At 42.3% G+C, this 135,353-nt stretch overlaps 2 protein-coding genes across 3 annotated transcripts in view; one reads left to right on the top strand and one right to left on the bottom strand.

Moving 5' to 3' along the window:
• The window catches only part of GRM3 (glutamate metabotropic receptor 3), a 112,304-nt gene extending 103,769 nt beyond the window's left edge, over window positions 1-8,535 (top strand). For both annotated transcript variants that reach the window (XM_021384756.1, XM_021384755.1), the window contains 2 exons: window positions 2,963-3,137; window positions 7,977-8,535. In XM_021384756.1, the coding sequence (XP_021240431.1) occupies window positions 2,963-3,137; window positions 7,977-8,050 (249 nt within the window). In that variant the 3' untranslated portion in view covers window positions 8,051-8,535. The remainder of the gene's footprint in view (window positions 1-2,962; window positions 3,138-7,976) is intronic.
• On the bottom strand, window positions 13,674-109,131 carry KIAA1324L (KIAA1324 like). The gene is made up of 22 exons (XM_021384432.1): window positions 108,822-109,131; window positions 62,214-62,334; window positions 46,424-46,619; window positions 45,220-45,367; window positions 42,246-42,332; window positions 40,415-40,520; window positions 39,634-39,786; window positions 38,934-39,022; window positions 35,888-36,068; window positions 34,865-34,993; window positions 33,486-33,576; window positions 31,728-31,830; window positions 30,497-30,634; window positions 29,462-29,725; window positions 28,503-28,676; window positions 27,292-27,481; window positions 23,591-23,687; window positions 22,330-22,431; window positions 20,223-20,349; window positions 19,350-19,528; window positions 18,718-18,883; window positions 13,674-15,762 (listed from the first exon to the last, which is right to left on the bottom strand). The coding sequence occupies exons 1-22, from the start codon at window positions 108,915-108,917 to the stop codon at window positions 15,703-15,705; spliced, it is 2,997 nt and encodes a 998-aa protein (XP_021240107.1). The 5' UTR covers window positions 108,918-109,131; the 3' UTR covers window positions 13,674-15,702.

Raw genomic sequence — 135,353 nt, 5'->3', positions numbered from 1 at the left:
GGAAGGAAGGAAGGAAGGAAGGAAGGAAGGAAGGAAGGAAGGAAGGAAGGAAGGAAGGAAGGAAGGAACACTTTTTCTTGAACACTCTCAGGGACAGTGACTCCACCACCATCTTGGGCAGCCTCTTTCAACACTTCACTACTCCTTCTGAGGAGAAATTCTTCCTAATGTCCAACCTGAACCTCCCCTGGCACAACTTGAGGCCATTCCCTCTCATCCTATCAATACTTACACAGGAGAAGAGGCTGATCCCCACCTTCCCACAACCTCCTTTCAGGTGATTGTAGAGAGCAATAACGTCTCCCCTGAGCCTCCTCTTCTCCAGGTTGAACAATCCCAGTTCCCTCAGCCGCTCCCAACAAGACTTCTGCTCCAGACCCTTCACAGCTTTGTTGCCCTCCTCTAGTCACAATCCAGGGCCTCGATGTCTTTCTTGTAGTGATGGGCACAAAACTGAAAGATTATCTAACATGAATATGGACAAGTAGTCCAGTCAATCTTCAGTGCGCCTTACCTCATTCTTACTTTATCAGCTTATCAGTGAGGAAGAGTTATGGCAGACAGTGTCAAATATCAACTACTCCCACATCATACACAATGTCAGTTATTTCCCCCTAGAAGGCAATCAGGTTGGTGAAGTATATTCCTAGAAGTCACAGCTTCCTGCAGCAATCCTTTTCCCAGAAGCAGCAAGGCAACCTGATGTTCCTCTGAGACTTCTCTTGAGTCCTCCAACAATCCGAGAACTAGTTCCCAGATCAGATAGTCTGGATCTTGAAGCAGAGCCCAGAAACTGCTGTGTTTGGTAGCTGTATCTCTTAGCTACACTGTCGAAAATTTAAATGAGAGCTTCTGGATAAGACAGACCTCTCCGATGCTATTTTCACACAGAGGTCCACACTGATTTCATTGAGGGGTTCTTCAGAATCCAAGATAAAATGAAACCTGTTGTGACTAAATAAGCACAGATAAATTCACAGCAGCTCTAATACCTAGCACATTTAAGGGATTTATTTTCACTTGATCACCTCAAGAAATGCAGATAACAAGAAAAAAGTCTGGGTGTTAAATTGACCATAGGGAAGTCAGGTGTCAAAAGATGTTGCATCCACCTTTGATAAAGAGTGATTACTAATTATATGATCACTTTAGTTATACTTACAGTTGACAAAGCAGTTGGCACTCTGTGCATATATAAAGCAACAAAGTCCATTCTTTACTCCAGTTTTCATTTTGCAATAACTATTTCTGACAAGGAGATGTGAGAAGCATTTCCATTGAAGAAGGCTGATCTCCAAGGACTGCAGGAGTGCATCTAAGGCAAAATGAGTCATGGATGTATGATCATTTAAATTAAGCAGCAGAGTTTAAGGCAGTTTAATTCAACATCTTAATTAAGGAACCTGCCTAGAAGAATATAAACTGAAAATGAGGCAGTAAACTGGTGCCTAGTTACATGAGTGAACAAAGAGGAAGACAGACTGACAGCAAAGCTGCACTAACAAATGGCCCAAGGCAATGACTCCAAAATCCTCTGCCTTCCAAACAATTCATTTCTCAGTCCTTCTGTCTCACCTTTCAGGGTCAATCTGGCAAACGTCACCAGCTGCTGTGTTTATGCAAAATCACACCTATGCCTCTGCATAGGTTCTCTGATTAGAGTTGAAGCTGGAGGCTAAACTTGTTTTCAAATTTAATCCTTTAAGGCATTAATTGTAATGTAAAGCACACTACATGCAGACTGGTTTGCACTGTAGCCAGCTTTGATCAGTTGCTGCATTACAGAGGACTTCCTGACCAATTTAGGAATCAAGTGTATGAGGGTGAGAGAAACAGAACATTCTCACTCCTGTGCTAAGCTGAGAGAGATTACGTTCAGCCAAGTTCCCCTTGACAACACCAAGCTGAGTGGTCCAGTTGATATGGCAGAAGGAAGGGATGCCATCCAGAGGGTCCCTGACAAACTTGAAAGGTTGGCCAATGTAAACTCAGTGAGGTTCAACAAGGCCAAGTGCAAGGTTACACCTGGATCAGGTCAATGCCAGATATGCGTACAGGCTGGGAGAAGAACCACTTGAGAGCAGCCCAGCTGAGAAGGACTTAGAGATCCTGGTAGATGGAAAATGTAACATGAGCCAGCAGTGTGCTTTTGCAGCCTGGAAGGCAAACAATACTCTGAGCAGCATCAAAAGAGGGGTGGCCAGCAGGGAGAGGGAAGGGATTGTCTCCCTCTACTCTTGCCCTTATGAAGCTCTATCTGGAATACTGCAAGCAGGTCTGGGGCACTCGGCTCAGGAAAGGTGTGGCGCTTTTGCAGAGGATCCAGAGGAGGGCCATGAAGATGATCAGAGGGCTGGAGCACCTCTCCTATGAGGAAAGGTTGAGGGAGCTGGGCTTGTTTAGCTTGGAGAAGAGAAGGCTCCAGGGAGACCTCATTATGCCCTTCCAGTACTTTTTGCATGAGTAGATAATGACAGGACAAGGGGGAACGGCTTTAAACCAAAGGAGGGGAGATTTAGATTAGATGTCAGGGGGAAATTTTTCACTCAGAGGGTGGTGAGGTGCTGGAATAGGCTGCCCACAGATGTTGTGGATGTCCCATCCCTGAAAATGTTCAAGGTTGATTGGGATCCTGGGCAGCCTGATCTCGTGCTTAACCTAGCAGTCAGCTACCCTGCCCATGGCAGGGGGGTTGGAACTAGATGATCTTTGAGGTCCCTTCCAACCCAAGCCACTCTATGATTCCATGGTTCTATGATATGCAGAGAAGCAGAACACCATCAATGCAACACATCTGTCATATGACCATGTGGAAGGTAGGAATGAGACAGACGTTCAAGCCCACTTGTGTCAGTGCAGCTCAGGATTGTGGTTCCTACTGTTATATGATGATGCTTCTGACATTCTGAATTTCAAAGATTCCATACCAAAAACACAGCACTTTGCACCCGCTCTCTTCCAGGTGCAGACCACCACCATGTGCATCTCCGTGAGTCTGAGCGGCTTCGTGGTGCTGGGCTGCCTCTTCGCGCCCAAGGTGCACATCATCCTCTTCCAGCCCCAGAAGAACGTGGTCACTCACAGACTCCATCTCAACAGGTTCAGTGTCAGTGGGACTGGGACCACGTACTCGCAGTGTAAGTAGCAAAACTGCTGCCTTGCTGTAAGGGCGTGGGGATGCAGTGGATTTGGATAAAAAAAAGGCAAAGATTTTTATTTTTTTTTTTTACCAGTAACAAAAAGCCCTTTTGTAGGCTGGACTGATGTAGAAGCATCACTTCATTTGTGACTAGAGGGAAAAACTCATTCTCCTCCCATGGGAATGAGTTCAGAGCCTGCTCTGAAACTCATTTAAGCCAGCAGAAAGCTTGCAACAGGCTCCAGCCAGTTCAGCACAAAGCAAGGAGGACCTGCCACTCATTGTCACTCTGACAGCAGCACGGCAACAGATTGCTCTGGAGTATTCCTGTCAAAGTGACACACTGGCAGGAGCTGGGCCAAAATGCAGCTCTATCTCAATGCCTGTTAGCAAGGAAAAGCTCAGTTCTACAGCAAACACACACACAGAATGCTAGAAACCATTTTTGTATGCAGAGTGTGAGCAATGCTCTTTGTAAGAGCCACAGCAGGGAGGACACAGTGCTGTGTTGCAAGCACAGCTCACCTGCTCTGCCGTCTCCACACTGTCAGTCTCTTCATCCCAAGCAGAATCACATCTGTGATTTTGTTAGGTGGCTGCTGCTCTTCTTCTGGGTGAGCTGTTGGGAGATGTTTTTGGATTAAAAGAAAAAAAAAAAAGGTCGCCTGTATAGTTTTGTTTGTCAAGCTTAACTAAGCAATGACGGGAGCACACAGCACCTTGTTAATGGAGCTCTGCCAACAACATCTATCCTGCAAGCTAATTGAAAAACACGCTACAGGTAGAGAGAGGCAAGGACTACAAAACAGAGAAAAGGCGAGCTGCAGACTCCAGAAACCAAAACTGTTTGCTATTTTGGAAAACTTAGATGAAGAGAGATGAGATGACCCTAAATGCTCCAAATGCAGAGCACTCTCAGAGGGGCTGGGTTTCCAATACCTATGGTTTCTCAACAACTTTTAGAAGCTTGGCCCTTGGACAAAATTGTAAGTCTCATGTGATTATTTCGTCCTCTATAAATTTTGTAAAGGTAGTCTTTCCTTTTTTTTTAAATTCCTTCTTACTACTAAATCAGCTAACTCAGAAACCATTTTGATTCATGGATACTTTTGTAAAGGACTGGATTTTGGAGTTAGATTTTTTAATTATAATGGCTGGATGATACACACACTGTGTGTGTGTGTGCCTGCATGCAACTGAAAGACATCCTCAATGCATACCTTTTGATTAAAAGCCTACTTCTTCAAATTTATGAATATTTTTAAGACATTAAGGGAAGCATAAACATCAGCCTTACAATCTCTTGCTACTTTGTTGTTTAGAAGGGTGGCCTCAGTCATTTACTTTTCCTGCTTACACCAAATTGAATGTGCTCATCTCTGGTATCTTTTTGGATCACAATGAGATGCAGAAAGGACATAGAAGAGAGACTAAAAGTCCCATCCAGTACAATGGAACAAAAGCTTTGTTTCCATTTAGGAAGATTATTTTACGAAAATAACACTGAGAACTCACTGCCTATCAACAGCAGCTGTATTTTTGAGATGGAAAACTTTCCCTCACACCCTTCCACATATTTGTAAATGACTTAAATACATTTTCTTCTTTTTAAACTGTTTAGTCATTCATAAGTCTCTAAAAAGTTTGACATCCAAACTGATTTTAATCCATATCATGGCCGTCTCCATGCCTGCTACAAGCCCACTTCTATCTGCACCCAGTTCATCATGTGGTATATTCCCTCAATGGCAGCAGGACAGGGAGAGAATATCAGTAACTATACTGCATCTATTAAGAAAAGAAAAGGAATCTAAAACATTCCTTTCACCAGGCCCAGGGCTGTCAGCTGTTTTTTCCTTTGGTATCGATGGTGTTTTCGTCAGTCATGAAAACTGGCCAAGCGCTGAGAGGAAAACAAAAAGATCTCACAATACTCTTGGAGATCGTTAATTGTAAGATCTAAATGTGTATCACAATGACATCCCAAAACTAAGTGGTGGAGGGAGGGCCTCATGCTGGTGAGCCACAGAAACCTCAGCGTGGTCACATTTAGAGCTAATTGGAGCACCAAATGCAGTTACCTGCATCCAGCTCCTCATCTTGCTACAAGCTCTACAGAACGCAGTCGAGGTGAACACTGCTGAGTGAGGGAACACGAATTAAAGGTACCAAGCTTTGATCACATTAACAGCTGAAGCTTGGACTACAGAAGAATACAGATCAAAGCTAAAGAGGGCAGGATAGATGTATACCTCAGTAGACGATGTTCTTGTATCTATACATATTTGTTTGGATCTGAAAATTTGCTGCTGGCAGAGTGCTGCCTCACCTATTGAGACATTAGCCCTGTTTTCCTGGGGTCTGTTTTATTGGCATGGCAGAGGTGTTCCCATAAGGCAGGAGATCAGCACTTATAAAACTTCCCAGATTGCTCAGGGCTGATTTAAGCACCTGCATGACTTGGGCTGAGCTTTTCCATCCTTTTAGCTTATTTTAACAGAGTCTCATTCACTCAAGTGATGTCCACATGCAGAGCTGCACACAGATGTGATCTCCTCCACATGTCCTCTACTGGGGTGAGAAAAAGAGCTGAAGTTACTGTTTAAAGCCTTGCTGGTAAATTTTCTCTCTCAGAACTTCTTTGCCTAGTCCTAGATCCAAACTATGGCTTTTATACATCATTAACTCACATCTCTAGCTGTGAGCATGAGTAGAGAAAGCTGTACCCACAAGTTTGAGTCTGCCTGCCCATGTAGATGTGCATGGCAAAATGGAGGTGAGGTGTCTGTAGGAGGTCCAGCAATCATGGAGAGAAAATCAGAGCTGTCCAGTGCCACTGCTGAACATTGCTGAGCTTTGTAGGGAGAAGTCAGAGCTTTCGTTCTGAGACAACTCAGAGCTGGATTCTCAGTGTGAACACTGCCTCCCGGCACTACAAGAGAGGTAAGTGCTGAGAAGGAAGCCTGGGAACTCCAAAGGCAAAGTTACACACTCCTCACCTACCACAAGATTCCTCTCGTCCAACGCTGGCATCTTCCTGATCCAGTTCCTGCAGTCTTCAAGCTATTCATATCCTGCAGTGGGTTGGACTTCAAAGAACCCCTGAAGCTAAAAATGTTCTGTGTGTGAGTGATGTTCACAGAAGCAAAATGTGTTTGCCTGTAGTCATACTGCAGAAGGACAAGGATTGAAAACAAGTCTCCTAAGTAGTACTGATTTTTCTATTTGCCAACAGTAAGTGGCAATACAAATAACAATAATAAAAGCTTCAGATCAAGGTACTGCCAGAATATTAACCAGTTGAAAACTGAACGTAGAACCTGATAGTTAATCTTCATAAAATCATAGACCTGATGCCCTTCCACCTTAAAATATCAGATTTCAGCATGCATATAGGTTGTGAAAGATGAAAGTTCATCTACCTCACTCAGAGCAAGGGAAAACTCTGGATTCTTCTGCTTACCAACATTATGCCCCACCCCGAGTAACAGGTTAGTCCAGGAGTGCCTCTAAATTTGTCTTGTTAAAACAGTTCTATTCTCCATATGAAATATTTATTCAGTCAATGAAAAAAAAATAGAAATAGTAACTGATCTGAAGAAATAATGATCGATTTTAAACACGATGCTGAGAGTATTTAGAGAACCAGTTTGCAACAGGGACTGCAGCCAGCACCAGTTTTGGAAGACTGAGCATGCCCTTGTCGGCTGCATAAATTGCTTTTTACAGTGGATGATTGGGTTTACCAAGTCATTGCTCGCTGTGTGTTTTCTTTGATGAAGGCATCACATTTCTCTGGGTCACTGTTATCATTAACCTAATGTGTCTTTCAAAAAGCCGCTTTATGGTGCTGTAAGCAGAGATGTCACGGAGTATCAGAAAACACATTGCTGATGCCCAGTGGATAATTTTTACAAAGATGGATAAACTAGTTTGCTTTTAAATTAAAAACCACAAGGCTTTGGCAGAACGGTAATATATCTTACAGTGAAAACACAAACACATTTAGAAGCAAATTGTGATACTCAGATTCAATTGTCATATCACTGAAGCAATGAAAACTTGTTGACTAAAATATTAGGCAATGCAGAAAAGGGTAACAGAATCTGGCCCTACATACTGAATCCTGATCCAGAGTTCCCAGAAATCCAGGGGATTATAGCCAGAAAATAATCTGGGATTAGGCAACAAATAATTTTGCTTCCAAATTCAGTTATTCAAATGTTTCTTCATTCTGTCCAATATGTACATTGATTTTTTATTTTTTGTAATTACAAATTAGATCAACACACAGCCCTAGTGTGCCGAGGTAGATTCTCTCCTGGATTTAAAAATGTATATGTTTAATTTCAGGAATGTCCATTTCAAATACTTGGAAGCTTGTAGGATCAGACCTTGCAATTTCCTGCTAATAAGGAACAAAAATCCCAAGGTTCACTTTTTACTCCACAAAGGCATCTTTGTACTAGTCTAGAGACACTGGCTCACACTACCATGCAAAATTCAATTTTGTGAGGCCCAGTGGTCCAAAATCCTCCAAAAAATGCATTTTATTCAGGCACTTCTTACACAAGCTTACTCATCCCAACCTCTCATAACACTCAGCAAATAGCAATCAGGTTCCTCCAGGAGGTTCAGCCTTAGATCTGCATTGACTTGTAGAGGTGCAAGCAAACCTCCATCAGCTGCACTGTTGGTGTCACCTGTACTGACTTCTCACAGGGCATCTCGGTTAAATTGGGTGAGATGGTTGAGATCATCCAAATTCTAATCCTGTGTGTTGCTGTGACTTTCTGTCCCCAAGACATCAGTTGATTTTCCCCTCTTTCTCTTTCAGCATCTGCCAGTATGTACGTGCCAACTGTCTGCAATGGAAGGGAAGTCCTGGACTCCACCACCTCATCTCTGTGATTGTGACTTGCGGTTCAGTTCTTGAGTTTTTAGACTGTTAGGCAAAATTTTGCACATGTTGTGCACTTCGGAAAACACCAGAAAACAAAAGAAAACAAAGGAAAACTAGTACCTTTTTTTAGAAACAGTGTAATAAATTATTTTTGAGGATTGTACAGTATATAGTGATGTTCTGGAACTTTTTAGACTGATTTTAGCCCTTCTGTTGTTAATGGTCTTAAGGGATATGTAAATAACCATGGTTCACAATGTGCATAGTCCTACAGTAAGGGAGTGATTTGTTGCAAGCACAGTTGCAATGTTAGGTGACTTCTTTCCTACGATATTTTTTGTAGTTCCTTGTTGTAATTAACTTAGACTGCATTTCTATGTTGTATATTACAGTTACCTTACATGTAACAGACTGGTTTTCTCAGCACAAAACAGCAGTATTAATGTAAAGGCACCAATAATAAAAAGATAAAAGTTTTTCAGTATGGTTTCATTTTTGTTTCTTCCTCCTTCAAGGTCATTATCTTCTTGAGAGTTTTTTCTTAAACAGTAGGGTAGGTAGAAAGGGTAAAAAGCCTGCATGAATAGTGTGTATGTATCCACATATACGTGTATGGGAGTGTGCCTGAGTTACAGAATCCACATCACAAAACAGGTGATTATGATGAATGCTTTGTCAGGGCCAAGTATAAATTCCCTCTCTTTGAAAAAATTAAACACGTCATTAAAGCATCTCAAGTGCTTCTCTTGTTAATAAAATGCAGGATAATTTCCAAATGTGAAAATGTCTAATTGCATCTCAATGAGACATTAGCAACAAAACTTTGATCACTGGTTCACCCATTTGGCATGATTTAAATCTGTCGCGCACACTGTAGACTGGTAGCATATAAAAAGCAAAGACATTTTAGGCTAGGTTGGCAAAGAGAGAGAAGAAAATGTGTCAGAAAATTAGCCTAGACTGTTTTATACCTCCAGCCAAAACAAAGCTGGTTCCATATCACCAGTGCTGTAAGAGGTAATTGGAGCACCGCAGAGACACAAAGGCAAAAAAAGTAACAAAAGAGCAATCCAGAAGACATTTACACCTGTCTCTGGGGTGACCTTTGCATTCAAATCAAACAATTCAGTACACACATAGCAGCTACTTAGACCACTGCAAAATATCTGATTTTATAACCACTCTCTGAGAGCCACCCTCACTCTGTTGGAACAATCTGAAATCCTCCATTTTCCTGGTCCAGTAAGACATTAAGGAAACAAAAACACCTTTGATTAATGTGCCTAGGCATATTTACCTAAGGGCTTGTTCCCGTTGATCTCATTCCAGCTGAGGTCAATAGCAAAATTCTCACTGAATTCAAAGGCAACACCACTGAGGCTTGAAAGGCAGATACTAGCGATACGTGCTGTTGGATGTACAAGTTCTCTTGAGCCCAATTTCAGATGTTTTTACACACTTCTGGAAAGGTGCAAGTCACTAGGGCTGAACTGGCAAACAAAGCAGTTGTTATTTAAAGTGCAAAAATGAAAGACACCGGTTATTAAAATTCCTACTCATAGGTAGATGAATTTTTTTTGTGTATCCATGCGTTCACCAGTGAAGATCTTTTGATATCTACACTCCTTCAGCTGGCTACGCAGGCAGCCCTCTGCATCATAGAGCTGGTCAGTACCAAAATCTTGATGGCTTGCCCAAAACAGACATTGGAGCCCACGGAGTCAGTTTCTTTCTCTCCAAAAGCTCCAAAGTGCCAGGTGCTTCAGGCTTGGTTCCTACCTTGATACACAGCACAGACATCATGGTTTGACAGTCTGGGAGTCTTGCTTTCTCAATCAAGACCCCTTAAAGTATCTCAGATTGAGCAGCGACATTCATTTGACTTTTGTAAGCTTTATTGTGTGCTAAGAAACTTTACATTGTGGCAAAAGGTCAGAGTATCTGATCGTAATATTAATGTCCTTGCATCAACATTATCTTTATGAAGATCTTAAAAACGCCCAAGCCAGAAAGAATTTCTTCTCAATTCGTATGGAAAGCAAGTAGCAGGCTCAAATCTACATCATCTAACATTCACTATCTGCAATATAGAGCTACATATGAGATAGTCAACCTCTTCTCCCTTTGTATTCAGTAGAGAGTCCCCCGACTTCTCTTGGACTGCTACTTTAGACTGAGATAAATATCCCTAAGCATGATAAATATCCCTAAACAAGCTTGCTCAGATCACAGAGTTTACACTGAAATGACAGGCATTGTGTCAGACCAGCTGCACCCCTAGAATCTAAATTGGCATCAATTTATAGCAGGAGAGGATCTCACTGTCCCAGAGGTTTCGTTCATTTTGATAGCACTACTGAGAAAATGACCCAGTGTCTGTGTCAGAACACGTTATGAATTCTAACATAGGTGGTTTGAAAGCCATTTGCTTGTGGGCTTTTAACACACACAAAATAAAACCACATGAGCCGCTGGAGTTCCATCCCCACTGAATGTTCCAGACTTTCTTATATTTTACTTAGACCTGTTTTTTAAAAGGTTTTCACTGCTTTCTGCTGGATGCAGGTTATCTGATATTGCCCAATGCTTCAAGTAATCCAGTTTCAAAACAGAGCGAAACAAAAAGAAAAATGTCATAGTCTGGCAAAATCTTTGCACACTAGACTAGGAAAAAAAATCTTTGGAGAAATGTCATATTATGATTAGTTATTTATTATTATTATTATTTCTGTTCTTTCACACCATCATTTGAGTTTCTCTAATTTTAAACAATAAAAAGATTTTGTTTCCTTTTGTACAAAACCCTTTCGCTCTCTTCAGTGCTCCTATCAAATGTAAACAATTCAGTAAATCACCTCAAAGCACCATGGGTGATGCCATGGTTCCTTACATAGTGCATGGGAGCCCCGAGCACCCTAGCTGGAAACCTGAAGAATCTTCTGGTTGAGCAGAAAATTAAGACTCAAAAAAATCATCACAGTTCTATTTGAAGTAAAGGAAACTATTTGGTTTTGGTGGTGGTGGTTGTGATTTTTTGAGGGGGTGAAGTTGATAGGGGAAGTGCTTATTTTTTGAAGTTCTGACCAAAATTTGTAAGCAAAAACAAAAATCCTTTTGTCTCTCAGTGATCGTTTTTCCTGAACTAACTAAATACACTGGTTTTAGTCATAGTCTAAGAAATTCCAAAAGGAAGCCTTTTTTTTTCAAAGTGAAAAACTAGTTTTTCCAAATAACCAAATCCTACTTTAAAAATATCATGTTCTGCTTGAACAAAACAAATACAAAAAAAAAACAAAATCCATGCAAAAAGTCCAAAATATACTGGTTCCACCCAGAAATCTGAGCCCTGGATAAGAACTTTTCTGATGCAACCCTCCACACTATTAGTACTCCTAAGAAAAGGGAGACAGAGAGAACTCCTTAGCTCAACACCAAGTGCAGGTGTTTAGCGCTTGGTGTCATGATGTCACTGTCTACCCATCAGCATTTGCAGTTTGCAATCTGAGAGTTGTATGCCCAGAGCCACCTAAAAGCTTCTCAACAACCAGACAAAAACTCACTGTTGCCACTTCAAGTACTAAAGATGCCAAAGCCAGGCTGGATTTTTCTTGCAATAGGAAAGATGGGAAGGAAGCAATGGTAGGGAGAAGGCTGGGAACATCAGTCTTCTGCCTTCTGCTGCCACTAAGTAAATGGCATAGGCAAGAAGGGGCTGTACATAACACCAGCACTCTCAGAGGTCACTCTTGCTTCTTTTATTAAAGGAAACACATAGAAAACACCCACCCACACAGCCTCACTTAGGTTTTTAGGTGCTGTTAGAGCATCAGCTTCACAGCATACGGGACCTTTCGTCCTGGTGAGGTCCAACTTTATATATACCAAACTATGGTGACAGCTGATGGTCAAGTCACTTTTCACATCTCCTTCTTCCCAGCTACATATATTCAGTGTGGGCAGAGCCAGTCAGGTGTCTGGAGACATCACCATTTTTTGTGACACATGATATATATGGTAGGATGAGTTTGACCTTGCAAATCTTATTTCTAATTCTATCCCCTGCATATTTGCCCGTGAAACACAGTTCCCATGCATTCCGAAGCAACAAGAAATAGAAACAAATAATTCTGTGAGAAAGTTAGGCAAGGGGAAAGACTTAAGAGAGAGCACCACCAAAAAAGTTTTCTCTTAAGGCTTATCATTACCTAGAATATCAGTTTAAGTCCTTCATGCTTCTTGATATGGACCAACTAGCTGCATTCCTTGCTTCAGAAGAAATGTCTTTGCCATTGGCACATCTGCTTTTACTCTTACATTGAAGCATATGCTGTGGTCACTACTGGAGATGAGTCAACAACCACGGTCCTAAATAGTAACATCTCCTGTCTTGTCTGATTGCAATCAGCTATCTCTGTTTTATGGGCCTTACTGGCTCTGGCTGGATGAGCAAACAAAACGCTGAAAATATTTCCCTTTATTAATGAAGGTTCCAAAAACTTCTTTTTAAAGAGTAATTTTTTTTTTTTTTGAACAAAGATGGCAACTCTTTGAAGCTACTAGATAACCCCTCTTTGTGGCTCTAAGACATTTAATTTTCCCAAAACCTAGATTTAAAATAAATCCTGTTACATACTACAAACATCAACTCATATAATCAGAACCCAGATAGAATACATTCTCTGTGTATTTCACCCCCTAGCAAGTGCTGTCAAATCTAAGACAATAACATTGTGCTTAATTTGCCAATAATTAATACAGAGACACCATAAAATGTGCTTAATCCTCAAAGAGATTCAGTTGCTTGACTCCAGATTTCAAAGAAAAGCATGCAAATGCAGCAATAAAATGCATTCCATTTAATCAACTAAACACATAACAGACCAATTCACATTGTTTTATGGCATCAAATAACAGTTTCTAATGTGATTCCATGTGGGAGAAAAGAGGGAGGTTGCTCTAAGTACTAGAACAGGTCACAGACAGATGATTTCTTAATGAAATGTTAAAGGCTTCCAAAATTTACCTCTCATGGGAAAATAAAAACTTCCCCTCCCTATGTCTTTAACTGAAAGAAAAGACTGTAAAGGTCAGCAAAATATGCCAGTTTTAACTGGCTTAATTGTAGAAAATGCTGATTTCTTATTTTAAAATAAATAAAGTCTACATTATTTGTTTGTATCTCAGTGTGGTAGCACTGCATCAGATACACTATAGAGCTGCCTGGAAGAGTTTTGAACAATATCATGACAAACCTTTTGGGAGCAGAGCTGCAAACGGTCATCCAGCAAAGTCTATCAGAGCTAATGAAAAATGGCCACTTTCTACTTGATTCAGAAAACAAAAGGGAAAGAGAAAAGGAACCAAAAAAAACCTTCTCTGTTATTACGTAAAAAGAAACACAGTACAGAAACATTAAGGCATTTTTACACTGCAGATATCTGAAAGAATAAATGTTGTTCCAGAGAATGAACTGCAATATGGTTTGGAAAACATATGGAAAGAGAAGGGGAAAAAAAAAATAAGGAGATGTTGACTCGTGCAATTTGGTGGCAGCACAAAGCTCTAGTCACCACTGAAGACTGCAAGCATTCAGAAAAGACTGTAGTTCCATCAAATACCTCAAGTCCAAAATTTCAAATATATTTTCACTTTATTTTATGAATGCCCATCAGATATATATCTTTGATGCTACAGCACACCAGTTGCATAAAAACCAACAACATAAAAACCCTTTTCATAAAAGATCCAAGAAGTGAAATCCCAAAGCCATAGCCAATTACTCCATGAGCATATAATCTTTGACAACCATATATAAATGACATCATGACGACAAATACAATGTACAATAATAAGTGTGCCATGGTACAAAATATACAAAAAAGAATGCGTATTTAATATACATTCAACAATACCCCATAAAAATCTTTGTTGGGAAAGTGAAGTGCCTTTTCAAGAAGAACAAAAAATGTACACCACTTCTGCAAAGATGCCTGAAGTATCTCCCATCAAAAGAGCAAAGCCTGTGTTCCATGACAGGAGATATAAAATAACTGAGCTGAATTTTCCCTAAATAAAGAAAAAATCTAAACTTCATAAAATTTTTCTCCACGTGTGTAGTATAATAAAGTATTTAGAGTGCAGAAAATTCAATCTATTTTAAATTTTACTTAAAAGTGGGCCCTCTTTTATAGATATAGCTCAGTCATATAAAACCAAAAAATCTATATTCCTTATAATAAAAAGACCATTCCTGCCCATGTGTCTCTTCTGGCTTTGATGCATTCCACAATTCACATAATTTTACTGCAGCGGAAATACGAGTCTGACCAGAGGTCAGGATAAAATTGGTTCCTCATTTTCTCCTGGCTCTATACAAGCCTTGCATATTTTTTCATAAATATTTTTTGCCTAAGTTTCAGACTCCTTTGAGTTTGACTTCAGTGAGAATTCCAGGACATGATCGGGGTGGGCTTTATGAAGAACTCATGCTTACAAAGTGGCTGATTTCATGAAGAAGTCCATCTAGCTTCCAGTTCTCAAGGAACCACTTTGTGCCCTCATTTCAAAGCAGTTACTTGCACTGACAGTAGGAAACATTTAGATGCTGAGCTGCCTAAGAGCACAACCACACTCAGCTCCCCTGGGCATTCATCCTTGTTCCTTGCCTGGGGCCAGGAACAGATGCAGCTGAGTGCTTCTAATAAGTCTATCAGCTGATAAAGCTGATCTCTGATCTCCAAAAGTGGGGATTTCACACTTTATTTCCACAGTTCAGGTTTTGCTGGCTTGCACTCGAGGGGAAGGTGACATATTGGCAGCCCAAGGGAGGGGAGTGAAACTGCCAACAACCTCTCTTGAAAGGACAAGCTTCCACAGAGAGCGCTGAGTGCAAATTGCACTGTAGCTATCACTTTCCCTGTCTTCAAAGAGCTTGACCTTACCACTGCCTATAAAATCATGGGCCCAGATCTGCAATTTATACAGCAGCAGTTAGCACATTTAAACTCAGTAACATCAGTTTTTACTTCAGCCCTGATTGCCATGAACTAGGCAACAGAAAGGGTTCAACTTACAGGTGCAGAACCATGCCTCTTGCATTAGATGCCAAGGGCAGACCACCAAGCCCTCCAAACCATTAAAATCAAAAGCATTCTCTTAAGTTCAGAACTCACCTGAAGCTTGTAACCCGTACCATTCACAATTTTGATTTTAAGAGAACTCACAGGTATGCTACTAAGGGACTACACACAGCCTTTGCAGGAGGATTCAGGCCTCTCTGAAAATCATTTCTTATGAATATGTGTAGAAGGAGAGATAGGAAATGAAAGGTACCTATAAATCACACGGCATGCCTGAGCAATGCCCAGGTGAATGCAGAAAAACAATGTTATTTGCAGTATGTATATCTCTTCCTGAGTTGAATTTCATTCCCAGTATGGAATCCAAGCATCTGTTTGGGTTTGTTTTTTTTTTTTGGCAAGGTACTCAATCACATGATAAGGCAATCCAATTTTCTGGTTTGCTTCCTGTCTTCTTTCTTCCTAAATGGCTGAGCATTTCTGACCGAGATCACTACTGCAATGTGTGCCAGAGTATGTTTAAAATATGGTCCTGTAAAAATAGAAATCAGGTTTGTTTCTTTGAAGGCAGCATTAATTCTTCATATATTCTGGGATCTTGAAGATTTCAGCTGAACAGATTCAAAGTGATCTTCTTTTTCCTGCAATGGAAAAGACAGGCTACCATCAGCCGGGATTCTCCTAATTCATTCCACCTAGTGAAGTTGCTACAGCCACTTCTCTTAATAACTCCAGAGCAGCCTTTGCCAAAGACTTTGTTTCTACCACAGTAACAAAGAGCACCGTTTGACTCATTATTATTTAATAGCACCACTAATTCTGTAAAAAAAAAGGCAAAATAATAAAAATTATGTGAAGAAGAGAAAAGCCAAGAATTCTGCCAGGAAGAGAAAAAGAAAATTTTTCATGGTACTTTCTTTAGAGGGTGCAGGGAAGGTTTGCGTTTCATGCTCATAGTACAGGACAGTTAGCCAGAGGTAGGGAATTGTAAGATAACCATATCTATGTTTATGATTATTTAGTAATTTGTTTGCTACTTAAAAAAAATGTTTCAAGTAAAGCCTGTAAATGTGAACACCACTGCCCAACTCCTGGATTCCCATTCCTACTTCTACTTTGTCGCAAGACAGAAAGCCTACAAACCCTCTGCCACCTAAAAACCAAGGCCAGAAGGTTGCTTTGTTCTTTTTTTCCTGCTGGGTGAGAGCTCAGCCCATGTGTCCAGCAGGTATCAGGGTGTGAAGTGAGGACAACAAACAGCCCACAGAGGAGCTACCTAAGAGCCCAAAGCTACTCACTGGGAAGTGCTGGCTCTTGCAGCATGTACCTATCTTTTTTATTAGTTGATGTACACAAACATGGGAACTACGTTAACACATGTTCTTGTCCTTTAAGCAGTCTCCATCAGAGATCAGGACAGTCTGGTGCAGATGTGAGAAGGAGCAGGAGGGAAAATTGTCCTACGCTTGCCTACAGCAGAGAATATATTTCTTCTTCTGAAGGGCCCAGAATTGTTATGCTTGAGACAACAGATGGAACTAGAACAGCCTCCAACCTGAGGCAGTTTCACGATTCTTTAACTTCCATATTCTCATTAAAAATAATAGTTATTTCTTTCTATATTACAGTCCTAGCCCTAAACTGCTTGGGTACTCAGAGCCATTAATAGCTTCATTAGATGTTTTGTCTCGTAGAAATGCCATTGCCCGTAGCACAAGCATATAGTTAGGATAGTTATTTCTTTCTCTCTCCATTTAAATGTCTCCTCTTTTTCTCCCCTGCTTTTCTCTACATATTTTTTTCTGTATTTTACATGCAAATGCATCAGGAGATGAATTTCTTCATCTTTTCCATAAATGAAAAATGATACCTGTAACATTTGTTTTGGATAAATATATATTAAATTCTGGTTATCTGCAGGGATACAGGACACAGATTTCAGTACGCTAATGAGGTACTGTAAGCTGAATTTGCCAGCTACGATTACCTACTAGGAAAAAAGGAATCAGCTTAGAAATATCTGACAGGCTTGTTTAAAAGGAGAGAATACTCAGGGAGCCTGTTACAATAGATACAGAAACTTTAAAAAACTCTTTTTGAGTTTCTAACCATTCAAGTGGTCTGAATACTACAGCACTAATGCTTACTTTAAAGAAAAAAAGAAAGGAAAAAAAAATTTCTCCCACACTCTCATCTCTATACTTCTAATCAGGCAGGAGCCAGTGGTTGGTGCTGCAAATTGAGTCAGCAAAGCTTTTACAGTTATCAAACGTACAGCAAAACATAACCCTCAGCAGCATTGGTCATCACACTCAGCCACAGCCAGCCAAGCCATTTCATGCACACAAAAAAATCCATCCTATATTCTACAGAGTCCTACTGGAAAGTTATTCCCATAGGATTCAAAATGGAATCTACTTCCATTGTTGTAAAAGCTCCACAAAATTTGATGTACTTTCATTTTATTTACATTTTCAAAATCCTTAGCATTACATTTCTTCACCTTTCCACAAGGAAAGGTACTGACTTTACAAGACAAATAGTCAAGGTGGTGGCAAGAGGAAGTTCTGCATATTAGCTGTGTACAATCTCCTAGGAGGGAGACCTGGGGAACAGGTACGTGGAAAGAGGAAAGCATTCTAATAAAAATATAAGACAACAAAGAGAAAGGAAAAATAACGGAAAAGAAAGGACACACAATTACATTGCATTGCACTCAATCACAGAAAGGAAAACAATTAACATGAGAAAAAAAAACCTCAAAATTCAACTTTCTGAAATAGTATTTAGACAAGAAAGAAAAAAAGTCACTTTTCAAAAGATTCTACATATTATTATTGTTGAAGAAATTTTGTGAAAGGGAAAATGTCATCCACCCTTTTCCTGTAAAAACAGATACCCCAGCTGGACTCCCTTAAAGACAACACTGACTGCAAAGCATTAGGAAAAAAGATCAAAATGCTTGTAGGATCTACCATGACAGTCCTCTGTTGCTCCTGTGAGAAATAATCAAAGGACATAAAAGACCTTTGTGCTAGGAATTCAGACATATAACAACCCTGCATCACACGCTGCAAAAAATGCTTAGTGCTATTGCTCTCCAACAAAATGGAGGAGGTTGCTGTACTGGGTGACAGACTTTAGCTGATGCTTCTCTTCATCTGAATACTATAATACTGAAAATTATGGCTCTCAAGTCAGCCATGAAGTCAGCCCAGGTGAGGTGCAAGCAGCTGACTGATGGCTGTGTTCCTGATGTTAATTTCCTGTATCTATAATAGCTGTGATAGCTCCAGTGGAGGTATCTGGTAGGAATCCAGGAAGCGAGGTTTCCCATGTCTCTTTTTAGGCATGGCCCAATACAATAAAGAATGTTTCAGGAAGCTCCCTACAGAAGAGAAAGCATTTCTTCAAATCCCTGCAACATTTACCATTACTCACACTGTGGATTTCAGCAGGTCGAGAGCAAACTGGGTGATGTGTGTGCCTGAAGCTACACAAAGCACCATGCAAATCAGCATCACAGCCTCATCATGTCCAGTGATAAATAATGGTAATAATTATTTTTAGCATTAATAGTACTAATTACCACTTACCTTTGTTGCCAAGGACTTGAGCTTCCCCAGCAGCGACTGCTTATTTGAATACACTATTTCTTCTTCATTATCTTCTCCCTCCATTATAGCACAACTGTCAGCAGCTGGCAGCTCACACTCTTTTGAGTTCGCTGTCATCACTAATTTGGAATATTTATACTCCAGCCTGAGGATAGGAAGCCAGACAGGTATTCTTTTAGTTGGGTTTTTCGTTGTTGGTGGTTTTTTGGTTTTTGTTTTTTACAAATGTCCCACTCTCAAATATTTTATAATTTATATTATCTGAAGTCTTGCTGAAAGGTATGAGTTAGACTGAAGAAATACACTTTTGGTCTTCATACCTTGAGAAAACCATGTTGGTTGAGGACTTAGTCAACCTCAAACTCTTGAGGGTTAAAAAGACAGCTCCTGTCAGGAAATCATCCCATAACAAATTATTGAGGATTTTCTTTTTTTTTCATTCTAGTGTTTTTGAAAGCCATTGCCAGAAGAAAACTCAGCTTGGTCGATCAACAAACTGATCGAGCATGGTATTTTTCATCAACATTGTCAATAAGGTCAGATCCATGAAATGTCCTTTTGTTCAATACATCAAGCTTACTTTTATATGCAACACAAGTTGCAGCACTTACTTCTGGTTCTTCTTCCAAAAATAGCAGGTCAAGGCTATCAGCAGAACAGCAGTGAAAGCACCAACACCAGCTCCAACCTTTAGCCAAAAATCCACTGTTTCACAAGTGCTGGTCCTTTTCTCTGGCAAGGGAACCCCTTTAATGCAATGCTTCGGTTCATTCCATACATACAAGGTTTCCTTTCAAATAGAAATCATAGAACACCAAAATATGAACTGTGTGTAGGAAAACAGAGAACTATTTACAGCTGAAAGAAACAACCTGTTTTTTGGTAAATGGGTTAGACATCTTTTCAGCAAAAGAAAACCAAAGCATGTGCATGGTTTTCAGTCATACTGCCTACTCAGTTGTCCCCTTGATTGTAGTTGTAGGTTCAAATATGGCAAAAAGGTTTCCTCTTCTTTACTGATCCTCACTTGACACACTTTGGTTTGGACAGGGATTGTGAATTAGCTGTGCTTGCTTTGGAGATGTTTATCAACAGGGCATTTCTGAGCCAGTGAAAGGATTACCTAATATTTGGTTAGAGAAGGCAATAGCAAAAACATTGCAAACGAGGAAAGATGAATTTCTAAACTGAAATCTGTCTAGTCTGCCATGGTGATTATGGCTACCTAAGGATCGATGTCCTTTAGGCACTTCATTCTACAAACAGCTTGCTTGCATGTAGGAATGCATCTAGAGTTTAGGTCTTACCCATACAGACACAACCTAAAGGAGAGCCGCCATGGGCACAAATATTCCTGAGTCTCAACACAGCCTGAGATCCCCCGCTCTACCTGAACTTAACATGTCCACTTGCACAAAGAATTTCAACAGCTTTCAAGTTTTACCCAAATTAACATACATGACTTGGAGCTGGAGATGCTGTACCTGAAATCCTTTTTTGCAGGCTCCCTCAATCTCATGGTAGTCTTGCTCTGTGCACAGAGGGCAAGCTTCTGCACTTTCCCATACAAAGTAGAAAGTGCATCCATCACAAGTGCCAGCAGGGCATGAGCTAGGAGGAGAGCAAAGCATAGTTATCATTTATGAAACACTCTGGAGTTTGCATCTTCACTCTACATTCTGTTGCTGAAGATTGGTAATGGTTAAGTACAACAGATAGGTAAACATCTATCAAGTCAGCAGATGGAAAAATCTGGGGGAAAATTTTTTCCCAGTTTATAAAATGCCCTCTCAAATAAAAACAGATGTTGGGCTACCAAAGGTCTAGAAAAACAGTTCAGTTCCTGTCAGTGTGTGCTACCCATGCACTGAAGAGAAGTAAGCCTTGGGGCAGCAGAACTACTCTAACGTTTCACCAGCACGAGTTAGTCTGGCGTGTGCCTCTCTCACTATTCTACTGCACTGGGTGACTGTTCCCCATGAATGCTACAAGTTGGTTCCTGCTCTTGTTAAAATGATGCCTGGGTGATGTCATCCATATGGAATGGACCTGTCCTGTCACAGTTAATTACTAGGAAGATGTTCACCAGCTAATGAAGAGATAACAGTTTGTCTAAGAGAGACTAATGAGTTTATTATGCATTCAACCAGCAGAACAAAGCTGTAGTGGCAGTGCTAGGGCATTCATGCAGCTTTTCTTCCTGACAACTGAGCATATAAACAGGAGGGGGAACGATTCTTCACGAGGGTGGATAGCGATAGGACAAGGGGGAATGGTTTTAAACTGAGACAGGGGAGATGTAGGTTAGATATTAGGAGGAAGTTTTTCACTTAGAAGGTGGTGACGCACTGGAACAGGTTGCCCAGGGAGGTTGTGGATGCCCTGTCCCTGAAGGTATTCAAAGCCAGGCTGGAGGTGGCTCAGGGCAGCCTGGTCTAGTGGTTGGCGACCCTGCACTCAGCAGGGGGCTTGAAAATAGATGATCTTTGAGGTCCTTTTCAACCCAGACCATTCTATGATTCTATGATTCTATGAACTGCAGCAGTTCTAACAGCAGTAGTGACAGTCTGTGCAAGAAGATGGGTTGTGTAAATGTGTTATATACCCATGCAGAAAAAATGATGTAAATGTTTTTGTTGTATCATCTGGGAATCTGTTTTCTGATCTAAAGGACTAATAAGTCCACAAAACTAAAAGCCAATTCTGGCTTACCTCAATTTGAATAATTGATAACTATTGTCTCTGGATAATGCAGTGTTTTTTTGCCATACATGATAAGACCATTGACAGATCTTTCTCCTCTTTTATACCTTTCACCTCGTACTGCAACTTCCCGTGATACTAAACGCTGTGTCTGGGAGATCAAAGAGTTATGTGCAATACTACTTGACATTTATCAGGTACCTCACTACTTACTTGAAAATAGCTGTCTGACTGCTGAGTTAATCAAAGTGGGGCTAGGAAGGGAGATGTCAACAGGAAATGAGATAAGGTACGTCATGTCAGCGTCAGCTGTGTGCTGTTTCTGTCTATGCTCACGCTGTTAAAAGCAAAACTGTTTACTCCTCTCACTACTGGTGAGTTATCACACTGTGTTAAACCCAAAATGCTAGAAAGCAAGGACTCACACCCGAAGGAGATTTACTTAGCATTTGATAGATGTTGACTTGTTGCCCAGTGTAATTTGCAGTGTGTCGAGGCCCTAAGAAACTGAGTAAACATCTCCAAAGGCATTCAAACAGGAGTCACTCAGCTGTCATGTGTGAAGCAGCTGCCTCTTTGGCTTTGTTCAGGTGGGCATAGATAACCTGTCCCAAAGAGGACCCCACACATCCCACACTGTTAGCTTTTGAGAAGGAGGATGAGTGAGGGTATGTATGATCAATATATTTATAGTAATGTCCAGATGGACTAAGATGGGCTTTGACAGCTCTGGAGGAGAAGTGAGTGAGACTTCCTAGCAGGTTAAATGAGAGAGACAGCACTTCTCATTGTTGTTAAGTATACAGTTCCTACTGAGTTTTGTAAAGGTTTCCTGTAGGAAAAAAAAAAGAGCTTTTAGGCACTACTGGGACACAAACAATTAAATACCTGGGCACAGAAAGCTCTCCTTGATCTGGTTTGTTGGGGTTGCATCTCATTGTCACAACAGTTGCACGACCATCTTCACAAGAGGTTGTCGCTGTTGAAGACCTAATATGAAACAGGAGGAAAAATGTGCAGTCAGTAGTGTTTCCACTTCCGTAAATACATGCTGCTGTTTCATAGGTCTACATCCATTCATCAACCCACAATACTAATGTAACGCTCTTTGCCATGTCACTTTTGCTTTTGCCAGCTGGAAGATTAAAAAGGAGGAACAGAAGCTGGTTAGGTTTCATTACATCATTCAAATCCCAAAGTACTCTGAGATGGCACTCGGGGAACTGCTTGGTTTTCCTAGCTAGTTTGAATTCTGCCAAGCAAAGGAATAAGCCTGCCCACAAAATAAGAAAGAAAGATTAAAAAACAGAATTGCTTTGTTACTCTGATGGAGAGTTTCTGATAGCTTTTTCTTGGCCAGGAACTCTAGAATCACACTGTTCCTGAAACAGCAGAATGTAAGGAGGATGTTATTCCAAAAAGACTAACATTGTAAATTAAGTTTATAATATTCTCAAAGTAGGGTCACTGCTGCAGGGTCCAGTATGCAATATCAGTCAAGAAAATGTGTTTGAGTATGCATGAAGTGTTGAAACCTGAATTGGTATAGCGAATTAAGATCTAGCACTGAAGCCAACATTGAGAGCCAATTGGTACAGCAAATGTAGGTATGTGCCTTAGAATAACCTGAATATCCCCACAGCTCCAGAGAGCAAACATACAAAGTCAGTTCACATGCAGCATAAAGACATCCTAATTGAGGTGATATTTGAGCTAATTATTACTCAAATTCTTTTTATGGAGGAGAGTGAATAAGAAAATTGTGCTAACAACTGAGCAACTTGGAACAATTATTTTTAACATCGATACATTCATTTTTGTAACATCAAAAAATACAAATAACTGTGAAAAAAAATATACACTAGAAAGTGAACATATCAAAATCACATACGAGAAATTATGGAAAGTAACATGACATTGGAAGTGGCACTTGGATTAATCAAAGTTGGATTACATCAAGTGTAATTTAGACTTGAGCAAACAGAGTTGGCTGATTTCATAAAATATTCTTCAACGTGTCAACCAATATCAACCAAATATTGACTAAAGCAATAAAGATTAAAAGTGCATTAAAGATCTTCCCTCACAGCTTTAGTTTCCTTTCAGCAAATGAAAGTTGAGGTACCAATTAGCAGGATTTTTTACCTACTTGTAAAAGAAATGCACATCAGGTACTTTGCTTGGAGAGGGAGGGAGTGTGTCTGTCTTGACACTGATATTTTCCAGCGTTGTTTCAACAGTAGCTCCTAAAATTTAAGAAAATAAAAATGAAAGGAACAAGATAGGGATGGATTTCTGAGGGGTTCACGTGCAATGTTTTCTGTCTGCGAGGTATGGTTCTCACTTAATAGCATTTAACGGCATTGTTATACATTATACATTTTCCTTTATTCTAACTGAGATTGCAGATTTGTATGTTCCTCACACAGTCTGATTTTCTCATACAGAAAATATTAATAATAATAATAATAGTGTACATGGATTATACTCTTTTTGTCTGAATTTACATCTTTCAGGAGATATCACAGAATAATAAAATAACTCAGTTTGGGAAAGGACTTCTGGAAATCATCCAGTACTGTCAGCTGCTCAAACCATATGCCTTGAATGTAATGCTTTTGTGTATAACCCTAACACAATGTAATCACAACTTCCTGAGCAATCTCTAGCATTGCAGGAAGAAAACTTCAGTGAAAAGATTCAGAAGGATTATGGATTCATAGGAAAGCCCTGATGGCACATCTTGCTACAAACGGGTGGATGTGTGGAATAATAAAGGTTACACAGGTCTGCATGAGCTTTGGAGGAGATCTGAGAAAGAGGAAAACTTAACACACATTCTGAAATCCTTTTTATCCCATGAACCAGAGAAGACAGAAAATATTGATCCTGCACTGCAACATTTCAGAAGTGGGAGCTGTACAAATGGGGCAGGTTGCATCCTTCTAGCGAGGTGAAAAATTGCTAGAACTGTAAAAAGAAACCAGCGACTGATGGGAAGACTGAAGACAAGAGTTTTCGCCTTTTCTTCCAACAGTTCAGACACCCTGACTGCATTCTTGAGTCTGTCCAAGCCTGTGATCGTGTAAGTACATGGATCAATGTGCTCAGAAACGCTGCCTGGTCATGCAGGTGAGGTATTGCTACAGAGCATCACATCAACACAAAGAGAAAGAAAAGAACCTCATTGCAGCAGCCATAGGGAACACATGCAGAAAAACATCATTGTTGTGGAAGGGGTCTCCATTCTGAGAACACACACTAGAGTCCCTTTGATAATTATTTCCTCTTATTGATGATATTGTATCTAGCACAGGGTATCTTAAATTTGGTTCTAAACCAAACATTTGTTATTCAGAAGACTGGAAGATGTAGCTCCAAGGGACTTTAATATATTAAAAAGGTAATGAGAGAATATTCCTATCCAATACGCAGTACTGTAAAGTTGGCATCCAAAAGTGCCATTTCTAAAAATAACACTAGAAGCAAAATCAAGTGTGAGGAAAAAAGATGGTATTCCTCAGAAGATATTAATTAGATAGTTAAAAAGCCAGAACAGCTCTCTCTTGAATGACAATTGTTTGACTAAGAGTCTACCTTGGATTAAAGTAGCAGTAAAGGAGCCATTACCAAAAAAAAAAAAAAAAAAAACATTGGAAGAAGTTTCATAGGGAGGGAATAGAGAATCAAATAGCAATCTATTTAAACCAAAAGTTATGAGTTACAGAAAAATGATAATGGATGCTGAAGACTTCAAGGAAAAGAGTCCTTTTTAAAAATACTAGAAATAAAATATACCTTACGGATGGCAAAGGCAAACTTTAAGCATTTTAAAATGTAAAAACTGTAGTACAGAAAATGCAGAAGATCTTGATACGTTTTCTCTGTACTGAGAGAAAATCGGGATTACCTGCATGCTTTCCAAGATAATGATTGTACACCTTATTTTTTCAGAAGCAAGAGAGCATTTTGGCAACTACCTGAGATGCACATATAAATTAGCAAACCCATATCTAAGAGTAACCAGGCCAACAGGATCTCCCACTTAGAGATATCTGTCTTTAACAGAGCATTTAACACTAGTGAAATGTCAGAAGACTGATGAGGGAATATGGTGTAGAAATTCAGAAAGGACAGAAGTAAACCGCAGATGGAAATGTAGCTAATGTAATGTGGCAAATTAACAGGAATGGGAAGTGGAAGATGAGTTTCAGTTAATGCATACGTACATTAAAAAAAACAGTCAACAAGAACTTGTGCAGAACAGCTTCTGTTCAATAAATCTGATTTCATTCCTTGAGTGCTGATGAATTTGGTTGCTAAAGAAAATTATGTACATTTATCAAGTATTTCACTAATAATATGAGATTTTAATTAAAGAGTTGGCAGTGTAATATCAATTAAGTGTATACTCTGAATTAAAAGTATTTTAATAATTATTTTAATAATTATTTTTATAATTATAATTATAAAATTATCTGTCCATGGCAAAATGTCATCAAAAGGGATATGACCCCAATCTTCCCAAGGCATCGATCCAAAATGTCCAAAAATGCAAGATTATCATCAGTGATCTGCAAGTAACAATGCAGTCACTATTGGTAAAGTGCAGATGAGACAAAGATCAAGAGGAATAGAAATACAAAACAGAGCAACTTCATTCATTTGGTAAGCTGGCCCCACTGAAACGTAACGTATTTTAGTGCAGCAAGGTGCTGCACGAGATGAAGCGTGGTCTTGGTCTTGAAGAGAGATTGTCCCTTGGAAATTGTAACTCTGAAAAAGGTCTTGGCTCTGGACAACAGAACCAAAAGGACATCATGAAATCTCATGAGCTCGGAAGGGCTCAGAGATTCTATTTTGCACATAAATACAAACATGGAAGTGATTTTCATTGTCTTTACAGTGAATTAAATGCTGTAGTAGTATTCTAGTCTGATGCCCAAACTTTAAGAAAAGAAAATACCAAGTTACAAGAGGCCATGGAAAGAGCCGCAAACAGTATTCAGCTGCTTGAGAGAAATCCATGTTAGCAAGAGACTTTGAAGAATTTGGTCTGCTTAGTTTATCAGAAGAGCAGACAAGCAGGGTGTGACGAGGAGGTGTGATGACCCCAGTGTACAAAATATTTCTCCAGGCAGAGAAAAGTAGCTGTGAAATGGAGAAAAAAAATAACAGGAAACAAGTGATGAAAACTGAAGCCAGGCAAATTCGAATGGGAAAAAAAAGCTGTTTTAATTCAAAATATAGAGACCGTGTTTGGCCAGTGAAATGTATAATAATAACAACTATAGAAAAGCTTTTATTGCTGTTAGTCTTAGAAGTTCAGGTTTGGAATGCTCTTGCAAAGACGTGCTTTTGTCAAAAACAAGTTTCTGGGCTCAATGCCAGGCAGCAAGTACAAACATTCTGTGCCTGTAATGGATAGGTGAGCAGACTAGATGACTTCATTGTCTGCTCTGGCCTTAGACTCCGGAACTTGTGAGCCAGAGCAGTGCAAGACATGATGGTGTGCACTGCCCCATACTGCCCTAAGCCTTCTCTTACCTCACCTAATTATGCCCCAGCACCAGCTTCTTATGAAATTGCCTGAATGGGGACTTGGCATGGGCAGGAACGCTTGGACTAAAGGGACTGCTCCAGTGATTGGTCTTGCTCTACACAAGGTGGGCAGGAAACATGACAGAAAATGAGATCTTCTTAATTACATTCTCCATATTTTTATGCTGAAATTCCATGCACCATGGGACCCACAAGACCAAACACAGGGAAGAAATACTAATACAGACAAGAGCAGACCAGCCGTAAGATTACTCACTTGCAGCAATATGCAAAACACAAACCACGTACCTAAGAACCTGTCAGCAAGGCTATTGGACTGAAGAGCCAGGGCTGTTCGGAAACCCTTGCTGTCAGATGGGATGATGGTGGACTGACAGACAAAAGCTCCCACAAAGTTGGAAAAATCTTCTGATTCTGCAACCATGTCCTTCAGGGTAACATCTGTGATATTGTCAGTGCAAATAGCCATCTTTTTACCCTGCAGACAATCAGGAAAAATGGGGAAGCTGTTGGTTGTTGATAGGATGTGAAAAAGTTTGGGAGACACTGCAAACTGTATGAGCTTCATTCGTCTTAGAAATAACTCGACATTTCTATCATGAGAGAAACAAATTGCAGCAATAAACTGTGTCATTCTGAAGGCTCAGATTAAAGCCTCGTTTAGAATCAGAAACAAGATGTCACCTCCAGTATGTGTCTTATCAGAAACTTGTGCTACGAAGCACTTTTCTCTGTTTATCTTGACAGCACAGTGCTTACTCGCAGAGCATAATAAAATGGCTTGTACAGAAAAAACATATTGCCTGTAAATAATACACTGTAGAACACCTCTTTATTTGGGATTTAAACCAGATAAAATATTCTCAAAGCATGAATACATTAAATCCATAAGCAGATACACAGCCTTCAAGACTGCATTAATGTCACATACTGAGACCAATGTCAGAATCTCAGAGCAGCAGCAATGAAAGCCAAATCAACAAATTTGGCAGGCTTGACCCTCCAAAATGCCAAGCACACAGACCCAATCCTCTGGGTCTGATAGTACTGCAGTACCAGGGAAAAATGTTTGAGAGATGAAGATCAGATCCACAGGGGAGTATCTTTGCGGATCTAATTGTCATCGGCTCTAATCCAGATCGGATATGTACATATTTAAGCCCAAAAGTATGCAAAATTCTGTAAAGAAATATGACTACTGGTTTGCCTCATCTCATGCAAACCCTTTGGTATATGGAGAAGAGAATTCCTAACTTTACAGGGATGAACATCAATGTAAACTGCATGCATTAGCTTTCCTAGGATAATCATCTGGTACTGCTCCAAAATGTCAATTGTTGTACGTGACAATATTCTCTGGTACACTCCAAATCTGACAGGGTGCAAGATACAGAGGAAAGCATTTGCACAGTGATGGCACACACTGCCTCAGTGTGATCCCACCAAGCATCAACACAGACTGCACTTTGGTTGACCCCCTCAACACTCACTGAGCTCACCTCATTCCCACACAGGCTGATGTTAAAGAAGTGGAAGAACTTGGTCCCACGGGAAGTGAAGCTCGGCCCACTCATTAAGGAGCCCACCTGGCTGAGGTTGCTAAAATCATAACTCAGGGTCTGGTTATCCTTGACGTATGTCACCAAGCAGTCACTGAAGCAGGCAGAGTGGTCCTTCAGAGATGGAGAGGAATTCATAAAAGAGAAATTATGGACCAGCAGCAAACCATATAGCTGGCAACTGTGAGTTAAAGCAAGGAGGAACAGACAGGACTACTTTCCTTGCTAAAGGACAAAAGGGAATTTGTCCTGTTCCTGTGATTCATCTTTCCCCTGAGAAAATTCCCATCCTTGCTTCAGTTCCTTGCAACCACATCTCAGAAGGGCTTTGATGTTCCTAAGCCTTGCCTTTCTGCTATCCAAGATAATGTAGAGTTGCTTTGTTTTCTTGTGGGTATATTTCTGATCTCAGTGTTCAAGCTTAAAACCCTGTAGATTTACCAGAACCATGGCCTCACTTACACTTGCATCTTGCAAACCCAAGAAACAGAGCTTAAGAAACAGTAACAAAATAGGAACCCAAAAGGAGACTGGAATAATATGAACAAAACAGATCTGTTCTTCAAGTCCTTGTGCAGGTCCTTGCTGAACAATACTGCACATGGTTTGGGACAGTTTGAGGTGCAAGTAACTTAAGTGTTTATCTTATTCATGCTCTGTCCCAATGTAGCTTCTTGAAATGGGCCATTTTTTGAGCCAGTGTGGTCAATTTTATCATCTTATCATATGTGCAGAAACAAAAATTAGACTATCTGAAAGAATGGGTTAATTGGTTACAGTAACACTCCCATGCTAACAAGGCACATACCTGCAGTAAAAGCAGCCAAGCTGGCCCTTTGAGTGCTTGTGTTCCAACCTACCCAGTCTGCCCTTCACTGAGACAATCACAGCTTCCATACCTTGGTGCTCTTGCTGCCAGGCCCACACGGGATGCAGGCCTCCCTGCCGTAGACCTGGTGGATGGACAGGAAGGTGTTGTCTGGACACTCCTTGCATTGGCTGGTCTCCTTCTCGATGTAGTGTCCCACTGGGCAGGGCACACAGGATGAGCCAGACTGCTCAGAGCCCAGCGCACAGGCCCGGCAAGAGGAGGCGACTCCATCCACCGCGTTAGTCACTGTGATGGAGTAGATCTTTGCCACATCATTGATGAACTGCCTGCTCTAGAACGAGAGCCAAAGAAACCACCCTGGTGCCACCACACCATTGCACATGGACACTGACTTATGCATGTACTTCCAACATGGGTGGTTTACCCACGGCTCCTTCCTGAGTGACCCTATGTCTTAGTTTCAGCTGGGATGCAATTGTTTTCTTCAGAGTGTCTGGTGTGACGCTAAGGTTTGGGTTTAGGAGAAAAACAACATTGATAACACACTGATGTTTATAGCTGCTGCTAAGCAAGGTTGTACAGAACCACAGCCATTCTCAGCGAAGGGTCAAACGAGTTGGGAGGGAACAGAATTAGGACAGCTGACTTAAAATGGACAAAGGGATATTCCATACCACATGTCATCATGCAGAAGGAGTTTTGAAGTGGATGGGAGTTCATCTCTCCCTCTTCTGCTGCTCGGGGGGCTCGTTGGGCATCAGCTGGGGGGTGGTGAGCAATTGCTTGTGCATCACTTGTTATATACATTCACACACATACATATATTATCATAACTATTCTCCGTTTCTTTTTCTATGGATGAGTACTTATAGCTCAATCCATGAGTTGTACTTCTTTTAATCCCATTTCTCCCCCCATCCCACTGGGAAGAGGGGAGAGTGAGCAAATGACCATGTGGTGCTCAGCCACCTGTCGGGTTAAACCACAACAAACTATATGGTAACAGCTACTCAACGCTACAAGAAGCCTGTGAGCTTTAACAGAAGGCAAGAGCTCAGATAGTGACTGTCCAAAGAAAGCCATGCTGTGAAGAAATACTTACATCTTGGCCCTCGTTTATTCTCTGAAAGGCCCAGGTAAATGTGAAGGAAGCATTTTTGGAGATGATGTGAGTGTAGGATTGCTTCTCTTTACTTCTTTCCCACGATTCTACCACATTAGTATTTTTTCGATTAATATCCTATAAAAGTCATAATAATTTATTTAAAAAAAAAACACGAAAGTGGAGTCATATTATACTAAACATTAGTGTTCTATAATATAGTCATTAATAATAATAAATATATAATAAAGTCCATAATAAAGGACTTTACAATTGCATTTAACATTTAATAAAAGGAAGCAAACATATTTATCCTGTTTTCCATCGCTGGCAATATTCCAGTTGAGAACAGGTATCTATTCTAAAAGATGCTCTTATTCACACAGCAGTTAAGTTTAAAGCCCTATGGCCAATTATGAACAAAGACAGATTCAGCACAATGGCTGAGGTTTCAAATTCTGTTTATGTATAGAACACATGGGTACCAGAGCATGGAGAGAAGAAAATTAACATTCAAAGAAATATTGTAGATTCTACCATCTTTGTATACCCAGCTTGTTGGTGTCTCTACTGAAACAGTACCAAAATTTACACTAGAAAAACCTGTTCAGCCTATCTTTGTGCTTCTTATTCTCCATCAGTAGCGTATGTTCTAGTCCAAGATGGAGCAGATTTCTATAAATTACCACTAAATACAAAAAAAGCACCAGCTTCACACTGCAATGGAAGGAACAAAGGAGTGGTCACAGATTTGGTTACCTTCCTCAGCTGATGGACAAGAAAAGTAAAAAAACATGACACTTGGTTTTCGTTGACAAGTGTCTGCTGCCCTGCAGATTCCCCAGGTCACTGTCAGGACTAAGACTAAATTTCCCAATTTACCTTTTCCCATCGTTCCTTCCCACATGTAACGCTTTGGAACTGATAGAGGAAAACGTGACCATACAAGAGCCACTGACAGATTTATCAGTTGGTTTCAGAAGGGAAATTTGGCCCTTTGGTGACAAATGATCTCTTTTAAAATAAACAAATAACCAACAATGGCTCACAATTCTAGTAGTGGAGGAATTTTGCTGGGTCATTAATTAAATCCTTTCTGCAAAAGCCCTGCAGATACAAAACAAATGTTGTGCTTAATCTTAGCAACTAATCACACCTATGCAGAGGTATTAAAATGACATGTGGAATACCAGGCTCAGTCGTCAGTCATGGAGAGAGGGGTCTCACTTACCGCCATAAAGTACAGCACACAATCTGCTGAACAGATGGTCTCAAAAACAAAAGTAATCCGTCCTAGTTCTGACCCAGTAGCTCCTGTCACTGATGTCGGAGGTCTGTTTGAGAGAAGGAATGAAACATTTACAAGGTGCTCTCCAGACACGCAGCAGTCAATCCTTACAGTTGCTTCCTATACAGCAGGGGAACCACCAAAATACTATCACATAAAACCTGCCCTGACGGAACCATGAGGATAGGCCTGCACTGCAGCTCTGCTCTGGGTATTGAGCACAGCAGGATTACTTTTAAGTGTGTGATTTCTTTATGGTACAGTTCCCTCGCTACCATCAATACCCAAATTTGAATGCATTGGTAGAGAATGTTATCACTTAAATGTGTTACACAGGAGTAGCTTTAAGTGTTTTGCACTGATTCAATTGCATCTACCTTCCAGTGGTGGAAGATTCAATCAGGAGTTTCATTAAAGGACCAGGGCGCTCCCATGCTACCTATTAAGCACTTAAAAATACTCTTGACACTCCCAGCATTCAGCAGCAGGGACCGCTTTGGAGAATTCCACATGATTACACTGGAGCAATACTCAGAAACACCTGCAATGGAAATGACTGCAGCTCAGAAATTACTTCAGCTGAGCAATTCTGGGACACACTGAGCTTTTCCATGAGTATGTTTCTTGCTTCTTGTTTATCTTCTTTGTTGTATGGACATACTGTAAAATAAAAATTAGGGTTTGCTCATCTGGTATAAAAAGTAGCAACTCCCTTCAGCTGAGATACAGCATACCTTGCCGGTCTTAATCAGAGAATCACAGAATCATCTAGGTTGATCATCAAGATCATCAAGTACAACCATCAACCTAACCTACCAAGTCCTATCACTAAACCATATACCCCAGTGCCATGTCCACTTAAATACCCCATATGTCACTTAAATACTTCCAGGGATGGGGACTCCACCACTTCCCTGGACAGGCCATTCCAGTGCTTGACACTGCCCTCCATGAAGAATTTCTTCCTGATCTAAACCTCCCCTGGTGCAGCCTGAGACCATTTCCTTGCATCCCATCAGTTGCCACCTGAGAAAAGATACTGACAACCTCCTTGCTACAACCTCCTTACAGGTAATTGTAGAGAGTGATCGGGTCTCATCTCAGCATCCTCTTCTCTACACTGAAGAATCCCAGTTCCCTCTGCTCACAATTCCATCTGCTCCTCATAACTCTTGTTTTATTGTCCCTTCATCAGCTTTATTGATCTTCTCTGCACATGCTTCAGCAACTCAATATATTTCTTGTAGTGAGGGGCCCAAAGTAGAACACAATATTCAATGTGCAATATATAATGTTATAATAATACAATAATAATAATAAATAAATAATGATAATAATCATTCAAGATAACAATAATAATAAGCACCTAGTCTGCCCTAGGAGCCTAAGATCACTCTTTTGGAAAAAAAGAGATACAAGCACAGCTAGCAGTTAATTCATGCTATCTACAAGTCCAGGAGAGGTGGGATGCCCTGTCCTCCTGAGGTTTCTCCATCTCTCCATTGACTCTAGGAGAATCACAGACGTTACAGGCTAGCTGGAATAGCAAAGTCATGTGAGACCAGTATCCACTCTATGGCATGTTTAGCTTTTTAATTCAGAATGGAAAACTGAAAACTTTGTTCGTTCCTAGGTTAATGTGGCACGGGTGTAAAACGTAGAGATAAATGAAAAATAAATGGAAAAAATTCTGTTTCTTACTTAAATCCTGGGATGTGCAAATTCAAGATAAGATAGTCATTGTCAGAGCCTCCAGCTCCACTCTGGATGTGGTCACCAGCCACCTCCCAGCCTTCACAGGACAAAAAAAAAAACAAACAGATTTTTAAAAAACAGGTCACATAGCAAAAACAAAAAAATCTGCATTACCATATGTTTTTAATCAGTTTAGTGCTTTCATAGCAGATGTCTGGTGTAAACTGTAGAACGGTATAATAAGGCTTTTGAAGGAAAAATTTTAGTAATTGTATTAGCTGCTGACTTCATAGGCAAATGTCAATTTGGAATCAGCAAAGTAATTGAAATTCCTTGACCTGTGCTGATCGTCCCATCAGTGGGGTGATCCATCTGACCTCTTCCAGCCTTAAAATTGATGAATAAACCTATGCATTAAACATAAAGCACATACTTCAGTACATCTCTGCTTAACACGTATAATTCAAAGCTTGAGCTGCATCAGACTGCCAAGGCAGATCAAACTGAGCGGAATTTCTCAGTGAAGGCTAGAGGTGAGAGAAGCCCAGAACAGAACTATTTTCACAAGTGAGCTGTGACTGCTCTCTGCTGTATTCTTAGCATATGTGCAGAGAGAAAACTCTGAGAACTAAGTGAACAAAGACCAGACACTTTAATTAAGTTTTCCAAAAGAGTTATGTGTGTCTTTTAAAGTCATAATTACCACAAAACATGAAAGGAGATAAATTAGAGGGAAGCCAAATGGTGTTTTTATCAATGGGGGTATTCAGATGCTTCAAAGTATCATAGAATCATAGAGTCATTAAAGTTGGAAGGAACCCTTAAAGGTCTTTTAGTCCAACTGCCCTGCAATGAACAGGGACACCTACAGCTACATCAGGTGCTCAGAGCCCCATCCAGCCTGACCCTGAACATCTCCAGGGATGGTGCACCCACCACCTCTCTGGACAACCTGTTCCAGTGCCTCACCACCCTTACCATATAAAACCTTTTTCTTATATCCAATCTAAACCTCCCCCATTATAGTTTGAAACCCTTGTTTTCCCCTTGACCTATCGCAACAGACCCTGCTAAAGAGCCTGTCCTCTTTTTTCTTATAGCCCCCCTACAGATACTGAAAGTCTGCTATCAAGTGTATATGGCGGGATAAGTCCTTAGTGGAGGGGACCTGATGTAAACTGTATCTTCTGCCCTTTTCTGATACAAAAGAGACATTTAGTGACTGCTTCCTTCAGGAATTATCCAGCCTGGTGAAATTAAAGAAAAGGGGGGAAACTCTGAGTTATGATTCACAGCACAGAGTATATCCATTTTGATGGCTGCTCCATTACAACAGCAACCAGCACAGGAGAAAGGCACATAACAGTACAGGGAGTTTGACTCACCATTCATCCCATCGCACTTTGAGTTGCCAACATTAAAGCAAGAAGTCTTCATGTTGCCCGGTAGGATGTTCCACCACTTGTACTCAAAACCAAGAGCGGGTTCAGTCCCTGCAGGGCAGGCTTTGCACTCTAAAGGGAGAGAGGGTAGGAAATCACACAGTGAAAGTGCATATCAAATCATGAGGATATAATGAGCAAATGATATGATTTGTTTCTTTATACCTAAATAGCAAAAGAGATCACAGAATCGTTTCAGTAAGAAGAGACCTTTAAATATCATCTAGTCCAACTCCCCTGCAAAGAACAGGGACACCTACAGCTAGATCAGGTTGCTCTGAGCCCAGTCCAGCCTGACCTTGAATGCATCCAAGGACGGGACATCCACCACCTTTCTGGGCAACCTGTTCCAGTGCTTCACCATCGGGATTAGAAGAGTAGAAATGAGACCAGCATTTTATAAATTACAGATGGTACCTTCATAGCAAGTGAGCTGCAACTGGTCCTCCCACGCCACACTTCCTTTTTAGTGGCTTCATTTGAAAGATTGAGCACGCTGGTGAACACAAGTCCCCACAAAATTCTGCAGGTGACCACTGGGTCAATACATCTCATAACCAATGAACCAGAATTTAGGCTCAGAAAATGTTAGCTGAATATTCATTTGACAGTGCTTGAAATGAGATTTGCATGGGGAAGAACACAGCATGGATAGAAGTATGGATGAAGAATTACGGACTGCAAAAGTTCTGATTCTCTTCTCAGAAACCACTAAAATTACCCCTAGGGTATTTACACCAGCCGAGAAATGTATCCAGAATACAGCAGGTCAATTTAGAGCAGCAATCTCCAATAGAAAAGATTTCAGAGGAAAAATAGATAGCCAATATCCTATCACCAATGGCAAATACTAAGAACTTTACCCAAAAATAAACTCTGGCTTATGATGATGTGTCATTAAATTCAGTCACATGCAAACAGACAACTATTTCTGGAGACACAAGCAATTTTTTTCAGAACTCTTACCCTGTGTCCCATCTGAAAATGTGCCCTGTGGGCAAGGAGTACAGGAAGATGAGGCATTGCTGTAAAAGCCAGGATTGCAAGGTGGACATTCCTTCCTTTCTCCAGAAGGAGGTAGGGTCAATGCATCAGGGAGATCCTCTCTGCAGATCTTGGGTTCGATCCATTTGTACATGATCTGAGTCTGGAATGAGAATACACTGAGCTCACGTGGTGTGTTAGAAAGCTTCGGGACTGGATGCACCAGACAAGGTCCCCCTTGTATATTAAATTAGAGTATTCCCAATGTTTTATGCCAAATACAGACCTTGCACATCCAGGACAATAAGGGCAAAGCAGGGAATAATAAGGGAAACAGAAGTGATTGGATTCACAGGAAATTCCAAGATATTATTCTCTCATCTTAAAGAGCAAAGCAATAATGTGAAACTTAAAACAATTACTACAGTGCATTACTATTTATCTAGTGAATTCTCTCATAAAAATGTTTCTGAGGAATGCAAGGTAAATAATTCTAACAAGTTCATAAACAATCTCTGCATTTTGGCCACAGTAACACGTAACTTCCCCACTATAAAATCCCTTTACCTGGAAAGTATTTGTTAGCAGAGAATCACAAGTTTCGCATTTTCTGCATAGTGGCCTATTCTTTGCAAAGAACTCAAGTTCTCACTGGTCTTTTTTACCTACTGAGCAAATGCCAAAAATACACAGGAACTTCCCCAATTCCTCTCTAGTCAATCCACTTATTTTAAGGAGTAATTTATGAATGCTAACATGAGTAAGTCTGTACCATTACCTATATAATGGTATTGCCTCACCACCTTCTCTTGTCAGCAACACAAGTGAGATGGATCACCCACAGAGTTGAGTTTCAAATTTTCATCTGACTATAGGTCTATCCCTGAAAGGGTTTAATAACTCAAGATGAAAATTAGCTGAGTTCGAGAGAAATTCAACTGGTAATAATTTAACCTGGCCAGAGCTCGCACTCTGGGTTCTTCCACCCTTTGGTCTCAGCAGTGCAACCAGGGATCCTTGAGGCTAGAAGCATGAGTACATGGTACTGTGGGACTGCTCGCAGTGTCAGAGTGACATGTCTCTCTTCTTGTCTTGCTGTCATCCTTGGCTCCTGTCTGCTCATTCCTTGCTGATCAGCCTTCCCTCACTGCTCCCAAACATTTAAAGGATTTTCTGGGGTATTGCTGTCTACTTCAGCAGCATCAAGAGTGCTCACATTTAAAATAAAAAAGGATTAGAAGCTAGCCAAGTACCTGTGTGGTTGCCCAGAACTCAGACACATCATGCACACTAAAATAAAGCTACTGTGAGCAGAGAGAAAAGGGTCAGAGAGTGCCCACAGTCACAGTAGTGAGGGTTTCTAAGACTGGGACTGAAGCAACCACCATGGGATTTTCAAAGCAGAAGATGAGTGAAAATCAATAGGAGTCAAGTGCATGAATCTCCCAAGGCCACTTCTACACATGGTACGGAGACAACAATCAGAGAACCAGTGAAAAACCTGGATGGTTTCAGTAAGCCATGGATTGATACGCCTTTAGGCTGGTGCTTTACACCCACTGTTGACCTGCAGATAGGCTGCAGAGTCAAGGCCTCATTGGACTGCATCACAAAGAGAAAAAGCTGGAGTGTACAGCAAACCTTGACTGATTTCCAGAGATGCCAAAAACCGTGTGGTGAAAGCAGACACTGCCAGTGCATTAATGGCATGTTCTTATTCCAACCTGAAGATGAAGGGTGTTTGCTGAAAGACCCACTTTGCATTCTGATGATGCCCAGTGAAGGGAAGGGCCACTGAAGAGGCAGGAAGAGAGCCAATGGTGGAAGTTTGCTAAGTGCCAAGGAGCATTGAATTGCTCATGGCAGTTACAGGGTAACGTGTAGGAGGCTGCACTTAAAACATTGTTGCTAATTCCTCAAGTCATTGCAAGAAGTGAAAAGAGCAAGAATCAGTGAGACAAGAACAGGTTAGAGAGTCTGCCAGCTCTGGGACTAAATTCACAGATGCTTTCTTTATTAAAGCATATCATCTCTCAGCTGTATTTTGGAACTGATGGACCAAGAGACCTCAAAATAGGCCACACTGCCAATATTTATTGGGCCAACAATCCATAGGTGCTACAGGTTTTGCGTATTTTCTGTCCCATGCAGACCTGAGAGATATGGGAACTTGAAGATGCAAAACAGGCTTGACCACATGCCCAAGTGGGCGTATCCCAGTAAGTGGGAGTTTCTTCTCCAAATTCCACCAAAATCCCTATGCAATTGCTGGAACAAAGGGCAGGAAAGTTCCACAGCTAGGCTGCTCCATCAGCAGGACTTCCTATGACAGACTCATTAGATTCTGGGGAAACAACGTAGTGAGAGTTCAGGCTTTTCGAGGCATCCCACAAGGCAAGCACATTATCTGCTGTTAGGCTGTGCCGCAGTACGTGAACACAATAACCAGGTTATGTCTATACTGTTATTTAAACAGACTGTGGACTCTTCTTTGACACTAAAACCAAGGGGCATGTCACATATGAAAACACTCTTCCACTAAAAACTGGTGTGGCCATATCCAGAGCTCCTGTGCCTTACTAGCACCTGAATTATGCCTAGGCATTGCTGGGACAGGACATATTAATGCAAGCCAAAATTTTGCCAGGAAAGACAACAAACAATAGAACATTAGGATTTATTCTGGGACACCACTTCAGTCTGTGCTCCAAACTTAACTTTTACAAGCACACAGGAAGCACCAGGGACCCAGTCAGACTTATCACAAATGCAAGGAGTTTAGCATTTCATCACAACAGATCTTTTAAGCAGACACAAAACAAGCCAATTCTTACAGATGGATAAAATGGGAACGTATACAGATGGAGAAAGCAGCTAAAGGACGTGTCAGCAGCCTCGGAGAGATTCAGTTCTGGAAGCAAAATTGGGATAGCAACTGGGAAAGTGATTCCTAGAAAACCTTGTTTTCAAACCAAGACATCACAGAAAGCTCAATGAAATTATAAATAATATCACACTTTTTACTTACCTTTCCTTCTTTATCACATGGGGTGTGGATCTGGAAAAAGTCTTTGTTTGTGCACGGAGGACGCTCTATACACGCACTGGATCCCTCTTCTAAAAAGAAAAATACTCTTATAGCAGGTGCTATGGTTGGTAACTGATTCTTCAACAGTGTTCTTACAAGATAATTCCAAGAAAGAAAACTGAAGGCAGTTTGACCATGAAAAAAGGATTTTGCTCATGTTGTTTCATGATCAGCAGCTAACCACAGCCAAGAATGCAGAAAACTTTGGGGACTTGAGATGCACCACATTGTCCAACCACAAGAGAGGCAGGAATGGGCCAGGAGAAAATTTGGGAATGAGGTTCCTAGAAACACAAGCCTGAAGGCAGTAATGAAATCAACACAGGAACCACCGACCAGTAACAGGTGTTACCACAAGAGGGCACAGCACGCCTTCAGAAAGTGTGTTCCCTTAGAGCTCAAAAAAGATCTCTGTCCCTTCACATTAGCACTTGTTGCCCAGGCCAAGATCAAGTGCGGCCTGTTATGTACACAAGTGTCCTCTGCAGCTTTTGGGAAGTTCTACCTTCATTTCCATTCTTCAGATCAATTGCAGACTAAATTTTGTTGTTGGATAGGATAATTCTCACATCTGTAAACAGAAATACACTTTACATATTCAGACTCTCCTGTGTTTGTTAATCCCATTTGATTTATGTACCTGCATAATAGATTTCTTCTTTACACTTGGTGCACTCTTTAGCTCCTTTCTCAGAATAAGTATTTCTTGGACACTCTTGGCAGCCAGATGAACCTGGTTTGTCGGTGTAGGTACCAGGCTTGCATGGGAAGCATTCAGATGTATATGCAACTCCTGTAAAGTAATTTGCAGGTAAAACAATAGAATACAGAGAGGTGTGCTCTACCAACTAATACCAACCTGCGTATCTGGGAAAACAAGCCAGCCTCGTAACACTGATTAAAAATCACAGACTTTCAGCAACCTAAAAACTTTGGTTGTGCTGAATCTCAATCGATCTTTGCTGAATGCAAGTCTGACCCATGTAAGAATCTTACAAACTACTTCAAGTTTGATTACCCTTAGAAAGGGATCAAAGAGCAATTCCAGATTAAACGAATTATTTAAGCAGTAATTTAACTGCTAATGTTATGATAAAAATGTCAGCCTATTTTTCACTGTTGAGAGGCTCACCAAAAAGCACAGCCTCTTTTAAAACAGAAAACCCCTTTGCTCCTTTCCTCTTTGCTTGCCAACCTAGTCTTCTCCAGTAGATGGCCTCGTTTACCAGCTACACTCATTGCTCAGCCTTTTCCCTGACAGTTAAGTTTTGATGTTTTGTTTCTGTGCATTAAAATAAGAGGAAGGGGACAAGGGGGCTAAAAAAGCCACTTCGGTGTTGAGGGCACACCAGTAGAAATAGCACTTGTCAAAGACCATGACAAAAGGGTGAGATAATACCTAAAAGGCAAATATCTCTTACCTTCAATTGTGATGTTTTTCACCAGAACTGGTTTTACCACTTTGGACCCCATGAGAATCCCTGTCGTTCTCCAGTATAGTATATTACTACCTGATTTCAAGGTTACCTGCAACAATATGCATGACAGTTAGTTTGCATTCCCTCACCAAGAAACGTCTTATCTCTTTATTCTGCTGCTTAGTTTTCGTGCATCCAAGCAACAACTCAAGCTTTTTCTAAGCTGCTTAGTGAGACAAGAAGTAATGGAGAGACAATTAGGCAGATGCTGTGGAAACATCTTTGAAAAGTGCTAAGGAGGGTGTAATAAAAAAGCTGCTCAACACTCCAGTTTTATGGAAAAACACCAAGAGCTGCTTCTGACCGTGCTGTAAACAGAACTGGGAAAAGTTGTACCATACCTACCACTACAAGATGCTTTCTGCCAACACGAGAGTATTGGCCTGAAGGTGCTGCATCTTTGTATGACTATCCTCACCCAAGAATAGGGATAAACTCTACCAGCATAAGGGTCCAGGATACTGAGATTTACAGTAGTGCACTGCAGTCCAGGATAAGGAGTCCAAAAACTCAGCAAAAGGAGACACAGCACATTGTATTCCCCACTCCCCAGGCGACCACTAGCCAGGAGAGAGCTGGGCTACCACAGGTAACAGCCGAATTTGGGCCACATGAACCAAACATCATGTTGCGTGGTGTAGGGATGTTGAGATGCAACAGACCTGGCATGCTGAAAGCAGAGGCTGAGGTGAATGGAATACTGGGACCAGAGAAGCTGGCATGATTTTCAGCACAGACAAAAGCCTGGAGGAGAGCCAGAACAGCCATCTCACCTGGCTCATGTCTACATTTCAGCCAGGCATTCAAGCCACCCTCATAGTCAGTGGAGGCATTTGCACATTCCAGATAACGAGCTCAAATGGCAGCATCTCCCATTCAGATGCTGTCTACATCTTCTGGTTCACCCAAGCCTGTGGCCTGGCCCTGGATCCACTCCTCAGTCTGTGCCACTCATCCCTTCTGACCCAGCTCTCTCGCCTCCGAATGTGACTCATGGGAGGCTTGCACCTGAGGTACCAGGCACTGCCAACTAGAGCTGGCGCAGGAACACAGTTTATCCTCCAGGAAGATAAGGAGACAACAGAAAACAAAGCAGGGTGTTCTCCATGCCAATAAAAAGCCTTCTTGTTCTGGCATCATGTCATCTACAATGGGCCTTTGCTGTCATGGCTCTGGGAATTGGGGTTTGAGGGTCTAGTGAAAATCAGGCATTAGGATGAGCTAATGAGTATGCACATGGTCTGTGTATCAAGCAAGCTCAGCTGGCCAGGCCATTGGCCAAGGAAAAGGCTGCTGCTCCCAACATAGGCACTCATGTTTGCCACAGGAGCCACCTTGGTGCTGCCAACTTGCTTTTTAGCAGGGTAAGTTGGAAAGCACAAGCTGGTTGCACGTACTTGGGAACAAAATGCCAGCCCTGCCTGCACATCACACACCGTGCCCATGGCTGTGTGGCAGGGTCTCACGAGCAAACAAATGTTGTAGAAGATTTCAATTACCATCATGTCAAGTGACCGTGGCATGTGGATTTGCATAAATCTGTTTAGTCTCATAAATACAGCACTTGATTAAGGGAAATCAATAGAAATTCTTGCACTTCTATCATTTGCTTTGGGATCAGCCCCTTAGAGATCGCAGTGGCTTTGCCCACAGTAGCAGGCAAGTTGTGCTTCCTCATGTATTCACAGGATCTGATCCTTGCTTGTTCAGAGGAAATTACAGTCATTTATAAATGCAAAAAAACCCCAAACTTTATGAAGGAATTTTTACTTACAGAATGAGAGCCCCATTCCCCATTGTCTGTCAGCTTCACCCACTTGTCTGCTGTAGACTCCATCTCTTTGCACTGGTCATTCTGTATCTGTTAATTAAAAACGCAAGATCAGTGATCACAACCAGACACATCCCTCTGTCAGCTTAACGATTGCTGGCAGGGAATGATAAGAATCAGCTTTGCTCCCGTTGCCTACATATTTAGGACAGCAGCTGCCTTATTTACAGGGGAAAAAAAAAACTTTCAAAACTTGCTATCAGCCTCCACTGATAGCACTTCTGATGCAGATGAAAAAAAAGAAAAAGGGCAGGAGACTGCCCTCCCACTGTCTGGTCAGATTTGGATGCTGAGCGTCTTGTCTTGGCTGCTTCTTCCTTCTCCCAAGCCCGAAAAGACCCAGTTCTCTCAAATCCAGTGGCTGTGGGCCCCCAAATCCAGGCAGGATTACAGCAGGGATTGGGAAGTGGCCTCAGAGCTTTCCACTCTTCTCACAGTTATCATCAGGGTGCTGCACTTGGGCCAGGGCAATCCCAGGTATTTATACAACCTGGGGGAAGAAGTACTTGAAAGCAGCCCTGCGGAGAGGGACTTGGGGGTCCTGGTGGACGAGAAGCTGGACATGAGCCAGCAGTGTGCGCTGGCAGCCTGGAAGGCCAACTATGTCCTGGGCTGCATTAAAAGAGGAGTGGTCAGCAGGGAGAGGGAGGTGGTGGTCCCCCTCTACTCGTCTCTTGTGAGGCCCCATCTGGAGTACTGTGTCCAGGCCTGGGGCCCCCAGCACAAAAAGGACGTGGAGCTCTTGGAACGAGTGCAGAGGAGGGCGACCAAAATGATCAGAGGGCTGGAGCACCTCTCCTATGAGGAAAGGTTGAGGGAATTGGGCTTGTTTAGTTTGGAGAAGAGAAGGCTCCGGGGAGACCTCATTGTGGCCTTCCAATACTTGAAGGGAGCGTATAAACAGGAGGGGGATCGATTGTTTGTGAGGGTGGATAGCGGTAGAACAAGGGGGAATGGTTTTAAGCTGAGACAGGGGAGATGTAGGTTAGATATTAGGAGGAAGTTTTTCACACAGAGGGTGGTGACGCACTGGAACAGGTTGCCCAGGGAGGTTGTGGATGCCCCGTCCCTGGAGGCATTCAAGGCCAGACTGGACGTGGCTCTGGGCAGCCTGGTCTAATGGTTGGCGACCCTGCACTTGGCAGGGGGGTTGAGACTCAATGATCTTTGAGGTCCTTTTCAACCCAAGCCATTCTATGATTCTATGATTCTATGATTCTATGATCTCTGAAGAAAATGTACTAAGTCCCTTTTAGGCACGAGTTCAAATACTCAGCCTTTCTTCCAGCAGGGAGAAAGGTCATTTTGATGCTTTCAGCTGAAATTCAGTAGATCTGAGGTCAAGACTCTTCCTCAAAGTTGCTCCACATCTTGCCTGAAGTAAGTCATGCAACTCCATATCTTCACACTTAATTCTCAAATGGAGATAAAACAGTATCTTCTCACAAGAATCAAAGAGCTTTGTTATGTAAAAGGGCCTGAGAAGGGAAGGTTGTAGAAGCACTGAGTATTTAACAAGAAATATCCACACTTGCATCCCATATTGAAGGACATCTCCTTGTTTACCCTCAGAACAGCAGTAGAGGCACCTGGCTGCTCCCAGTCTACTCATCACCCAGTTTGTATTTGTGCTTGGGACTGCCCTGACCGAGGTTCAGGACCTTTTACTCGGCCTTGAGGTTCACACAGGCCCATCTCTCAAACCAGCTGAGGTCACTCTGGATGGCATTCCTACCCTACAATCCAACCCATCCCTTAAAGATGATGAAAATCATCCTTAAATATATTTCAGCAAAAAAACCTGCTGGAGAAAAAAAACGAGCTTTGAGAGGAGTTGAAATATGGTTTCCTGAAATACTGGGGACCACCAGAAGTTATTTACTTGGGCATTTCTGTAAAAGGCTGCAGCTTCAGCCTGTGTCCAGTTTTGGGCCCCTCACTGCAAGAAGGACATTGAGGCCCTGAAGCATGTCCAGAGAAGGACAATGAAGCTGTGAGGGGTCTGGAGCACAAGTCTTATGGGGAGCAGCTGAGGGAACTGTGATTGTTCAGTCTGGAGAAGAGGAGGCTCAGGAGAGACCTCATCGCTCTCTATAACTACCTGAGGGAGGTTGTGGTGAGCTGGGGGTCGGCCTCTTCTCTTGTGTAACTAGTGACAGGACGAGAGGGAACGGCCTCAAGTTGCGCCAGGGGAGATTCAGGCTGGACATTAGGAAATACTACTTTTCTGAAAGAGTGGTCAGGCGCTGGAATGGGCTGCCCGGGGAGGTGGTGGAGTCACCGTCCCTGGAGGTGTTCAAGGAATGTTCTGACGTTGTGTTGAGGGACATGGTTTAGTGAGAACTATTGGTGATAGGTGGACGGTTGGACTGGATGATCTTGTGGGTCTTTTCCAACCTTGATGATTCTGATTCTATGATTCTATGATTCTCTGAGAAGGGAATGACAAATGTAAGGATGTGAATCAGTGAGACATGGATAAAAGTAACAAAAAGTCATTTTCAAATCTAGCACTCAGAGAAACAATACATTTGATCCTTTGTGGGAGCAGATCAGTCAGCCATTAGAGCAATTGGATCTAGGATTCATGATCTTGTTACTTCATTTGACAACAGAAAGCGTACTTTTTACTTCCTCCCCATGAAGAAGGCCAGACTGGGGCAACTACACTGCACTGCAGAGCCCAGTGCTGTGAACCCCCGGCTTCCCAGACCCCAGTCAGTCCATCCACATGGGAAGAGCAGGATGCCTTTCCCCTGCGGGTCCCATCAGATTATTTCAGTAATTTGGATCCAGGGTGGTGGAAGCCCAGCCAGGCTGCTCCTATTTCAGACCTATGCAGAAGCTGGTTTTGCTGCTCTTTTCCAGATTGAAATCTTACAATGCAAGGTTGGGTTGATCATAAAAAAGGCCTTACAAAAAATTCAAAGAAGATGTTGTTGTCAATATATTGGTATTCAAAGAAGACAGAACCGGATTTCTTCAGGTGTACGGCGTAGATGAGAGAAACTGTACAATCATCCCTGTTTGACTCGATGTAATTCCCTCGTGGTGTCCATGAAGAGCTGATAAGTACAAACAAAACAAGCCTCAGCTCAGATCATTGGCACTGAGGAGACTTTTCTTACAATACAGTACAAAAATGTATTAACATAATAAAGAACCCCAAATCCCACAGTAGCTAAATGCAGTGGATTTACGACTTTATTACTGGGTTGCTTTTTGTTTTTCACTTAAAAATAATATTTATCATTAAAACTGTGTATGGGGACAGATATGGTACTAGAAATTTAGGACCCAATCTACACAGGTAAGGTTTGTTAACAACAGGTCCAACACACTTTCAGTCATATTCAGAAACAGCCTTCTGCAGCCACTGTGGGTCTCTAAATAGGCTGTGAAAGTACCTTTCAGCCACATTTACTACACCATAAACTTCGAGCTTTCCAGCTACAAATAAGCACAGCTCCAGGCAGGTCTTAGGCTCACTAGTTGCTGATGAGTCCAAGGAGACCATGATTACAGCAAAGAAATGGCTAAAAATTTTCCTTCCCAGCCACTTTTGCTTGGCATTACTGGGGCTGTTTGCCCTCTTGGAGAGCTCAGGTAAATCATTAAGCTGGCTTTGTGCAGCTGAGAGGGAGCAGGTAACCACAGCAGGGCTTTGCAGAGTCTGCAGCATTCCCTGTACCTATCCCTCCCACAGCATTGTGTGGTTTTACACAGATTTTCACTTCAGATAGACAAATAATTTCTCTGTATGTTTATGGAGCTGAGCTTTCCCTAATGGCATTGCTTTTGCCAAACCCCAAATTTTAAGGACTCTGAATACTGTTCCCAACAGAACACCTTGGAAAGGCCACACCACTGCACTGGTGGATCAACCATTTACTACAACATAAATGACATTTAAAGCACTCCCACAATTCATGCAAGACAAAATCCTCCCTCTGGCTTGGCTGCGCCAGCTGTGTCTACACCACACCTGCACCCAAGATAGAACCCCACTTCCAAATGCACATTAAGTGCTGAGAAAAGACCTGCAGCACATGGGCCAGGAGCTTATTTAAAGCACAGGCTCATCATTGCTACATAACTCAGGCACACGCTGAACTTCTTACTTGTTGCAGCTGTCAGCTTTATTCTCAACTGAGCCTACTGCTGTGTCCATGAACGTTGCCACATTGGAGAATCCTGCTGGCAGCTCATCCCACTCGTCAAACTTGATCCCACTGCCCAGCGAGTAGGTCCCCTCAGCACATTTGCTGCACACCTGGTTCTTCATCTCCAAGTACTCGCCAGAGGCACAGGAGAAAGCTAGGGAGACAATCATTTTGAACATATTAATGGAAAAATTAATCCCCATTAATTTCCATTAATTCTTTGCCACTTAATTAATTAAGAGTGAACTGATGGGAACCAAATGGGAATGTCCAAACCTCAGGAACGCAATAGGTGAACCCTCAACATAGGCTGCAAAATTCAGACACTCTCCCATGTCTACTTTTTCATTGGTATGGTGGCACTGGAACCAAGTCTCAGATGACAGCTCCTGATTCACAGCTTGTCTCCACTGGCAAAACAAGATTTAGAAATGAAATCTCTAGCCACAAACTGTTCTCAAAAGCAATTTGTGAAAGTGAAGGCTTGTAATAGAGTTTTTCTCGCTCTCACTCACTTACTTGCTACACCTTGAACTCAATTAAAATTACTGGCACCTGAGAGACAGAGCAGACTCATATTACCCACCTTTACGGTAGCTAAGAAACACAGCGTCGCACTGAGTGTAATGTAACACTACAAATCTAGGCTGAGAGCTGCACACTTAATCCACAACTCTCTACGCTTCTCATGAACTGCCTACAAACCCTTGAACATCTTGCCTGTTCATAGAATCGTTCAGGCTGGAAAAGAGCAGTAGGATCATCTCGTCCAATCATCAACCTGTTATCACCAACCATGTCACTCAATGCAACATCTACTCTTTTCTTGAAAACCTCCATGGATAGGACTCCACCATCTCCTTGGGCAGCCTGTTCCAATGCTTCACCACTCTTTCTGAGAAGATAACCAACCTGAACCACCCCTGGAGCAACTTAAAGCCATTACCTCTCATCCTATAGACCACCCAAGAGACCATGTCTAAGAAATGAGGTTGACTGTGGTGCTGTTAGGATGCTGAGAAAATATATACTGGTTACCAGTATAGCAAAGAGAGCAGTTAAACATATGTAACTAGGGGAAGTACAATTTAGAAGACATGTTCACAAAGTGATAATCCCACTTTCTTCCAGCCCTGCACTGCATCACATCCTCTCTGAGATTGAATGCCCTGGACGGAAACCAAATGAGTGATTTCTGCAGCATTTATCTCTTGTGTTGCTGGAGGGTTTATAAACTCAACTCTGCCAGTCTAGCCAAAGTAGGACTCAGAGCAAATCACACAACTCATCCCAAGAAATGCTGGGAACTCTTACTGAATGTTTCATGTGTGCTACTTTGTGCAGTGACAGACATTCCATAAACTCACTTTGAGAGACATAAACTCACAGACTGAGAAGCTGTAGGACTGCTAGCCGAAGCGGTGAAACTGGCCCAAAACAACTGATGCCAGCTGAAGCTGCAGCATATGTGGTTTTATGGATGTGCTGACGTTTATCTAACTGCAGAAAAATCTGTTAGACTCTTAAGTACTTTGATAAGGATGTGGCTGCATAACAGCAGTTTCCACCCAAATTCAATCTGCAGCTCAGGCTCCCATTTCTAAGCTGGCTCCCAAAGCATTCCTTTGTGTAATTGCCCTTGACAGGCAACACTAGAATGCAGATAAAAGGTCCTTTTTGATTGAAAGCTCTGCCAAAGGGTCATTATCTCTTCTTGGTCATATTGACATGCTCTCCACCTCAGCTAGTGAAAGTCAAGTCAACAAACCTGTTTTTCTAACCCATCACTCACGAGTGATGCACCAAGAAGTAAAGTGGGCAGAGCCAGCAGGGCTGGGTGCTGGGACATATGCATTCTTCAGACACCCAGGGAAAAGCAGCAAGCACTTTCCAACGTGTCTGCCTGAAGTGAGACCCCTGGCTGCACGGTTTTTTTACCTTTGCAGAGGTGTCCCTGCTCATTGCTTTAGCATTGTTGATAAATCCTGCCTTATTTTTCTCTTGAAGAGAAACCATTAAGAAGGGAAATAAAAAAGCAAGCTCTTTTATGACATTCAGATCCCTTAACAGCTCCAGTATTTTTAAAGAAAGTTCAGTTGCAAGAAACTGAGAGTGCTGCTTAACCACACATCCAGACTTGTGAATTTTGAATAAGAAGTCACTAATCAAGGGAATCTTGCCATCAGTGATGAAGGTGCCGCAGGCAGCAGAGCCTCCTCGATTGGAGTGAGGTTGAGCAGAGATTATTGCTTTAACTGAATGAAGATCCTTTAACTCCTTTCAGCCAGATCATTTTAGAGAGAGAAAAAAGTGTTCAGGAGATCAAACCAGCTGCCACAGACTACACTGTCATCTATTGCTCACCTCCCATGTGAGAGATGAACCTTTTTAGGCGGGAAATTACCTGCTTTGTCTTTTCTAGGCATCACGTTTCAAAGGCAGCAGCACTTCCTGTCAAAACACATACATCTGCAAGCAAACTAGCTCTGAGCATGCCAGCTGCTTGCCAGGTTCAATTTGGGGCTGAACGTGGCTAATACCAACATGAACCACTTTCGACATTGGAACAGATGCACCATTTGGTCTCATTCCAGGTGGTCGGTAGCAGGAGGAGGGGGAGGAAAGATGGTGTGTGCCAAGCACTGAGACGTTCTCCTCTTCTACAGCTTGCTCTTCCAGCAAGCAGGGAGATCAAAAGCTAGTCTCAGCAACATCAATTCAGGAGTCTATCCCAGTTGGAAAAGGGCACACCGTGATCATGCCCAGAGGGATCCTATAAAGTAGATGTCACTCACAGTGGCTTCAATGAATCGGAAACGATGGTGGGAACATTGAAGTATCATCGTTTGTGCCAGGTGGGTCCCATGAATGCTCACACAGGAACAGAAAGAACACTGTACACAACTTTGTCAGGACTTACTGAACCAATATGAGGCTGAAGGTGACCATTTCCACGATCGCATCATTACTGGTGACAAGTTATGGTGTCACCACTACAAGCCAGAGTTCAAATGGCTGTCCATGGAGGGGTGACACGTGAATTCCTCATCAAAGAAAAAGCTCAAGATGCAGCCCTCAGTGGGTGAAGTGATGTGCATTGTATTTTTTGACAGGAAAGGGGTGATCCTGCTGTATTTCCTGGAACCCATACAGCCCTTCCCCCCTGAGCACTACATCATGACATTGACTAAGCTGGAGGCTCAAACTTCCAGAGTCAGACCAGAGAAGAAGACAGTCTTTCTCTTGCAACACAGTAATGCCAGACCCCATACCAGTTTGAAGACAGTGGAGCAAATTGCCAGTCTTGTCTGGACTGTTCTACCATGTCCACCATACAGTCTGGATTTGGCGCCTTCTGACTTCCACCTGTTCAAGTCGATGAAAGGTAGACTGCGTGGGCAACATTTTCCTAGCAATGATGCAGTCATAGCAGCTGTGAAACAGTGGGTCATCTCCTCTGGTGGAGATTATTACGAGCGTGACATGCAGGCTCTTGTTCATTGCTGATGAAAATGCATAGCTGGTGGTGGTGACTATGCTGAAAAACAATGTTTTGTAGCTGAGAATTTCCTCTTTCAAATAGCATTATCATGCTCTTTTTACCTGTTGTATTTTCCAAGGAAATAAGTAGGAGGCATTACTTTTAGAGTAACTTAACTATTTTAGGTGTATTCTCTCACTCGTCATCCTCTCTTGCTTCAGGCTCCCAAGAGAAAATTAATCTTCTTGCTTAGATGTACTCTTGATGAACACCACCTGCCCCTGAACCCAGAGAACTTTTGTTTAAGTATTTCATACTTCCTTTTTGGGGAAAATATCTCTATTGAATAGTTCCTTAGATGTATATACTGTTTTGGAAAAGAAAATTCAAATTTTTTTCCACAATCAATGCTATTGATCAGCTTTGGACATTTCCGCCATAAAGCACATCCTTGCTCTCCCTCTCCAACTGCAAGCTGTCCTATTAACGCTTTCAAATATCAGCTTGAGTGCAACGCACCAACTGACAAAGCAATGCACATTGGGAAGACTGTATTTGATCTTTTGTCTCTCTATGCAAAAAAAAAAAAAAAAAAAGTGAAACTCTTTAAGAGGTTTTCTTGTGAGTTGTACAGGGAACCACTCTCAGTTGCAAAAGGTGCTGTCACGTACTGTTAGGTAGATACATGCAGCCACACACATTCATACATGCATGCAATAAGGCTGACACAGATTCATGAAAAACTAAAGAGAGCTACAGTGCTAATACCCACCAAAACCGTTGTGTAAGTCTTGGCAAACAGACCTCATTTCATTCTTTAAAAGGATTACGAGTCATCTGATAAAGGTGACTGTGTGGATATAATAGACTTCAGCTTTCCAAGACAATTAACTAAGCTTGGCATGTCATTCTGACAAAAAAAAAAAAAAAAAAAAAAAGGTAGCACCACACAATACCAGTAAAGCACAGCTTAAATGGATTAAGAAATGCGTGAGAAACTGATCTCAAACTGAGCTGTCAGTGGGAGATCACCGCCAAGCAGGGAGAATGGAAGCAGTTCTGCCTGCCATGGCACTAAGTCACGTTTTTATCAACGATCTGCAGAAAAAGAACAGTATTACAATTGGCTTATGAGAGACTGAGTGGTAAGCCTGGAAGGAGATCCAAAGCGCCTGTTGGCAATCCCGAGCCAACTCCAAGTCAAGGAGCTCCAGCACTGCTTGCAAAAGACAGAAAAGTGTCCCAGAGTGCAGAAATCTGAAGGCTGGAGTGGACCCACCATTTATCAGGGGTTTCCACTGATACTATGTGCAAAAAGGTGCTAACAAGGTCTGCAGATATATTTAGAGATGGAGGTAATGTGTAGAATGAAATCTGTGTATTAGAGGCAAGAGGGTTGTTCCAATATTAAATATAGTCCTGCTTCTGCATTTTTAATGCAGAAAAAGGAAAAGAAAGAGAAAACAAACAAAACTTTGAATGCTTTCAAAATTAGGGATAATGTCTTGCAGTGAGAGATCTGAAGCGGTTAGTCTTTTTAGTTTATCAAAAGAAGACTGAAAGTCAATTTGATAAATATATAAATAACTGTAGAGGGAGAAGTCCCAGGACCCCACCAGACTCTTAAATGAGAGGACTGCATAAGAAGAGCTACCTTCTGGAAGCTAAAGCCAGACAAATTCAAATTGGAAATAGTGTGCACATTTTTAATAGCAAGAATGACTGATCACTGTAACAATTTGTCATGGCATGTGATGGACCCTCTGTCTCTCAAGCGCTTTATACCATAATTGGACATCATATGGAAGAAAAACTCACACCAAATTATCAGCCTCACCATCGGCATAACTGGATGAATTTTAATGACCTGTGAGGTCAAACTAGTGAAACTAATTCATCCCCCTCCTCTTAAGCTCTGTGAATCAAGAGTGATGGCATCTTACCCTTCCTGGGACACACCATGAACATGGGGCATGCTGAGTTGGGACCCCTGTCCCCTTTGTAACTGCTTCCAAGGAGTGCACGCAATACATTATTTTTTCAGATCTGAAAGAACATTAGAATCATTTTGCAGATGTGGAAATGGTTCCCCAGAGGGCAAAAAAAACCATAAGCAGGCTTGCCTCACTTGCTCTTTGACTGCAAGGCTCCAGGGTCATGTTCTGCATTTCAATACAGCTGTGGCCCTCCCAATGATTTCAATGGACTAAGTCAAATTTGTTTGGCATGTTTCTGTTCTAGTGAGTTATCCTAACAGTTTCCCATTGCTTAATCTTCTGATGCTAGTTAGAAGTTCATCACTGAACAGAACTGGACTAACAAGAGTAGATGCTCACATACATACTGCTGTTTTTCTCCTTCTGAGGTCTGAAACCTGCCTCTGTAGTGTTTTCTTACATCAAGTATTTCTCAAGTATTGCTACCCTGGAAGAGGATTATTTGGGATTTCACCAAAGACAAATCAAAGTTGTCTCAATGCCCAACATCCTCCGACACCAAATCCACAACATACACAGCTGCTTTCCTTCCTTATGCAGCCCCATCTCACGCTTTCCCTCAGCAACTTTCCCATCCCACACTACTTGGGTCTAGTAATTCCCCCTCCATTGGCTTTCTCCACATTTTCCTTCAGACATTTCTGTTCTGATACTTAAAATTATTTCAGCTCTTCTGTCCATTCTGAGTGTGGGCATGTTTGTGTGCATCTTTCCTTGCCCCTAGCTCTCAGTACATTCCATTAAAAAGACAAAAAAAGGACAGGATTTTGCCTGATTATAACTTTAGAAGGGCTAGCAATGCAGCAATTCTACCTAATGAGTGAAAGTACACACAAAGATAACCTCAAACTTTGGCTTTTCAGCTCTCTCCCTCCATTTGTTTGTTCTTCATCCAGGGCCCTAATCCCAGGGCTTGAGGTGCAATGCTGTCACCTCCTGCAGACAGACTGAGCTCAGTTATCTCAGCCTCCCATAGGCAAAGAAAAAAACTGTAGATGAGAAAAACAATATAAGGTTGGCAGCAGTTGTCCCTCTGAACAGCTGCTGGGTTCAACACATGCATGCCACAAACCTAGAAAGGAAGACGTGACCAAAGTAAAGCAAACTGAGCCGTCTGTTCAGTGCCACCCTAGGACATCGGGGTCCACACAACACGAAACCAACACCCAACCACAGTACAGGATGAGTAGAAAAAAACAAACGAAGAGAGGAACACATTGCTTTATTATTAATGTTTCCTATAATCTCAGCCAGCTTCAGAATGTCTTCTGTGAATAATTTATATGAGGCTTCTCCAATAGACTGTGAATAATTGATGTTGGTTTTCTTCAGTCATTATATCCCAATGCGTTATCAGGAACCAGACTGAATCTTAATTTAAGGAAAAACTCTATCAAGTCTTTTTTGGGTTTGAAATGTGATCACACTGAAAGCTGAGGTAACCTGGAAAAGAGTAATTTCTGAGGAAGGGACACTTTTTTAAGAGTAAATATTTTTTCCTTTTATCCAAGAAATGACAAAATAAATAAATGTTCTCTCCAGTTTATCTCTTTGAAACGAACAGTACCATTTTCCCCAGCTAGCTTGGCATATGGGAAAGTTTATTATAACTTTTATTTCTCTGGATGTGTACTGAAAGCTGTGGTTTTGGATCTGGAATATACAGCAAATTCATGAAGGAAGTGGAATGTAGAGAGAAGGAAGACAGTCATCCCCAAGAAGTTAGCAAACAGAGTTGCTGTTACAACAGTCACCCTAATGGCTCAACACTGGAAAAGTTGAGGAACACAGTAGGAAATGTACCTTGAGGTAAGTAACTCTCCATTCCCTACTGACTGATGCCACTGGGCCTGTTTCAGTTGCTCACCAACCAAAGCAGCTGGTGCAGATGGCTTCTAGTGACGTTTGAGATGTCTTCTGCAGTGGACTAGCAAACACAACCCAAATATTACAGGAAATTTATGTCCTTCTGGTGTAGCAACTGAAGACCAGATAGGAAACGCTAAGAAATCTCAGCAGACCCTCAACAGCTATATTTGAGCAACTGCATTGAGCTTGAGGTATCCAAGGACTGGATTGCAACTGGGCCTCAAATATTAACTCACATGAAAATGTCTACACTCAGCTACCTCCATCCTATTCAGCCAATGTGTCAAAATTTTCAGTGTGATCAGTCTCTTCCTCACACACGCATTCTGTTTGCCTCTCCTCCCTTGACCATAGCAAATCTCAAGGTCTTGCTAGTTTCTTTCCACTTAAAATAGAAATCAGATTCAGAAGATTATGCGTTTAACTTATTTAATTGTATTGTGTACAAAAATAGAGCAAAGAAATCATCAGAAGAATCTAAGGCCAATCTTCCCCTTGGAAGCCTCAGTACACACACCAACACACAGTTCTCAGTAACTCTTCCCTGGGAATTAAACTCTGTGGGTTCAGTGCAAACTCTTCAGACTTTACATTTACCTAAAAGGATCTTCAAAAAGCCAACAATGTGACTTTTTCCCCAGAGACACTGTTCTGCTCATGCACAGAGGAAATTAGCTCATTAATACTGATGCTTGAAAATAAATGAAAATATACATCTGTTGGAGTGCCTTGCTAAATCACAGCCTTTCAGTAACAGCTCTCAAGCTGCCATGGACACCACTGCCAACTCAACATCTTCACTTCATGGCATCCTTGCATTAATTCCTTGCTGTTCATATCAGAGTTGGCTGAAGAGCCAGAATCATATCCTGTTTTTCTCTCTCACACATTTTTAACTGCTAGGTAGAACATATCAGGCAAAGGGCCAAATCTACAGCATACTGAAAAATACCCAGATTTCCTTGGTAATTATGCCCACAAGTAATCCATATTTTTGGCTTTCAGGTTTGAGAGAGCAACCTTCCATATGTAAGGATGGACTCTTATATGTTGACACGCAGCTTCATGTGGGCTGTTCAGCTGAGAAGGGAGAAGAGAAGGTGTTAGAATAAGCGATCTCAAAGATGGAGGAAGGAGAGAATTTCTGAATACTTCTCTTGAACACTGCCTCAAAATAGCACTTTCCTGCAGTTCAGGATATCCAACAACATCTGTCACCACATATAAGTATCTAAGTGCATATGTCAGATCTAAATGACATGGTTAAACTCCAGCAGCCATTAATAGCTTGACCTCATTATTTCTTCCAAGGTGAACACCAAAAGCAGCAATATCTGAATGACATTAAAAATGAAAAAAAATATATTAGTACATCAAGGTTGATGAAGGCAAGATTTAGTGCTTTGAAGCCATGAGAAAAAATGAGAATAGATATATGCCTAGTGCTCAGAGTTATGCTGCTGTCACCATATTTGCACTTTACAGTTGAAAAAAAGATATCCCAGTCATTTTAAATACCTTTAATGAGACCAGAAAATAATCCTCAAATAATATCAAATAAACAAATAACCTCTCTGATGATTTGTAGGATTTACATGTTTGGTTCAAGAGGTCATAACTCTGGACTTCCTTAAACCTTTTGAAAAGTAGATAGTATATTCATGTATTAAGACAAAAACTCTGTGGTGATAATTAATTTTTTGCTTCCATAATAAATGATTTTGACATAACATATAAATACATGTCATTGTTAATAAATAGCATTATTCACATGAGGGTATTTGTATATACATTCACATCTATATGTGGCACGGCACTGGCACAGGCTGCCCAGAGAAGCTGTGGATGCCCCGTCCCTGGAGGTATTCAAGGCCAGGTTGAATGGAGCCCTTGGAAACTTGATGTGGTGGGAGGTGTCCTTGCTCATGGCAGAGAGGTGGAAGCAGACGATCTTTAAGGTCCTTTCCAGCACAAACCATTCCATTATTCTGTGATCCACATATGCAATAATGTAAACATTAGAGAAACTAGTAAAACTTCATGTTGCTATTTTCAAGGCTTCATCAGCCAAATTTCAAAATTCTAGGTAAAAATATGGCAGTGCAAATTATGTACCAAGAAGACCACACAGAATTTGCTTGCATACAAGCACAAGTTGACAAAGAACAGATACAAACCAGCATTTTATGTCAGAAGGCTGTAACACAAGCACGCTGGTATTGCCATACGTATAACATTCAGTTTATATTACCCATCCACACAGATGTGTTATGTGCATACACCACATATTATAAAATTTGCAGATGCCCACTGATTTCAAGGGAATCAGGATCCAGCCCCCTCCTTACTTGCTCAGGATACCCGATCTTACCAAAGATGGAGAGGATATCAGACTTTAAATGTTTCTAATAAGTTTAAACTTCTACTTATGTTTCCATTGCAAAAGCAGAATGGTAAAATCAAAGCTCCTGCAGATCTCAGTTGCCTTAAAGTGTTATAAAACTTGCAAATCTTAAAAAGGTCACTTGCCCTAATTGTGTTTAAAGTACACTGTAATTAGCAGAAAAATCCATATCTCCTCCTGTGGTTTTCTAGGAGCAAACTATACAAGTTTGAATAAACTCAACAAACACAGCTCAGTAGCAATAAATCAGGACAAATTTTGCTCTTAGGGCCCAGTAAAGTCCATTGTAATTAAGGATACTATGTTCTCCAAAGTCAATGGAGATTTCCACACAGTTACCATTTGGTGCACACTCACACACTTTGCCGTAAAATGGAAGCACATTTCTGATTTCAAAAATGTTTCTTCTGCCTTAGTAGTACTAAGAAAAGATGGAATTTTCTAAGCAGGACCCTTAATAACAGTGTGGCATTGTATATGACTGAGTTCTTTCATATTATCAACAATTTTGTCCCTTCTTATGAAAGGAGCATCCTTATGAAAGCATTGTAATTGTACATGGCATTTGGATGCTGACTCTGACAGTGACCTTAGCAACCCTTTTATCCCTTGAACATAGCAAATTCATCTCCTTTTGAAATTATTTATTATTTTCAGTAGTTTCATTATTATGCACAAAACACTGCTAAAATTAACAGGTATTTAGGAGATGAGGTACAACTTTTTGTTTAGGCTGGAAAAAAAAAACAATTCATCACTTTGTGCAGTAACAGGATTAATATTAAAAAGAATTTGAGGTCAAAATGTGAATCCTTTTCGCTGATGAAAACAGCTCTGAAGAGTGAATTAGTGCACCAGTACACAGTAAGGCCACTGTCTGAACCAGATATTTGGGTTCTACTAGAGCGAAGGGAGGCAAAGAGAGGAAGGGAGGGAAAAAAGGAGGAAAGGAAGGCTCTGAGTTCAGACATTTAATTTGAGTGTAAAACATGCAGCATACGGTCAGGCTGGCAGAAAAGCACAACTGTGACATGCTGCAGCATAGCATCAGTGGGAACACAATACCAAATTCTGCTCCTACCATCAGGCTCCCAAAGGTCCCTGTTAAACACTACATGCAGCCCACATGCCGTAATAAATCGCCTTCTGAGATACCAGCCTGATGGGTCTGAGGACTTAGCCCCAAAAGCAAACCCCCTCCCACCTACTGCCATGAAAGTTTTCCATTTAAAAAGCAAAGTATACTGCTCTGATGGCACTGATCCTTATCAGTTAAATTCTTTTGCTGCTTTCAGATCCACAAGGAGATTAGAGTGAGACCTCCGGTAATTAAAAACAACAGAGGCCAAATTAGTTAAGCACAATGCTGACTGTCAAGAAGTAACTGAGTGATTCAGACACTCCAAATCTCACTGATGGCAGGAGGCTCTCTGTCCTTCCACCACCTTCTATAGAACCATAAAGGTTGGAAAAGACCATTAAGATCTAGTCCAACCATCAGTCAAACATCACCATGACCACTGAACCATCCAAAAGGCCCTCAATAAGGTGCTTGCAGAGGACACGTTAAGCATGACGCAGAGATCCATGAAGAGTAGCTTTAGGAGTAACACATACTGCCTTCTTCCTAGCCAAGACCCTTGCTGCACATTTAATTTGTATCTTTCCAGAATTTCTTGCAACTGTGATGGGCCGGTGTCAGAAGTATGAGTCATCTCTGAACGAATACGAGCACAGAGGGAAGAAAGAGCAAAGCAGTGCCCTTTGGGAGAGGAGGCCGAGCAGTCTTATGTAGCCATGCCTGGAGGTAACACAATCTGCTGAGTGTCAAAAAGCAGGTTGGTCCCAATGTGGAATCTGAAAACAGTGATGACTGCGGCCTCACAGGGCAAGGAGATCAGAAAAAAAGAGGGGAGATTTTCTTGCCAGGCAGGAGTGAATCTTAGAAAGGTCGTGTTGTCCCAGCACATTATTGCAAGTGAGATTCTGTCCTGCAGAGCTTCTCCCGCATCATCACCCTCACATCCGGGTCATGGCACAGTGGCATCTCCTACAGCACCACAAACACCTGGTGTGTGAGGTTCCTTCCTCCTTTCTAGCCCCATGTGAAGATGAGAAGGGGAGGATGGCCAAAGAGGAAGGTGGGTCATTATGCTTCTCACAGCAAGAAAATAGGCCAAAAATCCTTCATCCAATACACAGATCATAACACAGACAAAATATAACAGTCCTTCCTACTCCAAAACCCATGACTAATTCTCAGAGGGCCCCATCATCTTCGCACCTAAGTGTCGCCGACTATTTTCTGAAGACCCAAAAAAAGTTTCAATCCTGACATGTTTTGGAGACTACGGCCACACCAGGATATGCTGGCAGGCACTCTGAATGGGTCACTGTCTCCAGGTCAGCATACACTTCAGATTGCAGCAGAGCATGGAGACACCCAACCTAATTTTAAACGAGTTTTCATTTGAATGAAAAGCAGTAAGGCACAACATGCTGAAAATGAGCACATCCTGCGACACCAGCTGAACTCTGTGCCACAGTTAGATTGTTCCAGATATGTGGAACACCTGAGCTAATACATTTTTAGCAAAGAGTCTTTGCACTCCACTGGAGACCACAGTCTAGACATATTTATGGAGATGACTGGAGATGTTTAACATATTGTTGTATCACCTTTCCAATTCCTGCTTCAAGCACAATCTAAACAGAATGACTGCTGAGCATTTGGAAACTGGAGAGGTTCACGCAGTATTCCCAAAATTAACGACGGCCTGCAAGTCAGTTCTGTTTCCAGGAAGTAGCAAAGATCAATAGGAGATAATGTTAAGTGGCAAACATTTCTGAATAGATGAAAATGACTGCAAACAAAACATCATAAAGTCAGCAGCAATAGCAGATGTGTTCCAAAAAAACACATCCCCATTCACGTTCCTCCACATCCACTGTGTCTTAACAGCCAGCAGGGACCACTGAGGGCTTCGCCAACCTCAAGGAGACCAAAAAAAGGGCCCTCAGAGCTCACGCTGCTATACAACTGCAATCCTTTCTTAAAAGTAGTAAGATAGTTGGCTCAACTACATCTTAGGACTACTAGATTCCATACAGTTACCTTCCCAAGTAACTGTGATAGGATGAGAAGTAATGGCCTTAAATTGCGCCAGGGGGAGGTTCAGGTCAGATATTAGGAAAAAAAATTTTTCATTAAGAGTGGTGAAGCACTGGCACAGGCTGCCCAGGGAGGTGGTGGAGTCACCATCCCTGGAGGTGTTCAGGAAAAGGGTGGATGTGGCACTGAGGGACAATGATCTAGAGCAGTCACAGGCATGGGCTGATGGTTGGACAAGATGATCTTAGTGGTCTTTCCAACCTTAATGGTTCTACGATTCTACATCTTCTAGAGATGATGGATATCCAAAGGTGGATATCATCTTACCTGTGGTGATTATATTGCATTCCTTCAGTCTGTTGGCTGAAGGAAAGAAAGAGCTATCTAAGGGAGCCCAGGACTCCAACAAACATCAGGAGGAGACCCAATGTCAGGATGCTCAGGCATAGCGGAGGATCTACAAGATGCAGTAGAATCTGAAGACTGTAGAATGGCCAGAAAGACTCATCTCAAAGGATGTGCCAAACTTACAGCATTTCTTGATACGCCTTCGGACAAAACAACACTAGGCCTATGAGAAAAGATTCAGATACTTTGCAGTAAAACCCATTAGGTTAGCCAAGCCAAATGGGAGGGATATTCCGAGTGTACTCTGACAGTAACTATCTGCTGCTGGTAGAATCATGTTTTCAGCCAGAAAGATTAGCTGCTCTTAAAGCAAAAGGTGAAAGACTAAGAGATGTGAAATCTAAAATGACAGGATAGAGCCAGATATTTCCTGAAGTGATTACATACTACAGGGGAAAAAAAAAATACAAAACTACATTAATTCTGCTGCATTCCCAGAAGCCATGAGAGCAGACAGCTCAGTTAAAAACAAAAACAAACAAAAAAAACCTATCCAATTGCTTCTCAAACCAGCTGAATTGCCATTGGACTTAAAAGCAACACTACAGGGAGGAAAAGCATCTACTGAGATGAGTTTTCCAGTGTACTGAACAGAATCCTGTAGTTTGTATACTATATCACAGCCAATCTACTCAGTAAAGATTTCCTCTGTCTAACAGGAGAAGATATGGAGAAGGCAGAGATTCATCCAATGTTATGAAACAGATGAATTTTCTCTGGAGCTGATTTAAGAGCAGCAACACACACAAAAAAGAGAAGGTGAAAAAAGGTACACGCACCCTTTGTTGAAAGTTGTACCAGAAAGCTGAGAAGAATGTAATGCTTCTAGGCCTTAAATCATTTATCAAAAGGTTTACGAAGAAATAGTGTACATCAGAGTAAGTGAGTTATGCCCACATACTTCAGCACACACCAGAAGTGATTGCGCACTAAGAAGGATAACACTACCTGTTCCTTTATAGCGCAGACAGCAAAAAATAGAAGGCTTGAAGTACAGCAAGGGAGATTCAGCAGCAGAAAAAAAAACTGTAACTGAAGGGAAAATGAATAGAACAAAATATATGAGTAAATATCTAGAGAGTTCGTGGGCACTTCATCATCAGAGGACCCCAGCAACAGCCCAGCCAAACATCAGCCACAAATTACACAGTCACAGGTATTACAGCTATTTGGGTGAGGGATGAATTATGGGTTCCCCTGAAGTCCTACCTACTTCTACAGTTCTGTAATTGAATAACACATCCCTCGGGTTTACAGAGATCCCACATTTAAAACCTCAGAAACAAAACGCAATCACCAGGAATGACACATGCAGCTTTTCAGCCTATGCTTGCAGGCAGTCAGAAATCCTCCCATGGTCAGCGGTGCTACAGAAAACATTTACGCGCCCTGTGCTGGAGCGCATGGTGTAATGAAACAAGCAATAAACCTTTACAGGAAGAGTCAGAAGTGAATAAAAAGTCATCTCTCCTACAGCAGAACTGAAAGGACACTGCCATCATTCTTCCTGTTTGTCAGACACAGTGATTTACAGACCCTGGTAGAAATTACTGAGAAAATAAAGTACTGCTAGGATTTGTTGTGAAGAGAATTGCTAGAGCAAGGATGTGAGATGGGAAAGGGCATTCAGCTTGGGAAGCTGCAAATGGCAAGGGTATGGTTCACACATGCTTGCAGAGCAGCAGTTCATTTATGTACCCAGATGCAAAGACCAAGTGTTTTAACATATTGGAAAAGAAAGAGGATCAAGTGATATGCAAACCCTCTGACTTGTTATAAATAAATAGATAAAAATGCAAGAGCTTCATCATGAAAATAACACTGGAAAATAAGACATTTACCATTACTTATACACTTAGCTTATTATCAGTTAAATAATGCAGGTGATGAGAACATGGACACTTCGCAAATGCGATTTGGCCAACGTTGGTCACCATTTTGGCTGCTACTACAAATAAACAGGAGAGCTGCAGCAGTTAAAAGTATGGCAGCTCAAGATGAGCGATAACAACTCTTCAGCAGATATTGTGGTTTTTCTGTAAATTAGCATACAAGGGTACCTGTAGCAGGAATTAATAAGGTATAAAACTGCACTGCAAGGACAGTTCTTGCTCCACAGCTCTAATAAACAAGGGGAAGGGTTGGAAGGGCATACAGGGTGACCTAGAAGGGAAGGACTAACTCAGGACATTGTGGATGCCCCATCCCTGAAGGCATTCAAGGCAAGGCTGGATATGGCTCTGGGCAGCCTGGTCTAGTGGTTGGCAACCCTGCACACAGAAGAGGGGTTGAAACTAGGTGATCTTTGAGGCCCTTTTCAACCCAGGCCATTCCATGATTCTATGACATTGGTGACAGAGTTAGAAAGAATCATGAGTTTAAAGCTCTTCCAAAGGGCTTTGCTGGCTTCAGTGCCATGTAGGGTAACTACCACAACCAGACAGTAGTGGTCTGTAAATTGAAAAGAGCCAACATACTGCATTCCTTCCCTTTCACAGGATCAGGTAGTCCAGAGCACTCCGCCGACGGATTCGGGACAGCCACCCTCCATCTGGAGCCACTGCTGTCACACTCCGTGTACTCGAAGTGGTAATCTGTCTGCAAGCAATTACAAAGAGTTTCAGTTTCATCATAGCATTTGCATATTAAGTTCATTAATCAAGACTGTGATTAGCAAACTCAGTTATAATTAAACCAGAAAGGAAGTAGCTGCCACGTGAAGAACTATTACCACTTTGATGATCACTGTGGATCATTGCAGAGCAAGCACAAAGCACAAATGCAAAAGCAGAAGGTGGGATTTGCGAAAGAACGGTGAAAAAATACCAATATAATTTTGTTTCCTAGCAGGATTGGTCCCAGTCCTCTGTCTCTGACCTACAGCAGCCACACAGCTTCCGCCTTGGTCAGTTTAGGCTAAGGGGAGGTCCGCACCTGCTCGGGCGCAGGTTAGTGCATCCCTGTAAATATTCAGCTGGCTCACAAGGAGAACACTTTTAATTCTCATCTACTCACAGAAAACCTAACAATACTGGGATTAATATTTCTCCTACTGCTAATCATAGCTCTCCATTTGGATGTTAATAAAGTTCTACCTAAAAATCATTAAAGTCTTTTGTATTTTGCATGAAATTGCAAGTAATATTTTGATTGCACTGGGATTAATATCTTTATGGTTCAAAAAAAGTCTTGTGGTTCAACTTACAGTTTAGAAGCCCAACTAACAGAACATTGGAAAGAAAAACTCTTTGTCTCAGAAATAAAGCAAACTGTAAGAAGATGCTATCAAGTCCACAGCCATACATGAAATATGATATAACACATTCTCAATACCTCTAATATACTCAATTAAAATTTGCATTTTCCCCTTTTTATCTCATTATACAATCTTTAAGGAACAGAAAAAAACAGTCGTTAATGGTTGTAATGTTGAAATCTGCCTATAAAGCAACCACAACATATAAATAACCAATCTGTAACAGACCTATCTCATCGTTCACATCACATAACATAAAAATTGTCTATTAAGTACACAAGACTGGAAGAAAGCAAGGCAAAGGATATTGAAACCCTCTGAATCTGACTCATGTTCAGATCTTTTTTTTTTCTATTTCATATCAGGACAACTCATACAAATTATAGGCAGCAGCTTGGTGTCAACAGTTCAGGTTACTCTCCCAGCCACCCTCTCAAAACGCACTTCAGAGATGTGCCCCAGCATGCAATCCCTTTGCAGCCAGGAAGAGGGCAGAGGAGTCCTCAGAAGTAGTGGTTTTCTTCTCTCCTGAATTCAAGGAAGAAGAGTCAGGTCTCCATCTCCCCCCTTTCTTCCATGTAAATCTTTCCAACTTTATACAGCCAGATGAGGTTTCTAGGAGAGATGGACCCAATAGGTGTCCTTCCCTCTGAATGCCCTAACCCTGTGTGTGGGTAGCCATGTCAACACTCACGAGGAGGGTTATGCAGCATGGCCTTGCTCTTAAACAGGCTTTTTCCATTGCCTTTGCCCCTATTGTGCTGGGTTACTTTATAGAAGAGATGGACTTTTTTAACTTCTTTTCAATCTGACTTTCAACTCAGCTGCATGACTGAAAACCACTCCATGGATTTTGCCTTTTTTTTCCTGGTATTTGACTGTAATGGAGACCCTACCGAAGGATTTTTGCACACGGTCACACATGTACACCTCCAAACCTCTGCCAGCCACCATCACCAACATCCTCTCCTCTGTAACACAGCTCTACTAAGGAACAACCTCTGTTCTTGGTAGTTGTATTACAGACTTCCACTGCAGCTCACAGCTTCATCTGCACCATTGGCCAGCTTTGAACTAGTCAGCTTGGCTGCTTGTAGAAGGTGAATATACCTGCATGGAGCTCAGGTTCAGCTAAATGATCCAGCATCCTGAGATGCTTTAGCTTCCATGGTGTCACGATCCTCAGCATCCAAGCTCAGCTACATCCCTATGAGCTGGAAGCACACCTTGGCTGCAGCAGAAACATCGTCAAAGCCAACGTGACATAGGTGAGTGCTGGAAATCTCCCATTAGCACTGGCTTACCAGGCTCAGGGTTTCTAATCTGCCTCAGCAATCTGAGCTTCCAAATATAGCAGGTTGATAAAGGAGGCCTCTCAGCATCATGGGGCGCTTACAACTCCTTTGCATCTCTGAAAAACAGAGTTCTGCTATGCTGTGATTCTTCTCCTCTATAATTGAGAAATTTCTTCACCCACCAGTTCTCTGAAAAAAAATTTCACAGCAAAGCCATTGCCAGATGTTATCTGCTGCCAGCTATTACTCTGTTTTTACTTTTAATGTTTTTTTTTCCCCACTATCATCCAGACATAGAGTATCTTTAATTTTGGCCACCGATCTGTTTTAATTTTAACAGATCTGACAGCTTTATTACTTTTCTGGGCTTGGCCTTAATGACCTAACTTGTCCTTCCCCCAGTTCAGCTATTACTTCCGATAACATTTCTGGTTTATTGCTCAAAATTCCTGGAATGTGAGAAATTGTCTTGAATTTCAGGCCCGAAGAGTTCATTTCCATAGGAAAATATCTCTCTGAACACTCCATACAGGGTTAAGGTAAAAAAAAAAATTCTAAATGGAAAATTGATGCTCTTCCAAGAAGCCACTCAGAATCAGTATGTAGTCCTCGGCATTAAATTTCAAATGAAAGGTTAATAGTAACCTGAAAAATGTCTGCAAAACAGACAAGAAGATTTATTTCACTCTGTGCTGAATTTCGTCTCATTGTTTTTGGAGAATCAGTGAAATCACATGTGCACTACTGCGCACTAAGCTGTTAGAAAAAACCCTCTGACGTATGTACGTTCCCTCTGAAGGACATCGCATCCAAAATAGATGCCCTTGTGCATGCACATGACGTCAAAGGGGTGATGCAGTGATCACAGCTCTTCCAGGGGGAGAAAAAACAGCTGAATTGGTCCAATGAGCTATGTTCATAATGCATCAATACCGGATCAATGGCTGGGCCTGCCACCCTCGCATGCTTCCCATGCAGAAGTCCTGCAGCCAGGACACCTACACCCCCTACCCTGCAGGCCCAACTCCAAGGCTCCTGTCTGGCCCCCAGAAGCTCTCTGAGTGACACTTCAACACAGTGTCCCTCTGTGTGCCATCCCACATCGCTCCCCTCATGTCGTACAACGCTGGGCTTAACTTGGTAAGGGGCACCTGGGACCTGGTGCATGTCGTGTTAGATGTCTCCAGTGCACATCTGCACATCAGGGCTTGTCACCTCACAGTCCTTCATGAAGTTGACAGACTTCTCTGTTCTAAAAGTAAAAGCCCGTTTCAGAGTATTTTCGAAAATCTAGGAGCATTGTCAGGAGTCCCAGCACAAAGAGGGAGGAGGAGCTGTTGGAGGGGGTACAGAAAAGGCCATGAAGATGATCAGAGGGCTGGAGCACCTCACCTATGAAGGCAGACTGAGGGAACGTAGCTTGTTCAGCCTGGAGAAGAGAAAGCTCCAGGGAGACCTCATTGTGGCCTTCCAGTTCCTAAGCAAGCTTATGAACAGGAAGGAGACCAACTTTTTACATGGGTAGAAAATGACAGGACAAGCAGGAACAGTTTTAAACTAAAAAAGGGGAGATGAAGGTTAAATATTAGGAAGAAATTCTTTACTCAGAGGGTGGTGAGGCACTGGCACAGCTGCCCAAAGCAGCTGTGGATGCCCCATCCCTGGAGGTGCTCAAGGCCAGGTTGGATGGGGCCCTGGGCAGCCTGAGCTGGTGGGGGGCAACCAGCCGATGGCAGGGGTTGGAGCTGAATGGGCTTTAAGGTCCCTTCAAATCCAAGCCATTCTATGACTGGAGAAGCTTTCTCCTGGAGGAAAAAAAAAATCCTGTAGAATTGAGCTTTCTCCAGGATGAGCAGAAACACCCATTTCAATGCATCTCCTGTTTTTCTGCCCCAATTTTCTAATTCCCTCCTTTGAACTAGATGGCAGCTGTCCTGTAGCTTTTTCCACTTAACCAGAATTGAAGTACATAGAGGGCACAGACCCTTCTAACCAGTTCCTGATGCACTGAACATTTGATCTGGGTACAAAGAGTGGATGAAGACCAGGAGTTGTTATGAAATAACAGCAAAAGCCTCTTGTAATTTAACAGCTTGCTCTGCTCATGTTGCTTTGCAAACACAGACATCAATAAGCCAAGGAAGAAAAAAAGATTTAAAAAAAGCCTTCTAAAATACCTGCCATAATATTACTAAACAACTGAACAACTGTTCTCAAGTCTGTCATTTATTCCTTCCCTGAACTTGCACTGCTTGTTCCACTGATACTTTTGCTTAAACAGATTAACTCCATACAATACTATTAAAAGATATTGTTTGCCAAAAGGAGCACCCGTAATCTTTACAGACCCATGTGCTATCTATATTTACATGTGCAGTAGGGATTAGCTGTGCTTTAAAAAAAAGGGGGGGGGGGGAGGGAAAGCAATATCACAGAAATAAAAGCCTCTTTAATGACAGAATGAAGTCAGGAGAAATAAGAAGGGAGTCCTATCTCATGGATAGCTCTTGTGACCCCCCCAGCTAAATCACACTGAAGAGGAGACAACACTTTCACTTCCCTGGTACACTAGGACATGATATGCCAAAGGACACAGAAACATGGCACTCGTAGTTCCCAAACTGTGCTTCTCCACGTCTAGTCTCCGTAACGACGCCACGTTCAAGGACCAAACCTTCAACACACTGAGACTACTCCAGTGTTTAAAGGTTGTCCATCAGTCACTTCTCCTAATTCAGGTTTTGAAAGAGGAGTTACAAGCTTCTTATTAGTTTCAGGCATCGAGCCCATCCTCCTCTTTTACTGCACTCATTATTTCTAAGTATATCTTCTGGCATCAATGAATATTCCCAACTCCCCCTGTGCTCCTACCATTCTGAGCCCATCAGTGCACACAGTCCATTAGCAGGGCTCTGGTTCACCTCATTCAGTCTTAATGCCCAGCTCTAAGCTTCTCCTTCCTTAATCTCCTTTGAAATTACTTATATTGGTGCTTTTCAGCTGAAAACTTGAGCTGGGCTTTTAATTATTTCCATCTTTGTTCCTAAATCCCAAAATTCCTGAAGTCATTTCTGTGCGTTCTGCTGCACTTCTCTTTCCAGAATCCCAATTTATTTGTGGCTTTTTTGGCAGGGAGAAACCCAGCCCTAATTGCATTACTTAGAACCGCACAAGGCAGCTGCAGAGATTCAGACTTTCTGAAAATCAGGTTATTTGCATCTTGAGCCTAATTCAAGCACCAGGTTTCTACAACCAGAAGCTTAGGTTGAAATGCTGCCAAAGCCATCTGCAAATTAAAGATGAACTGAAGAGATTTACTGAATAAAAGCCAAAATTAAACAAAAATATATCATCAATATTTGTGAGCAGAGTAAATGATATTTTAGGTAAGTTTTTATGTAATTTGTTTAAAAATCATTTCCAGGATTCCAACCCAAAATCGTTAACACAAATGGCTAGTCCTAGGCCAGTGAGCAGAGTGACGTGCTATCCATATTTACAGACAGATAGACCTCTGCAGAAAAATAGGGTACATTCAAAGAGCCATGAGCAGCTCTGTCAGCAGAACAGGGACAATTCCTATCGATGTTTAGAAACAAATAGCTGATAAAAAAATGTTTGGATGAATATTTTGTCCTCAATGAAATGAGAAATGTACTGAGCTCTCATACCAAACAGGTCAAAGGAATTGCCTTGCTCTTGGTCAAGATACTGCACTATGGAGTGATGGTCACCAGACAGACGAGGTGCTTCCTACACATCTCTAATGTCTGGATCTGGAGAATCATAGACTCATAGACTATCCCAAATCCAAAGGTACTCAAAAAGATCATCAAATCCAACTCCTAGACACTTATTCACTCAGCTGTTGCATGTTGGATTACCATTTCAGTTTTGGATGCACTGGTGCAGCCTCCGACAAACCTCTAGTCCAAGAGGCATCCACTCCTTCCCCGAGCCTCCTAGAAACACCTCCCATAGAAATAATGTGATTTCATTATTGCAGAGCTTTAAACAAGAGATAGTAGGGCCAGAAGGGTATTTTCAAAGCTGTTTAGTCCATCTTCTTGTCATACCTAAACCATTCCTGAAAGAAGTTTGCCTAATCTGATAGAGAACCTTCAGTGATGGATGTTCAGCAGCTTCCCAGAATAAAGCCCACAGTCACCATCCAGATAAAATGATGCTGATGTGCATGGGTCATTCATCAGGCAGCTACTCAGTTATCATCATCCAGGAAGCTGAACACAAAAGCAAGGAGCCAGATATGAAAGCCAGATATGAAAGCAAAGGATTTATTTGCTGAAAAGCACGGACCTAAGGTAGGCAGCATCATCTCAACACATAAACAGACTCAGAGGGTGGCTGGCACTGAAGGCTGGCCATGCCCCTCCAAGAAACTTGATCTACTGTACTCTGTAATTGTTTTGTTGAGGACCATGCATTCCCACATAACACAGAGTCATTTCTGCAGCCTTTGCCAAATCCCTGTCAGTAGCAGCCCAGTAATGACTATGGGAGTTTTTATTATCATTATCTTATCCTTTCAGTGACCATTTTCAGTCTGTAAAGGTCAGGTCAGCCAGCAGCCCTTTGACTGAAAAAAATGTTTTCCCTTTAAACAAGACTTCACACGCAAGCTGAGTGTAGCACTGGTCCAGCCACTTTCAAAGCATCTGGGTTTGTTTAATTTTGAATCCTGGAGATACAAGTGGTTCTTAGTAAAACAGAGGATCTTTCATCCAGGCTTCATCTGTTGCCCAGCTAAGTCAATAAAAGATATCCATTGACTCTAAAGGCCAACAGGATGAGCCACAGTCGATCAGCTCATACTCACAACACTAAGTATTAAATAGCAGACGATAAGCATTGCCATTTTTGCAAATAAAATTCTAGAAAAAAGTAAAACATTTGCTATCTTTTAAGATCATCTCAGTGCATTTCATGGGTGGTGATACCAAATACAGAATTCTACAGTGCAGTGGAAAATCACCCTGGAAAAGGTTATGTTCAGCCAGATAAACTGTACGTGTGAAGGATTCTCCAGTGAGCTTAATAACAGTAACAGGTATAGAGCAGTTTGCCTCTCCCAACCCACATTTCTCCTCCTGCCTGGTGCCAGCACTACCACTTGTGCTCAGGAAGAGCCTTACCCATCAGAAAATCACTCTTTTTCAATAGTTTTCAGCCAGAGTAAGTTCCCTCAACTCATTCCCTCAACAGGATGGGATGGTACAGGGTAAAGAGCAGAGCCGCCTTCATACAAGACGCAAAGAGAAGGAAGGGAATAGTGATTTCTGATTGTGAGCAGTGTAAGAATGTGCAAGAGAGGATCAAGGGCAGCAGAAGAAATATGTCACAGACACACAGGTGCGCATCATCTGTGAGTCCTTTATTCTTCCCAACATGAAACTTCATTTCCTCATACCTCTTCTGTGAGATGTGGCTACCCTGCCATCTGGTCCTACATATGATTGAAGAGCCTATTGCTCAGGCAGCAAAACCCTAAACGCTAAAGCTTCAGGATGTATAGGAATCCTGGTTTTGGTCTCTCACAGACACAGAACGGTTTAATAAATATGGAAATTAAAACAGTCTCTAGGGGTACTTATCTCCACAGCCATTCAACAGACTTTCCAAATTGATATTCTGGTTCATAGCAACAAAACCGTACAAATCTTCATCAAAGAGAGACTTGTTCAAGCCAACTGGGTGATAAAAATAGCAGCTTAAAGAGTAATCTTGTATTTCAACTGCTTTTTTTGTGAAATTCACTCTAGTTTTATTACTTTCTCTCCTTCCTTATCTAAAGTAACTCTCAGGAAAGCCTTTTTCAAGAATTCAAACATGATGATATGTGCTTCCATGACGTCTTAAGACCTAAAATACTTGTTTCCTAGTGGAGAAAGTAGGAGCTAAATCCTCGCACCATATTCCATTGCCTCCCCATATCTTGACTTGGATCATTCAGAGGTGCAGGAGTGAAGGATGTAGACACATCCCAAACGAAGTACATGAGATGAAGGTAGTAAATGATATTCTCTAGGAACAGTAGGATTTATAAGCCTTAGCACAGATGAGGATTACAGCTCTTTTATAATGCATACACAGGTTAGTTTGAGTGCTTCCCCTTGATCAGCTACTGGCTTGCTGTGAAGTCACAAAGAAATTGCCTCAGTTATCTGCCCCAAAAGTATAATCTCCATTTGCACAACTGGAGATGATACACTTCTCTACAGATCATTTTAGGAGCCAGACCGTAATTCTGCCTTACCTAAAGTTAATTTATGAAACAAGTCAGGAGTAGCATGCAAGAGCTGAATCCTTGAACAGATAATACTGTGACCAGATAATACCCCACTCTCTTGGGAGTGACCTCAAAGATCATCTAGTTCCAACCACCTGGCATGGCCAGGGTTGCAACCACTAAATCAGGCACTAAATCAGGCTGCCCAGGGTCCCATGCAACCTGGCCTTGGACAGCTCCAGGAATGGGGCATCCACAACTTCTCTGGGCAGTCTATGCCAGTCAACTAAGAATAGATCAAGGAACAGGAAAAAACTGAACCCAGCTCTCAGTGGTGACGGTTTGATTAGTTGATCTTACTGAACTTTCCTAAGCTTAATGATTCTGTGATTCTCAGATGAGACCAGTTGATGCAGGACTGGATTAAGGGGTTCCACTTTCTCATCAGAAAACTTTTTGTAATATCCAGCTCCACGTGTCCCTACAATGTCACCAAACTTTTCAGTCAGCAGCTAACTGCCTCAAGGGTGACACAACTTTTTCAGGTCATAAATAAATTTAAATGATGGTACAAAACTGCCTGGAATGTTTCCAACAGCAAGGGTAGAACAGAGAAGAGAGAAACATGTTCAATATCCACAGCTTCTGCTGGGAGGAAAATCTGCTAGACATGATCAATTAATTCATTGTAATAAAGAGCACTGTAACCTGCCATCGATCATTTTTGTCCCAGGCTTTGCATTAGATGGATTTCTAATATATGCATGTGCCAAGGGACTGGAAGGAATATTACTCAGAGACTTTTAATTGGCTTTTTAACTACAAACCATGAGGTTATTTTGTGAACAAGTTGGGGACATGTTAATAATCAGATGACATTACATTTATGACTTTAGGCTGAGCCTCCAAGGTGCACTAAGTACAAACAGATAAATAAACAGTTACCTTTAACTTGTGTGTGGGCACATACATCCCTACACGGGCATTTTCATCTGCACACAGAAAACTCACATGAGGGTAATTCTGCGAGCAACCAACTTATGCAGTCCATCTCTCCTCAGCTGATAAAATTGGGTAGAGCTCCACTGCATCCAAAAGAGCTCCATGGATTTATGCCAGCAGAGACTAAAGATTCTTGCTTATCTCCAAACAGGAAGATAAGAGGTCATTAAAGATAATACGTAGGTCTTGGGTGGCACAGGCTATATCTCACTGCTGCTCCACAGGACTCCCTGAATGTACAGTCAGAACTGCAACGTTTTGTCTCTGCTTTCTAATCCTTCCAGAAATACCAGCTAATTAGATGCTGAAGAATTAGCTTTTCTCTTCCACCTGTGTACTGTTGACTAATTGCATTCAGAAAGCAACTCCAAGCAGGCCAGTAAATCCTACCATGGACCAGCATGAGGAGACACTTCAATAAGCAGACAGGATGAGATTGCCCCCACAGGGACATGGATGGCAAGGACAGCGGAGCATGGACTCATTTACCTATCTTGGAATAGAAAGAAAAGCTCCAAAGCAGAAATTACTCCTTCCACAACGCAAGAGCTCACTCCAGTCAGGACCACGGGCACAAATGCTGTTCCCCTATGGGGTCCCATCACGGTTCCTAAAGGTCTGTGGCACAGCACATCAAGGCAATGCCCACAGTGCTCCAACTGAGGGCTGCAACAAGATTCTGCCTTCTTTGCTTGCTCACAGCAAAGTCCATAGCTGGATTTTTTCCCAGCATCTGACAAATGGATTTGCCTTATCCCCTCCTTCCCCAGATGCTTCTATGCTGCATTACATGTTATGGAAGTGCAGGGACTCCAGGAGGAAATTTAACATTAAATATAAATATAAGCATAACAACCAAAGCCATCTGTTCTTCTCTCTTGATTACAAATCTTTTCTTCCCATCCTGCACTAACCTAGCTTCCTGTTTTCTTCCTGTAGCCTCTGTCAGAGCTCTCTGTTGGCACTCCAACATTTAAGACAAAAAATAAGATAAATAGAAACACAAATTTGCTGGACTCCCATTACTTTTGCCCAGGGATTCAGATCAGTATGACGAGGGATTACAAACAGCAAGGAAATAGCTATCCAAGCCCCTGAGGTCTGCAGGGCTGGATGTGGAGGATCCTGATGGACACTGAGGTGAGAACACATCACTGTGGCACCCTGAGTACTTCAGTCTGTGCTTATCAAGGTTAAAGGCATGCTTCAAGTTAAGTGTGTGCTGCTCTGAATTCAGGTGTTTGCCAGCAGAATGACACCTTAACCTGTCCTGAGACAAGTTAACGTATTTGGAGAGCTGAAAGGGATGCAGGTGCTCTAGGAACATAACTCAGGACAAGGCAGAAGGGCATTTAGACCTGCATGTGAAACAGGGAGCCAAGGACAGAAGGACCAAAGGCTCATCCCCTTCTTTTAAAGTCAGTGACCTAAAGCCTCAGCTAAAACAGCTGCAGTAACACTTCAATGCATAATTGTTCCCTCCCCCCCCGCTTTCGTTATTTCTTTTATATATATATATATATTTACACACAAAACTCCCAGGGGAGAAGGTCACAAAAGATTTGGATAGAGACAGCTTTCAGCAAGTGGAGCAGGAAGAACAACATTACAAGCATTTGTTTGGGCTGGTGACAACTTTCTTCCCTCCTCCATATCCAAGATACCAATCATTTCCCAGCCTTGTCCCTGCCACCCAGGCCAGCCTCATGCCCCAGCATGGTACAGGTCCCAGCCTCCCCACCTTGTCCCTTGCTGTGATTGACTGCCTCCGTGGGGTGACCCAGCTGCTGGATCTGCCCCAGGGCAGGAACAATAGTGAGGGAAAACTGCTCACTCCCCCAGTTCCTCCCCAGGCAGCACTGAGAAAGAGCTGAAATCCAGCCCTCAGCAAATAAAGTTCAGTCAGTCAAGGCTCTAAATAGAAACCAGGCTGCATGGACTGCTGCAGTTGAGCACAGGCTTGACTGCATTCTGAGCTAAAGCAGGCATCATATTTGGTCGTGAGGTTGCAGAATTTTCATCTGATTCCCTCTAAGCTTTTCAAGCATTTTCACTGTATAAGAAGGTGAATTAACATTATTTACTCTAAATCAAAACCAGAAAACTCCTTGTTTTGTAGGAATTTACAAGGTTGAAGGTTTGGTCTTGCAGCGCTTTTCCAGGTCACTGGTGATGGATGCTCAGACTCAATGCCTTCACTGTGTCACAGGGGACAGCTGGAGAAGGAACTGCAGGGCCAACACCTCAACACCAAAGCATACAGGAATCAACCCAAAAAAACACCATAGAGTGACAGAATCATTACAGTTGGAAAAGACCACTAAGAGCATCTAGTCCAACCATCAACACATCCCCACCATACCCACTAACCATGTCCTTCAGTGCCTTATCTCACAAGATAAACAGTTGAGCTCTTGACCAGCTCCCAGCACACACATTCACATTCCCCTAGACTGATGCAATTTCCTATCCTACTCTAATTCTTGACATCAATACCTGCCCTTTACTGCTCTTCTCAGCTTTTAAATCTGACATTTAAAGTGAAAAATTATGAAAAATCTTTTAATTCAATATTTTGTGTGCATCTGTTTCCTTACAATACAGAATATCAAAGCACACCTTGGCACTGGCACATGCTGCCCAGAGAAGCTGTGCGCTCAAGGCGAGGTTGCATGCGGCCCTGGGCAGCCTGATCTGGTGGGCAGCAACTTGGGAGCAGAGCTCCAAGAAGGAGCAAACTAGGAGCATTTAGCTCCATTTTTGTAGCTCTGTGAAGCTTTCCTGATAAACAATCTGTCTTCTCACTGAGGGAAACTCATCACATAAAACCAGGGACATGGTCTTATCCAACCAATTAGGTAGATAGTGCTGTTCAACATACTTGCATTATGCTGATGGATTTCCTGCCTTTTTGAAGGCAGCAGAGGCTGTTGGAAGGCACTTGACATGCAGATCATTGTGCCAGGCCACTGCAGCATCTATCTTATGTCACCAAGTGTGATGGAGCCAGCACAAGGTTAATGTAGGCTGGATGTGGGGGAAAAAAATACACCGAAAGGCCGCATGCATAGAAAGTAGCTGATTTCCACACACACTGCATTTCCCTGACTAATGTTGACCTGAGTTTCCGTACCGTCTTCCCACCACCAATCACAGGGCACTTCACAAGTAGTGGAGTCATACACAAGGTTCAGCGCTCAAGGAAGGAGAAGTGGGAATGAAGTACTGTTCTATGGGCATCAGATGTTTCTAAGAGGGCAACCAAATGCATTCTTATTTGGCTTTGAAAAACAGAATTAAGCACAGGCATAGTATGTTCATGTTTGCATCTTTTTTTAACAAAATCTGTACCTACTTCAACTACTATATAAAATCTACCCTGATTGGGAGTTTGAAATATTGCTGTCTGAAATATTGCTGTCTTCATTTAAATGAGACTAAATGTCTCTTTTCACAGTCCACGGTGAGAGGCAGGGCTTCCTGAGGACAGTAGATGTCACTTCAGATTGGTCTCTGCCATCCAAAGTTTTTTAAGATGAAACCACTCTGAGTGTCATTCACTATGAAGACAGGAAAGAGAGATGGAGACAGGGAAGAAGGGAGGACAGAGGATTGTGAACATTGTGGATTTTTTTCTGTTGAAAAGCAAAGGATGATATTTCATTCTGAAATATAAGTCCAACAGCAGATGGCTTGTTTTCCAGCTAAAAATGTGCTTGCCAAAATGCATCAGAAAACATTCCTTTTGTTGTGGAAGACACTCAATAAAGAGATAACCTCCTGCAGCTTCCTGGGAAACCCAAAGGATGGGCAGCCCCAGCCCTGCCAAGTCAATGAAAGGCTCCCCATGCTTCCCAGCCTGCCACTCTCCACATGCCTTTCCTTGTGCAGTGCCCTATTCTGCCTGTCCATGATGCGTCCAACACCAAACACCTGCCTGCCCAGTGCTTGGTGTGCCCTGCCATAACTCAGTGTTCACAAAGAATTGCTGTAATTAGTCTGCCACAGCAAAGCAATAAACAACTATGCACCATGAAGCACAGAGCTAAATAATTATGAATCCACCGCTGCTGGGTGAGTTACAGAATCATCAAATCATCTAGGTTGGAAAAGACCTTCAGCATCATCAAGTCCAACCATCAACCTGTCCTAATGTGACCAGTCACTAAACCAGGTCCCTCAGTGCCACGTCTACACGTCTCTTAAATACCTGTACAGATGGAGACTCCACCACTTCCCACTGGAATGGACAGCCTGTTCCAATGCTTGACCACGCTCTCTTTGAAGAAGAAATTCTTCCTGATATCCAATTTAAACCTCTAAACTTAAGACACTTTTTGAGAGTTTTTTTGATAAAAATACACAAGCACAGAGTAAAAGAACAAAAATCATATGCCAGCAGGTTACCCTGAAGGGAGTGAGGTTGCTTCCCTTTTCAAAGCAGTATTTCCCCTCTCCTGCATTGTTCTTTTGTTCGAGAGATGCTTGAGCGAAACAAACTGCTACAGCCAAGTTTCATATCCCAGGAAAATTGTTGCTTCTGATGGAAAACACCAGCAAGCAGTGAGCTACAGCTGCTCTGTCAGGAGGCATTACGATGAAGGATTACAAGCACAGGCCATCTGCCTGAGCTTGGGGCTTTGGTTTGCTTATTTATTTATTTTTTTCACTATGTGATGCTGCAGTAAAGCACAATGAAATGAAAGGCAGGAACAGCCAATCCCTTTAGGGCTTAGCTGAGCTGCCAGGGAGCATGGCCATCCCAACGACAAGACAGGGAGCTTGAAATAAAAATAATAATAAAAAAAAAACCATGAGCTGACCAGGTGATTTATGGACAATGATTCAGCGCAACACAAACTGCACGACCAATGCGTTCCCGATAAAAAAACATAAATGCTGTCCAACAGAAAGGAGGGCTAAATCAATAGCCATGATCTGCACCACATTAATTCCAAATCCCTTTTGCTCTTCACATACATTACAGTGATTCACAGAGACAGGCTCTAAGAAATAAGTGCCTCTGTGTCATTACGCAGCAAAACGTTAGGTGCTCGGGAATCATCCGGGGCAGACAGATGATTGCATTAGCCATTTAATTGACCCTTTCAGAAAAAATACACGAGGAACGGCATTGCACTCACATACTCTGAGTACTTTTAAGGAAGAAAAAACAATGTAAAAAATGCTGCCAGTTGCAAATTAAGTCTTTTTTCTTTTTTTTTTCTTTTTTCTTTTCCTCCAAACACAGGCTACTCAAATCATAAATGTTAGGTGATGGCCAAAAGAAACAGAAAGCTGTTTTTTCAAGTGTTTCCTCACCCATGGGGAACTCATCAAAAGGCCCTACCTTTGGGTCAGCAGGAAGAAACCCACAGCCTCCAAGACACAGTCAGGTGCACAGCTAATTAAGAATCACAGAATCATCTAAGTTGGAAAAGACCTCCAAGATCATCAACCTGACCTACAGAGTCCCGTCACTAAACCATGTTCTTTAGTGCCATATTCACACATCTCTCAAATACCTCCAGGGATGGGGACTCCACCACCTCCCTGGGCAGCCCATTCCAATGCTCAACTATCATCTCCATGAAGAAATTCTGCCTAGCATCAGATCTAAACCTCCTCTAGCACAATTTAAGATCACTTCCTTGCATCCTGTCACTTGTCACCTGAGAAGAGACATTTACACCCTCCTTGCTGCAACGTCTCCTCAGGTAGCTGTGGCTATTTAGGGTATGCCCACTCCCAGATGCTTCACATGCCTTGGTCCTGTAGCTGTAGTAAGGCTCCCCAAAGAGGAAATCATCTGAAGACAACCCATGTAGTTAGAAGGTGAATTTGCAGCTGTTTAGCAAACAAGAAAGTAGTACACTTGGGAAAAGCAGACAAAACCCATCTATCATGAGTTGTGCATCAGTGTAGTAGCAGGACGCTGTGAAGGCATGGAAGCAGGTGCACAGGGCCTTGGGAAGGTGAACTGGGAGGTTGTAGGTACACCTGAAGGGGAAGAAGATGCCTACAGAGCTGTATTTGGGGTCAGAAAGAGGACTGCGGGTCTGTACAGGCTCTCTAAGGAAGGTGTGATGGCACTTCTGCACCCACAGTTGGAGTGTTTGCCTTGTAATTGCTTGTGTTTGGAGCTCATGTTCTTAATACAGCCCTAACTGGGTGGCTCAGGGAGGAAAATGTCTGATCTAATCAGAAAATCTGAAAAGTACAAAGACTTCCCAATACTTGCATGCAAGGCCAATTTGTCCTTTTACCTAGCAGGATCTCACATATAATTCTTCTTGCTACAAATGGTCTCATTATTCAATATTGCAGTTCACAGAACCACAATCCTTTCATCCTTAACGGGAAAAAAAAAAAGAGCTCTTTATAAGCGTGTTCAGTCACACTTAACTAACCTTCCCCTGCAGTCCTGACAAATCAGACTGGGAATTATCATGAGCCCAAATGGCTAAAAACATATTTTTTTATGAAAAGAAATTTAGGCAGCAGTAAGAGGGAGACACAGATTTATTGGCATATCAAACCCCACTAAAAGTCAGGAGGGTCCCAGTAGTTCTCAGCCACTGGCGCTCAGGTTGGGTGTAGGTGCAGGAAGATGGGGGCAGGTGGGTCGATGTTTCCTGTTTTAGACAGAATCAAATTTCCAGCAGTCGAACAATTTAATTTTTCAAAGTGAAGACAGAGTCAGGTCTATATCACAGTCAGGATTTATAAGGAAAAGGTTAAAGACAGCAGCTTTGGTGGTCTTTCCTTAGGTGAATAATGTGCTTTCCTCAGCAGAAGGCCATGAGCTTCTCAAGAAAACTCTCCTGGATTTAGACTATGCTTTCATGAATAGTCATGCACAGGAGAGAGAAAGACTTGTCTGAGGACTGATAATCTTTAACACATGACTAAGGATTCTCTGAAGATTTATGTGGCCAGGAGAGCAAAAAGAAGAAGAAAAAAGGGAAAAAAAGAAAAAAAAGAAGGGTTTTTCAGGCCAATACGCACTGCAGCTGAATTAGGTCTGCCTAATGCTCAGCTAAAATCTTCAGCCTCAGGCAATAATGTTATTTTAAATAGTTTATACTCAGCACAAACATAGTACATTTGTAAGCTTAATGCTAAGACGCTAGAGAGGAAAAGGTGGAAAATAAATTATTTCAGGAACAGGAGGAAAACTGTAAGAAAAAAAAAAACATTTTTAAACTCAAGAGGGGAAGCACTTCGCACTATTTACCGGAGACCATTACCACCTCTCAGGGAACATCTTCTTACTCAGCAAATACGTCCAGGATGCACAAACCCACTCCCACTCTGCTCCCAGAACAGGGGCACAGTGATGGATCAAGTGATGGATCACAGTGATGGAGCTGCACCACTGCTGAGATGCTCCAGAGCACAGCATGGGCATGGCTCTTACCCAGGCAGACATCACCAGGTGCTGGACAAGATCTGGCTCAGGAGGGTAGGGACATATGGAAAGGAGCCAGCTAGGAGTTTCTGTGTAAAAATTGCTGCTTGGAAAAGCATCTGTTTGCTGAGATATTTTGTGGGAAATTACCGCATTTTGGTAAACTTCTCAAACTGCAGCAATTTGGAAGAAAGAGTATTGTCCCCATTTTTTCCTTCATCATTTCATATATAGGTCATCTACATTTCACTCACATGGTACAGAATATTTTAAAATCCAAGTAGATAAACTCTTAACATCTAATCTTTTCCAGATTTTTCACTTTTACTTCAAAAAATGGAACTCCACTTCCATAATGAACTGGGTTGTGCTCCTTCTGAGCTTTCAGTGCTTTCACCGACTGGCTCCAGAAACAATCAGCTTTTAACTGACTCAGAAAAGGGCCACCATCCAAATCCACTAAGTCAGCACACTTCAACCAATACCAAGCAGGCCAACCAAAAAAATTAATTTGCTCTCAAGACCAAACCACACAATACAGTAAAATCTCTAAAAGAAGGAAGATTTAGATCAGAGGTCAAGGGAAATTTTTCACTGAGAGAGTGGTGTGGCACTAGCACAGCTGCCCAGAAAGGTTGTGGATGCCCCATCCCTGGAGGTGCTCAAGGCCAGGTTGGATGGGGCTCTGGGCAGCCTGAGCTGGTGGGGGGCAACCAGCCCACAGCAGGGGGCTGGAACTGGATGATCTTTGAGGTCCCTTCCAACCCAAGCCATTCTGTGATTTCCATAGTGTTAGAGAGCTGCTTTCCTTCAAGGATGGAGCTCTGGGATCCAACCCAAAGCCCTTCCTGCCAGTGGGGATTTGGCACTTCTATCAGTTAGACTAAAAAAATTGTAATGTGATCTCTCAACAGAGAAACAGTTTGCAAACCTGTGTTATCAGCACTCATGTGGCTAGAAGAGTCCTCTGCTTTGCTGGAGAAGCAGCTCATGCTTTGCTATTTTCTGTCTGACTGCATTTGCCACATCAGTGTTTCTGGAATCATAAAGAAGCCAAAGTGAGCAGAGGAAAGCTGACAGCAGTAACCCTGCTCTGTGAGCGTGTACTTCTAGTGCAGACATTGCCACAAAGAAATTAAGTGGGAGAAGGAAAAAGTCTTTTGTAAAAAGAGAACACTCTCCAGAACAGGAAATACTTAAAAGCAGATGTGAGCAAAAGAAACTACCCAGCCCAGATTTCAGCTGGGCTTTTCTTTTTTCTTTTTTCTTTTTCTTTTTTTTTTTTTGGAGGCAGAGAGAAAAGCAGAACTACTTCCACTAACAATTGGCAGTCAGAGTCTTCTGACAGGGAAATAGGTATCTAACAGCTGCTTCATCTGTCACTTCGGTGTTCTGCAGCCCAGCAGGGTGGAGATGAAGATTCAGGCATCACAGTTCTGGAGCGCCGCAGATGTTTCAGGGGAGGTTTAGACTGGACATTAGGCAGAAGTTCTTCCTGGAAAGGGTGGTCAAGCAGGGAAGTGGTGGAGTCCTTTGGCTGACATAGCAAGCGACAAATTCAACATCATATGTGCGTTTACTGCCAATGGGAAGGATTGACCTTCCCTTGCACCTGGCCACGTTGACCAGTATCTCTTCCACCACATCCTGCTACCCAGCTACACCTGCAGTGGAGTCTGTCACAGTCCCCCTGATAATGGACATGGCTAGTGTATCATCGCAGCACAGAGAAAGGACACTGCCACTGCGAGGTCTATACACTGAGAAATCAGCAGCCCTGCCTCATCACAGCCTCCCTTCCTACAGCCAGCAGCAACCTTCTTCCCAGTGAAACACAGAGCAAAGACTTTGCGTACAGGGCACTAGTAAGAAAAGACAGAGAATCATTGTAGTGTCTGGGACATGGGTGTCCACTCTCCAGATAGATGCAGGAAAAGGGACCAGTTGGACCCATTTGTCCCCACCTCACCCTCACAAAACAAAATCTCTGGGGCAGGAACCACCTCCAAGGGACATCACACAATAGGAACCACGACCAAGGGGCAAGGGAGCTGAAGGGGAGGAACAGCTCCATCCCCATTCACAGCTCCTGAAACACCCTGATGAAAAGGTTTAACAGCAATAATCATCCGTGATTTTACGGTATTTTTATGCTATCCCAATTACTGAAAAGTGTCAAGTGTATCAGCCACCCTACTTCTATGTTTAGCTGGAAACACACAGAATGACCAGATACATAAGGAAAGACTGAAGACGAGGTTTATTACAGCTTTGAACTGTTCATACATTCTCCCATTTCTGATGTATGTTAGTCCTAGAGCATCTTACAACTTGGTTGCAAAGCCAGCTATAAGAAGAGCAGCTCTGCGTTTCCAGCGTGAGGAAACTGTGACAGCAAATGAGAGCAGGGGCTGTACGTGAGAGATGGAGATCGGGGGAGCACATGGAACAGGCCCAGAAAACCATGCAATCAGTCAAAAAAAAATTCCCTCTTCAAAACACTGCGAATCCATCCTCCTTCTGTATAAGTTGAGGATGATTTGCATTACTTATTTTAATAAAACCTAAAACTATTTGCTTCAGAGGCTGAAGTTGTCCTGGAGTTCAACTGAGGAGAGCTTTCTCATTTCCTGTCGACTTCAAGGACAACTTCAATGCTTTTCAGGATTGCCACATGCAGTTTGTAAATATCTATGAATTACCGGGTTCCTAGTCCAACTTGGCTTTACTTGTGTTTTCTTATCAGTTTCCTGTTAGTAGCAAGAGTTTCCTTCCTTGGATTTCCCTAACGTGACTTTTTTTAATTCCCAAATATAATTCAATATGCAAATGTTAACTTTGATCGTTTAGCTGAATTTATTTAAGTCATGCAAAAGTTAAAGAGAGAGGGAAATTGTAAATTCCATACAATCCCCAATTTGAGGCATTTTAGAATTGAGATCTTATTTAGACTAGTGGAAGTGTTCTCCAGAACAAGAATCCATTGTTTCCCAAAATGAGGAACACACATATATATGCACACATATATATACATATATGTAAAACACACTTGTACATTAACAAGTGCAAGGCTCTGAGAAAGCACAGAGAGCTTGCAGTATATTCTGTAGCTTGTGTACAGATGTAAAGGTTTCATCACAGATCCAGAAACAACTTTTCATTTAAATTTTTGGTATTTTCATCATGTTATCCTTCCAACAGAACATAGCTCAGTGGCCAATATTTTTCTTTCTCTGTGTTGCTTGTTTTCTTGTTCTTTAAATAAACAACTTGCTCTATTTTGATAGTTCCTATCTACAGTAACAGACTGTGAAATGACCCTTGGTGCATTTACACCAAACCGAAATTTCAGCTCCAAAGAACAAGCAGTGGAAAATGTTACATCAGAAAAATTTCTACAACTCTCTTGATTAACAGAAATTTCTTTGGATCAAAGTCACTTTGCTGCATTGTTACAGAACTTATCACAACGGTTTTTCTATTCCTAAGCATGCATTCTTCAAAGAAAGTCACTGTCAGTCAAATTCATTATTGAAATGCAGTTTAATTTACACCATGGAAATCAACACAATTTCTTTACAGTTTGGTCAAGGGACTCAACTTTAAGAAAAGAGGGGAAAAAAGCAGATGTAGGCTTATGAAAGCAGAAATCTTCCCCAGCTTCCCTCAGGATTGATTCTCAAGGTTAATTGGTCTTTTATGTACAGAGGACTTGCAGAGGAGCTGGCTCTTTATCTCTGACAAGTTAAATTCATGAAATGATTTCTAAACCCCGCTGCACTGTAGCAGGGGAGAAAGCACAAGGCCTGGAGAGAAAGGGGCTAAAAAGAAGGACCATAAGAAGGAAAAAAGAAGGACTAAGATGCAGGCAGAAGGCAAAGTTCTCACTGCCAAAGTGGAGGTAAGGGGTTGTTTAAACTGCACAAAATACATTATAAAGGAGAAATATTAGCTATCATGTTCTGTACTCTGGAGAAAACTAGACACAGATATTACTGCAGCGTGGTTATGCAAAGTCAGCAGCACAGCCCACATTTCTGGTTGGCCTTGTCCTACACTACTGAATTTTACATTGATTCATTTTTCCTCCAATAAGATTTTTTTTTTCCTAAGCTTTTCTTGCTGTTTCTAGGCTGTGGACAAAGGCAACAAGAAAAGCGGTCTCCTCAGTCACTGATCTGCCTACAAAACACAGCATCCTCACAGGACCTCAAATGAGTTTTCCTAATGAATTTAATGATCCAGACACCCAAGCACCTCCTATAATTGGCTCTTCATCTCAGCTATTGTGATAGGCAGCCTCATTAAAGACTGCGGAGCTTCAGACGTGAGCTGTAAGTCAGGAAGGGACAAATCTTTCAGCCCTTGGGCTGCCTTAGCAACAGGCTGCCATGAGTTGAGCCTACAGGGAGACTTTGTCCCCTGGAGCTCCCATGGCACCTACAAGTGCCTTGATAGGGGGGGCATGAAAAAGACTTGGATGTTGTGTCAAGGTTGTTTCAGTAGTAGCACCTGCATTTGCAAAGCAACCATTCTGGGTCAGCCTGCACATCTCCAGGAGGTCACGATATCAGAAGTGAGATGTCCTTGCCTTGTGCTGTCAGTACTTAAGGCTTTAACTCATTGTTCAGGGGCCATAAACACCAGAAGAAAACAGATACTGTGTTTTCCTTCTCCATTACAAACAGCCGCAACCTACTTAAATTCACAAAAGCCACCAGGAGAAAGACTGGCACTTTCTGTCACAAAGTGATCTCTTACTATGCTACATGACAAATCTAGCCTGCTATGTTGTCAACTTGTATCCCTGCTTGTCCTCAAACATTCCTTATTTCCAGGTTTCTGCTTCCCACTGAGCTGGCCTTTCTGGATTATTTTTACTACAGATACTTGAATTATTCATTGGAAAACATTTTTTTTCTAGTTAATATAATCATCGCTTCTCTAAGAAGTCATTAGAAAGTCATTTCTTACTACTGGTTGATATCAGCTGGCATTAAAGAACCAAGTCATTTTGGAGAGCTTCCAGTATGTGTCTATGTTTCCATTCATTTAGACTGAAAATATACAGTACTCCTTCAGTACTCAGCTCAGTCTCTGAACAAAGCATCTATCTGTAGGATCTGGTGGATCACGGGCCAGGATGTATACACTATTCCAGCTGCCTGCCCACGTACGTGTCATGTCAGATCCTTTACAGGAGAGATCACAGAATCATAGAATCATTAAGGTTGGAAAAGACCTGCAAGATTATCCAGTCCAACCACCAACCCAGCACAACTATGCCCAATGATTTATGTCCCTCAGTCCCTATCTCCACATTTCTTGAACACCTCCAGGGATGGTGGCTTCACCACCTCCCTGGGCAGCCTGTGCCAACACCTCACCACTCTTTCTGAGAAGAAATATTGCATAATATCCAACCTGAACCTCCCCTGGTGCAACTTGAGGCCATTGCCTCTCGTCCTATCACTGTTACCTGGGGGAAGACACTGACCCCCCACCTCACCACAACCCCCCTTCAGGCAGCTGTAGAGAGCAATGAGGTCTCCCCTGAGCCTCCTCTTCTCCAGATGAGCAATCCCAGTTCCCTCATCTTCTCCCCATAAGACTTGTGCTCCAGACCCTTCACAGCTTCACTGCCCTTCTTAGGACACACTCCAGGGCCTCCTTGTCTTTCCTGTAGTGAAGGGCCCAAATCTGAAAATGGCACTTGTAAACTGAAAGATTATCAAGCATGTATATGGACAAAAAAAGCTGTCTCAATGTCCAGTAACGATTTGTGAAAGGAGTATAAGAAAGACCTGATTTCCAACAGGAAATTTGTTCCAAAGTTGGCCAGCACTGGCTCAGTCTCACTCTGACTAAAACAATGCAACTCTGTTGTTAGGATGCATCCAGTAGACTTGCTGTACAGCCAACTCTTTCTTCTGCATAGAAACAAGGAACCATTTTATCTGGTCGTTGCTTGAGTACACCTGAAATCCTAAACCAAAAACGGAGCAAACACTGAGGATGTAAAAATAATTCATTGGATGCTGTGTCACTAAGCCACACATCTATGACTCAAATATCTCCATGCCAGGAATTGCTCCCTTTTTCTTATTGTTTCCTATACCTATCAGTTTAGCACCATATACGCAGTTACTCAGGATAGCCTAAACTTAGCCTTACCAATGGAAATGTTAAATAGAAATGGTTTTTTGCTCTGTTGCCCTGCTATGAATCTCTGCCTGGATCTGTCACTGCTTTGTTTATAGCTCCTCAGCCACTTATCAATCCATGAGACGGGATTCAAAACACAGGCTCTATTTCTTTTTGCAGGTTTCGATGCAATGCAATACAAAGTGCTTTATCACATGCCAGACGTAAATAATGGGATCTGTAGTCACCCCCATCCACTGATTTGTCTCTATCAGAAAAAGCAATGAAATTTATCTGACATCATTTGTTCCAGTGAAATCCATGCTTTCACTATTAACTAGATAATGATTTTCTCTCCCCCATTATTTGTTTCACTGCTTTAGTCAGGATTATGAGCCAGTGATAACCAAGGCTGTCTTTTTTTTTTCTTGAAAAAAAAATAGTAAAGCATTTTTATTTTATTTCTCAGAAAATCCTTGTCTCATTATTGTACCAAACTCTTTACATGCCTCAATTCAATATTTGTTTGCTAGATTCAAATCATCTTTCCAATTATTTTACAAGCTCTAAACCACACTCTATTTTCCATAAAAGTATTTCACAGGTTAGTATCCTAAAACATAATAAAATAAACCATCAGAAAACAGTAAAGACATTATCAGCAACGAAGTTAGTGTAAAGTAAACATTATTCTTTTCTCAAAGAGCCTGTAAAAGCTCGCTCAATTTCCTTGATATATTTTGGCAACATCCCTGCCCAACACTGGCTATTTTATATAATAAAACTCCTCATTTTGTTGGCTAGTTTTCTACCATTAGTCAGAGATGCCTCTTTATATCTTCATCTGGTTGTTTACCTTTCCCAACAGAGATATTTTTAACCTCACGCTTCTGTTAATACCATTGCTCTTATTATTTCCTTCATGTTCCAAAGAGCTCTGCATAGCTGGTCCATGATATTTTACAAAAAAACGTCCATCCTTTCACTACTACTCGATTTTTCTAGCTACTCTCCAGCTTCCCAGTAAGAGCACAAGTGTCTGCAGAGGAATCCCCAGTGTAGTTCCAGAGCCAGCTGAGCTGTCCCATCGCACGGTCCTGGCCATGCAAAGCTCACATGCAGGTCCCATGCACGGCCATCAGCATTCCAGTCTCCGAAGTCCAGTTTTGCTATGGTCAATCTTTTTTTTCTTTAAGAATTTCCATGTCTTGCTGTATACACAGCTCATAGGAAAACATCCTATCAGTGCTATTAACTGCATGTTGCAACACCCCATACCAAAATATCTATTGAACTGGATCACTAGAAAAATGCCCTGTATGACAAACGCAGCACAACTGCATCCGCAGGCTCATTTCCACCCATTCCCATCCTGTACCCGACAAAGCAAAATGCACTGCAACTCCAAGAAAATTCACATATAGATGTCTGGCAAATTTGGAACCAATACAATCACCTGGATGGCTTATTTTGCCCTGCTTCTCCTTAACAGCTTTGCTGTATCCCAGTCTGTATTCATTCTTTTAACCTCATAGATAAGCTACAACTACTGAAACCAGCAGAGTAAGGCTGCCATATCCATCAAAGACATGGCCGCTGGCTGACAAATGAAGAGTGCAAAGATTATTATCCATGGCAAGAATGCACACAGCTCTTAGGCTAATGGAGACTTCTTCTGCCCGATCACTGCCATCTAATCTCATCCAAATAAAAATATAATGGGAATTTTGACTGAAACAATTCCTTGAGTCATGTTTCCTAAAATGATGAAGCTACCAAGCATGACAATTGCCGTCTATTCAGTAAACGTGAAGCTGTGTTTTTCTCTTTAAAGCAGCAACCTTCCTTTAGCAACACACTTTGTTAAGAATGTACAGAGCCAGGTTTAATGACTAATGGGCCCTCCTCAAGCAAGTCATCCCACTGACTTCAGTGAAATTGCCTTTGTGAGCCAGAGGTGTTGAAAAACACCATTTCTCATCAACTGATGCTTTCAAACGTATCAATCTTACTACAGCTTCTTCTTCAAAATTGTTAAAAGATTCACTGATGGTGAAACTGGGCTATCTAGAAAAGATTGACAACCTGTGAATTCCCCTCGGCCACATAAAAGAATGGAAAGCAGGTGGTAAGGCCTGCCTATAGCGCAGGTGGGTCTGAGCATCCCCAAGTGATAATGCCACCAGATGACATTTAACACTAGAAGCAGCATCCCTTGTGATACTGCCCTGCTCCAGTATCTGTCATGGAACCACTGACAGAACCATCCTCAGCATCTCCCCTCCCAAATCCCTGCTGCTGGGAGAAAGGGAACAGGCATCAAATCCCAACAGACACTTGCATTTTCCATGAATCAGAATACGTTTTTCTTAATGTCTGCAGAACTGGCAAGACCAGTCCTTACCCAATCCATGCTTCCCTCCTTGACTCCTACTAGAGACAACTGACGTATTTTGCATGCACCCTTGCTTTTCTTGCAATACCTTGCAAGAAGATGCAGGAAGAACATGTTCAACCCGACAAATTCAAAAATTAAATTTGCTGCTGATAATTTAATTACAGACAGCAAACAACAGCAAACTGGGACATGACCAGATGTGAAATGTGACAAGACCAGGAAGTATGAAGCATAGGCATGATGTAGCATAGAGACTATATCCTATATAGTCTTCCCACACATTACTCTTCACATAAATCCACAACTGAAGCACTTTATAATGGACAGGTATGGTATTGTACTGAATATAAAAAGATGCTCTTTAACTACCAGCAAGTGACCACTCAGATTCACCAAAAATAATGTAGGTTATTTTTCAGTTTTTTTTAAATGAAACTCCTCAAAACCACTATCCCTACAAGGTTTGTTGCAGAACACTAGTTTTAACATTTTTCACTAATTAAAATGTATTAGCATTTTCTAAGCACATTACCCTTTAAGTACAAAAGCCATTTCTATTTCCAGAAAAGATCATTTTACCTTGACATTTCTAATTAAACGAAAAACATTGCTCCTAGATAAATAATAAATGAGAGTACATATGCTCCTTTCTGCATGGCAGAAGGGGAGAGGGAATTACTCATGAGTATGGAGTCAAATGAAACTACAGACCTGTCCAACACACACTGGGTACCATAACAACTACAGGTTCAATGAGCTCATATTCCAACCAAAATCCCATCTAATCCATCACAAGAGCTTATTTTCCATCCTAAGGAGTCCTGCAATGAGTAAACAGGACCAAAATGTACACCTAAGAACAAACACGTGCTCTTCGGGCTGAAGGTGGCTGTAGTAGTCACCTTAGATTGCACATCAGCTGTATGTTTTTCCCTGAACATGAGAAACTGCTGTGAGTCTTCAGAGATATTCTCATCATGTCACCAACTTGATTGCTCATAATGGTATAGAAGGGTGAGTCAGAGCTGTGACTCTGTATTAAATGTCCGGAGGGGGTAAAGATAACTGACTTATAAACATCCTGAGTTTCACTCCCTTGGAGATCTCACAGTACAGACTTTATGGTTCAGCTTTGCATTAGGAAAAGATACATTAGTTAGGGTTTAGAGCAAGCCCTGGGAATAGGGCTTACAGCTTCTGACCCTCATTCTGCCACCAACTTTAGCTGTTGTGTGGCTTTGAGAGAATCACTGGGTCACTCACCTAAATCTCTCCACCTTTAAGAGCTTAAAAACATCCCTTTCTTCTGAAGATGACCCCAAAGTTCTCAAATCATGACAGCAGCTCTCGGCTGGAGCCAGCTCCCACAGGCGAGCACTGACCCACTGGCATCAACAGGCGTTATATTAAAGGAGAAAATGAAACAATATACCTCTTATGGAAAATTAATGCAGAGCAGCCTTGCTCCAAAGAAATGTTAGAGATAAACTGCTAACACAAAGCAATGTTATTTAACATCATTTCATGTAGCCTTAATGATTGGAAGGTTGTTAAAGCAGCAAATTAGCATTTGCTAAATTCACAAAAGGGCATAATTAAAACTTCACTGTGGATTCATCTAAATATCCAAAGCACTTCTTATCTGAATGTTCATTCTTGTTAGGATTCTGGATTCCAACACTACTATCAGCAATTCTGGCTCCTACTTAACTTACTCAGACAGGGCTGGGATTAATACCAGACTTTGTGCAAGTCCTTTCCCTCCTCCTTGAGCAGCGTGCATGGGGGAAGGGAACACCTATGCACTGTCCTATCTCAAAGACCTAGAGATTGATTGAAAAGGCAATATCCAATAATGCAGAGAGAGCAAGCCAGCATTAAGTCTCCAGTTTCAGTAACACATTGCTTAATCCTAAAGGAAAAATAACAACAAAGAATCAGCAATTTCCCCTGTCATTTTTATTACTATGGATGCTTTTCCAGTAACAAGTGAGGACCAGACTTCATCTGTTGCTAACTCCCTCGGCTACTCTGGGAAAACAAGGCAAATACTGCACGGCCTTGCATAGGAGACTAAGAAACTTTACTGAAAATGTGAGTTTTCCCCTTTTTTTTTTAGGATTAGAGGAAGAAATAATATCAGATCATAACAGCAAAGGAAAATTACAACTTTGACACTGAAACTGCCCAAATGTGGGAAAACAATGCCTCATTTTAGAGGTGAAATACTGGAGATCAAACCATGAGGTCATAATAACTTGAAATGAAGAACCTGAAGACTGTCAGCATTTCTTTAAAAGCCTACCTAATTAATCCTTTAATGAGGAGCTGTAAGGTTCAAAGCTGTCATCTCTCCCTTTAGCTGCAAGACTCGGGGAACGCTAGTTTTGCCCCCAAGTTTTGGTCAGCTCCGTCACTACGTGGGACAAAACTGATTCTCCATGGCTCAAAAATTCCATCCCTTCTAAACTCCCCAGCTCACTCCTTTCTACTCCTTCTTCCATCTGCAGCACAACCAGCTAGTCTCATTCCTGCATCACTGATGGTTAGCCAACACAGCCCTCATGTCTTTGAGCTCATCAATGAGCAGGGCTGGGAGCAAGGAGGAGATGCCCTTCCCAGCCAGTACAGCTGCAAGCCCCAAGCTTTTCACAGTCCTTCCTAAAGTAACTAGTCCTTGAAACACAACAGCATTCATTGGATTAATACAAAGAAACGTTATGAGCATGGAATAACACCTTATTTACATAATTTAATTAAAATTACATATATAAAATTTAGTTTACAAAATAAATGTATGCTATTTGTGAAGGGGGAGAAGCAGCCCATCCGAAAGCCAGCCAGTCAGTTTCTGGGATGAGGGAACAGTTCAAATGCTGCAGTGGGCTCCAGTGCCCATCTCTTCCCTCACTTCCTTATAGCTCCCGACCCAGCCAAGCCTTGACGTAGCCAGTTCTCACTATCAGGGCTTTGCCATACACTTAATTATTGTTCTCCCCAGTCCCTGATCTACTTGTAGTATTTCACTAACCTTTGACAACCTGAGATGTATCGATTCACCTTTCAGGATTCCCAGCACTAACCCCATGTATTTCTGATACACTCTCATCCAGCTATAATGCTTAAGCCACTCAGGGTCTTGCTCATCCTGATCCAGATGACCTTTATCAAAAGGTTTTGCAGCCTAAACAGCATACTGGATTTGATTGTGAGGCCAGATTTTACAATTTCTGGCCTTCAGTAACAACTGCTTTGGAGGGAGTCAGCTACTTTAACATGAGCATTGTCTTTAGCACAAGGAAACTGGCACAATCATTTTGTCACAGCTCTCCCACAAAGCCCTTTAAAACATTTTATCCTTTGTAAAAAGGCACTGAATGCATTAAGTCAGACTTCTCTTGTAGTAGACTTGTCAGCAGTGCACTGGCTTAGTACAGGGCAGCAGTATGTCCTCTTCTGTCTCTACAAACTGTAACACAGCCTTTCATCCCAATAAGGCTCTACAAATATTAAAAGTGCCCAAATGAGAGTTCAGAATCTTCCCTCTTGAAAACTAACCTCAGTGAAAATGACTTCCCTGTTCCAAGTCCTTCTCACACTTCATGCACCTCCAAGACACAGCTCAAATAGGCAAATCCCCCTCCATTTTACACACAGAAAGAAGCCCATCATCTCAGATTCTACAAAATAAATAAAATAAAAGGCAAGTGCTGTCTTCATGTGTTAATTCAGATTGGCGTTTTCTTTAGCAGAAAACCTAACCATTTCATTTTGAATAAATGGAAATGGTCAACTCTTTCAAACCCTACTTTGAAAGTTTATTTCACATCCTAATAACTTCTTAATACTGTGGGTTCATCTCAGTTGTCCAGTTTTTATTCTTATGGAGGTCTTCAGCATCTCTTACACAGGCTGGAGCACCAACCAAAGCAAAAATCCTGGTGATCCCCTTTATCATCCCACTCCCAATGTGTTCCCTTCTGACAAGAGGGACGTGAGGCTGCAGAACAGATAATGAAACACAAGACTGTCCTAAACAATCACTCTGTATAACACTTAACAGTAATCACTAGCAAGTTAAAACAGAGCCCAGAGGTGGGCAGATGTGAACACGATGTTACATTCATGTTCAATGGCTGGGATCAGCCTTCAGAAGAACTGTGCCTGTCCATTCAGTTGGGCCCCACAGCTCAGAAGGAAGACTCAAGATTTCCTTGGTGTTTCTTCCTTAGATGGCTCTGCACCAGCATGTGCCCACTGCTTTAGCTTTCCTCTTATGAAACCCAAGTTTCCTACACTGCCTGTACCAGAGATGTAAAGGTCTAATACGGAAATTACAATTTAAAATCAAGACCAATGGCAAAAGGAAGGTGGAGAATATCAAGCTCTCCTGGCAATCAGGAGGGCATTTCCAATGATCCCAGAAATTCAGGATTTGGTTGTGGCTTTTTCCCTCCTCTTCAGTCTCAAAACCTAACAAATTTACCAGTAAATCTCTACTGTTACTCAAAAAGATTTAAGACAAGGATGATTAGGAAATCATATTTTTTTCAGTGAACTCTTAAATCTTCTAAAAACCACATAGTGGTAAAGAATGTTTACAAATCTTCATTGTCCTTATGTTATTGAGTCATTCAGTCTTTGTCATCCAGTAATAATATTTGGTTAGGTTTGATCCAGTTCTGTAAAGTGAGTGTTTTTCCATTAACTGTAATGAGCTTCTGTCATGGTTTTATGATTTTCGGTTATTGGTATTCCACATCATAACATCATGTAGTGGATGTACCTAGTTCTCAGAAGAGAAGGACTACTACAGTCCTCACGGTACTTTGCTCCTTTGTTACCATTTTCCAGCCGGAGGGAAAAGATAAAAGCTCGCAGTATAAAAACTTGCAGATCACGAGACCTCGTCCCTTTTTCCGCCGTCTCTCGTCTTGGCAGCACCTCGCTCTCCGGCCGTCTTATCGTCGGTAGTAGAGTAAGGCCTACCTTGATTTTGGGACATTCTCTCTCTCTGTATTGGATTTATCAGCTTAAATTGTAATTATATTGTATTATAGCGTGTTGTTTTGCATTCCGATATCTTATTTAGTAAATTAGTTTGTTTCTCCTCAGATTGTTGCCGCTGTTCTTTGCTCTCAGGGCCATCTCCCTACCCTTTTCCCCTTTCCCCTTTTCCCGGGACGTGGGTCCTTGGGTCCCCCGTCCCCTTTGTCACGGAATCGGGCCTAACGCCTGTAAACCGTTGACAGCTTCCTATGAGTTGCTGTAATTTTTCTCTTACATTTGCAGCCAGTACACAGTTTGTAAAAGAATGGCTTTATTTACCAATCAATACATAACAACTGTTCAGCACTATTTGCTGAAAATTTTACAATTTAAGGGTTATCCATGAAGAGTTTTTGTTTTAAGAGAGTCTCACTACAAGCGTTTTAATGCAAATGTAGTATTATTTTAAGTTCAATAAACACACACGTCTTTCTAAATAGTTGAACTGCTTCAGTGACCATTTCACTCTTAGCAAATCTGTGGTTATTTCACACTATTTTACAAATGTTGCAAGTATTTATAAATATTGACCCCACAGACTCATATCACTTTGCTTCCACGCAGAGAATCAGCCCTTGAAAGAGTTACAAGAACCCACTGTTTCCAAACCAGCCTTTACAGTGACAGTGTATATTCTTGTTTTCTTCTCTTTTACAAAGCAGAAAGCCCTATTCCAATGTTTAATAAAAATATTTCAAAAAGCACACTTTTTCACTTGCTCTTGTTTGCGCCAAGACATTTTCAGGCGACTGCACGTGCAAGTCTGTGGTGAAAAACAAGGTCACAGTGGTACCTGGCACACCTAAGCCTCAAGGCAAAAAGACCAATCCCTTAAATTCCTTGTTAAAATAGAATCTCATGGCTTAGGCTTGCAATATTGAAGCCAACCAAAAATTCCTACTACTTTGAAAGAAAGAATTATCATTCACCCACTCCCATAAATTTCTAGGTTCAAAAAAAAAAAAAAAAAAGAAGAAAACTGACAAAATTCTCATGTTTCGCTGTTCAAACATTGCTACTGAACAATCACAGCACAAAGCCAACAGCCAGCCCTGCAGAAGGAATTATGACATATCAACTCCATGTGCCACATTTGCACGGAGTTCCCAAATCCCACTTTAGCCAATAGCTGCAGTTGATGTCTGTGCTGTCTTCTGAAGGCACCTCACCCATCTGACAACACACTTTCTCTGATAGCAAAGAAGGCTTTGGTTAGCTCAGAGACTGCCCATGTGCTGTGGTGTCACCAGGACAATCAGTCTCCAGCTGCCCATCAGCCACTCTGTACTGAGCACCTTCCACACACACCAGCAGAGATCTACTGACACGAGGCGACTTCCACACAAAAAAAACAGCTTTTGTTTTCAGGAAAATACATTTTCGTGCCTATTAAACACAAACATCACCTATATGGTATGTCTTATGCAAACATAGCGTGCATATGGATACTAGATAAAGCCACCTACACAATCTGAGTGCAGCATACTGAAATCCACATGCTGGCACAGCATAACAAAGCAAAGCATTCTCCAAGAGCAAGATCTGTGTTTCTCTGCAAATATGGCTAGGTTTTTCATACAGAGCTATGGAATTACTGCAGCTGAGAAGGCCTGACAATAACAAAGTTGATCACAGTTCTAATTATAACTTTTAATATGCTGGATTTTATTCATTCCTCCTCCTTTCCAACCTTGATGTTTTATACTCAGCTATTCAAGGCTTAAGACTTGTAAATGAAAAGCTCCTATTTTTTTATTTTTTTTTAAGTATGTATACATGTTGCTGACTGTTGCTTATTCAAAAGGCAATTTGCATATAAAGAGTACAGGTTGCAACTATTTAACAGCCCACGAGAAAACCCAAGGAGGCCATTAGCTAAGGTACCTGCAGTATCACAACAAATGTCTTAAAATCACAGGGAAACTTGATGAGCTTTAGTTCGTGAAGGAATGAAGGCCAGCTGGAGACTGAAGACCTGACACACAAACCAGATGTGTCAACCACTTCAAGAGAACTGAGCAAATTTTGGCTCCCAGCATTAGGCATTCTGAGAAGGGTCTCTCTCCATTCAACATATCTACAAGATTTCCTTGTGTTGTGCCAAATGACAACAGTTCTGCAAGCACCAGCCAAGTGAACACATCTCGTCGTGTCTTCTCACATCCTTTCTTTATCAGATGTGAGGTAAAATGATAATATTGGGCCCAGTTTTGATCTTCTCAATATAAAGGACACGGCAAAATCTTTACCATGTGTGGTCCTGAAAGGGTGCAGAGTTAACGAACTAGAAATAAATTGGATATGAAACAGCCAAGTAGGGTAAATTATTACCTCAAATGAAGAGCTGAGCTGATAATTTCAGTAGGAAAAAATATCTCTGTGCACATGAGAAAAGTAAGACAGATGGAGCAAACAGTAAATATTACAGCATATTTATCTACAAGGCTCCTCCAATCTAAGTGAAATATTTAGGGCAACATAAGTGGTTTGGGGCATGTGCAAGTACATTATATAGCCTGTGCATCTCCTTCCTTCTGGTCACTACACCACTGAGCCATGGCTCTGAACCAAGTTTAACTTCTGCAGTTACTGCACACATGGGGAAAATAAATCTTCACTGAGTTCCAAACTAATGCCAAACTGCCCGTCTCATCCTGGCAGAACCTACGGCAGGTTCATGCGGAGCAGTAATCCAATTTTACAAGTCGTCCACTCTAATCCAGTGGGGACCAGAACTATGGCCAGATTTCATCATCTGAGGAATCAGTGGATCCCATTTCATTGCATTTCCTCTCCAGCAACACAGTCCCACAGCAGCACAGCATCCTGCCCAAGCTGCTACACAAATTAAGTTTTAAAAAACTTATAAAAAGGCATCGTCAGTTAGTCTGAAAATGTCCACTGAATGAATACAGCACAAAAGTAGTATTTTTGTGAAAATCTATGTGAGGCAGCATTAAACTACCATCAAACTTAAAATGTAAATATTTTTAAACATCAGTAAATGCATTTTTCCAACACTACACCTAACGTCCTAACTGCACTAGAAGCAAAAGGTTTAAATTTGACATAATTGAGATATACTATTAGAGTACTGACTCTGAAATTTGCTGAATTCCCTGACATTAATGCAGCAGAATTTAATCAGAAACTTCATTTTAAATAAGACACCATTTCTCAAACTTTGGTGGAATTACTCATGTACTTAAAATTAGATGCAAGAACATTCTGCAGAACTTCAGCTTCTGCCCTTCTGCTGTTGCTTAGATGTGTAGATTTTTCATAGGGCACTAGATAGTAGGAAAATACTAGAAAAAGAACAACACCATTATCAGAGGGAAGTCTGGGTGATGCTCCCTCATCTGATCTTGTCTCATTTTTATGCCCCATCACCTCCTCTACAATTTCCTACAAATGCATTCACTTCACATTTCCTTTTCTCCTTTGAGAAATGTCACTATATGGAAAAACATCAGCCAGCTCACTCAGGCAGAGCAGGAGCAGGTTATGGCCCTCATTTCCTTGTCCCTATTTACACAGTTTTGTGTACTTTTGGTGTGTTCCTCACTCATGCCATGGGGAAGGATAGGTCTGGCTCACAACTGTGCTTTCTGTATCCCTCTTTCAGACTCCAGCTCCCTCAGAGGTTAAGTTTTAGGTACAGGGAGAGACACACTGAAATGAACCTTCAGCATGGATGGAATTGTCCTAGTATCAGCCCATTACAAGGGCTCTCCACTCAGCACATACAGTCCCAAAAGAAGAGGGATAAGAGCCACAGGAATTAGTCATTTCTGTGTCAACACAAATGATTTGCACTAGAATATGAACTTGCATATTGCCTTAAAACAGAATTTTAAGCAAAGTAGTTGCATTAACAGAAAACCTTTTTCTAACCAGGACTTTTAATTGTTACATGTATATATAACATTGCCAGCTAAGGATGATGACAAAGAGGGAAAACGTGGTCTTCTTTTGTAGAGCCTAACTAAACCTTGGGGAGAAGTAAATACAGAATTTTTTTTATTGACTTTTACTGCCAAAGCTGCATTTACTTATATGAAGACCATGAGCAGATTCTGCTTATTACAAATATGAGTTTCACTCAGGAGTCTTCTGGGAAGGTGGGAGGGAATGCAAACCAAAACCCATTCTCTTCCACAGTTTGCTCTCTGTATCACATGGTATTTTGTTTGTTTACTGAGCAAATGATTGCATATTTTCAAACAGGAACATAAAAAAGAAACAAGAAAAGCAATTCACAGCAAATAAGATATCTTCTAGCTGAGTCTTCATCAATACTGAACTTTGCAAATACTGAATGTTTTAATGAATATTCCTGTTTTGTCCTCTCCTAAAAAATAATAATTTTAAAAAAAGAGCCCTATGGGACCTGTAGCATCAATCACTAGGAGGCTGGACAGACCATGAAGATCATCTAGTCCAACCATCCACCCATCCCCACCATGCCCACTAACCATGTCCCTCAGTGCCACATCTACACTTTTCTCAAACACCTCCAGGGACAGCAATTCCACCACCTCCCTGGGCAGCCTGTGCCAATGCCTAACTACCCTTTCTGAGAAGGCAGTTTTCCTAACATCCAACCTAAACCTCCACTGGTGCAACTTAAAGCCATTACCTCTTGTCCTATTGCTTGTTACCTGAAACTTCTGCCTGACTTGCAACTCCTTGCCTCAGGACAGGACCATGCCCTTTGCAGTGCTCTACTGCATTACTTGACTGAAATTACCCCCTTCAGTGCAAAAAGCAAGATTTCCAATCACAGACTGATAAGGAAAACACATAGCCATATACTTTTACATGGAAACCTAATCTAACATCTCCATCTTGGGTTGCCTCCAAGCCCACAGAGTCCATTCTCACTTCAAGAATAACTAATAAATAAAACCAATGACAAGTTAGCAGACTAAGGCAGCCTGAATTAAGCCACCAATGGAGAAAAAGCAACTCAGGTTTAACTCGGTGATAGGTTCCGTTCAGCTCCTAGCCTCCCCCGTACATCCACACTGTTTAACCCTAGTCAAAACAACATTCAGTAGGGCCCAGCCAAGCCCTGCTCGCTGCGTACTTCTTCTAAGTACAGATTTACTCATAAGGGTAGGGCAGCTCTAAACAGAAATTCAGCAACACTTCCAGCACCCAGACAATGCCAGGGGCTCCACGCTTCCCCCTCACACAGGATCACACTGGGCTGGAGGTGTGAGGTGAAGGTGAAGGCAGTAGGCCCAACTCAGGCCGCAGCACAATTAAATCCTTTACAAGGGGCAGAGCCACGTTATCGTGGCAGCAGGATCAGTTAAATCAATCAGCAGTGACTCAGAAGAAAGGCAGGACAAGGAAGAGATTAGAGCTCTGCTCAAGCACGGTTCCCAAGCTATTCCTTGTTATCAGTTGTACCTACAAGATACGATCCAGTCTACAACATTAAGAAATGCATTCATAGCTGGTGTTCCTGCCCAGGTAATGCAGTCAGCCTGTAATTATGCACTCTGTAAGCAACCATAAATTCAACACCTGCCTTTTCACACTGGGAAAATAAACCCCAGAAATCACAATCTGATCTTTACATGTCAGCTTACAGTTTTAGTCCTGTATATGTCATAAACAAAAATTTATATTGGCTAGAGCTTGGTATTAATTATTCCCTGGATAGGGGCACTGCTGTGTGATTGTTATCACTGGGAGGAAACTCCTGTAACACAGAAGAATAAAACTCTTTGGTCACAAACAGCTCCCCAGAACTAAGGGCCAAGGCTTCACTCCTGCTGCATTCCCATCTCAATTCAACAGTTCTCAGGCAAAAATTTAGGTCCCTTCTCCAGTGCAATTAGCCCATTGTGGAGACCTAGCTCCATTACTGTGATGTCCTACCCTTATCAAAACGTGCCCCGTCCCTGCAGCTTGTAAGCAACATTGGTTCTTATTAAATAACTACTGTAATTCTGGTACAGCAGAGATTAATTGTAGTGATGGGACCAGATTATTTTTTTTTTACTTAAGTAAAAATTGGGTGCCTGCTTGATGTTAGCCAGAGTCCCTGTGTAGTCAATATAAAAATACGGGTGCATTCAGCAGCAGAATCACACCAGCCTTTCAGGATGGGGAAAAAAAAAAACAGCCTTGAAGGGCAATTGTCTCTTTTGACAATTAGACATTTAGGTCAGGCTAGATACCTAACTTCTACAGTTAAAACAGATATGTCCTGTTCATGGTAAAAGATGCTGGATCTGCTCAGTGCTCAGCTACATTTACGACATCAGGATCTCATGCTTGGACCATGCATGGATCACCAGAGCAAGTTTTCTGTTCACACTGATTTTCTGCTGTCCTCAAGAACTATGAAGGCGCTACATGCCCTTCTAATGTGGTAGGTACTCAAGTAATTGTACTCAGTTGCAGTCATCCCATGACAAAATTGCCTCCAGTCATCTCTACTGTCTGAAATATCACATACACAAACATTTGGCCCTGGGTCAACAGTGGTCTGAAGATGTAACTCTCTCTACTACAAGTGCTTGAAATAACAGCAGAGCCACATTGCAGCCCAGTGGGATAACAATGCTGTGACATGATACTCGGTGGACATGTGGCAGGTCCGGGGCTAAAAACGGAGGAGATGTGTGGAAGGGATTTGGACACAATGCAGTTCAGCCACTGCACTGGCTTCCGTGGACCAAAACCAAGCTAGATAACATGCTAACCAAACAAGGCCTACAGTATTTAGCAGGATAGAGGCTGCCTAAGAAAGCAGGATATTGTCTAAATAATTTACTCCCAGTATATGTGGCTCCTAATGAGGTGCCATTGGGTCTCCAACAGACTTTGCACTGTAAATACTTAAGGTGAGTAATGGCAAAGTTCGTTAACAAAAATCATGCTTTCATTAGAAGCCACACAAAGCCTTCAAAAACCTTGAGTCAAGCATCATTGCCTCCATCCCCATAAAATCCAAGCAACTTAAAGTACCACAGTATCTTTAAAACACCATGTAACTTAGCTCCAGTTCATTTAACTATTCACATTTTCCAACCTCTCTGCAATCCTGAGGAGCAGACTTATTTTTTTTTTCCTTCTTTCTCTCAATGAAAGCTATGATTCTTGCACAAGCACATGATAAGGCTTTGTAGAAATCTTTTCCCTCATTTAGTAAAGCAGTTCCAGAGATTAGCAGGTCAGTATCACAATAGACAATGCTGCAAAACAGCGTGTTGGTTTTTTTTTTTAATTTAAAAGCTGGAGCTAAAAATGAGAAGCCAGAAAGCATTTACACAGGGTTGGAATCAAGCACAGTTAAAAATACCGCAAAACAAAAAGATGAGGAAATCTATTCTTTTTCACATTACAGCTCCTCTTAGGTAAAGCAGGTGGAAATCTGACCATTTATTAAGCTATTTCAGTAAGAGGGCAGGGTGAACTATTTGTGATGACTGGTCTGTGCATCCCAATAAGGATCTCTCAACACTAACACAACACGTTGCTTTGGTGCAGGACTGAACAATGCCTCTGGATCCCCTGCCTCTTATAGTGCAGGGGTTAACAATGCTCATTGGGTTTCTAGCCAGAAAAAAAAAAAAAAGAGAGAGAGAGAGAGAGAGAGTGAGAATTCAGAGTCCTGGTGAATCCTATGTTCAGCATCAAAAAAACAGCAACAATCAACAGTCACCCTGTCTGGTCTTGGGGAAGACGAGAGAACTGACCTGGATTCAGAGGTTATTTGAGCAGCTCTAGGGAAGAGAGCCATTACTTTATTAATCAGGACACTTCACATTAGTCACAAGGCAAGACGAGTTGCTCATCTGCGGGCCTGCAGGGTGGATGCTTGCCAGAAAAGGTGCAGTGTTAAGAGCTGAATCATTTTTCCACTCCAGTTCTACTGAGCAGCCTCCCCCCAGCATCCCTGAGATGCAAGTATAAATCCTGCTATAAAGGAGTCTAATTAGGGTCCCTGCTTTTTTCCAAGAAATGTCTGATTATTATTTTTTTTTAATGGAATGAAATAAGACCAAACAAAAGAGAGAAGAAAAGAATTGTCTTGGGAAATCTTTCTTCTTCTTCATTTGCTTTAAGGAACCACAGTGCCGGGGATAAAAAGGAGCAAACCAGAAACAAGCAGCATTTGATCAGCCATGCTGACCTGCCAGCAGGAGGGAGCCACGGATATAAAAGCCTGGGAAAAAAACAGAAGGCATCCTTTTCCAATATACATCTCTCAAAAGACACAGTGCTATCCTTGCATGTTTTTCAAACTCAAGCAGCCTATACGAAGATCTTCCTTTGAGAAACTTCAGAGAGCAAGAACAAAACCAGAAGGATGTCACATGCTGCAAGAAACACTGCAAGAATTTAACACTTTAAGAGTCAACAGCTGAGGTCTAAATAACTTCTGCCCTTGAGTTTGCTGCTGGGATTCATCACTTCTGTGCATTTTCATTTTCCAGGAGTGTATACTCACTGTATGTACTGATTTCTCTACTGTTAAATGCGTATTATACATTATCAAGCCAGCACCAGTTATATTAACGGTAGGTACAGGTTTTGCACTCCCTGATGGTTCTTGCTTGAGCTTGGTTATCCAGTAGTTTAGTTTCCCAACCTTATTTGCTATAACAAAAGTATCTCTAAGCTTTCATAGAACCATAGGATTATTAAGGTTGGAAAAGACTTCTAAGGTCATCTAGTCCAACCATCAACCCATCCCTACCATGCCCACTAACCACAACCCTCAGTGTCACGTTTATCCTTTTCTTGAACAACTCCAGGGACATGACTTCTCCACCTCCCCAGGAAGCCTGCTCCAATACCTCACGTTCATCCAGTTCCAGACACTCTGAGACACTTTCCTGTAGATATCCCTGGAAAATATTTGCACCTCTAAAGTGGAATATAATCTAAACAAACAAAAGCTGAGCTTCCCAGTATTTTCACCACCAAATATTAAAGTTCTTATCTTTTATTTTGTAGGTACCTTCCAAAAGTCTTCAAATATCACCATAAACCATTTCTGTAATATGATGTATTTCTTGACAATAAACACAAACAGATAAGAAAGGTAAATACTATACCAAATAGGATGAGTGATTTGCCTCCTCTTTGTAACAGTGAAAACATTCTGTCAAAAAAATCTAGTCGGGAACAGCTCAACATTTAAAAGGGGATTATAAACAGGAGGGGAATCAACTTTTTACAAAGGTAGATAGTGACAGGACAAGGTGGAATGGTTTAAGCTCGAGGAGGAAAGGTTTAGATTAGACGTCAGGGGGAAGTTCTTCACAGAGAAAGTAGTGAGGTGCTGGAACAGGCTGCCCAGAGAGGCTGTGGATGCCCCATCCCTGGAGGTGTTCAAGACCAGGTTGGATGGAGCCCCGGGCAAACTGGTCTAGTACCAGATGAGGAGGTTGGTGGCCCTGCCTGTGGCAGGGGGGTTGGAACTTGATGATCTTTGGGGTCCCTTCCAACCCAAGCCATTCTATGAGTCTATGAACATCTGAAATGATTTTATTTTTAAATGAAAGCATGCCTTATAGCCAACACCCCTTTCCTTGCAGAGAAGCACCTGCATCTCTAAATGCAGAGCACATAGCTCCACAGTGGAAGTCAACAACCCAGTTCTTTCACACCTTTAGCAGACAAATATCTCATTTTCTTTTCCTTCTTTCACCAGAAAATAGTCTCTTTGCCTTTAGCTCAGAGTGAATCCACACTAAATCTATCTGACCACAATTTTATATTCCACAACTAAAACTAGAGGAGCCAACCTCATTCCTGGTGGGTCCAAAATACTCTACTTCTGGCCCACTGGACACTAAACACTGAGTCATCTCTGTGATTTACACTGCTCTTTTTTTTTTTTTTTTTTTTTGGCAGTTTCAGATTCCCCTGAATCAGCATTATCAGCATTTCCTCTGATTCAGTGATGGGATCTCCAGCATCAACACAAGGGAGTTTCACACGTCATCTTCAATCATCTTAAAATATTCTGAACCCTTTTCCCAAGTATACAGAGACTACTGTCTGGTGCGATTTGTAAAACTGAGCATCACAAAGCTTCTGAAACAAGGTCATTATTAGATTTGGTTGATGATTTGTAATGTAAAAAGGTTGTAAAGAAAAGGTTTTCAACCATTTCTCTTCTTCATGCGGACACAAATTCAATTTCAAAAGACTGAAAACCAAAAGTTTTTGTTGCCAGCATCCAAAACCTGAACAGATTTTCAGGTCAAGGGAAATAGCTGAAATATTACCAGCAGGGAGTATGAGGGACGCTCCTTTCTAGATGAAGAGTCAGGAAAGACACAACCATTTTTGGATATCAGCACAGCACCTTCACAATAGCTGCCCATGGAAAGACCTTGAACACAACAGGGAGACATGTGGGACCTGTTCCCTGATGCTCCTCAAAACACTGTTCCTTTCCTGTCTCAAGAATGAAGGGCTCAAGGCTGCCTTTATTTTTATCTATCCTCTACTTCATTATTTACCTACTTCTTAATCTGTTATTACTGCTTTCTTCAGCAAGCGTCAATAGAAACTCATGGATATTTGTAGCATTTCATCTGAGAGCGTGGCCCAAACACTCCTTGAACTCAGGCAGCTCGGTGCCACGCCCACCCTCTGGTGCAGACCCTTTCCCTAGCACTCCCTGCCCCTCCTCTGAAACAGCTCCATGCCGTTCCCTTGGGCCCTGTCGCTGTCACAGAGAGCAGAGCTCAGCGCTGCCCCTCCGCTCCCTGTGAGGAGCTGTGGGCCGCCATGAGGCCTTCCCTCAGCCTGCTCTGCTCTGGGCTGAGCAAACCCAGGGCCCTCAGCTGCTCCTTACACACCTTGCTCTCTAAACCCTTCCCCATCATCATAGCCCTCCTTTGAACACTCTCAAATATGCCCTTTTGATATTGTGATGTCCAAAACTGCACACAATACCCCTGTCAGTGGCTCAGGGGTCAGATTGGAGACAAGGGTTTTCCTTTGATCCAGTCCAGGATTTCTGATCCGAGTCCTCAGCCAGCACAAATCAGTACACGGTTCTGCCAAAGCTTTCCCAGCTGATGCCCAGTGGAAAACACAGCCCACATCTCTGCATGCACTCGGCCCAGCACCCGGGATTCCCAACACAACTCCCCTGACCAGCGCTGTGCGTGAATACTAGCAGAGCTCATGTCCTTACTCGCCCTCTCTAAATGTACAAAAGCTTGGAGGAACAAAGGGAAGAAAAAGAAAGAAAGAAAAATCTCAGCGTTCTTCACAGACAATAAATACTCATTCTGAATGATCAAGTAGTGTTTGATGGTAGAAGTGTAATCTTCTCTTGGTTTAATGTCTGCTCGTCTTTTGAGTTTACAGTCTGTTGTTGCACCTTCTACTGCATCTAATTTTCTTATTCTTGAGTCACTAAGACCATGACTCCATTTCCATTTTTCGAACTACTATTCATCCTCCTTTTGGGTTCCAAATCCCAGCACTGCACTGGTTTTTCCCATGCTTCCCCCTGCTTTGGTCTGCCTACGTCCTAAATGGTGATGTTTTCTGCTGCAGTACCTATGCCTTGGTATCTGTCTTCTCACCTTTCATGCATCTGTTTCCACTCCATCAACTTTGTTGTCAGCAGTTTTATAGCATGGTTATTACTCTTCTTTCCTCATCTTTATGACCCTCCATCATGGTGGCAAATGGAAGCTGTCCATTTCTCATTTCACCTCAGAGAAAGAAGTCTCTGCAGCAAGAAGTGATAAAAATAACAAGATCTGTCTAGGAATCTTCCCACAGTTTCTTCTGCTGAATATGAATTACTCATAAATTAAGGGTCTAAGATCCTTTAGGGTGCTTAGAAATGAGGGAATACAACACCTGATCATCCCAGCAGCTGGTAAAGCTGCTGTTTTGCTGCCAAAATAGCCAGCGGAGATGCTTCAGGGAAAGGGAAAAGGATACCAAGAAGGGACAGCAACAGAACCTACTCAGAAGAATTCCTTCCTAAACATTTAGCAACAAGATAATCCCTTCTGAGATTTTAAACCCAGAGACTAAGTCCCAGAGACCAAGTTCCACAAGTTTAAAGCTAAATGAAAATAAAAACATACCTTTTTAACAGTAATAACATTTAACCTTTCAAGTGCACAGAAAGCCTTTTTATTTCTACCTTATCCTACAGACTCACATCTCATTAACTTTCTCTGCCCCTTCTATTAACAAATGTTCTTTCTCTTCCTCCCTCATGTTATGCCTTTCTTACCTCAACAGCCTTACCCTCTTTTGTGATCGCTGTATATTTATTAACCAGTTATACAGTTCCTGAGTATTAATGATAAGGTACAAGAACACTCTGACACATTTAATATTTTTTTCTTTTTTTCCTTTTTTTAAAATCACCCACTCTACTTATTTCACCATGACACATTGGATGCTGTCCCTACAGGCCCCCCACAGTGACCCCAAATCTTTCTCCAAGCAGGCATAGTTCACTTACAATAGGAGTATACAAGATACTCAGATTCCTTCCGGCAGATGTTCCTGTTATTCCTGCCAGCCTATCTTTGGTGACAGGTATGCTGATTTTATCTGGTTCTGTTACATAACATCCTTCCAAGACTGACACACATCTCCTCTCCATCCTTAATATAGAAGGACAGAATTTCACTTCCCTTCAAACTGCTTATCTTACTACCTATTATATTGATTTAAGATACTAATATTCCTAAAATACTTCATACTTAGCTTAGGCACACCACATTTTTTAACATTTTCTCATCACGAAAATGTATATTATTTCAACTTAGTTGAAATAATGCACTTGACCCAGTTTCAAGTTCATGCTTCACATCTCTCCTCAAGATTTCCTTGGCTTTATCTTGCAAGTAATTTCATAAAAGATTTTTTCACTGTCCAAATAAATTATTTCTATCTCTTCTGTCTTCTCCAGAAGTATCCCAGCAGACTCTACAAAAATACTTTCCCATACAGAAGGAATTTAGCATCACCCTTTCCATTCACTTTCTTATTTTATAATTCTGTATCTGATTTAGCTACTTTTCCAGTAAGCAGGTAAAATATCCAATATAGCAGCATCACATTTATTACATGCATCAAAATTCATTGCGCCACCTACCCAGGGAGGTGGTGGAGTCACCTCCCCTGGAGGTGTTCAAGAAATGTGTAGATGGGGCATTGTGGGACATGGTTAACAGGCATGGTGGTGATGAGTTGGCAGTTGGACTGGATGATCTTAGAGGTCTTTTCCAACCTTAATGATTCTGTTATTCCTAAAACACACATATTTGCTCTCAACCTGCACGGTGACTGAGAGTCAAAAAGAATGTAAGAAAGAAAACATTTTTTGTCAGCAGCTCTGATACTTCTTATCTCTCTGCAAACAGTTTGACTGAATGGAAAGTAGAAGAGTCACTCAATGATTTTTTTTACTGCAAAGGCAAAAACAACAGAAGGAAAAGAACGATTACATGAAGAAAAGTTCTATTTAGGCAGAATATCTGCTAAAATTTCCTTAAAGTAAAATCTGTTCATTTTTGGAAGAATCTCTAAGGGGAAGCCAAAAAAGACTCTTCAGTTGGAAAGTTCAAAAAGAAGCGTCAAACAAGCTCTGGAATACAAGACATAATAAAACTGCACCCTGGGGTGGCAGGGAGATGGGCATGAATATCTCATCATTTTCAGCATGATAGCTGAATGTGTACTTAACGCCAGTGAAAAGCATGGGTGTCATCAACTCCACTCACAGTCGGAATTTATGCAACACATGAAACATTTGCATTAGTATCCCATTCATCATTAGCAAATGCAGGGAAAAAATCACCAAGCAGTTACTCTCATCCTAATTCAAGTTACCAACTTGACAGAAGCATAAGATACAGCAGTGGGCTCCCCAGCACCTGCACCCCAAAAGTAGTTCAACCATTCAAGCCCATCTCCCAGAGATGCACCTAACTCATCTGCAGAGCTGCCGCTGATATCACAGGGCTCTGAGAGATCTCACGGTACAAATGGGCATCACTGCCAGGATCGGACAATGTTATGCCAGAAGCCTATGGCTACATCAGTGCACATCATGAAAGCCACCCACGGGAAAATTCATTTGAGCTGCTGCTCATTTGGTCTGTAGCACAGACATACTCTTCCTAAATGCAGTGTGCTGAGCTACTACCACCCCTGATGAAAGAAACCAACGTCAAAAAGGTTTCCAGAAAGTGACATTGCAATACATTATTATTTTACTGCCTGTGCTATCAGAGCACCGCGGAGCCTCAGGCACAGCCAGATCCCACTGCTCCAAATGCTGTACCAGTGCAGAAATCCCACAAACTGGCAGATACCCATATTCCTCAGAACAGTGAGGAGACAGAAAAACAAGCTGTCAAAGAAGGAAAAAATAAAAAGCACAGCTAAAGGCAAAATCCCCTATGGATTCAGAAAGAACTACCTGCCAGCGCACTAAGCCATGTGCTTCTCAAGCCTTTTGGGTATAAACCAGTAAGACCTGCACCAAGTATTCAAAGGACTGTAATACCCTGTAACAGGCAGTGCTTCACTGCAAGACTTGAGCCCCGAGTCTGCTCAAACCAGAGTTGATCACAACAGGGTCACTCAGCCAGGCTGAATTACTGCAAACGATCAAGTTTTGAGACCAACACGTAATAGCCGGGCATTAGCCGTATTTCAGATGAGCTACCAACTTTGTTCTTCCCTTTTGCAAAGAAGCTGCTCTGCTACCCTGGCTCTTCACAAGCTGTTTGTGTTTGGCTTTTTTCCTCCATCCAGACATGTTTGTAATTATATTCCCTAGGATAATGCATTGCATGGTGCATACACACACACCAGCACAAGTTAACACACAGCTCCTTAACCACGTGAGTGAGGGATGTCTCTGTCTCAAAAAGCACAAAGTGAAACTTAGTAAACAACATTGTCTGTCATTCTGTAAAGGAACGAAGGAAAAGCACTCAGGTCCAGACCCAAACTGGCACAGAGAAGGGGCCCAGCAGGGACTGTGGGCACCTAAAGCCCAGGGTGCGATGCTCAGAATTCTATCTGTACCCTTTTGGTACCTCTGCTGAGGTTCAGCCATCACCTTTAGCCACCTGAAGAGACCCAATTTTCAAGCAAAGATTCTGGGATGAGATCAGCCCTAAAAGGGCCTGTTTCTCTTCACCAGCTGAAAAAGGAGATGGGTGATCCAAAGCAGACGGCTCCATAAACCCCAGTTTTTCAGGATGATCAACACTTAGGAGAAGCATTCCCAAAACAGCCAGTATGTGGTTATCCCACATCTCCTCCTTACTGCAAGATTTCCCACACTGGACTAATAGCAAATTCTCCCACTGAGAGAAAAAAATAGAGATTCAGTAGCCAGAGGGAATATTCCTGGGATCGTGTCTCACCACAGGGGCTTCTCCACCTCCCGCTGAGAAGCACCTATAAGACGACTGCCCCATGCGCAGATGGGGACCCACAGGGACTGACCTGGAGCCACCCACTGCAGCCTGGTGTGAGGATATACAACTAATTCCTGCTAAACAGTGCAACCACAGTAGGCACTGTGAGCATCCTCAGAGAGGCAGGAGAAGGGGACTGACTGCTGCCAACCTACCGGCAGCTCCCTTCTTCCCAGCCACTGAGCGCTGCTTGGGATGGTGGCCCATAGCCTCCTCACTCCCTGCACCTGGATTTAGAAGACACAGAGCCAGTTGCTCTCAAAAAGTATTGAAGAGGATCTCCCTGCACGTAGGGATGAGGATGGAAACCCTGCAGCAGTGGGGCAGCCTTGGGCCCCTCCATCTAGGCCACCGGAGCCAGCACAGGGCTGGGCATCCCAGCAGCAGCCCAGCTCCTGCACAGCCCTGCAGCTCTCTTTGGGGTTGTCACAGCAGGACAGAGGCAGAAAGTTTCTCTCCTGTTTTCACAAGCATGGACTCTCCAGGCTGACACAGGGGGGTTTGGACAGCTTTAATCTCCCCTTCGTCTGCACTGATCCAACGCAGTATTTAGGAAAGCAGCAAGGGCCACCCAAACCTCCCTGCTGGGTTGGGTTCTCTGCTGTTCCCTCGCAGGGATGACCTCTGGGTGGAGAGACTTCGCGATGGCTATAGCTGCAGCTCCACGGGAGGTCCCATCTCCTCAAGCCCGACCCCACGGGCAGCCCTGTGGGGCGGCAGTACCCAGCCACATCCCATAAGCACACATACACGGTGTCCTCCCGCATCTCACCCCGACCGACAGAGAAAACCCCAGAGCAAGGAGGAAAAAAACCTCACCTCTTCGCAGGGCGGCAGCTGGAGGGCGGCCGCCTGCCAGCCCAGCAGCCAGCAGCACACCCAGGCGGTGCCCGGGCACCAAATCCTCCGCTTCATCCTCCGCTCCCGCAGCGGAGCGGCCGCGCACCCCTTTCCCCGCTCGGCAGCCGCCGCTCGGGGCTCACCGGCCCCGCTCCCGGCTGCGGCTTCTGCAGCGGGGCATAACCCAGCGGGGAAACGCACGGAGCTGGCACGGAGCGCAACGGCCCCGCCAGCCCCGTGCCGGCAGCCGGCACCGCCACAGCCGGGAGGAGGGGCGGGGAGGAAAAGGAGGAGGAGGAGGAGGAGGAGGAAGGCGGGCAGGCAGCGCAGGCGCATGCTGCCGAGGCTCAGCCAGCCCTGGACCGAAACGCAGGGCACCTCCTGCTTGCACCTTCCCCATCTCCAGAGGTTGAAATTCCCTGGTCCTGGTGTGGGATGCCAGCCTGCAGCCCCCGCCTGCCTGCCCTGCTCCCTGTCCTTGTGCTTGGCTGCAGGATGCAAAGTGAGAGCTGGCACCCATCTCCTCGCCCCCTCTGTGTTAGCATTGCCTGTTTTCTCCCCTAAGCTGGGATCCCACCAGGTGGGACACGTGGTGGATGTTCAGGTGGGGTGCGTGGCAGATCTCCATGGTGGATCGCTCACCTACCCACCACAGGGTGACTGTGACCCTTCCCTGTGGGATGGAAGAAAAGCAGCTCACCCAGGTTGGATGGGGCCCTGGGCAGCCTGAGCTAGTGGTGGCAACCCTGCGCAGGGCAGGGTGTTGGAACTGGATGATCTTTGAGGTCCCTTCCAACCCAAGCCTGACCCAAATGCACCCCCACAATTATGCAGACTTCTCTCTCTTTGGTTGCATTTCAGGCCAGATTTTGTCTCCCCTTCCCCAGAAATGCCCAACTCATTCCCCATGACATATTTTAGTGCTTTAGATGCTCCTCACCCTCGCTGGTATCTCTGCTGCACTTGCACATTTTCTTGCTCCCTTCTGCCCCTTCCTTTCTGCCTCCTCTTACCTAACAGCAAAACCCAGCACAACCCAGCACACTCCACGTCACCAGCACATTGTGTTCCTGTCCCTATTGATCTACCTTTTCTTACTCCAATACATAATGCCTTTTTCTGTACTTCTAATTTGTTGAGTGACTTTTTTTCTTTTTTGGCAATTTCACTGCAAGTCCTGCTTACTGTGATGCAGGTTTGACTCAGCCTTTATTCATCTCTTGTAAAGAGATTGGGAGCAGATCTGCGTGACCCCTCTTGCTGTCCCTGCCTGGTGTCATCGCCACGACTCCGTGCTGACACCAAAATGGTATCGTTAGCTCATTTTATGTCATTTGAGGATCTTGCCAGGGCAGTCTGGAGAGAGCTCAGTGATGCTCTGCTAACGTCAACGAGTCTGAAATTTCCTCTTGTTCTCAGCTTGCCTTGCTCTGCTTATAGCTCTGGCTGCAGGAAGGAAAACAGGTTATCGCTTCTTAGGCTGATGGTCCCCATCCCTCACCAGGATGTCAAATAAAGCATCATGTACTCTCTTAGCCAAAATGACAAATTATGTTTCCCCCCCCCAGATGAAGTGAGGAGCAGGAGAGAAACTGCGAGGACGCTTTCTGTTTTGAGAGTGTTGCATTGCTCCAGGTTCAGGTAGATCAGAAACTTGGTCCCGTGGCTTCACTGCTCCCCGTACCTGTGGGACAAAATCCCAGAGTGGAATGTCTGAGTGCAGTCATTTCAGCAGTTACTGAAACAAAGCACAAAGCTGCAGGCACTGCTAGGCATGTAGCACTGGAGTCAACCAGGAAATATACGGGAAGAAAATGATGTTGCTTGGACTCAGCATGCCTTTCATACCCGGAAAGTAGGTACAAGGTTAACATCCAGAAAAGTGCTCAGCTTGCTCCAGTTGTCGGCCTTGAATCCAAGTTCAGGCTGGGAGGCAGTCTGGAGGTTTGCGTGCTGAATTGTTTTCTATAACAGAAGAGCTGCTGCCCAGTGTACTACTGATTCCATGGGATGCTCAAAAAGGCAACGGAGCCACTAATATAGCAACGGCAGGAGTCAGACTTCTCATATGATAGAGGGATGGGTCAAGAAAGGAAGTCCTAGAGTGGGCTTTTATCAGCTGCTCTGTTACCCTTTTGTTTCACTCAATCATTTAATTTTAAAATTCAGAATGAGGAGAACTCAATTTACAACTAAGGGCTGGAGACTCATTTCCAGTGGTGAGTATTCTGTCAAAAATTATTTGCTCTCCTCTGTGAAACTTGCTGTCTTCCCGGCAAGAAGAGTCACTAAGATCAGAGGGGTTTTTTTTCTTATTTTGTGTTTCGAAATGACAGAAGATCCAGAAATTTCTTGAGCTTTAACAGCAGTGCTGTCACTTCGGTTGCTGCACTATTTGAATAGGATCCAAAATGCCTGTGATGTTAAATCCTGCAGATCTTACCTGAGGACAGCATGGCAAAAACTCTGCAGTGCCTACTTAGCACGAGGACAGCAAGGAATATATATATATATATATATACTATTTTAAAAATTAATCAGCTTAGATAGACTTGTACTAATGAGAGAGAGGAAAGCAGTGCTAGGTTTGGGAAGCATCACGTAACTAACACACACAAAAAGGTAATAAGTATGTATACAGCATCAGAGTTAAAGGATTTCTGTATTTAGCAAAAACACAGAGCAGTAATTGTCTCTGGGAGCTCTGAGAATATATCAGAAATCTTGACCTAATATCATCTAATATCTCGACCTAATCCAAGTGAGAGGCTACAAAAGTAATTCAGAAGAACCACACAATCTGAGTTACAAACAATTGCCTTGCTCTTCTACTTCAAAGTATGAAAGAACAAGGAAAAAAGGAAGAAAGCCAAGTAGTAATAATTCCTGCTGCAGCCATGTGAGATTTGTTTCAAGCTCCATCTCCAGAACTGCCTGAGCTTTATTGTGCCTCTCCATGAGCCCGGTGTAAGTTAAACATGCTCTTAAAAGTGCACCTTCGTATTGCAGTCACAGCTGTGCTTAGGAAAACCTGATAGTTTTAAAGCATTAAACGCTGACATCTATAAATGGTTCTTCCTGCCAGCAGTGAGATGTTAATCATGGACTTTGGTGTTTGCAGAGCTCAAGCCATGGGTTTCGCCTGTAGCCGGTTGGCTGTGGCGGAGGAGCTGCCATATGTCGCTGCTGTTAATGACACCAAGTGAAAGGGAAAATTAAATGGCTGCCAGCTACTGTTTGGAGACAGCAATTAGTAACTACACTCGGGATTAGTCAGGCCTGTAGGCTGACATTGGCTTGCGTGGGAATACATCACAGAGGAAAAGAAACTATTAACCCTTTTCCACTCTGCCTGCTTCTGATAAAACTCATAGCTGTTGGAAAAGTGACCAATATGAATGTGTTTTCTTCATTGAGACCCATCTCCCAGTGCAACGAGACCACAGCAGAATGGAGAAGTTTGGGGTATGTCCCACACCGCAGCAGGGGCGCACATGGAGAGCTCAGTGCTAGATCCTGATGTGGTTCCCCTAGGGCTGGTGAGCAACCACGTCAAACCTGGGACCAAATATAAGATCGAGTCCCTTCAATGCCAGTAAGACATAGCAGTATGGTGCAGGCAGGACAGCCCAGCAGCCAAGGCAGGGCACCAGAGGGATCAGATCTGCCTGTCCCATTTGGAGAAGATACCACCTGCCCAGCCCATGATGCTCTTCACATCCTTGAGTACCCAACCTGAAGCTACTTCCCATCAACACTGATGAGGAATTTAAAGCATGTTTTAAACATTTAGAACCTGCTTTAAATGGTACCCCAAAGTGTCCAGAGCTGCAAGCAATGATAGTACTCGTCTGATATGCTTTAATCACATATTTTAAGAGGAGCTGAATGTCACCTTAGAAATGTCTTTTCTCTCTGTTAACTTGCACCTAACTCAGGCATGGATACCTACACATAGTCAAACGAATCCCACCATTCTTTTTCTGCCTAGGGTGCTCCTTGGATGAGGTCCATGTCCTCCAGCTTTGGGTATGTGTTATGTGGCATGTCTCTGCCTGGCTCACACAACATGAACCACAGTCCTGTTTGCATCCAAGCAAGAGCACAGGATGGTGAGATGGACCTGGGAGTGCACAGTGTGGTTGCTGGGCTACATGATCCAGGCTGTGCAGACTTCATCACGTAGCTGTGGTGTCCTTATGTAAACCCACACCTGCACAACCCTGCAAAAACACTGGCTTTTTGGCTAGAGAAAAGTCAGGACCAGCTTGTGCTACCTTTTTGTAATTGTTGCTCCTGTATGTAATGCTCAGCACTCATCCCTTTCCCTCCTTTTTTAATCCCCACGTTTCCAGCTACTGCATTTTGACCTCTTCTCCCTAGAGATGCCCCCCGAGTGCCTGTCTTTTACTTTTCCAGCAAACTTCATCTTTTGCATCTCCTTTAAACTTCTGTGAGTCTTCCAGTTGTTATCCATTCATCCATTCTTTCTTTGTGACTTTAGGTGAATTTTCTGGTAAATCATGCTCATAGCTTGGCATTAGAAGAATTCCTTGAACACATACAATTTAATACTGGGTATGTAAAGGTTAGATACAAAAGATCCAAAGCATTCAGCACCTGTTTAATCTATAGACCTGGAATAGAGAGGTGAGAGAGCTAAGCTGCTTGAATCTGAATCAGAAGAAATTCAGCTGTAAGAGGAATTTCTTTGCTTTTGAGATATCAACATGATTTGACAGCACCTTCTTTGCTTTCCGCACTAAGGGGAAAATACTCATGTTCCATTTTAAACTATATAGGCCAGGTGATTTTTTTCCCCAGTGTATTTATTATAAAAAATAGCAACCACTGCATTAAAATCAGTTGGCATGTTTGTTTTGAGTAAGGAGAACAGCAGCAGTAAACATTTCCACGATAAGTGATGACAGACAGCAGGATTAGCTTTTGAACTCTTTTGCTGTTGCCATTAGAGTTTCTCAGTCATCCATCCACAGCTGCCTTTTCCCAGCAGACCTATTTATCTACTCTCAGGTAGTAAGAGTGCTTTGAGTAATGATGATTCCCTTGACTTTGCATGCGAAACCGAGCCTCATTAGATGACACTTGGGGCTCCATCTTGGCATGGTTATGTCCAAAGAGAACACGTGGTCTGGGGGTTTGGGTGATCCATCTGAAAAGCAATGCGGCTCTGTGTAGAAAGCTAAAAGAGAAAATCTATACATTCCGACTGTGTTGCTTTGGTGCATGAAATGAGTTGAGATGGATGATACTGAATAAATAACTTTTTTAAGGAAAGGTTACTTGGACTACTCATGTAGCCCTTTCTATAGTGATACTGGGAAGGAAGATGATGGAGTCACTGTCCCTGGAGGTGTTCAAGAAAAGAGAAGATGTTGCACCAAGGGACATGGGTTAGTGGGCATGGTGGGGATGGGTTTGATGGTTGGACTAGATGGTCTTAGTGGTCTTTCCAATCTTAATGATTTTATGATTCTATGAATATTGAGGCTGATCATCTTCACTTCAGGTTAGCAAGGGCTCTGCAAGTGCATGTCCTTGGCCATAGGAAAGAGCAGAAGGCAGAGCAGCCATGTCATAGTGTCCCATGGAAGGAAAAGGCACTCATATTTTCTGCTGATTAGCTTGATCTCAGTTAAGACTTTAATGATGAAAAGGGTGCATTTTTAAGGGTCTTCTCAAAGGTCTTTCTGCCCCTTGAATCAGTGACGACATTTCTTTGCTCTTCAAAAGCTTCAAAGAAAGCAATGCCTGGCTCTCCCAGGGAAGTCAGTGTGAGCCACAATGAGCCAAGATTAAAATGCTTTTGAAAGTCCCACCTGCTTGATAAACAGGAACTTCTGTAGATATGATATATTTTATTGTTGCTATGGTTGGCAGCAAAATTAATTGTGCCAACATGCCAATGGTGTTGACACACACAATGGCAGCAAACAACTGTAACTCAGTATTAACATCAGTATTGATTTTCTGCTCCTGGGGGAGCTTTTGTAAACTTTCATAGAACAGTTTTTTCAAATAAAAAATGCCTGAGTAAATGTCACAGATTGTAACAAAGTCATTTGAATAGAAGTCAGAGATATAATTTATGATGTGAAAAGCCTGATTCTGACCTCACATGCATGGATGTGAAATTGCAATGACCATACACCGGCATGCAGCCCAAAAAGATCCTTTCAAGGTGACTCCAAGGAGATGCCATGACTGAGCAGCCTGATCTACCCTGCCACGCTGACCTACAAGTCAACCTGAAGTCCCATTTATGTTTAGAGGATTTCAGCAGGAAGGAGGCTGCAGCCACACACGTTCCATCATCAACATCTGAATCCTAATGCTGCAAAGTGTGCATCTGTGCATAGAGATCCACACAGGTTAAAGCAGAGCACATGGTTTTAGATGGTCGTGCAGCTATGGCAGGTATTTCTTAAAATGCACAATACTTTTAGCAACTCTGTCAGTGTCTAGGCAGTTTTCACCTCCATCATCAACGGTCCAGGAAGCAATAACTCCCATAAAAGGTGTGTGCTAAAGCAAAACCTCTGTCTGTCAGTTATTGCACTTAGATGAGAGCATCTAACTGTCACATGCATCATATATTTAAGAGGTTATTTCATCCTATCACTGCTATAGTCACCATGCAGGTTTGCTGCAGTTTGGATGAGTCACAGAGCATTTATCCAGTGCAGCGGGCACAGTTATGTTTAATTTCTGAAAACAATTTCTGCAGCCATTCGGGTAGTACATGTTCAAAAATAAAGATTGCATAAACTCTTTGCCTACCTTGCTGAGTTTCCAGACCTCCTCTCCTGAAACTTCCTCACTTTTTCACTTATTAACTCCAGTTCTCTCTGCATTCACTATTGATCAGCATGGAAAAAGGGAGACCTGGAGCCAACCCAGCAGAGGCGTAGACCCCTATTTGGGGGCTGTCACACCATGGGGGCTTTCACACCTTTCAGGAGGGAGGTCTGCTCACCTAGGGGAAGAATGCATGGTTCTGGACCTGGGCTTTCTGCAGGAGGAGGGAGCAGATATGGATGTACCACTGCATCCCGGTCCACACCTTCAGAAGATGCCTCAGAGTCAATCTCAGATGCTCCACACATGGTTTAAGGACAGACCATCACTTAAGCAGATTACTGAGTCCTACAGTTTAAAGCATATTTTGGCCTCTTTAGGAGAATAAAGATATTTCATTCCCAGGGAATATGGCAGCATTTGAACAGGGAATATGCCTTTGACTGTGTCTGTTTACCCTTTCCACCTCCCTGAGACACACATCTCAGCTTGATTTGCTCCACAAAATATCAATTGCTCTGTCAGCTCCTTTAAGTTTGGTAACACATCGCAATGTATACTTCACAATACACAAATGTAAATTTGCAATGTAAGGGGTGAAGTGACTTACGGCAGTATAAGTAACTTACTAAGTAGAGTACTCGTAGATATCATTTTATTGTCTTATGACTTGTTTTCTTATGTGTTTGCTTTTATCTTTACTACTTTTCTTAGTGTCAGATTACCTCCTTCCTTAAACTGCAGCTTAACTTACTGCTTTACCTGAAGATTTACTTTCCCAGTGCCCTCTTTGCCTACAAATTTGCTTGAAACAAAATCTTTGGAATGAAAAGTCTAGTCCTCTGGTTCATCTTAAACCCTGATTCCTGGTAGCGATTCAACTTCATAGCCAGCCCCCTTGGCTCTGAGATGTAGAGCAGAGCAGTGAGGAGGAGTCCCTGCAGACAACTGTATCTCCCTGGTTTCACAAGCGCTATAGGAATGTGTTTTCCACAACCATCGGTGCACTGGCTCATTCCAGAAAACATGTATTCATCTGCATCCTGCACCTTATTATTTAGTCCCTACTTAAAGATCCAAGATTTCAATTGACTTGAGAGATGAATGACACTTTTAATGGGTGTTCTTCCCCAGACTGAACCATGGCCTCTGCTGTCTCAAGGGAACCATTTTCATAGAATCATAGAATCATAGAATTAGCTAGTTTGGAAAAGACCTACAAGATCATCCAGTCCAACCATCCACCTACCACCAATAACCTCACTAAACCACGTCTCTCAACACAACATCCAAATGTTTCTTGAACACCTCCAGGGATGGTGACTCAACCACCTCCCTGGGCAGCCCATTCCAGCGCCTGACCACTCTTTCAGAAAAGTAGTGTTTCCTAATGTCCAGCCTAAATCTCCCCTGGTGCAACTTGAGGCCATTCCCCCTTGTCCTGTCACTAGTTACAAGAGAGAAGAGGCCGACCCCCAGCTCACTACAACCTCCCTTCGGGTAGTTATAGAGAATGATAAGATCTCCCCTGAGCCTCCTCTTCTCCAGACTGAACAATCCCAGCTCCCTCAGCCGCTCCTCATAAGGCCTGTGCTCCAGACCCCTCACCAGCTTTGTCGCCCTCCTCTGAACATGCTCCAGGGCCTCGATGTCTTTCTTGCAGTGAGGGGCCTAAAACTGGACACAGTACTTGAGGTGGGGCCTCACCAGTGCTGAGTACAGAGGGAAAATTACTTCCCTACTCCTACTGGCAACACTATTTCTGATACAAGTCAGGATGCCATTGGCCTTCTTGGCCACCTGGGCACACTGCTGGCTCATGCTCAGCTAAGCATCGACCAATACCTCCAGGTCCGTTTCTTCCACACAGTCTTCCAGCCACTCTGCCCCAAGCCTGTAGCATTGCCTAGGGTTGTTGTGGCCCAAGTGCAGGACCCAGCACTTGGTCATGTTGAACTTCATCCCATTGGCTTCAGCCCAGCAATCCAGCCTGTCCAGATCTCTCTGTAGGGCCTTGCTACCCCCAGGCAGATCGACGCTTCCTGCCAGCTTGGTGTCATCTGCATTTTACATTTCTTTAATTCATTTTCTATCTCTGTAAATTAGTATTTACCAAGCCTTTGAGATGCCAGGATGAGAAGGAGTTAACAGGACAGAATCATAGAATGATCATAGAATGGCTTGGTTTGGAAGGGAACTAAAAGCCCATCCAGCTCCAACCCCCTGATGTGGGCTGGTTGTCCCCCACCAGCTGAGCTGCCCAGGGCCCCATCCAACCTGGCCTTGAGCACCTCCAGGGATGGGGCATCCATAGCTTCTCTGGGCAGCATGTGCCAGCACCTCACCATTCTCTCAGTGAAAAATTTCCCCCTGACATCCCTGGCCCAGCTGGCTACCTTTCTTTTGATCCAGTCCAGGATGCTGTCAGCCTTCTGGGCCACAAGTGCACCCTGTTGGCTCATGTTAAGTTTTTCATCTACCAAGACTCCCAAGTCCTTCCTCAGCAGATCTGCTCCCAAGGAGTTCAGGAGAGTTTCTCAAGGAGACAGCAGGGTTGTTATGCCAGGTGACTGTGGCCAAAAAAGCGCAGTACCTAGCAAGTGAAGCTGGAGTGCAAGTCTCCTCAATCAAAGTTTCTATAGAACCACAGAGTCTCGTGCTGGAGACCTGGGGTGCTTGCCCTTGGCACTTGGATGCTCATTCCAGCCTAGACCTGCCCAAGGTCATCTAGAACAACCTACTAGGAGCCTGGTGAAAGCTCCTCAGACCTCAGGTCCTTGAGAAGGACAAAGTATTTCAGGGTGTGATGAAGACATCTGGCACGTAGCCATCCCCAACAGAAAAGATGGCAGATTTGTACCTCTGTTTTACTTCTATTACATTACTTGGGCTTGAAAGGTCTTTTAACCCCTCTGTGAGGCCATGTATTAACTCATCCCTAGATATTACAGAGTAATGGTGAAGATGAGGGCAAGGTGAATCTTTGGTACCTCTGGCTTTAACAAATACAAATATTAGCATCATTAGGAACCCACCAGACCTGAAAGAGATCAGCCTGAGTGAATTTGAAATTAACCTTGCAAAGTGAATTGTGTGTTTGAATTAATCTCTAAAAATCTGCTTTACCATTCAGGTACAGTAAAATGTCAGCCTGCAGTTAAAAGCTTTGTTGAAGCAATCTCTGTTTTAAGACTCAAAGTGACCCTTGATATTTATCAAAGTAATGAAAATACTGCAGGCATTTTCAAAAGCTGAGGGGAGGTTGTGCTTAGCTCACACGTAGTAATCACTGGATGTTTTTGCAGTAGCTGGACAATTCATTTCCCTTTCACTTTGCAAAACTCAGGGGCAAATCCTGAGCACTGATAGTTCTTATTTCCAAGCATATCTCAGCAAAATCTCAGAATTAACTGCACACATGTATTTTTTATTTATTTTTAATTAACATATATTTCTATACTATACAACATACGCCTGTATATATGTGGGTTTTTTTGTTTGGTTTTTAATAAATATGCAGAAAAGCAATCAGCCTGAGGGATGAGGGATTTCTTTGGGTACATGCTTTTAACATGAGCTCCATAAAAGTTACCCTCCACTTTTCTGGTGCCTGAAGTGGCTGAAGAAATAGAAGTGGCTCACCTGACCCCCAAATGCTCCAGAAAACCTGGCAGCCAAAGATCATAGAATCATAGAGGCTGGAAAAGCCCACTAAGATCATCTAGTCCAACTCTTAACCCACCCCCACACACCTAATAACCACGTCTGTCAGTGCCACATTTACCCTTTTCTTGAAGACCTCCAGGAACAGTGACTCCACCACCTCTCTGGGCAGCCTGTGCCAATGCCTCACCACTCTTTCTGAGATGAATTTTTTCCTAATATATCCAACCTTCAAGAATCAGCGACAACAGAAGTGACTCAGCCCTCATCCAGAAGCTTAGCTGAGAAAGATAACACCTCCAGACGCATGGGTTGGGTTGAGTGTGCTATTGTGTGGGGAGTCCAATAGTGCTCAAGGGTCTTTGCTGTACTGAGCATGATGGAAGCACAGGAGACAAAAATGTTGGAAGCCAGACCACGAAGTCTGATATCAGAAATATCAAATGAGGAAAGTTTAATTTATTTCCAAGTGCAACTCTTACCCAACTGGTCAATGCAGCTGGCTTTCCCTGTCTTCTACTCAGGAAGTCTCAGAAAAATATTCAACCCCCACTGGAAAGAGAACAAGGAAAACCAACCCCATGCCATTGAGCCCCTGATAGAAAGACAATACAAAGATTATGTTGGCATTTATTGAAGAGGAACTGTATTCTTCATCCTGCTCCAGTTGTAGCTGGGCAGTTTTAAGCTCTCCTCACTACCTGGACAACTACACAAAGACTCAGATTCCCAAAAGGCAGTTCTCTGTGGGTATCCCTTTACATGTCTCCAGAAAACTCCATCAAACACAGGTGAGTGAAATGTCAATAAAGCAACAACCAAATCCAGGTATCTGGAGGCAGTGGAAGTACAACAGGCTCAAAAATCCCCCAAAAGTTCAATGTATCACAGAGAGAGCTCACAGCCACCTTGAAGTCTGATGCTACATTTTGCAGCCCTACAAGTGTGGGGGTTTATGCTAATAGACTGTAAGCTTTGGATCAGGCCAGCTGGACAGGACTTTGTCTGCCTCTAAGCTCTGCTACTCAGACATCCCACTGCTAGCACATAGGTAACTACGAGGTATACGACTAAATCTAATAACAGATTTCTTATTTTGCATTTTAGTGCTGCTCATTTCACTCTTACCTTAAATCTTCCTTAATCATTTCAGAAAGATCTGAAAAATTCTTGGCAGAGCATCACCCAAGGAAAAACAACATTAAATAAAGCCAGCTTTCCATGCCAAAAATCCCAAAGTGGTGTCAGGAGTCCCCCAAGTTGGCACTGGCAGAGCTGCTGCAAAGCTGGCAGCCGAGCTGATGGAGAAAGGGCTCTCATCAGCAGCATTAACTAGAGCTGCTGTAATATTCAACAAGGATGCAGGGGGAGAGAGTGTGGGGTCTCCACGCAACTGTAACGTTGAGATTATAACAGATATTTACTATGCGAGACAAGTGTTTTGCGTCAACCACCGTTTTGATTGAAAAAGATTGTGGGATGATTATTATGCATTGAGTTTCCTAAGGATTTTGTCCCATGACACTGATTTACTAAAAATAGACCAAAGCTGTCTATGATTTTTAAGGCAGAACAGCCGGAATATCAAACATTTCAGAGACATATGCTGCACATTCTGATTCACATGGCTTATTTGAGACATCTGGACTAAAATGGGATGAATGATGCCCAGTAAATACCTCTCTGTCTCCACTGGAAGAGCCTGGCAGCTAGCTGGAATGCAGATATCTGTGCTGTAGATGCATGCTTGCTCAGGTGAATCCCAAACTCATGCTAGTTTTAGAGGATAATTGAAAATCACTGACATTGCTAAGCCTATTTCCACTTGTTTTCATAGGCATTAACCCTACAAACTCCTACAAAGTCTTTGGATGACCGAGCCCATATGAAGACTGTGGTTTTCACCAAGACTGTCCAAACATGAGGTTGCTTCTCCAAGTCAGGGTACAGCAGGCAGAGCAGGGCATTGCTGAAGCAGCTGAAAAACATCTGCTTCAGCTGAGGATGGAACTCCTTGTTCTCCCAAGTGCAAAATCTGCACCTTTCCCCACAATAAGTTGAAGTATAAATGCTTTTTAATTTTTAGCAGCACTTTGACTTTTGGCCAGAAATTGCCCCTTTTGTTTTTAACAGAAATTCAAAACTGTTATGTACAATTATATTAAAGTAACACATCCCATTGGCTTGATAACATTTTACAGGATATCCAAAAGCAGAACCCTTGCTAATCTTACAAAGGCAGGTGTGGAAGCAATCTCCAGAGCACAGGATCCTCATCCCCATTCCAGGCACTGACACGCAGCCTCATGCAGCGTTTCTGGGAGCTGCTTTTACAAAGATCATTATCTTTCTTAATCTCTACACAAAATTCATGGAAACAGAGAGCCAGGATTTACTTTATATCCATCATGGTAACTAACAGTCTGGCACTCCTGAAGTCCTAATTATTCTGTACAGCAAAAAGAAAAATATTCAGTTTTCATTCAGATTTCGAGCAGGTGGGACAAATCCTGGCTTACAGAACAAGTCCTGCTTGCCTAACTCATAAATCCTTCCCCTGACATTCCACTTCGGTCACCCAGTGAAGTTCTCCCTTTAATTATGCCACTACAAGAGCCACCTCACAGACCTGCGGTAACATGGAGCTGCCCTGCACTGCTATAGAGTGTGGCTTTGGACAGAGAATGGCATAAATTGCTCTTAGTTTGCATTGTAACCCCAGAGCATACATTCCTTCACAAAACAAAGGAGAGACAAACCTGTAGACCTGCAAAGCTGTTGAGTTGTAATTCTGTGAACCACAACGGTAAGGAATAAATAAAGCAGAAGCAGAGTCAGTGGGGAGGGAGCAATATAGTTCCTGTGTCTGCTCAATAAAAAAAAAAAAAAAAAGTGTTTTTCAGGAGGAAAATGCAGAAACATTGAACTTAAGCCTTCTCTCAGCAAGTTGATTGCATGGGCAGATCTTGGAATTTGGGTGAAACCTTACGGTAATTTCCATAGAATTCAGTTTGCACATCATTTGGGGGTTAATTTCAGGTGATCATCAAAATTATAAGAGAAAGGACTTCAGCATGACCCTGATAACTGGGATTTGCTTCCTACATACTTTCTCTCTACAGTGATGCTTAAGAATAGCCATGATTTCTTGCTTGAGTTTTATTGTAAGGAGAATATCGCTGGACTAAAAAATAGAAACTGTATGAAATCTCTGTAAGTGCTAGTGTTTTAATCACGAGGAGTCAGGGGCTTTCACATTCTGTTTTGGAAGGTGCAATAAAGAGTCATACAGAGATGGACGAGTTACAATAGTATGAAGAGATCTGCAAAGCTAGAGTGGGTTTGGGAGGTTGTTGTTGTTTTGTTGGATTTTGTTCTTGTTAGTTTGTTTGGATTTTGTTTAGGAATTACATAAGAACTCATATGCATAGTATTTCCCTTAGGTAAAACCAGAATTGCAAGCAATCTCAATGCTTTCACACGGTAAAATGCCATCTGTTTCTATTTAAGAAACCCATGATAATGGAACCCAAAACACTTTGATCAGATGTTTAATATGACTTTAAGAGTTTTGAATTAAGAATCCAGATCAGCCTCACAAGAAGCTGTCAGCTCCACAATTGTTTCTCAGTTCTTTCCCATAGTAACTGAGAAGGAAAAAAAAAAACAACAATATTTCATTTTTGAGAGCAATAAAAAGAGACTTCCCCACAAATGGGATGAGTTTGTTACCAGCACAGAAGAAAACCCCGAAGTGTACTCAGAGTGTACTTGGTTATAAAGAGCAGATTTGGAGAAACGGCTCTTACTCTGAACCATCTACTTGAGGAGCGTGTAAGAGTCTCTTCCTATAGACTGCAAATTGGAAGTTAATATCCCAAATAGTAAGACTGCAGAATGAACACCCTACAAAATGAAGACTGGGTAGAAAGTTAAAACAGCAGAAAGATGACAAAAATAAAAAAGTTTAGGAATCTCAGATACAATTTGAAGCATTTCAAAATAGATGACGATGCTTGACTGCAGAAGCACTACTGTGAATCTGCAGGAATTTCTCCAGCCTTGGTAGGATTTAGCCAGCAGAATGGAGAGCTGAATCTGGTGTTGCTTGAGGCTGGCCCATGACAATAGACATGCTCAGGGTCAACTCAGAAAGCTGAGACAGCACTTGAGCAAAGGCAGGAAGGTGGGGCAGACCAACACAGAATATCTCAAGTTGGAAGAGAGCTACAAGAAACCATTGATTCCAGCTCTGGCTTCACACACAACCACCCAAAAATCAAACCATATTTCTAAGAGCAGAACACTTCTGAAATGGGACTGTGTCCTTACTGCAGGTGTCTAGGCTTCTCCAGTTCTTCAAGATAGGAAGTCTCTACAGTGTGGGCAGGAATATAGCTCAGTTTTCTGAAACAGGCAGATGTCCTTGACCTTTCTGGTAAGGAGTTGTCCTTTCAAAGGAAAAATACAGATTTAAAAAATCCACTACTTACAAAAATCCACAACTTACACCTCCAAAAGAACAGAGCAATGGGCAGAAAAGCTAACAGAACTGCAAAGTACCGAAAGGTGTTCTAGCAAAAATCACACCACACATTTCCTTGTAATCTTGTTTATCTCAATTCTACTGGCACAATACATGTGTGCTCTGTTAAAAGTATCCACTAAAAATGGCAAGATTTGTATGTGTTCAAATTTTCCTGTGAACATAAAAATGTATTAAAGCAGTAGCGTACTACAGAAGCTGACAGCATCTCTGTCTCTTTTTGTAAAAACAACGAATTCCTCTCTGTTACTGCTGAAAACAGCTTTTTTTTTCCTCCAGTAAGTCCTGTAAATTCTGATTATATCCCTTATTTGAAATTTAAAACGACTTCAGAAAACACATTCTGAATTGCCAAAATCCCAGGTTCCCAAAACTGTATTATTCCTTTTTCATATACTTTTCTGTAGTTGTCTGAAAAAATAAGGAGTTGAAACCAAACATTTGTTTCCTAATCAACTCTGGGACAAATAAAGCTTTTAACGAAAAAAAGAAAAGAAGATAATGCAATTTATTACCTTACCCAGCCAAAGCAAGTTAAGGAAAAGCTAAATTAAATTCATTTTCTAGATGGGTTACAGTGAAAAGCAATGCCATACGGTTTTCTCTAGGATTTGTTAACCTATATTTAGTGATAATTGAAATCAGATGACTTTTAGATAATTCCAGCTATGTTATTTTAAAAGCATATGGATACGAATGTGTTTTAAATTCTCAAATGTAATAGCAGTCCTGCCCTTTCACCCTACAAACCCCTGTGCGTGACAAGGAAGAAATGGCCAGTCCTTTAGGCTACAATGGAAATAAGACATCCAATTCCCACCTTCAAATCTCATCTCAACCCCAGTACTTTTTCACAGAATCATAGAATCATTCAGTTTGGAAAAGACCTCTAAGATAATCTAGTCCAATCATCCACCCACCACCAATATTGTCCAGTAAACCATGTCCCTCAGTGCCACATCTCCACATTTCTTGAGCACCTCCAGGTACGGTGACCCCACCACTTCCCTGGGCAGCCTGTGCCAATGCCTCACCACTCTTTTTTATTCAGAGAAGAAATTCCTCCTAACATCCAACCTAGAATTCCTAATGTTCCATCCCAAATACAATCATTTTCAGTCCTAATGTTAATTAATATGATGTTTATATGCTATCAAAAGCTAAAAGAACCTCTCCAAAGTGTACAGCTACTCAGGCAGTTGATGCTAACGTACCAAAATATAGCAGATCAGACCAGACAAGGTTTGCTCTGGTTCTTTATGTCTGTCCTCCTGAATTTGCACACTGGAAACTCTCAGTGTTGCCCATTTTGCAGCTAGTTTGTTCAGAAATAACAGTTATGCGAGGTGTGCTTAGCTCCTGGAGTTGCTTGTACATCCTCAAAGACAAATACACTGATCAGATGAAATCATGATGAAATTTGAAATAATGCCAGCTTCAATTCCTGTGAAATATACCTTTGGGTTTTCTGATACACTGAACGCCTTCCACTAAAGGCCTCAGGGAACAGATGGAAAACGCTGAAATTATTTCAATCTGGAAATGATTGTAGCCTCATGAAGACAAACTCACTCTTTTCATTTGTGCCAGCTAAAGAATTAATTTGGAATCTGCCTAATAAATCATTCCCATCAGCTTTTTTTTTTTTTTAACAAATAAGTATTCATGGTAATGGTTTGCAATTACAATATGGAAGATGCAAAATTTCTAGCAAAGTTTGCACTGAACTAACTAATTCCCTTTGAAAACACTAACAGAAATCCAGGAGAGTATTGTAAAGTAGTGAAACTCAAAGGGTGCACAGTATATTGCTAAGAAAGACACGGGTGAATGCTTCAACTGGAGAGAAAGGAATGGTGAGAGTGAACTCCCCCTTCAGTTCTTCATTTCTTTTCCATTTTGGGTGCCCATGGAAATCAAAGCAAGCAAAGTCAGGAAGCAGAGAGCGCTGAATTGTCCTCGTTGGCCACTGTGTGTGTCATCCTGGAGCTCCCAGCTGCATGAGCATCCCTGCTTGGCAATATAAAGCCTAAGCCATTTGCTCCTCTGGGAATAAGGCACAAAGCTGAGCACCAGGCTTGCAATAGCAGCATGCCAGGCATGAGATTTATGTTTGGTATGAAAGCTAATTTGTGTAGAGGGAGCATCTGTTCAAAAAGCTCTCCTGCCCAGCTCTACTCCTTGTAACATTGCTGATAGGAACTGGGTGATTCGGTCCTTTGATGACGCATCCTGCAGCACAGCAATGGCTCTGTGGACAGCCCACAGCTCTGTGCAGTCCTCTTGATGTTAGTGGAGTTACAGAACACTGAAAACGTCCTTCTGTTCCAAGTTCTAAGGAACAGTACATGTCTTGCTCTTGCATAGTCTTAGTTAAGTGGAATTACATTGATTATATTGGAATCTTCTTCATTTAAAATCAAAAGAACACAAGTGAAAAACAAGTCCATGTGCTTTTGTGAAGGGATGATTTTAAAATCACACAAAGCTGAGGTATCCGATGTCTTTTTGTGTCAACTCAGGTTCTCTGAGATTTTCTGAAAGAGAGAAGCTGAGACTGCATTAACATTTTGACCCCTTAAAACATCCCAGTGGCATCAAAACACCCATGAAAGTTAAATACAAGTAAAGAGTGAGTTCTCTGCCATTTCTCCAATGTCATTCCTTCAAGCATGTCAGACCTCTTGCACGATCCAGATGGCTCCTACTCAAAAGTCAGAACCAAACACAAACTTGCATTTCTCTTTCTCCTTCTTTCCCTAGCCATCCTTCCTCTATTTCCTTCTAAACTGCTAATACTCAAAATGAAATATAAATACCTGGACTATAATTGAGCACTCACTTCAGGGTTTGCCAGAGAATCAAGCTATTTCATCTCCTAGCAATATATTGACAATACATTCTTCTTTTTTTTTTTGCAAAAATCCGTACTGGTGCTGTGGGCTGACCCCATCTTCTTCTCTCCCAGTCAGATCAGCTGAGAAAAGGATCTGAAGATGTTGGCTGACACTTGGCTGAACATGAGCCAGCAGTGTGCCCAGGTGGCCAAGAAGGCCAATGGCATCCTGGCTTGTATCAGAAATAGTGTTGCCAGTAGGAGTAGGGAAGTCATTGTCCCTCTGGACTCAGCCCTGGTGAGGCTGCACCTCAAATACTGTGTCCAGTTTTGGGCCCCTCACTGCAAGAAAGACATTGAGGCTCTGGTGCATGTCCAGAGAAGGGCAATGAAGCTGTGAGGGATCTGGAACACAAGTCTTATGGGGAGTAGCTGAGGGAACACGGATTGTTCAGTCTGAAGACGAGGAGGCTCAGGGGAGACCTTATCGCTCTCTATAACTACCTGAAGGGAGGTTGTAGTGAGCTGGGGGTCGGCCTCTTCTCTCTTATAACTAGTGACAGGACGAGGGGGAATGGCCTCAAGCTGCGCCAGGGGAGATTCAGGTTGGACGTTAGGGAATGCTTGTCTTCTGAAAGAGTGGTCAGGCGCTGGAATGGGCTGCCCAAGGAGGTGGTGGAGAGGTTGCTCTCTACAAGTGCCTGAAGGAAGGTTGTGGAGGGGTGGGGGTTGGCCTCTTCTCCCAGGTAACAGTGATAGGACAAGAGATAATAGCCTTAAGTTGCAGCAGGGAAGATACAGGTTGGATATTAGGAAAGCCTTCTTCTCAGAAAGACTGGTGAGGCATTGGCACAGTCTGCCCAGGGAGGTGGTGGAGTCACTGTTCCTGGAGGTGTTAAAGAAACATGAAGATGTGGTACTGAGGGACATGATTTAGTGGGCATGGTGAAGATGGGTAGATGGCTGGACTAGATGATCTTGGTGGTCTTTTCCAACCTTAATGATTCTATGATTCTTCTGCAGCCCTGCCAATCCCAGCTTGCTCACTCAAATTAAGCTTGAGCCGCATCACATTGATTCAGCAGGGATGAATCCCCAGACTATTAACAGAGTCACACTACACTGGGTGATGAACTGGACAATCACCACCAGAATGAAATTCGACAAAGTTAAATGCTGGGTGCTGCACCTGGGATGAAGTGACACTGGACACAGGCACAGACTGAGACAAGCGGCTGAGAGCAGCTCAGCAGGAAGGGGCCTGGGGATGCTGGTGCCAGCAGCTCAGCATGAGCCACCAGTGTGTATTTTGGGGTGCACTGAACACAGCATGGACAGCTGGTCAAAAGAAGCCCCATCTGCAGTACTCGGCTCAGGCCTGGAAGGATATGAAACTGTTAAAGCAGGTCCAGAGGAGGGCCACAGATGTGCTCACAGGGCTGGGGCTCCTTTCCTGTGAAGAAAGGTTGAAGGAGCTGGGCTTGTTCAGCTTGAAGAAGAGAAGGCCTCTTTATGGCCTTCCAGTACTTGAAAGGAGCTCATAAGCAGCTTATAAACAAGTTTTTACACTGTCTGATAGCAATAGGAGAAGGGAAAATGACTTTAAACTAAAAGAGGGGAAATTTAGGTTAGATGTTAGGAGGAAATTCTTTACTCAGAGGGTGGTGAGGCACTGGCACTGCTGCCTAGAGAAGCTGCGGATGCCCCATCCCTGGAGGTGCTCAAGGCCAAGCTGGATGAGGCCCTGGGCAGCCTGAGCTGGTGGGAGGCAACCAGCCCATGGCATGGGGATGGAACTAGATGATCTTCAAGGTCCCTTCCAACCCAAGCCATTCTATGAGTCTATGCTTCTCCCACTAAATACAGTGTTGGTGCGGCTTTGTTGTGAATTTTGCGCGCAGTTCTGGGCTCCACAATATAAAAAGGATCTTAAGGTCCTTGAAAGCACCCGGGGGAGGGCAACAAAGGGCTGGAAGGCATATACTGTGAGGAGAGGATGAGGCACTGGTGTTGTTTCATCTGGAGAAAAGGAGGCTCAGAGGTGAACTCATGGCTCCATGTAACCTCCTGAGGAGGAAATAGATGTATTCACTCCAATTTCACAGAATATTTGTAGGGTGAGGCTGTCAGCTCAGCCGCAGGCAGACATTTTCTGAGGTTGTGAAACGGCGGAAACAAAATGCAGGCACCTGAGACCCCAATCATAACTGCAAATGAAAAACATTAGACATGTCATTAATTTAAATTAGTCTGGAAAGCACATCTCAGCAAGAGGAAAAAGGAGCCAATTTTTTCCCTGTTTATTCAAATAAAGTTAAAAGGTGCTTAGTTCACTGCCTGAATAACAAAAATATTTTGAAGTCAAGATGTTTCCCCCCCAACTCCCGCAAAAAAAAAACAACCCATCATGAGCATTGGCTCCAGCTGGAAGCTGATGCTAAATAATTTCACACTGAAAATAAGATAAGGCACAGAAAGGTGACAGGAAAGGTGAGTCATGGAACAGCACATGGAGAGCTGTGTGGATTGTATATTACCATGAAATCTTTAAATCACAGCCGGATATCATTCTGACAGGCTTGCTACAGCTGAAACAGAATTTCCCACTCCGTGCAGAAATTACTGGGTGTCACTTGGGGGTTTGTATTATACAAGAGTGGAGTTGGAGGCAACAGCAGAACCTTTGAGCTAAAATCTCATTTTGTGACTGCTGAAAGTAGGCACGGATGCAAAATGATGCCGCTGCCAATAGGAACATCAGGTCTCCACGTCTAATTCATCAACTCTCTTTGAGCAGGAGATGATACTCTGACCACCATTTTCCCCTCTGGAAATGGAAGACATGATGGGAGAACAAGAAACCTACCAACAAGGGCTGTTTTCAGCACGGCAGGTGCTGTGTGTTATAGTGGATGTTTGCCTTCATCCACGTTATACAGAGAGCTTTTCTCTCTGCCTATCCCTCTGAGCAAAGGGAAGCCCATAAAACCTCCATTGCCAACTTTGTTAGCAGAAAAAGGGCAAACAAGTGCCAAAGCAAATAGCATCTGGCTCAGCAATGAATTTCAGGTGCTGGTCAAAAGCAACAGGCTGAAACCATGGATGCGAACAGAGAGAGAGCAAAGATCAAATCTTGCTTTTTAGCAACATATTGTGTTTTCTTTGGTAAACAGATTGCAAACTGTTTGGTGCAAAAAGCACCTTTTTATTTTTTCTTTAGGCACTGGGTCACACATGAGGTTATGGTATTGACTTTTACACTTTGAATCGATGCAAAGAGTTGTAAATAATGAATATTTCCTCCTTAATCTCTAACGTGAGCAGAGCCCCTGGCAGTAAATAGAAGAATGTGCACTGCTATCCCACCACTGATGTTTAGGGAAGAGCTTCAACAGTTAAACAGACAACGAGGATATTCATTTACAACAGGTCAGTATCCAGAGAAGATGAGGTCATTGCTGTAGTTGGTTTCTTCCACATCTGCTCATGTGAGATTTCGGATGCAGCTGTGCATCCTGGGCAACACAGATGTCAGTTCTACTCCTGACTTTCAGGTCTTATGAGAAGCATTAGCCCTCAGATAGTTGGAAGCAATAATTACCAGATTTCCTGCTTATCACAAGAAAAATCCCATAATTGTCCTATTATTCTATAAGCAGTTTATTCCATTGTTTACTTCATTGTTTGCCAGTTCAGTATCCTGAACACTGACAGCCTGGAAATATTTATTTCCATCACGTGACATTTGGAGTCTATTGTGAGCTTGCTTTCCAGCAGACTAGCCAAGAACCTTGCATTAGATGTTTTCATTTGGGCTGGGAGAATGCACCTTTGCATCCAAACAACCTTGAAGCTGTCTGCTTCCAAGGCAGATCAAACCCTGACTGCCCCAAGATTATTTAATTGCTTAGACAAAGCAGAAAAGATCTCACCGAGAATCATGCCATGAGCCAGCACTCACGGTGCCTGGGGTATGCAGGAGGCAGATTGAGGTCACTGCCCGGGGTCAGGGCTAAGCCTGGTGCACACCTTCTCCTACAGAGAAGGTGCTCTGCATATACCACGGGGAACTTCTACTTCTGGAACTCTGAGCTGTATATCCAGCTTCCCACACCTGAATAAGGTTTGAACTTCCTAAATTGCAATGGACAAGGGACTGAACCTCCACACAGCAATCCACATGCCACTGAGCCCTACAAATGATATCAAACTGGCAACGGCTATTTAAGTGCCGACGCTAGAAGGCAAAAGTTGAAGAAACAATTTCAAATTCAAGAAACAAATTAATACCAGTGTTTGTCAGTTATGTAGTTTGGGGCTATTACATCAATGTTAATCAGACTTCGCAGCATGTTGATGCAATAGATAATGTCACCAGAAATGGAAAACTTGCCAAGCTCACAATAAGGAAAGATATTTTTATCTTTAGGGTTATTTTACTGTCAACAAACCTGAAAATGTTTCATTTTGGAACTTCTTTTTTTTGTGATCAAATTCAAATATTGCCACTAATAAAGGCTTTATCACCATATTTTCGAGAGAACCCTCATTTTTGGAAAAGAGTGAATTGAAAACTGAGCAGCACTAATTTTTGACCAGGATGAGTGACTCTACCACTACACCGCAATTCTTCACATGTATTTACAAAAACCATGGGTTTCTCACATCCAGCCGCTTGTTGCAGTGGATGTGCATAGAGCTGTTCAAATTGAAAAGCAGTAATTATCTGCCACGAGCAAATGGAAAACAGAAATTCCTAAAGTCGTCTGTCTATCATTTATGCTGCTGGCTGTTGCAGCCTTTTTGAAATATTTTTTTTTTCTTTGTGACAAATATGTCAACTCAACTCATCTTTCTCTCATGGTCAGAGCACAAAATTGACTTTTTTTTGTTGTTGTTACTTTACCAATAAGTTAATTCTCTTTGCCTTTTTTTTGAGAACAAGCAATGCAGTGAAGTTGTATAGAAAATTTCTGGGAAGGCACATTATGTTTTTGTCACTCCCTCAGTGCTGTACTCACGTGTCTCTCAGCTCTTCGTGCACATAACTGAGCTATTACACCGCACAAGGATAAAGAATAGATCCATAGAAAACACTGGATTTGACTGGCTGACTCCAGGAAGGTTGCAAGGCTGGGGACTTCACACAGTGTCACACAGCACTCAGGTACACAACTTAACCTAATGGATCTAGACAGGAGTAATATCCCAACTCCTGGATCTGGATACTACCAGGTTTGGGAAAGGGCTAGAGGTAGATGCAGTCTCTACAGATGGCCTTTTCTGCCTCTCAGCCTTTACTTCAGCTATGAGCAGCTTCCAATTTAGAAAAAATTCAGAGCTTTGGAGCACTTTGGAAATATGCATATGATTTTTATCAATGGAGTCTGACTTTCTTGTTGCAAATAAATAGTTTCCTAAAGCTAAGGCAATTCCATTAGCCTGAGAGTAGGATGAATCGTTTGATGTGGAAGGGACCTTTAAAGGTCATCTCATCCAACTCCCTTGCAATGAACAGGAACACCTACAGCTCGATCAGGTGCTCAGAGCCCCGTTCAGCCTGAGCTTGAGTGTCTCCAGGGATAGGACAACTACCACCTCTCTGAGCAACCTGTTCTAGTGCTTCACTACCCTTATTGTAAAAAAAACCTTTTTCTTATATCTAAATCTGCCCTCTTTTAGTTTGAAACCATTTCCCCTTGTCCTATCACAACAGACCCTGCTAAAGAGTCTGTTCCCTTCTTTCTTACAGCCCCACTTTAGATACTGAAAGGCAGCTATCAGGTCTCCCTGGAGCCTTCTCTTCTCCAGGCTGAACAGCCCCAGCAATTTCAGCCTGTCCTCACAGGAGAGGTGTTCCATCCCTTGGATCATTTCTGTGGCCCTCCTCTGGATGCACTCCAACAGGTCCACATCTCTCCTGTACTGAGGACTCCACATCTGGATGCAGTGCTCCAGGTGAGGTCTCGCCAGCGCAGAGCAGAGGGGCAGAATCACCTCCCTCGCCCTGCTGGCCACGCTTCTTTTGATGCAGCCCAGGATACAGTTGGCTTTCTGGGCTGTGAGGGCACATTGCTTGCTCATGTCCAGCTTGCCATCCACCAGTACCCCCAGGTCTTTTTTGGCAGGGCTGTGCTCAATCCTTTCATCCCCCAGCTTGCACTGATAGTTGTGTTGCTGCAATCCAGGTACAAGGTTGTAACAGGCAAGATCTTCCATAGTGTCAATTAGGACTTGTATGGCTGAATCACTACTAGAAAGGGAAGGACAGGGGAAAAAGGCAGGGCCTGGTGTGACCTGGAAAACAGACTGGCCTGGATCACAGCTGCTGCCACAGCGGCTGCAAACAGCTCTGGGATTAAAGGCACAGACCATAAAAGCAAAAAAGCAAGAAAAAAGACAAATAAAAAATTAGACCCCCGATTACAGCCACATCTCTGCATACATACAAGCAATATTTATTTGTTCTTCTGTCGAATGGGAACCTTCAGTATTTACTGTCACTGAAATGTACTTCTCTTGGCTTTGTGTCATATCTTTTCATTTACTCCTCACAGCTGAGTGTGATGTCTAACATACAACAAGATACTTGCAAGGGCTGAGGTTACACCCAGCTTTCATTTAACCTTGGAATCAGTTTGGATATTTTTCTTGGTTTTTCATGTATGTAACCAGAACTGACTTTTCTGCTAAAAGAACAAGGAGTTGCCAAGCTTTCCAATCTTGAAGCTGCTTGCCACAGCTGTCCAAGATAAAATGAGCAACATTCCTCAGCGAGTTGCAAAAAAAAGTCTAAAAGGGATTTGCAATAATTGTGTGAGGGCCTTAACTTCCTGGATATAAGCAGTTCTAAATAGGGTCCCAAGTGCTTAAATATTACCTAACAAAAATGTGTATGGTTCTGACTCCCAAAGTGTTATATTCCTCATGTAAATTCACAAAACCTGCCATGATACATAGTTAACAATATACTTCAGTATTTACATGCTGGGAATCCTGAGAGCTGATATCCTTACTTTCTCATTTGGATCGTGCTGAAATACGTGAAGATTCTGAAGATGCTGAATGTACATGCTTGATTCTGCTCACATGGACGATCACGCTGCAGTAAAGGTGAGAATATGAAAGAAGAGGATCCTGAGATTTCAATCTTAACATTGACTACTTTCTACTTTCTTTCCAAACTAACTGATGGTAGAATATTTTAATTGGCTTACGGCTAATTTGAGGGGGAAAAAAACCATGCTATTTTGTAACTCCTTTTTCTTCTTTTCAGTCCTGTTGCAGAGATGCCTTTCTTTCCTGAACATAGATTTTTCTGATCCCTGCTGCCATGTCTCATCAGCTGCAGAGATAAAAAAGGATTTCTTACTCAGATAACAAAACCACCTGTTAGAGATAGGCCAGACGTCCTTTCACTGTTTGTTAGACTGACTGCTAATTTAACGATACAATGACTCATTTTCTGCTGGTAGCTTTACCTTGTTATCAATGTGTGACAAGGTTGTGTTTTCAAGTTGCAGAAATATTTTTGATTTAATGAAAGGAGATGGAAATACAGGAGGAAATTTTGCTCCTGGCTGAAGTGTCCCCTCCGAACCCCCTGTTGTCACTGCATGGCCATTGCCATCACCTGCTGCATCCTTCTCCTAGGCACTGAGTTGCACTGAAAGGTGCAGGCATACTCCATCCACAGGATCTACTCTTCCCTTTGACCCACGACATTTTTCTTCAGAGTTCAGATGTAATTTGAGAAAGAAACCATCCATAAAACAACTGAGCAGACGAAAAGAGAAATTGTAACAGGAACCAGGATGCAGGTCGCAGTACAGCACTCATCGCTACCACACTGGAAAGCAAACGTGTTCATGAGAGTAGAATTTTGTGCCTTATTTTTATTGTCATTTGCTCAAGGTGGTTAAAAAGATTTTACAAGAGAGTTATATGAGTTAGTGCAATATCAGAAGTGTAAATCCTGCTCACTTCACTAGTAAGAGTAGTTCTACTGGCTAACTCCGACAGTTTTGACTGTCTGATGAGAGTCTGCCATGTGGCATACATCCAGCTCTACAGAGTATAAGTAGGGAGGATATGACACACCTGGCATGAGAAAAAATAAGCACATAATGAAAAGGTCTTCCGGATGCATTCAAATCCCTGAGGATCACTCCTTCCTGCTCATAAAAACGAGGGAATCGTGTGTTTCAGTCCAATAGAGAGAAACCACCACAATCAAAATTATCATAATGAAGAAACTCATAATAACACAAGCCATTTTCACACTTGAAGCAAAGTTTTCTGCTTGGACATGATCCGATTTCCACTCCAGACATCACGCTGACAGTACTAACAGATTAGCACATCATTCCGCGTCGCATCAAATTTACCGCAGAAGTACAACCTCTGGCCCCACGCATATGGTTGCTATTTGATGTCAATGTGACTTGCATAAATGCTGCAGCTGTGTCAGCCCCAGGTTAGCTGCTGTGTTTGTTAATGTCTGTCAGAGGGGAAGGCCGCCCTGTAGCTCAGAGCAGGCAGGGGGAATCTCAGCCAATGGGAAAACCTTGATAATGAAGTGAGGTCCAAAAGCCCTAAAACCATAAATCACCAAACTAAAATAACCAAATCCTACAGGGCCAGAGTG

The sequence above is a fragment of the Numida meleagris genome, chromosome 1 (genome assembly GCF_002078875.1).
Source record: "Numida meleagris isolate 19003 breed g44 Domestic line chromosome 1, NumMel1.0, whole genome shotgun sequence".
NCBI classification, from domain to species: domain Eukaryota; kingdom Metazoa; phylum Chordata; class Aves; order Galliformes; family Numididae; genus Numida; species Numida meleagris.
Note: the sequence above shows the minus strand (reverse complement) of the source record. Positions and strands in the feature narration are given on the sequence as shown.

What these genes read in the sequence shown, in the direction of transcription:
- KIAA1324L (XM_021384432.1), bottom strand. Translation starts at nt 108,917, where the DNA reads ATGAAGCGGAGGATTTGGTGCCCGGGCACCGCCTGGGTGTGCTGCTGG. An exon ending in GTGTGCTGTACTTTATGGCG is followed by an intron (nt 30,635 to 31,727) that starts GTAAGTGAGACC and finishes TGACTTTTATAG; the next exon opens with GATATTAATCGAAAAAATAC. An exon ending in TTTTGGAAGAAGAACCAGAA is followed by an intron (nt 18,884 to 19,349) that starts GTAAGTGCTGCA and finishes TCCTATCCTCAG; the next exon opens with GCTGGAGTATAAATATTCCA.